Here is a 141,620-nt window from a genome sequence, read left to right on the forward strand (position 1 = left end):
CCGGGGCAATTCCATTGTGCTCCTTCCAGTTTATGATGTGCAATACAGGCAGGCAGTAAAAGCTGTCTTTACCAGGACTCCCTGTCTGAGGGAAGGAAACTCATTTTACGATCCGTTTAAAGGAAGGGCACGGTGCAGCATCCTCAATGGAGAGCCATTCCCATTGTTGGGGAGCCCAGTGTTTAGAAAAGCAGCAACGCTCCCCGTCGTCTGAGCGCACCGCTGCCGCCTCACGCGTAGGACTGTAAGGTAGGTAGGACGGAAAGGTAAAAGGGGCATTAAACAAGCGGCTGAGATTTGAAGCCGGTTCTGGGTCATTTCTTCAACTTTGAGGGTTTGGGTTTATTTTGGTTGGGTTGGCTTTGATTTTTTTTTTCCTTTTTCTTTTTTAAAGCGTTCAGAAAGTTTAGTCCTCGCATATTTTTTTCCTCTTTTTTTTTTCCCTCCTTCCCCCCCCCCCCCCCGAAGTGTGTGTGTGTGACAGTGGGATTTTTTTCTAGCGGGGAAACCGGCGGGATTCACTCCGGGGGGGGGGGTACCTTGATTTTCAAGGCTCGGGCAGCCCCTCAGGGCCGGCGGCAGTGAGGCGGGGGCCCTGCTGCCGGTGGGTACCCCCATAAACCCCACTGCGGGATTACACACCCCCCCCTCCCGCTTATTTTCCTTGCGGAAAAAACAGCGCGTGGGTGACGAACAACCTCCTTTAAAGTTTATATTTTATTTGATTCCCCCCCCCCCCCTCCCCTCCCCTCCCGGTCCGTCTAAAGGACCACATGATGTCTGCCTCTGTGTGTGTCCCCCGGGGGGCCGAGCGCCCCCTCACCCCCGCGGCGGCGCCGTCGGGGAGCGAAGGGGCGGCGGCGGCTGGAGGGCGCTGCCGGGCGCGGCGGCGGCGGCGGCGGCGTCCCCGGCCCGTCCATGGCCGGGCACCGGCGGGCCGCGGCCGGCACCACCTGTGAGGCGGGCGGGGATTGGCGGGCGGCGTCATATGACCGGTCACGTGCTCGAGGCAGCTCAGTCCAAAAGAAAATGGGGTTTGGTGTAAATCTGGGGGTGTAATGTTATCATATATCACGCTACCTCGTAAAACCGACACTGAAGCCTGCCGGACAACAAATCACAGGTCAAAATTATGAGCTCTTCGTATTATGTGAATGCGCTTTTTAGCAAATATACGGCGGGGGCTTCTCTTTTCCAAAATGCAGAGCCTACTTCTTGCTCCTTTGCAAGCAACTCCCAGAGAAGCGGCTATGGACCAGGCGCGGGTGCCTTCGCCTCCTCCATGCCCGGCTTGTACAATGTGAACAGTACCATATATCAAAGCCCGTTCTCTTCCGGATACAGCCTGGGCTCTGATGCCTACAACCTGCATTGTTCCTCTTTTGATCAGAACATTCCCGTCCTCTGCAATGAGCTAACCAAACCCAGCTGTGAGAAAGCGGAGGAAAGCAACCTGCACAACCAGGCTGAGCCTAATTTCCGGATATACCCCTGGATGAGGTCTTCAGGTAGGGGCAAGCGGAGAGGGCTCGGAGCCGTGGCAGCCAGGCAAAGCCTGTCGCCAGGATTACTGTCAGCACAGCCTTTATGGTTTTAATTATAGCTGAGGCGCCATTGCGTAGAAAGCCCGTGGCATTGTATGTAAATGAGTATCATAAAACTTTTTATTGCCCAATTAATGGGTTCTAGCCTCGTAAATTTATTTAACTCCATTTGCTATGGAATTTTAGCATTGAGTTGGTTTGCGCTGTTTGCTATAGAAATGTGGAGAGTTGGCTGCGGGCTCCCAGAGCCCCCACGGGTAAGCGTCTCCCCTGCCCTCTGCCGAAGTTGGGCAAAAAAATCCTGCTCGCTGGGGAAGGCGGAGGGGAGAGGGGCGTTCAGGAGCGGGGGACAGGCTGCTCAGGACTTTGCCAGCCCACGTTACCGAGACGTGCCACTCTCGTCCCCCCTGCCCTTTCCACGGAGATAAAGATCTATAGAAATGTACTAAACAGGAAAACGGGGCGTGGGGGCGGGGGGGGGGGGGGGGGGGGGGGGGGCTGGGGGGCGAGAGTGTGTGAAAAAGGAGAGTTCTCTTCTGGAGCTAAATGCGATGTATTGTTTACGACCCAGGCGGGGTGAGGTGGGGTGGGGGGGTGGAGGGAGCCCCCGACATTAAAATAAAATAAACACAGCCCAGCCTTCCAGCGTTTTATTTCTCCTTGCGAAACGCGAAAGTCTGGAAGGTTTTAGGGAAATACATCGCCTAGGGGGAAAGTTCCTCCTCCCAAAAGCAATTTCCTCCCCCACCTCCTCTCCTGAATGCTTTCTCTCCACTTTTTCTAGGTCTCGAGCAACTTAATTTTTGCCCTGACTGAGCAGGGCAGGTCGTGTGGTTGAAATGTCTTTGTTAGGGCAAAGTGGGGGGGCGGCTGGAAGTGAGAGAAGGGGATCATTCACTCTCTCTCGGCCGCTTTTTGTTCGAATAATAATAACAACCGCCACCACCACCACCTCCTAAAAAGAGAAAACTTTCCACCTCTCTTCTTGCCTAACTCCTGGCCATGTGTGCCTGCTTTCAGGTCCAGATAGGAAGCGAGGGCGCCAGACCTACACCCGCTACCAGACCCTGGAGCTGGAGAAGGAATTCCACTTCAATCGTTATCTGACTCGGCGGCGAAGGATAGAGATCGCCCATGCCCTCTGCCTGACAGAGAGGCAGATCAAAATCTGGTTCCAAAACCGGAGGATGAAGTGGAAGAAGGAGCACAAGGAAGAGAGCTCCAGCACCCCGGCTCCCAACGAGCCCACGTCAGCAGCAGCCTCTGTCGAGAAAGTGGAAGACGACGAAGAGGAGGAGGACTAAGGAGTCCCACTCGAGGAAGCGATCTCTTTAGTATAATGTATGCACATGACAGTTGGAAAAGCTCCCTTTAAAGGAAAGGAAAAAAAAAAAAAAAAGACACTCACTGTTTTTATTAAAAAAAAAAAAATCAGTTCCCTTTAATAATCATCTTGCAAGCGAGCGTTTGCAAACGTGAAAACGTTTCTTGGGGTGGTTTTCCAGCCTTCTCTCCGCTCTCCCGTACTCCCCAAACCTGCCCTGTGCCGAAGCTTTCGGTAATATCTCCTAAGAGCATCCTACAATCATTTGTTTTTTTCGTTTACCCAAACCTGGGTGGGTTTGTCCAGGGGACGTTTCAGTGGGAGAACTGCTGCTTGCACAGATAGTAAACCGTGACCTTCCGAAGTAACTACCTGACTCAATAGTCCCAATCATGTGTAAGGGGAAAAGTGCATTAGGCTCACATTAAGAAAAACTACCTAATTTTGAATAAGTAGCTCTGCACTTTTCTTTTTTTTTTTTTATTATTGTTAGAAAAGTATCATAACTAACAGCTACACTAACAAAAGATTAAACAGCAATTAAGGGGAAAAAAAATGTATCTTCCACAAACCACTACAATCTACAGCAATGATTTGTACTACCTATTTTCCAGACTACCTATATATCTTGCTCCGCCTACCTATCTTCGAAAGTATACTGTATTTTAGTAGTCAAAAGAAGATAACATTACTAATGTGAATCGCAAAATGCTTTTAGAAATGTAAGTGTAGTCTTTCGAAAAGCACGCATCAATAGCTTTGGTATAGAATTTGGTACCGAAAAGGCTGAATATATTTAAATTTAAAATAATATATTTATTCCAAAGCAATTATAAATGAAAACCATATGCTGCAATATATCTTTGTTCTCGATTCTGTACTATTCCGAGTGAGGAAGCAAACACACGCCAATATTGTACAAAGCGGTTTAATATCTCCCGTTGGCTTCTACCTTCGGCTGCCTCTGCTAAAGGCTGTTTTCTTATTCTAGGTTGATATTACTTAATATAGCGGAAAGTGTTCTTTGAAAAGTGAATTTAAATGACCATGTAACCACCTTTAAACCCCCCCCCCGTTTGTCCTGATTATCTGAACGTGTTAATATGTAATACCGTGACTTTTCCTACAACAGCAAATACTGTATATTTGAACGATTTTTTTTTTTTTTTTTTTTTTTGTCATTTATATTCGTCTTGGAGCTCATTTGTAGGATCATGTCATAAATTGGGAAGTATGTAATTAATCTGAAAACTTTGTAGCATGATGTATTGTTAAGAACTCTGTATAAATCCGTCTTGAAGGTTTGGCTAAAGTTTATTCAAAAATTGTATGTTACAATGTGTTTCGATGTGTTCGTTGTGAACATTTGGATATGCCGTGTAAGTATTGGAAGTGGAAAAAAAAAATAATGTCTGTGAACTCTCTTTGGAAGTGATACAGTGTACAAGTATCTCCCACGATAAATGTGTTTTACGTTACACAGAAAATAAATATGCTTGTTGACAATGAATTGTGGTTCTTTATTAGGGAAACAGTTCGAAGGAAGCATCAAAAAATAATTTACACGGACAAATAAAGAAATAGACCATATAAATCTTTCCCCCCCCCGTAATCAGAAGAAAAAAAAAAATTCAAGGTGATTAATTGATAGGAATCAGTCAAATTCTCTATCTCGACTTCGTGATTTTTTTTTTTCCCCCTAGCGCAGTTGATTAATAAAGCGGAAAGCCTTCTTTATGGAAGGGCTTCCTTCCACCGTGTTCCCGAGTTCTCTTAAAAATAGTAACCCCAGTCCAGGCGCCCGGCGATCAAGCCTAAATTGCATGCAGTGAAATAATATTTGGTAATAAACAGAAAGTGCGATGCGAAACTTCCAAGTGTAAATGATCTGGTCGTGTACGTGTGTGGTTAGTGCGTGCGGCTTTCGGGGTGCGGGGGGCATCAGGGTGGCATTAAAAAGGGGAAAAATCGCCCCGCTGTAGAAAACGTATCATTTTTGCCAGGTACCAGCGAACGTCAAGGAGATCTGATATTTTCAATCTTTTTAAAAAATTAAAAAAAAAAAAAAAAAAAAGGCTTGCCCGAAAAGTCCCTTTATTCGGTCGGGTAAATACAGGTAGAAGCAGAGCATCATTTGCGCAGAAGTTCCCTTTTTCTACTACACTCCGTTGCTGGTCAACGTACTAATTGTAATTTTAATAAAATTAGTACAAACTCCAGGTCTTTTAAAAAACTCCAGGGCTGCCTCTGTGGTAAGATGGCGCCTCTCTAAGACCTGCCTCTTCTTAGTGATGAGGAAAAGGCCATAAATCCGTTGTTGTTTATGAAAATTTACAACTTTGCAATACAACTTTATGAGTTGTTCGGTTTTTCCATTGGTCGTTGTCGGTCATGTGGATGGTAACCGTGAACATGAACTTTTTTATAATTTCCCTTGCGAGAATAGAGCCGCATTCTTTTGCTGAGCTCTGTCCTGCTTCGGATCTCTCTGGCTTTCAATCCCCATTTCATTTGTTCTTTGTAAGGCAATAGTGAACAAAGTGTGCGGAGGTTCGGCATAAGCAGCCGCCTAGAACACAGATCCGGGATGGCAATTTCCAGTTCCCCCGCTGGAAGGTGTGGCATATTGGATTCAAAGCACTGGCGTGGCAGATTTTCAACTTGCAACCTGGCTAATTTCCTGCTTCTTCTGGCACCAAAAGGAGGGCGATTCGTCTCCTGTGCAGCCAAAGCGACAGCTGTCAAAGTCGCAGGGGCTCCTGTGAGCCAGAACCTAAAAGGTGAGAAATGTATATGACACTACCGTAAGCAGGGAAACATGGTTTAATACGTTTAAATATTAGACATGTGCAATTAAACCAGATGGAAATGTTACCGGCCAGAAATAGAGGTGGCTGCGGCTCAGTTAATTTCTACTTAAACAGTGCATGCAAAAATATGCCTAAATAAAATGTCTACTTTCTATTATTTAGCAAGGAAGCCGTGGATTTTTTTTTTTTTTTTCACGAAGTTTATTTCTGTTTGCATTTGCCAGGGGATTGCTGTGACATTCAGGTTATTTTCTAAGAATTCAGGTTGCAGCATCAATCCGAGGTTTTGTTTTTTTTTTTTCCCAGCGCGAGGAAAAAAAAAAAAAAACCCAAAACAAACCAATAGCTTTTTTTTATTATTATTATTTCGCAGCGTTAACTTAAAGTTCATTTGCCGCAGCTAGAATTTAGATGTAATTTATTTTTTTACTATTTCAGAAACCAAACCAAACAAAACAGCAGTCAGCACAATGTCTCCTGGCTCCCCTGGCATGTCCAGGAGAAAGGTTATTTCTAGAGGGGTAAAACAGCGCGAACGCGTCTTTGATTTTCTTTATCAGATCAAGCGCTGCCTGCAAAATCCCCGTGCCCCGCCGTGGGTCCGTCGGCACAGCGTTCCCGGCGCTTTCCGGAGTGGGTAGCTTGCGCGCCTCGGCTGCGCGGAGCGGGTTTTGCAGCGGCTAAACCGATTTCAGCGCCGGAGACGGAGCTTTTTTTTTTTTTTTTTTCCCCCTTTCTCTCCTTGTTATGACTGTTACGGTGCGGCGCTGGGGCGGGGGGGGAGCGGCGGCTGGCGGGCCGGTGCCCCGCGGTGTGTGCCGGCGGGGGGGAGCGGGGCCCCGGGGACGGCGCCCCCGAGACCCCCCGCCGCCGCCGCCGCCGCCCGGCTCCGCTCCCGCCTCCTCATGGCGAATGAGCGGCTCGGAGTGCTTTAAGTGTTGGCTCCGGCTCTGTTTGTGCTGCCGGGCTGATAAAGCATTGCATTTGCATTGCATTGCGGTATCCGCCGGACTGGAGCTGCAGTGAGCGCCGGATTATTTATTGCGGGGCCGCGGGTGCTCAGTGCTGCCACGGCGTGGTGGAACGGCGGAGGCGAGCACGGAGCAGCCCCCGCAGCCCCCGGGAAGGGCAGCGCTGGGAGCCCGCCCTGCTCGGGGGAAACCCAAATGAGACATTTAAAAATATATATATATAAAAGAAAAAAAAGAAAAAGAAATCCGGCCTACTTTTCCTACAGGAATATCGCAGCTCGCCCCCGGGCGAGATATTCCGGCAGGGCCGGCTCTGCCCCCTCCCCTTCCCCTCTACTTGTACCTCGGTGTGTGTCAACTGTAAAATATCACAGTGGGAGCTGGCTGGGGAGGACCCGCCCGCGTCCCCCCGGCCATGCTCCCCACACCCCGCCAGTCTAAACAACGGTTCACCTTGCCCAAACTGTTTGGATTAGGAGCTATTAGTTAAAGATTGGTTTTGGTGACGCTGCCGAGCATGAGAAGGATTTGTAAGTGGTTTTATATACGAGGAGAAGGAGGTTTTTAAGCTTAAGAGGGTAACTGCCCCCGCACCTGTATCCGAGGGTGGCTGGGGTTGCCGGCCGGGTTTTCGGCGGGAGTGCTGGGGGTGCGGAGAAATCCGAAAACAAATAAAAGGCGGATGAAATACACGGGTACTGCAAAGTGTGACTTTGTTGCGGTGGCAAAATGCAGCGGCTGGCTTTCTCCTTTCCGGGGGGGTGTGTGTGTGTGGGGGGGGGTGTGTGTGTGGGGGGGGGAATGGTGAAGGAAAACTGGCTGAGAAATGTGTCCGGGCAGGGCACTTTCCTTGCAGAGCCGGGGGGTAACAGATTATTGTAATTCGGGGTTTTCTGTGGTAGGGGGAGGAGCGGAGAGGACGCCTGAATGTGACTAAAGCGGAGATTGCAGTGCAGATTGTTTAGCTGTCACTGTAACTACCACGACCCAGCCAGGCAAACGTGCACATTTCATTCCTTTTAATATTATGGGATTAACGAAGAAATGTTTTCGCTGCCTGCGGTCGGGCTTTGGACAGTTTGGTTTGGATGCAAACAATAACTTGAAAAAGAGGAAAGGAACAAAAAGGAAAAGGGAGGACAAAAAGAAATGAGTCTGTAACCGATGCTATAAAATGTAAATATGACTAAGCCTGGCGCGATTTTTTTATTTTGGTCTGTGTGTGATGGATTCAAACAAAAGACCGTCTGGCCACAACTTTTTAAAGTAAGGCCGATGGGTTTCGCTTGCCCCGAGTATTCATTGTTCACGGTGCGTTTTCGTTCTGACCTATGTTGGCAAAAATCTGCTCTTTTAAAAACTTCTTTGTATTTAGCGTGCTGTGTGCTTGTTTGCTGGTGTTCCCTCCTTTTTAAACTCTATTCACACTGAGTAAAAAAAAAAAAAAAAAAAACAAAACAAAACCAAACTTTTCCTGGAGAAGGCTGGCTTTCAGGAAATACACGTTTCTGAAATGACCTCCCAAAGCATGCAGCTAGTGAGCTGTAATTCTACCAGGTGTGTTTATGGATTAGCCGGTCTGAAGAGGTTAAGGAAGTTGGGGAAAAAAAAAAAAATAATTGGAGGCAATCAACATCTGAATGTGAAAGTCCAGCTGAGACTGTGAACAATACAAACTATTGTGGAGCGATGTTTTAACTCACTACCGTTTTATAGGTATCGTAATCTGCCCCCGGAAATGAGACAAATAGTCTCACAACAACAACAAAACTCCCCTTTGAAAGCTACTTTAGGAAACGAGGCTCGTACGAATGTCACTTTCCGTCAGAGCGCGTTTAAAATTAGGCTATTCAATCTGTTGTAATGGGCAGGGATTATGAGTAAACACAGCTTGGAATGAACAACCTCATGTTATCTCCAGGAACTGCAGGGTTACAGCTGAATTAAAAGCGCCTCAGCGAATTTCATCAACACTGTTACTGTTCCTGCCCTGGGCCAAGAATTATATTTCCGCTATGGGGTAACTGCCATGTTGAAAAATGAAGGTGGAAATGTTTGTTTCATGTATTTTTTTTCCTCTTAAAGACACACATCCGTGTTTAATGAAATTATTCGGAGCAACAACGAAACCGATTGGCTTCCGCTGACTCATTAGCGGGGCTGTATTAATTAGGAATAGTCCTACTGGCTCGTTTTTGAATTTGAATGTTTGATTCCGTCGGCTCGACTCTGGCGGGTGGGACTCGGGGAGAAGAGACACGTGGAACTTTATCTGGGCTGCTCGGGGGGCGCCGGGAACCCGCCCAGCCTTTCCCGGGGCCTTCTCGAGCACTTGGTGCAAACCAAAAATCCCCCTCCCCAGAAGGCCACCGCTTCCTGCCCGAGCCACAACCCCCGCGTTAATTATTGGAGTGTACATTAAGATACGAGACCTCTTCCACGCAGGACGCGTTAGCCTCTCTCAGGTTCGGCGCTGAGGCGGGTTCCCCGAGCTCCGACGGGAAGCCTCAGCGCAGGGGCGATTTCGGGGGGGAGGGGGGGGGGAAGAAAAAGAAAAAGAAGAAGAAAAGAGAGGGCCTAAACTCTTATGGATGCGGTTGTGGCATCGCGGTGGGAAAATGGAGAGAGGCCGGCCCGGCCCCCCCCCGCGCTGCGCGGCGCCCCGCTCCCCCTTTCACGTGCTCCCTCCGCTCCAAACTTTCCCTCCGCAGCATCCACCACCGCTTCCCTCCGCCGGAGGGCCGGGGGGGCCGCTGGCCCACCCTGCCTGCGGGGCTGCAGGGCTCCCTCGGGGGTGACGCGCCAACTTTTAAGGGCGCCCCCCCCCCCCCCCGCACACACCCCCCTCCAGCCCCTGATGGCCGTGGGGGGGGGTGGGGGGGTGTCCCCCTCCGCCGCTGTCACACTGCCCGTGCTGCCTGCTCCTGCCAGGAATTATTACTGTTATTGTTGTTGTTATTATTATTATTATTGGAATTATTTTTTCCTCCGGAGGGGCGTTCCCGCCCCGGGGGCGCGGCCGGTCCCCGCGGCGTTGCGCAGCTCTGCGCGGGGCTGCGCGGGGCGGCGCGGCGGGGCCGGAGCTGCCGGTAAGTTGGCGGCGCGGTGGCGGCGGCCCCGGGGGAGCGGGCGCCGCGCGCGCTCCCATTGGCCGCCCCGCCGTCAGCTGCTCCTATTTTCTGCTGTCGCTTTTGGCGCTCGGCCATCCAGAAACAAACCACTTCGATGACTCCTAATAGTTATCGCCAGATGTACTAATACACAACAAATCACGGTCCGGGAGAGGGGGAGAGCAAATGAGTTCCTATTTCGTGAATCCCACTTTCCCGGGGAGTCTGCCCGGGGGCCAGGACTCTTTCCTCGGGCAGATCCCCCTTTACCCGGCGGGCTATGATGCTCTCAGGCATTTTCCGGCTTCGTACGGGGCAAGCAGCCTCCAGGACAAGACTTATACCTCACCTTGTTTCTACCAACAGTCCAACACCGTCATTGCTTGCAATCGGGCTTCCTATGAGTACGGAGCCTCTTGTTTTTATTCGGACAAGGAAATTAGTAGCGCCTCTCCCTCCGGCAGTGGCAAACAGAGGGGGCCCGGGGACTACCTGCACTTTTCTCCCGATCAACAGTACAAATCCAGCGGCGTCCAAGCCAAAATTGTAAATGACGAAGGCACCGACCGGAAGTACACGAGTCCTGTTTACCCCTGGATGCAGCGGATGAACTCCTGCGCTGGTAAGGCATTTCGATGCAATCAAGGGGGGGGGGGGGGGGGGGGGGGGGGGGGGGGGAGGGGAGAGGAAGGAAAAGTTTCTTTCCCCAAGAAATTTTTTTTTTTTTTTTTTTTTTGGTTCTTAGATAAAGTCCAGGCTGCTGGAGAAACACGGCTCCTGCAGGGCAATGTGTAACATGAAACCTTCCCAGGTTATTTTAGACCTGGCACGTTGGCACCCTTGGAACGGTGGCCCGACAGCCCAGCTTGTGGATTCACTGGTGAAAGTTACTGGTGAATCCTTAGGAAGCGGGGGGGGGGGGGGGGGGGGAACCCACAGAAAAAAAAGAAGGGGAAAAAAAAGGAGCAGGGCTGTTTTATCACTCTCCTAAAGCCACCTCAAAGCCTCTGCTCCGCTCCTTCATTGTCAGAGAGCGATGCAAGGAATATGCCCTCTGTACTGAGGATCCAATGCGTTTGTGGCACATTCCTCCTCGCCCTCCTCCCCCAGCTCATTAGCCTGTAAGTATTGGACATTGAGAGCACGTTTCGGGGGCCGTGGGCGCACTTCCATAGCATCGCGGATTTTCTCTGACTTACAAGTGAACTTCACATAATTGAACTATTCTGTCCAGGAGTGGTGCTGAGGGGGGGAGAGGGTTGTACTGAGGTGGCATTTATTTTTAATAATCCCTTATTAAGACATTTACTCCCAGTGTTTGCTAATGACTCCTCTCCTCTCCCGTTTTCCCCAGTTTATGTTTGCTGGACTGTGGGTCGCGTTGCTTTTTTTGAAAGTTAAACTTTTAGCAAGACCATTCTGATGCTACTTTGCATTGGAGGGCAATAAATTCCGGAGCAAATGGCAAAGGCTCTTCTATGATCTTTAGCTGATGTCTATAATTATACTTCAATTACAGACCCTCTGTAGTCACAGCCATGGCAATAGAGTGTGTTTGCGTAAACACAGCCGTATATGCGTGCACACACACACGCACACACACATGCGTGCAGCTCCCCGGATCGCACACGTGTGTGTGTGTGTGTGTGCGTGTGCGCGCACAGGCTCTCAACGCGCAGAGGGTACACACTGCTCAGCCATTCACCAGGGTGCTACCTACTTCACTTTCCCTAGGTCCACCTTAAAGCCGCTTTGTGTCCCAGTTACCCCACCACCGTAAGCACGCAGCACATCCGCATTTACAGCTGGTCAGGCAGGAGAAAAGGAAATCAGGGACACGGACACACACACACACACACAAAAAAAAAAAAAGCCTCCAGGAAACCAGAGTAACACACCCCCCCCCCCCCCCCCCCCCCCCCCCACCCCCCCGTGATTGTGCCTGCAAAAGGAGGCAGAATATACTAACCGCTCTTTCTGATCTGAAATCACTGGGCCCTGTCCAATGCGATCGTTTTGTCTTTACTTCTACAGGTACAGTATATGGAACTCATGGGAGACGAGGGAGGCAAACTTACACCAGATACCAAACGCTAGAGTTAGAGAAGGAATTTCATTTTAACAGATACTTAACCCGAAGACGACGTATTGAGATTGCAAACGCTCTCTGCCTTACTGAACGCCAGATTAAAATATGGTTTCAAAACAGGCGGATGAAATGGAAAAAGGAAAACAAATTCATAAATTCCACACAGCCCAGCAGCGAAGAAACAGAGGAAAAGTCAGGGGAGTAGAACCACGTTTAATAAACTGTACCAGGCCTTTCCTTAGCGCTCACTATTACTATTATTATTTACCTTGCGTTCCTTCTGCTACTAAAATCCTATAGGTTTGTCACAGTCTATTAATTCCCAAAAGGCTTGGTTAAAAGATGTACATTTGCAATCAGCTGTGACTTTCTTTAACATATGTGGAAGTCCTAGCTTTCGAGCTACAGGCATGTATGTATATAACCACCTTTCCAAAGCATAGACGATGTTGCTTAAAATATTAGAAAAATGGCCCAGATTTTTAAATATTTGAGGTGACCATCTGTGTGTGGGTGAGTGTCCCTGGCGTGCCTGTGTGAGAAGAGATAAGCGAGTGATTTTTTTTGTTATTATTTTTTTTTTTTTAATTTGGAATGTTCATATTGTAGAAAATCTATGTCGGGCCGTCTCGTTATGCTGTGTTCGGGAGCTTATGGTCTGCAGGGGAGAAAAAAAAAGTTTTATGCATTTAGAAGATATTTAAATAGCAAAAAGAAGAGAAAACCTTTTTTAAAATCGTTGTATAAAATCCTGGGTATAAACTTGCAGTTAAAGCGAAGATTAATTGCAGGGAGATTTTTAAATGCCGCTAAACTGCCTAATCTGCACTACTAGTATTAAAGTAAAAACTCGGCGTTAAACTTCAGGAGAAGCGAGGGAAGAGGTTTCGAAGTGGGCTGATTTCTGTGGTTCCCGTTGAGCTCACACTGAGGTTTCGGTGAGCTCAGCTCTACACTGAAGGGGCTTTGAATTATGGACTACATTTCTTGCGGCTTCGTAGGCTTGGGTCGGTCTTTCTTTCTTTCTTTTCTTTTCTTTGATTTTTTTTTTTTAAATTAAAAGAAAAGTGTCTGTCATATTAACTCGGGGACGTTCCCAGCTTTTGTGGTATCTTAATTCACATTCGCATTTCTTAGCACTGGAGAAAAAAAAATAAATAGATACTCTAAAGAAAAGTAGCTGCCATAAAATGCTTCTACTCTGAGTTCTGTATAAGCAAAATAAGCGCAGCGAAAATATTGATTAATATATACGTTATATCTCTGTATATTATATTGTGTGTGCGTGAGTGTGCGTGTGTAGCTGTGTACAAATACACTTGTATGCGCATCAAGGCTCTTTTGTTTGGAAGGCAGCGCAATTTAGGCTACCGCTCTAAATCTTTTTAAAGCCAAATCTTGAAAATACTAATGCAAAATGGCTACCGCCGCATTTAGAGGTGGTTTTTTGGTTGGTTTTTCTCCTTTTTTTTTTTTTTCCGAGAGGCGAAAAAATAACGGCGGCCGTAAAGCCGCCTGGAATTTGACCCCCTAGTTGGAAAAAAGGCTGCACGATATTTATCTTTCATAGGTACCTGCCATTTCAGATCGGCAGGACCCGGGTGCCTCTCGAAACCTACGGCACGGGAATAAAAGGGCGGGGGGGGATAAAAAAATGTGTGTGTGTGTGTGTATATATATATATATATGTAAGGGACATAAGCGTGGCCAGCGTCGGAGGATAGATCATATAGGATTTGCCAACTGATGTAAATAAGCCTCGCACGGAGGAGACAACAGGCACAAAGCGAAGCGCTCTCTGCACGCAGGGCTTTTCGGCGGCCGGGGCGGAGGAGCAAACCCCGCCGGCCCCGCGGCCTCGCCGCCCGCTCCCGGTACCGCTGGCGACGACGGCGGCGGCGACCCCCGGCACAGTGGCGGCTTAGCCCCGCTCCTCTCCGCGCCTCTCCGCGCCGCTCCTGGCCGCCGTCGGGGGCCGTCACCCCGGGCCGACCCCGCGGAGCCGCCGCCATCCCCCGCGTCGCCAGCGGGTGGCGCTGGAGGCCGGCGGACGGGCGGGAAGCGGCGGCGGGGGCGCGCGGCGGCGGCGCGCCCCGGGCCGCCCGCGCCCTCCCAGCTCCCCCACCAGTGCACGAGTTTACCTCTAGAGGTCATCAGGCAGGATTTACGACTGGACAACAAAAGCACGTGATGTGAAGCCGTACCCCATATTTGGGTGCCTACGTAGGAGGGAACCAAGTACATGTCCCAGTCATTTCCATAATTCATCATAAATTGTGCAAGGGTGCTATAGACGCACAAAACGACCAAGAGCCACAAATCAAGCACACATATCAAAAAACAAATGAGCTCTTATTTTGTAAACTCATTTTGCGGTCGCTATCCAAATGGCCCGGACTACCAGTTACATAATTATGGAGATCACAGCTCGGTGAGCGAGCAATACAGGGACTCCGCCAGCATGCACTCCGGCAGGTACGGATACGGCTACAATGGCATGGACCTCAGCGTCGGGCGCTCTGCTTCCACCCACTTTGGTGCCAATGAGAGACCCCGCAGTTACCCGGCCAACACCACCTCTGCCTCGACAGAGCCCAGGTACAACCAGCCCGCGACGGCTTCCCACTCGCCTCCCCCTGACCCTCTGCCCTGCACCGCCGTGGCCGGTTCGCCTGTCAGCGAGAGTCACCACGGGGTGAAAAACTCCCTCGCCAACTCCACCAGCACTTCGTCCAATTCCAGCAGCAACACGCACATCAGCAGAGACGGGGTTGGCACCTCGTCTGGGACTGAGGAAGACACTCCAGCAAGCAGCGAGCAGGCAAGTGCCCCGACCGACCAAAGCACAGCCCAGCCTTCACAGCCCCAGATCTACCCCTGGATGCGAAAACTGCACATAAGTCATGGTAAAGCAAATACCCTGTTCTTTCTTTATTTCTCTGGAGGAAAAGGAGGATTTAATGTAAACCGGGTGGCTGCGCCGGAGCAAGGTCGGGGAGAGGGGGAGAGGAGGGCGTGAGAGCGGGCAGCCTCCGCGCACAGCACAACTCCGCTCGCAGGGAAGCACTCTCCCTTCTCTGGGCGAGTCCCCCCCAAAAGACAAAAAAAAAAAAAAAAAAACCAAAACCGCCCGGCCCCAGAAACCACAGCCCGCCCGGCTCCCAGCGCCGGCCCCGGCGGGCAGCGGGGGGAGCAGAAAGAGCCTTCCCGAAGAGGGATCGGGAGCAGAGGCTGCTCCCGGCTCTCCTCTGGAAGGGGGATCCTCCAGTGGGAACGGCGCGGCTGACCCCATTTATTTTGCCGAGCCATATTAAAAAGAGAATAGGAGAGGGCGAGGAGGGCAGTTTTCACTGCTGGGAAGCCGTGGGGGAGGGGGACGAGTCGCCCCAAACTCCGGGGGAGCAGGCTTGAGGGGCTCGGGGAAGCGGAGCAACTTTCAGCCCCGGGTACCTGCCCTGCCCTCGCTGCTGGGGGAGCAGCCGGGGGCTCGCTGCCTCCCAGAGCCTTCCCCAGCCCAGCCGTGGGAAAGGGCTGCACGCTTCAGCTTTGCTCTCCCAGACATGAAAACCCAGCTAGCAGCAGAGACATCCTCCAAAACAGCTTGTCTGTGGGAGGTGCGGGGGGGGAGGGAGGGGGGGCATTAGCCTTAAAAAATAAAAAAAAAAAACACCCTGTTTTTTTTTTTTTTAAAAAGAACCCCAAATTCAAGCGAAAACTTACCGAGAGCACCAAATCCCCCTCCCCCAAGCCTTTCCTAAAAGGAGCTGGAGGGGGAAACTTGTTGAGCGTTTATCCAAACCAGAAACAAAACCAAGCAGGACTGAGAATAACGGTCCTGGTCGCTGGTAGCTGCAATAAGACACGAAGGCTCCGAGTGGCTGCTGAGAATCTAAATCATGTACTTTTCTCTTCCAGACAACATAGGGGGACCAGAAGGGAAAAGGGCTCGGACTGCTTACACCCGCTATCAGACCTTGGAGCTGGAAAAGGAATTTCACTTCAATAGATACCTGACCCGCAGAAGAAGGATTGAAATAGCACATGCTCTTTGCCTCTCAGAGAGACAAATAAAGATCTGGTTCCAAAACAGGAGAATGAAATGGAAAAAGGATAATAAGCTGAAAAGTATGAGCATGGCAGCTGCAGGAGGGGCATTCCGTCCCTAAGCGTTTGATCAATTAAAAGTACTGAGCAGTATTAGCTGACCCTGCGTCTCATGTCAGTACTAAGTTGACTTTCTAAAACTTCCTTGTGTTACTTCTGTGAAGAAACCCTGTTCTTGTCGCCCTTATTCATCTTTTAATCATGAGCCTGTTTATTACCATTCTCTCGCGTGTATAAGTAGATCTGCTTTTATCGTACATTTCTTTGTCTTGAATGGCTTTGTCTTGAAAAAAATAATAGATGTTTTAACTTATTTATATGAAGCGAGCTGTGTTACTTGAAGTAACTGTTAAAACAAAACTAAACAAAAAAGAACAAAAAAAAAAAAGAAGGTAAAAAAAAAAAAAGGAGAGAGAGAAAGAAACCCTCCCCCGGTTTAGTACAAATGTTATGTGTTGCACTCAACCTGCTTAACTGTGCATGTGTGGTCAAGTGTTAATGTCTGTATAGCTCCAAGCTGTTAAAAATATTTTTATTCAAACTACCTATATAATTCCTGTGTAATTAATGCTGTTGTAGAGGTGAAATGATGAAATCAACTGAACTTGTCCTACGTGTAGTGAATAGTGAATCTGTGACGAAAACTGTGATTCCAAGCAGTATGTCCTTGCTGTGCCTTTGTATATGACTCTTTGCACGAACTCTTAGAAGTGGCTCTTATTAAGCGCAGCTTCTGTGATGTATGTTTTTTGTGAACAAAGTTACAAATATAGTCAAAGTCTGGCTGTTTGAGCAAACTGTGATCAGCTTTTTTTTTTTTTTTTGTATTTGTTTTTAAAAAAAAACTGACTGGAAATCAACAAAAAAAATAAACTTTCTATTGTAAAGTTTTCGTGATCTGGTTTGTGCAAAGCAAGAAGTTGTGCTTCCTGATTTGCCTCTGAAAAAAAATATTAACCCGTGCAGAGCTTGTAATATTATTTTACCTGGCTCCTGCTGCACGTTGGAAATGGTAGATGCTGCGATTGTCCGCTACCAGTATTTTTAGTTGAAAGTTTGACCGTAAGTTCCTCCTTACTGGTTTATCGCTAGGTGGAAAGCTGTATCGCAGGACCATAATCAACACCCTTTGTGGGTGAATCAACTGTTAGCTGTTTGCTGATGGTTGGGGAGGGGGGGAAAAAAAAAAAAAAAGTGCTTTGTTAAAACACGCTGCTAACTCCAAGACGTGTTTGCATCGCTCTAGAATTTCTCCTGTGGTTTCATTAAGTATATTTGCAGGACAGCCACGTCCGAGCCCTCTGCGTCTATTAGTAACCCTCGCTAGCCACAACCCCACTTTTCACCCTTTAAAGATTTTTGGTTTTCTTCGCTACAATTAGTTTGCATTAAACGCAATGTTACTTACCCCATCAGAGCTTGAATGGTTAACTCTTCTGAGCTTCTAAGTGCAACTAAAGATTTGCACATTTACTGACTGGTTACATTGATGCCTTCCCTTAAAAGTTATAAAACAGTAAACTTTATAAGCCCCAGTTCCGGCTATATGACATTTGGGTGCCAAATGAATAGGGTTTTGTCTATGAATTAGATCGTAAAATCATCCATAGCACAGACAGATAGGCTCACTGGCTATAAAAAGTCACGTGGTGCCATTAAAGTAAGTTTTATGGTTTTGGGGAGTTGACATCCAACATTATATACCACATAACATATAATCTCACTGACGCTGGACTTCATTTGACTCTTTTGCAGGCTACGTGTGCCTCCTGGCCATTCAAATTGTCAGGTTTAGGGACAGAAGTATCCAAACCACAAGTTCTCAATACTGTATGAAAAATGGCTCCTTGCAAGTCAAAGGTAAGTTTTGTGCACAAGTTCCTTAAAGTTTATTTGTACAGTGGGGAAGCCGAGGCTCCCGCTCGCTCTCGCTGCCTCTCGCCTCTCTCTTTCTTTCTCTTTCTCTTTCCCTTCCTCTCCGCCTGGAGCTTTTCAGGACGGTCCCACCGAGCCCGAGAGGCAGGATCAACCACTAATGATCCAGGTTGCGCTGCAAATTCCCCCCCCCCCCCCCCCCCCCCAATCCCTTCACTCGCAGCAGCTAGCTCTCTATTTTAACGATCAAATCAAAGTAAACCACAATAAGCGACTTTGGCAGAGATGGATTTTGGGGCCTAGCTTTAATCACTTTGACTACCGCAGAAGATAATTACTTCCTTTGCTCCAATAGACTCTCCAAGTTTGGAGAGGTTTTGTTTAGCAAAGAGTAGTTACTGCAGGCGATTAAAAAAAGGGAAAACAAAATAGATAGGGCTTGATATTATCTGGGCAGTGTCTTCTGTAGGCATGATAGAGTTGGAGGCGTGCTGATATGGTAATAATCTTTAGATTGGTGAAATATGTTGCACATCAGAGCTGGTACTAAAATGGCACAGACTGTATTGGAGTGCTTAAAATTTCTATTATTTTCCGCATTGGGTTGTGCAGAAAGCTTTAGCTATGTATATATGTCCATCTGCGAGTGTGTAATGTGTTTCGGGGATGCGCATTTATAACATTGCTGTAACTTTTTCCGGATCCTATATGTAATTGCATAAATATAAATATATTTAAATTATGTGCATGTGTGCATGCATGTACAAATTCATGTATACGCCTGTATAAAGCCGTGCACGTGCATATGTGTGTCTAATATCTATTTATTTATGTATACAAAGGGTGCGTACGTGTGTATACATATATAGGTTCCTGTGACTTTTTTTTTTTTAAGCGAACCAATTGACTGTAACTTGTAGCATTAATACAAGAGACTACAGGTCATTAGAGTGCTGCAAATTATGAAATACGGGCTTGGTTTATTGAAGATTGTAAATATCCCCCTAGCTCTGCTCTCTCCCTCTCTGCCTTATATTGCTGGCTGCCATTGTGGGGTAGGCCCCAGCTGCGTGTTTACTTCAACATTCTTTTTATTTAAGTGGACTGTTCTCACTAGAGTGTGATTACTCAGCAATAAACTTTATGGCCGGATTTAACTTTAGTCTTTGAATTTCCAGGACTTGAATGAAAGGGTGAAAGGAACTCTGTCTTTCTCTGGGTAGCATTAAGGCCTGATCCTTACCCTCAGATCTGTTAGTTAGGCAAGTGATCTCAGGGGCTGCAGACCAACTAGTTGAGGGGCTAGGGAAGAGATTTGAGAATTGCCTCATATACACACACACATGTGTGTGTGTATATGTCTATCTCCAAACCAGCTGTGAGTATCTCTTTCTCTGCTCAGGTTTGGAGTAGCAGGAATTCAGCAGATCACATTGTTTGCCTTCATGTGTCATAAACTCGGATTTGCAAAAGAACCGGGTGGTTTGATGTGAGCTGGGAGACGGGCTTTGTTTTATTTTGCTAGTGCTATCCCATTTGAATATTGCGGGTTAGACTCTATCTGCTACTGTGAGCAAAAATAAGAGAAAGGCACAGAGGTACAGGAGGGTAAGGTTGTTACGTACCTCTGCAAGGTCTGCACGTTGCCGACTGATCCCTATTTTTAATTTACTTGCCTTTAAGGTTAAAGAAACGGTAGTATGTAAGGTTGACTCAGCTCAAAGATCTCACAGTAATACAAATATTTAATATTTAGAGTCAACGCCTTCATAAGATAAATGAAGTCCAAAGCCTTTGTGTCTGTGTATCTTCCTATGAACACTAAACAAGCACATATGCATATACTTTATGTTAAAAAAACAAGTCAAAGTCTTTAAAAGCGCATATCCAAAAGCACATTTGAAAATCATTTCCGTAATAAACAGCTGGAGATTTTATAGTACACTAGCTGTCACATTTTCATCAATAGGAATACCAGAAAGTTATATATGATAGGCATGTATTATATTATATTATATACCATAAAATTTTATAGTTTGAGGCAAAGGCATGAAAACCCTTTAAAAACTTGGGCTTCTTTTATATTCGGGTCCTTTTCCAAGGAAAATCCTTCTCTTTTAAACGGGAATGATAGGAGACACAAACCATTCGCAATTATTCAATATTCAACAGCTCTGCGTTATTTGAATTATCTGGAGAATATACCAACACACACGCACACCCGTTCGACTAATATTTTAGGAACCTGGATATCATCGCGGATTGTGATTTTTCATTGTCTAGAGCGAAAAGATTTGCTACTGCATATTTTCACATTTTTGAACGTGGCTTCTGGAGCATATTCCACATAAAGCAGTGTATAGAGATTCAAGAAGTACGGAAAAGAAAAACATCCCCAAACCCACAAGCATATAAACCCGCCCGTACTGCAAGAAACTCTCTAACAACAAAAGAAAGTTAGCTAGAAATGACAACTTCTCCACATTTCTGGCCCTGCCCTGCCCTAAGCAGGACAGTTGAAGCCATTCAAATCCAGAAACGCATTAAGATTTTCTAATCCGCTTTGAAATTCGAAATTCAAACAACCCCAGACTGCCGAACTCTACCAAAATATTGCCAGGTCCTAATTGTTTTCCGAGGGAAAATGTCATGGAGAATAATCGCTGGGAATCAGGAGAGAGGTCTTATCTGCGCACATTATTTTTCTACTGTGTTTGGGGGATTAATGCGTGCGAGTTTGTTTTACTTTAGGCATGGCAAGTGGCGTTCTGCGATTTGAAATATAGTTTACCTAATCCTTTGAAAGAAATACTTGAGTGTAGTGTGTCATGTCTAAGCGTAAGGCCAATTAAAGATTAGGCAACTCGCTTAATGTGTGTAACTAGTGACTTTGCAAGGCATAACTTTCTCTAAACCAGAAATATAACAATCCGATGGAAAGTCATCCGTAAATTACAGCTCTGCAGCCTTGTCTAAGCCCTGCAAACGCCCTAATTGCAGAACATTACGGGGAAATTATTATTCTGCCATTTCCTTACATTTAATAAGTGTGTATCTGTGGAAGGGTGACAATAGAGGGGTTTGCAATCTGCTTCATGGGAAATTGAATGGAACAGATCATGAGGGGCGGATCAGGAGGTTTCGATTTCAAACCCTGGATACTGGAGCAATGCCTTTTCCCTCCCCGCAAATACAGATTTAACGCATTGAATGCAGACATAAGTAAATCTCCTGACCAAGTTAAGACATCGCTTTGCTTTCTTAGCTCCTTCTCTTCTCTGCCCTTAAAATCTCCCCAATTTGTTGCTAGAGTTGCCAGCCAGAGCGCAAAAACATAGCTCCCACAGCCGCCTGGTCATCTTTGAAAATATTATCCCTTTCAAATTAAAGCATCCTCACTAATGTCTCTCTGGAAGGCAAATACTCATGGACCATCGCAGTCACATGTTCCTGTAGCTACATGCACAAATAATATCAAATCTGACATAAAGAGCGTGTAGAATTTGCAAGGATTTCGCCTTATAGCACGCATAAGGAATCTTTCCTATATCCCCTCCCCAAAAAAATGTCTTTTCAATAATAATATTTGCTATGAAGGTTATTGGGTAATTATTGCAATTTTGTGGAACAGTCCTTGCTTGAGGTGAAGTCTGTCTCTGGATAACAAATGGCAGCCCGTGCAGTTCACTGCCAGGTTAAGTAAATGCAGAAAAGATAAATCTGCACACCCTAGGAATCACCAGCAGAGCTCGCTTTAGACCAAGTTCACAGTCAACTCGTTTGCCTAGACAAGGCTTCGCAAACAATTAGAGTTGTTTCTTTATGTTTAAATCAAGGAGAAATGACTAAGACCCTCGTAGCAGAGAGCTGCAGCTTTTCCCCCAACGCTCGTCGCTACATTCCTTCCAACCTCACGCCCAGAACTTACCCAGCATTTCACCTGCAATTGTAACCATATAGCGCCTTTGAGTAACAGGCTTCCCTCCAACGCTGCCGAAAGGCTGTGCGAACTGATTTAACAGCACTTTACAAAGCTGCGAGATTAAAGAAAAGAAAGGGGGGGGAGAAAAAAAAAAAAAAAGGCAATAATTAAAAATGCAAAAGTATCCGATTTCTCGACAGCAAGAAGGAAAAAGAAACAAAGAAAAAAAAAAAAAAAGCCCTTCGAAAGCTGGGGGAAACGGCAGAACTATTGAAACAAACAGTGCGAGTCTCTTACTCCTAAAAGAAGCTGCATAGCTTTTGTATATCTTTGTGGTTAAGGGCGTTACAACTGCAGGTCAAAAAGTTGAGGGTCAAAAGTTTACGTTTTGCACCACTCTTAGTCATTCGCCCAGACAGAGTTTGATGTCAATGTTATAGCCGAGATCTTGACTATCAGCACAAAAGATAAAATAGCTTTGAGTTACGTGTGTATCACAGTATGGACTCCAGGTGAACCCTACTGGCTGAATGACCTCAATTACCGAGGAAAGGATAGAAAATTCCTCTTTTCAAGAGTAATACATGTTGTATTTCATCTTGAATTATCGGCCACATTTGTGTCTGAATATCTCGGGTTCAGCCGCGGCAGGTAAACACGCGTGTTACCCCATACACAGCCGCTGCTGCTGTTTCCTCCGAGAGTCAGGTAGCAAAATGTTTCACCCTTGTTTATTATATAATAACCTGCTTTAAGAGGTTTAATGTTAAGCCTTCTCACTTGGCAAAATGGCAGGAAGATAAGATAGGAGCGAAGCTATTAACGCGTGTATCGATCCTAGCCGCGCCTTTGTTTTTGCTCTCATTTCTGTAGCGACCGCTAAACTGTGCTTAAACGGGACATACTGGAGATAATACGGGTTATACGTTTGGTCCGAAGGAGCTCGTTTAAAATGCGGAGCGGTGGGGCTGTGTTGTGCTACCGACGGAAAATGTTGCGGAGAAGCTGGCGCCCTGCACCTCTCCGTGATTTGGAGTGATCTCACAGCCTTCTGGAATTACCCGAGGCAGCGGTTCCCAGCGAAATGGGGAGCAGGGAGGATTGTTTTCCCTCCATCCATCCCCCCGCCCCTCTCTCTCCCCAAAGAAAAAGTTCATTGGGATTTCTTTGCGCAGAGACTTATTCCCACATCGTTGGGAATTTTTGTTCCCAGCGCCGCCTCGGTGATGAAGTTTTAGCTCCTGGGTCAGGCGTGTCCGGAGGGAGAACTGGCCAATATTGCACAGGGAATTTCCTTCTGGGGGAGATCACTGTAAATCGGATTCAGCCTGAAATGATGAGGATAAGGATGGAAGAGGGAAAGGATAGTCCCAAATATTCATAAGCAGATATGAAAAGCGTGGAGGAGGTGACAGGGCGACGAGGAAGTCTGAGAAAGAGCGCACCTCGCCCCCATCCATGCATAGCTGCCTTTCGACCTCCAAGGCAGGAGGCTACACCGGCCTCTGTGTAGCTGGTACGCGTGAATTATTTCCCAGAGACACAGCTGGATCGTGGCAGTCAAGCGCTATTTCTTGGGAACAAATATGCGAGGGGTTAGATTTCAGATTAGCCAAAGTGATTATTGGAGATTTTGCCTAAAGTACCTGCTGAAGTCTGGAAAGTACATAATGCAAGTGTTTGCTCGGCGTGCAGGCGTTGTGCACAAATTGCTGCTGTTACTGGTAGTGAGCCCTGGCACTGCACGTTTGGGGAGCCTGCCCTTGCTGGAGATAGTATATAACCTTTCACATCCAGAGTATTTATTTGGTGTAAGAGCGAAGCCTGATAACAAGCTAAAACCCGTAGCCACATATCTATTTTGTTAGAGAATAGCAGGCGGATTGTTTCCAAGAATAACAATGCGTCTTTGATATACCCAGAACGAAAGCTGTTACTATAACTGGCTTACTCAAGGGTAGGTGACTGAAATCCATTTGCTTCCTCACCAAAACAATTAGTGGCTCGAATTCCGTATTTTCAGTCTGGTTTAGAATAAAAATATCAGTGAGAATATTTTCAAAGAAGTTGAAACTGCGACTTCAATAAATATTGACTCTTCTGAATTCTTGTTTAAATTATTCCTTTAAAAAAAAAAAAAATAGGTAACAACCTGGAGCAGAACAGTTAATAATTTGAGGCGAACTCTTTCTGTCCTTTCACTCTCTGCATTCAACACAGTGCTCTCTGGCGCGGAAGGTCTGCTCAAAAGACCATTCATTTAAAATCCGGGCACAAATCACATTTTACGTGTGTTTATTTAACCGCGCCAGGACAGAGCGAGCAAATCCCGCCAACCATCCCGTTGTTAAGAGGAACCCCAGTACCAGGGAAGTCACCGCTTTTAGCAAATGCTGAACTTGGGGCAAAACTGTGGGCATTGCCCCGGCAGCGACCAGAGGAAAGGAGCGCTCCCGTCCGCGGAGGCAGGAGCAGCCTCGGGGGCTGTATCATTCCCAGGAACAAAGGAGGGAATACAGTCGATACATTCCATAACGTTTACATTTTCCCGCGATTTTTTCTTAATTTTCTCTTAGAAGTAGTGACCTGGGCAAAGCACCCTGCTATCTAAAAGACACTGTTATAGACCTTTTAGAAAAACTAAGTCCAAGGCCGAGGTGAACTTCAGGTCACCGCGTCTAACAAATATGAAAATGTCGCCTGGTGAAGGGCACGCCTTGTTATTTAACAAAGACTGTCAATGTGTAAGATTAATAAGAAACAAAATGCACACGGTGTCACTTTTCGGTCACTTTGAAACTTGGGACAGCCTCGCATTCAAGAGGGGAAAGCTGGGGCTAAATATATTCAAAATGGTTCAAATCAAATTCAAACCAGGCTGCTAGTCCGATTCTTCCTCCTCCTACCACTCTCGGTGGAGGATGCCCGGGCACGGCGAAAGGTTGACTTGTATTATTATTATTATTATTATTATTATTATTATTATTACTACTACTACTACTACTACTACTACTACTACTACTACTACAACATTTGATATTATTTTCTCTTTCGGGGTAATTACGTTTTAGCCGCGCATATGGAGGTAGCAGGAGTGCTTGCCTGTTTTACAAGAAAAAGGGGGATCCCTTTTCGCCCTCTTTGGGTATGTATGAGGTTGGCTCTTCTGGGTGCATGGAAATTAACTCTCTCCCTCTCAACTTAATTCCGCTGTGGTCCCCATCTCCTTCCCGGCCAGCCTCGGCCAGGAAACTCTTGCTCTTTTATTAACTGATTAAATTCTCCTTCGCCAGTGAAATCGAGTCCTTCTGGAAAAATAAGGGAGGTGGCCTAGTTTTCCTCTCCTTTTCTTTCTTTGAGAGCTTAGGATGATGCTACAAGTTTGTTAAAGGGAAGTACCGGGGGAAAAAAAAGGGTTTCTGAGATTGTTTATTACAGCCATAAATCTTGCAGTAAAATGTCGAAATGGCCGTGTGCAAGATAACACTTGGTGGTCTTGGCTGGGTTCTTGTTTATGATAACAAAACCACAAAGACATGGAACAGGCCTTTTGGAGGTCCTGCCTCAGCACATCTTCGCAGAGTAATAGAGCCACTCGAAAAAAACAGACTTCAGCTGAACAGCTCAGGTCACCTTGCAGATTTACAGTCGTATACAAAACTGCATCCTTCTTTCTGTAACCGAGCGCCAGAGCCCCGCGGTAGAAAGAGGCGCAGAGAAACAAGTATACTTTGAGATCTAATCACGGTAAATAATACGAAGCAGAGCCCCGTCAGCTCTCCCAATATAGCGCTGAGCTCACAAAGCGAGACACCACTTTTCGTTGTGTTTTACCGTGGCTTGGGAGTACGGCAGCCTGCTGTAATACTCTGGCCATAGTGTCTCAGGACTTATGCCGAGGATACTATTTACGATAACCCAGTGTAATTCATCTGGTGCTGGCCAGCAGGTATTTGTACGTATGTGTCTGTATGTGTGCATGGATCTTTCTACGCAGGGAAAATGCTCTCTGCTCGTGGTGGACTTCGGCAATCTTTATTTTTTCACAGTCACGTATATGGGAGCTTTATTCTTTTCCAACATGGGTTGCGGTTGGGGTTTTTTTGTTTTGTTTGTTGTTGTGGAGTTTTTTAAAAATATAAATAAAACAATCTCCCCTTTCCTGTCAAATGTGTGTTGTTGAACAGTTGCGGCTTTCTCTCTGTGCGTGTGTGTAACCGCATTTCCTCTCCATGCAGAGTAAATAGAGAAACTTATCTATTACCCCAGTTAAAGAGTTCCATAGATGTGCTGTTGGAAATGAGTAAGTAAATGTGTTTTAACTCTCTTTACAAATTAGACATTCGATAGGAGGAGGAAATGAGTGATTGTTTAGATAAGTACCCCAGTATACCCAAGTGCTGGAAATGTTCTAACATATTACAAGCCGCCTGCAATATGCGTGCATGCGTGTGTGTGTGTGTGTATAAAATATAAATCGATACGATGTGTGTCTTGTTAGATAGAATATATATTCAAATAGAATTTTATTGCATGTATCCATTACGTATAAAACTGCAAAAGACAATAATCTGAATTTAAACCAGAGTAACTGTTAATGTAATATCTTTAGGAGGGCAAGATCTAAACCGTATCATATTTACGCTTGATGTATTAGATGTATTTTCCCATACCAGCAGATGAGATTACCCACTCAGCAATTATATTCTCGAAGGGTGCGGTAAATATTTCTATGTGGTTATATGCTTTCCTGAAAAGGAGGAAAAAAAAAAAAATCCGAAAAGTTCGCTTCTAACTCCGAATGTATGAGGCTAGCTGACGTTCAATAAGTATTCCCTCCCCCCCCCCCCCCTTAGAATAAGCTCGTAATTAGTTTAACCATCAATTTTCAATTACCTAAGGTCAGGGCGGTTGCCTCTTTTCCCTCTAAGCTGCAAATATCGTTAACAGTCTCAGTTTTAGCAACGCAGAAGTGCCCAAGTGCCCTCTCCCTCCTACGCCAGGGTCTGCGAGTTACTTCTGCGAAGGCGCTAGCGATTTCTCGTGGAATTGAAAATTAAGTAATAAACCCAAGACGAGGCGTACCAAACTGACGGACTTAAATTCGTAGTTTGGAAACCGCTCCTCCGCGGGGAAGGATGCTCGCAGTAAACCCTGCGATCGCCGGTAGGAAGTATTTGATACCGTCGTGTCCGCCTTCCCTTCTCTCCCTTCCCCCTCTCCGTTATTTTCAGGCTCGCTATATCCCTCGCACCCCGCAAGCCACTCGAGGACTCTTTCTCGGCCTTCCCTCCACCTTCATACTAACTTTTGCATCTATTCCTCCAGTTAGCACGGCTTCAAAGTTGCGAAGGGCTAGCCCCAGAGTTCCCGGCCGCCTGCGGTAGGCAGCGGCGGGGCGCTGGGGGCAGACCCCGGAGGGCTGCTGGTGGCCTGTGCCCGCCAGCCGCTGCCGCCCTCTGCCTGCGCGCAGCCCCGACTCCAGGCACTTGGAGATGGGCTTGTTTAAAAGGATTGTGCAACGCCTTGTGCAATGCCTGCCTCCCTCCGGATCACGCAGCTGGGCTGCGCTCCGCTTCCTCGCCCCGCTTCCTACGCTCTCCCGCGGGGGAATAGAGAAACAAAAAGTGCTGGGGGTGGGGGGGGGAAGACTGTCAGAGCTGGATCAGTTTTTTCTCGCTTGACATTGCGACTGCTGGACGCGGCCCGGGTCGACGGGCGGGAGGAGCCGGGGATGCTGGTGAGGAGCGGACGAGGGGCGCGGGCGTTCGGCAGCCTCCAGCGGGGCGCTCCGTCGGCGGCCAGCCGCCGCCCGGGAAGGAGGCGCGGCGGCATCGGCCCCCGGGAGCGGCCCCCACGGTGGGTCCGCGGGCGCGGAGCTGCCCCACGGCCGCTCGCCCTCCTTCCATTTCCTGATCCGGGGTCCGCGGCCCCGCGCGGTAATTGGCGCTGGCGGTCAGGTGGTGATGGGGGGGGAGGCGTTTGTGTGTGCGTGTGTGTGTGTGCGTGTGTGTGTGTGTTGTGTGTGTTGTAGGCGCTCCAGGGGTGGGAAGAGAGGAAGGGAGGGGAGTGCGGCGGGGAAGCGGCGGGGGGGTGGGGGGGAAGCTGGAGGCCCAAACTTTGGCAGCGGCAAGCACTTGACAGCAGCGGGAGGGGGAGAGGGAGGGAGGGGAGGGAGGGGGGGAAGGGGAGGGGCCTCGCCGAGCCCAGAAAAACGACAACGCGAGAAAAATTAGTATTTTTGCACTTCACAAATTAATGACCATGAGTTCGTTTTTGATAAACTCCAACTACATCGAACCCAAATTCCCTCCCTGCGAGGAGTACACGCAGCACAGCGGCAGCGCCGGCAGCTCCGCCAGCTACCACCCGCACCACCCGCACCCGCACGCCCCGCCGCCGCCGCCACCTCCGCCGCCGCACCTGCACGCCGCGCACCCGGGCCCGGCGCTGCCTGAGTACTTCCCGCGTCCGCGCCGGGAACCGGGCTACCAGGCTCCTGCGGCACCGCCGGGGCCGCCGGGGCCGCCTCCCGAGGCGCTCTACCCCGCGCAGGCACCCTCCTACCCCCAGGCGCCCTACAGCTACAGCAGCGCCGGCAGCGCCGCCCCGGGCCCCGAGCAGCCGCCCCCGGGCGCCTCGCCGCCGCCGCCCGCCAAGGGCCACCCCGGCCCGCCCCAGCCCCTGCTCCCAGGCCATGCCCTGCAGCGCCGCTGCGAAGCGGCCCCCGCCGCCGGGGCCGGCACCGGGCCCGGTTGCCCGCTGCTGCCCGACAAGAGCCTGCCCGGGCTGAAGGGGAAGGAGCCGGTGGTCTACCCCTGGATGAAGAAGATCCATGTGAGCACGGGTGAGTTGCCCTTGCCAGGGGGAGGTGGGGATGCGCCTGCAGAGGAGGGAGGGGGGGAGGGTGCTCCCGGGGCCGGGATGGGTCGTTGCGTGTGTGGCTTTTTTCCCCCCGTCCTTCTCCCTTCGAGTTTCCTAATAATAATAATAATTAAAAAAAAAGAAAAAAAAGAAAAAAAAAGTGAGAAACCTTTTGTATCCGGGGTCCTTTATCAAAAGATTTACGAGACGCCAAACTGTTAGGGCAGTAATTATAGCCCCCATAAATTTAATTGCCCTGCAGTGGCTCTGGGCCATGTGTCTTTGAAGCTTTTCTTCTAACCCAAATGCCCATCACCATTTTTTATTGCTCCTCGATTGTCCCCACTGTCGATAGGCTGTGAAACAATTTTTCTTGCCGTTTATGTATCTTATGTGAACCTGGTGTCAAGTTATTATATAATGATTATGTTCCATCGCTTCCCCCCCCCCCCCCCCCCTTTCTTTCCCCTCCGCGTGTGTACGTGTGCCTGTGTGTGCACGTTTCAGTCAATCCCAATTACAACGGAGGGGAGCCCAAGAGGTCTCGCACTGCCTACACCAGACAGCAGGTCCTGGAGCTGGAGAAGGAGTTCCACTTCAATCGCTACCTGACCAGGAGGCGACGCATCGAGATCGCGCACACTCTCTGCCTCTCCGAGCGCCAGGTCAAGATCTGGTTCCAGAACAGGCGCATGAAGTGGAAGAAAGACCATAAACTGCCTAACACAAAGATGCGCTCCTCAAACCAGTCCACACTGAGCCAGCAGTCCAAAGCACAGACACAGGGCCACCCCCATCCACTCGATGGGGCTACACCCAACGCAGCCGCGCTATAAATACTTTTTTTTTTTTTTTTAATATATATATTTACCTATCTATTGGGGTTTTCCAGCTGCCCCGTGGTGGAGGCTGGCCGTTTGGACCAAACAACTGTGTAAAACAAAACAGGAGCAGGAAAAGAAGACGAGACGTGCCCAAGAACGGGCACATGTTTAAACCAAAACCCGGACGATTGTCTACATTGTATATAGATAATGGTTCCATGCCCATCATTTTTTTTCTATTTATGGAAACACTGCCTTGCCCTCGGTGTAAGAGAGGGCTGGATGCTGTCACGGACGAATTCTCTGTACCTAAGACGGACTCTTTTTTCTTTTTTCCTTTTTTTTTTTTTTTTTTTTTTAGAGAACACTTTAATAATAAAAGACGGTTAAAACAAAGCAAAGACCTCGCGAGACACACTCGTGTAAGGGATTGACTCGAATAACGCTGTTTCGTGGCGTGTTCGTGGATTCCCGTGTGCGTGCGTGTGTGTGTGTGTGTATGAGGGTGCACACGCACGTATGCACACACACCAACACGGGAGAGAAAACGAACACGTCCACGGAAGGTTAAAGACTTACAAAAAATGTCCCCTTACGCTGTCTAAAGGAAAATGTTTTATGTATCAAAGGTAACTTAACTGGTTTTAAGTGTAGCCCCCGCAGTAGCTGTGATCTATTAGTTTTTCTCCACATTCCATATTGCATTTATTTAAAGAAATATTGCTATAAAGGCTGTTGCTGTCTTCATATTTGGCACCGTCTAAATCGTTTGGGTCCATGTACAATTTGTGGATTTTTGGTGTAATGTATAACAGTGCCAAATGCTGGTAATAAAGATTATTCTGTACAAAAGAATTAAACGCTTGAAACACAAGTCCACTCAGTGCTGTTTCATCCACCTTGTGCTTGGCTGGTGTTGGCACCAGGAATGAAAAAACAACGGTTTAACGTATTGTTTTAACTCGGATTCATCTTGTCAATAAGGTAATGGTTGCTTTAAATATAGTGGAAAACGTCCTGACTCCTAATTGTCTGGCTGGGAAAAAGAGCGCCGTAGGACAAGGAGAGGTCTTGCGTCGTTGTATAGGTGAGTGGTATTATCTTTAGCGGACTTAAGGCAGAATTAGTCCGGCTCCCCATCGCTGTCCGCACGACTATTTCCAGCTGCGCTACAGAGAAATTGTGCTTCTACTGCGAGCCAATAAGCTCCCATGACGGGTTTTGCTGGAGGAGAAGTCACACATGCTCCCCATGATAACACTTTAAATCTTTAGCCAGTCGTGATTTATTCGTTCATTTTCGCCCCATTATGATGTCTCAATTGGCTAGCACTTTTGAAGGGGAATACATGGGCGGTAACCTAAAGTTTCACTAAGCTGCTTTTTCTGTTTCTGTTTCCTTTTATTTTCTGCTTAAGACTATTTCGAAATATGTTGAGAAAGCCTTGGCAGAAACATCAATTAGGGTACAACTCAAAAGGGTTTTTTGACCAAGCTTGTCGAAACGACTGTGGCAAATTGGGGTTCAAGTGTTTCCAGCTTGGGCTGCACATCTCGCTGCTTCCAGGCAGCTAAGGAGCGCAGGCAAAGTGGAGCTGCTAACGGGGAGCCTTGCTCAGGGCTTCCACAACAGAGAGTACCATTGAGCCGGGTAGGAAAAGCCATGGGAAGCAACTCAAGTGCTAGTAAATTTTCCAGGGAAGGCCTGAACGCCAAGACTTGTTTACTCACCTAAATACGTCCAAGAGGGATTTTTGGAAAAAATACTTCTCTTTGTGTGAGTGAGGGCCTCCAGGACCGGGTGCATCATCACTCCCTGGGGGAGATAGCACCAGGCCCCAATGGTATGGCCAGCATCCTTGCCTGGCCAAGGAGCACGGATCATCATCCCGCAGAAAAAATGTAACGTGCCACTGGCAGAGCATGTTCAGCATCAGAGAGGTGGCGGCTGTAAATACCCTCAGCAAACACTGCTGGCTGCAAACCTGACCAAGGAGCAGGCCTGAAAAGCACACTTCCACTCACATATTGCTGTTTACTAAACCCTAATTTGCCAGCTGCCTCCTTATAAAGGGAGAATAATACAGCTGTGAGGTAACTACTATCCGCAAGCGTGTAATTCTTCATTTTGTTTATTGCTTGAGAATCCCTCAATATATTTAGACCCAAAATTAGCACAACCGAGCAAAATTCCAGCTGAAACATATTAACTGGCAATGCAGGATTTCTTTAGTGTGCAGGCTATGCGTATAAACCTGGTTTGCTCCCATTGTAAAGAGAAATGAAATCACGCTGCAAATAGCAATTTTAGCGAGAATCATTAATCACCTCCTACAATAAATACTTCTTTGTAATTCAACAGCGGTTCTGAAAGGCATTCTCTTGGAAAAGTCTGTGAAGACGCAAAGGATTTTCCTGGAAAAAAAAAAAAAAAAAAAAAGTGGTCATGTGTAAAGACACAGCATCTTGGCTGTCTGCTTAAAAAATGTACACTCTCTTGCTGGAGATTGAACAGCGGACTGCAAAATACCCCATGGCAGATTATCGTCATTTAAGGTAAATTTTCCTTTTTCCCCCCCTTCCCCCTCTGCCTGTGCTGGGAGCGGGGCGCTGCTCCCGGGCTGGGAGCCCTCTGCTCCCCGTCCGATACCGCCCGTCTTTACAATAACTTCGAAAATTACATCGTCCAGTTTAAATTCTCGCATTGTGCTCCCTTTGCTAAGGCAACCGGGAGTTCACCGAGAGGACAAATTTTCTATCCCATTAATTGTTTTTTTTAGAGAAGCAGACTGACCCTTCAAACCCTTGACCTTTAAAGACAGTATTCTTTTTAATCCGGCACTTGGACCTAAATGTCTCTTTCCCCCCCTCCCTCTCTCCCGCTCTCCCGGTGTCTCTCACACACGGATTTATCTGCTCTGGCCACAAAGGCGAGCGCGGCCAAAAACGCTGGAAGTGGAAGTTTGACAATATTTCAAAGAAAGACCAAATCACCTCGGAGTCAATTTGCTGGCTGCAGGGAACGCCACGCCGTTAACCCCTGTACCCACCTCCCCTCCACCCACCAAGAAAAATGCTCCTTTTCCCAGGTCCCCCTCCCGAATTCTCCTCCAAGCTCTTGCTATACCTGGTGTTTTATTACACGGGGAACTCAGCTGTGACAAGCGCCTTGTGGTATTTAATAACTACAGCCATCCTGCGTTGGAGGATTACCCAATGCTGGACTTTTTTTCTTTTTTTTCCTTTTTTCTTTTTTTTTTTTTTTTTTTTTATTTACCTTCAGGGAGCTTGCCGTCCCGTAGCCTTCTTTCCCAGTGTTTGTAAACGAGGAAGGGGTGGGGGGAGCCCTCACACAGGCAGAGATCTTGACAGACTTGCCATGAAACTCCGGTCCCCCCTCAGCCCCCCTTGCTCCGCTCTGAGGCCCGATCCGGGCAGCCCCGGGCCCGCCCGCCGTTCCCACACCTCCGCCGGAGCCGGTCGGGCGGCGCAGCCCCGGGGGCCCCCCGCACGTCGCGGCCCCGGGGAGGCGCAGGGGCTTGCCGGGTCCGGAGCCTCATGGCCTGGCCGGGCCGTGGCGGGGTGGGACCTTCCTGGGGGTCGCCCCGGGACCGGCCCTTCGGGCGCGGCGCTGCGCGGGCGCCGAAGCCCGGCCCACGCAAGTCCCGATGGGGTCGGGGATCCCCGCGTGGGCAGGAGAAACTCCACGGCCGCCACCCCCCCGTCCCGGGCAGCCCTCCTGGCTCCGCCTGGGCCCGCGGACAGGCAGTACTGACCCGCGGAGGGCATCCTGGGGGATGCCGCCCCTGATACTCCCTTGTGCCCCTGCCAGCAGCGCTCGGAGCCTCCCGCCCCCCCCCCCCCCCCCCCCCCCCGCTGCAGACAATGAGGATCTGGGTTCAACTGGCTAATTTGGGGAGGCTGGGGGATGCAAAGCTGCCCCATGTCGCTGTACAGAGCGGAACCCCCCCCATGTTATTAATGCCCAAGCGCTCTCCCTAGAAACTGAGGAGCTGTCAAAGCCAGCAGAGATTAGGGGACCCGAGTACGAAGATCCCTGCGCTCGCAGATAAAGGTGTTGCGTCTGTTCTGGGGGAGATATTGAAATTTTAATCTTTAGGGTCACGTGACTCATTAAATAATTAATGCAGATAGTCAGGAATGGATCTGTGGCCGTCAGTCCTCACTAGGAATGATTCTCTCAGAAGTGAAACTCAACTCCTTATTACTGGAGTTTGTTTTTCTTTTTATTTTTTTTTCCCCCCCTCTTTTTCCTCCTTTAAAAAAAACCACCTGATTTATCTTGAAAGATTCTAAACTTCTTAAGCAAGCAGTAGGGTCTGTGTTGGTAAGTAGGTAGTGTGTATTTCTAGCTTGATGACTTTAATTGTTTGTGCTTGCTTTGTCTGCTGAGCATTTGCTTAACAAGTTTAATATTTAGAAATGTTAAATCTTTGTTTTGGCTGCCTTGTGGTCACATTACAGCTTTTGGTGATTAAGTGTTACCGAGGCAAACACATTTGATAATGTTCTAATTCACACTGTGGAAGGCTGGGTGCCACAGTGCAGGAGGACCTGCTTTGTTCAATTTTCCTGGCGTTAATAAATCACCGGCTCCTAATGCAGGACCAAAAAAGCAATGGAAAGGCAGTGAGCATTGTAAAGGAAAAGTCATGGGCGAATTTCTCTATGACTCATTAGTCTGAACGATTTATGTACTAACTTAAAGTGCCGCAATGAATATTAGAGTTTGGGATAACAACAAATTTGGAAAAAAAAAAAATGTCATAGCGTTTGTAAAGTGCTTTATTGCTACTTAGTAACTCTTTCAAGAAGCAGCTTAGTTTAAAGGACTGTGGCAGTGTAAAATATGGTGGCGTGCCTTAATAGCTCCAAAATAAATAACAGAAAGTCGCTGGCACCGTTTTGAGATACACGCTCCATATTTAACACGAGTGGGGCAACCCAGTCACGCCACGCTTGATCGATGATTATTGCCGTTTGTAACATGCCTATTGATTAGGGATCAAAACGGCTAAGGTATGAGTTTGAGCCTAAAATGCCAGGGGGTTCCTCCTGTGCTGGAGCCGAGTGGACCGAAAGGTAGAGCTAAGAATAACCCCAGGCAGCAGCGCCCGGGCTCTGCGATTGCAGATTGAACTTTCCATTTTCTTTTGTCTTTGCCAGTAGATTTTAACAGTCAGTGCTCTCAAATTTATGAGACGGTAATAAACAGCTTAGTAGGCTATTACTGCATGATTTTATGTAGACTGGAGTTCAACACCAAATTTAAAATTATTAGCGTAATTATGGAACTACTAAATTACCAAAGCAAAGTCCCGGCTCGAAAAGTTCTCCCAAGACAGACTTAATATTTCCAAGGCTTAGATGACACCCTTCCGCAAGAACTGTGTTATTTAATTATTAGCATTTACATTTACTGACAATTTTAAGATGCGTTAGATGGCTTTTATTAGAGAGAATGAATACGGGGGGTACATTATTATATCTGACATATTCATAAGTAAACGTGACTCAGTAAGTGGCATGCAAATCATTTGACTATTGTCTTTTTGGGATTGTGCAGTATTGTTTATTTTAGGGGAAGAGAAGCCGTCCAGTTTTTTTCCCCTCCTTCAATGGCTTTCAGTGTGCTTAAAAAAAGAAAAAAAGATAAAGAAGAAAAAAAAGCTTTGGGCCCGATCCCGCTTCAGTGAGGTCAATTGTTAGTCTCTTATTGCGCTAGTGGTGGCAGGATCGGGCCCCGGCTAACCGTTTGAATAAAAGCCCAACCACAGTACGCCCCGCATTTAAAATGGAACCCTTTCCGCGTTTTATTCAGCAGAGATGAACACCACGAGTTGTGTTTAATGTCTGTTCTTGATTAAATGATCCTAAACAAAGGTTTCCCAGAGGAAAATAAAGCAGACATTCATGTAACAAGAGTTTGGAATGACAATATTTCCAAACACTTGGAGACAGAAGGCATAGCTGTCTACGGGAAAAAAAAAAAAAAAAAAAAAAGAAAAGAAAAAAATAATCAGCACCCAACCGCACGGGTTTATTTCTCAGCTCCCCGTGCTTTTCACCCGGGTGGGAACCCACGCTCCGTGCCGGGAGCCCGCGCCCGCTCCATCCCTGCCCGCCCCGCTCCGGGGCTCTCCCAGCGCACCCGGTAAACCATGTACTGCTTATGAAGGAGCAAAATACCTCCTCCCCCTGCACTCCCCGGTAAGGCACTGTTTGTTGCTTGTTTACAGGGAGCCCCGAAAAAAACCCGCTCGGCTGGGGCGGTGGAAGCTGGGAGCGCTCCAGCCCAACTCTGCGCAGCTGGAGGAGGTAAGAGCCGGGAAGAGCCCGGGAGGCTGCCGGCCGCTGCTTTTGCGCTGATCGCAGCTGTAAGAAAGCCATTTGCCTAGTACCTGCATGCAGAACAAGCCTGCTGGAATGAGATTTTTGTTGTTGTTGTTGTTGTTGTGATAAATATTTAACCTAGCTGGATTTTTTTTTTTTTTTTTTTTTCGGGATTGGCTCTATTCATCTTCCGTGGGTGGTGAATGCGCGTGTCTGGGCAGACAAAGAAGTGTACGGGACCTGAGTGATCGCCATCCTTATAAAGGCACTGGGGACAGGAAGGATGCAAAGTCATTTGAAGAGCGAAAGAGGTTGAGAATTTCTTTGTCCATTCTTAGCTCCTTCCCAAATCAAAGGCGTAAGGCGAGGGAGAGCGGGTTGGAGGCATTTCGGTGTTGAGTGGCTTATCGCGGATTGTCTGTTTGCCTCCTCGAGGAGTTCCGCATCCAGTCCTGTAAACGTGGAATGCATGTGGGGGTGTTAGAAAACTTGATTTTTGTCTGAGTGCATGCACCAGAATGGATCGCGAATAAGTTTCGGGTATTTGTCTGTCCTGGCCTGCTTTGCACCCGGCGGAGGTCGGTGTTTGGTGGTTCAGATTTGCTGGAGTCCTTGATGTGCTTGGTCCTTTGGCAGGAGAAGTGTAATGCTTTTCATAGTGACCACTGTCTCATGCCGGCCGCCGAGAGGGAAGGACTACATAGAATTAGCTCAAATTCCTGCTAGATTTACCTGTTTATTTTTGGACGCTGATGTACAATTAATATATTTTACTACCTTTTAAAAGCGGCCATAAATTAGAGGACTACAAGGGCTCTTTGTGTTGGCTTAATGGGCTGCTTAAATCTTAACTACAAAAAGGCTCTGGAAATGTCTATTCACGCTCGTGTTAGGAAATTAAAAGCGAAAATACGATACGAAGGAACCTTCCTCGGATGGCATGTACCCACAGCATTGCGTGCAGAGATATTTGGGATTCCTAAAGTGACCCAAACATTCGCAGGCTCAACTGACTCTGAGCAGAACTTCTCTCATAAGGGCACAGTCAATAGCTTCTTTTTATCTGCTTGGAAATGATCAAAGACCAACTTTATCTCTATCAGACGCACAGATGTAGGTAAACAGCTCTGCGTCCCAGTAGATTTCAAATCTTTCGAGGAAGCAAGGAAATAAATACTTGTATCGTACGGTGATTTCCATTTTGTCTCCACATGGGAGTGATAGGCTCACCTCTTAACAACAGGCATAAAAGCAAACTTGAAAGACAGTAAAAATTCTAAATCTAATTATATTGAATGTAACTTTAAATAGCATTAATGCTAAGAGTGGCTATTAATGCCAGAGCTGGCACAAAGGGTTCTCTTAACGAAGGCACGTTATGAACTCAGATCTGTTTGTTGTTACCGAGCCTGGAATTTCAGCTCAGCTCGAAGCTATGTATATAAAGCACAGAAAAATCAGTAGCAGACCTACTGATAAACTCCACATTTTTCTGCTAGAAACCGTGTTTCAGGTCTCCAAATCACCGAGGTAATAAAACACAATGTTGAAGGTCCAGGAACAAAGCAATATACGAGGTGAAGGAGGAAATCTAGCGTCTGTGACTCGCAAGATCATTTGAATTTGTATTTGAAAACTCGTAATCACGATACTAGAGCATAGAAAGCTTTCTCCAAAATCGGCGGAAGGGAATAATTTACAGCTGCGATCCAGGACAGCACAAAGTTAGGCAGGCTCCCCCTTCCGCCCTCCCAAAGCACACCCTGCGGAAGGTATTCACACGTCAAGAAGTTACTTTTCTTAAGAATTAATTAGTTTCCCTACCACATACACGAAGTTAATTGTTAAACAGTAGTTTTAGCATTAACTTGACCATTAATACTAATAAAGATGTTCATAGAAACAGAGTTTTGAAGCCAATAGCCATAGCTAGCGTTAAGGCATTTAAGCTGACTTATGATTGTGATTTATTGCTTTTGTAGTTTCTATTTGCTCAGGACTGTAACTTCTAAAGCCATCTTTCTGCTTTTGACGCAAAGCAGTCGATAACTTTTTACAATAGCCCCAAGAAAGACTTGCTTTGCTTTTTTCAATATCTGCTCCATTCCCCATTAATTTCAATTTCATTGTTGCGGAAGAACTTCTCTGTGTGTTTCTTTTAAGGGATCTAAACGCACTGCATTTAAAAGACTCATGAATCCATCTCCAGTAACTATCAGCCTGGGTTTACGTTGAGTACGAGAGCTGTGGAGTTACCAGTCGTGCTGGTAGTTAAAGACTTGGGCATGTCCTGTGTGTGGCTAATGCTCTCTCTTTTTCAAAGGTATATAATTTTTATTCCAGTTCTTAGTGAGGGATAATATATGTATACCCTGCTACTAGCTTAGTCACTTCCATATGAAAAATTGCGCATTCTTCCTCTGTTGTAATGTCACACTGACTTCGCTGCAATGTCCACTGTTAACTCATGTGTTTAAATTCCAATGGCCCACTTCTACAATACAAGTGAGAGTACATAATAAGGCTTGCCCATAACACTAAAAATCACCTTTAAAAAGAAAATTCCTTCCATTCCGTTGAATGAAGTGCAGGTGAAACAGTAAGAGGGGATAAGCAGTTAGCTGGAAGTTTTCTTCCAGCTCATGGGGGATGGTGGAAAGATTTAGGCAAGGGTATATACATCATGATGCAAAATGCTGGAGTCACAGAACTGGACCAGGAACACGTTAAAAGCGTGAACTATCTGTTTTTCTTTGTCTTATTCCAGAAAAGTTATGTGAGTTGAGGGTTTCTTTTGTTTGTTTAGCTTATTGTGTCAATAGCACAAGTTAAACAATCTTACAGGGAAGATGTGGTGTGTTGGCACACAGGCGAAGCTGCCTGACTCGGGGGCCGCATACAACTTTGCTCTTTTCTTTTTTTCTTATTTTTTTCCCCCTTAGGCAGAGAGCTCCCCCTCCTCAATTTTTTTTTTTTTTTTCATCCTTAGAAACCTATAATTTTGTGCATCACTCAAACTACATGTATAGGAAATGCGTAAGCACAGGTTTAACAGCAAGGTCCCAAAAGGTTTTGCAAAATTCAGAGCCACGCCAGTGAAGGAAGGTGTATTCTTCATAGTCTGTTACAAGGACAAAAATCAACTAGCCTCTTAGAAGAGACTCTTTTTTGCCTTTGTCAGGTAATTATAGGTCTTTTTAGTTTCTACAGGAGCCCTGTTGTAGCGTGTGGGAGTCGAGCAAGCCCTGTACAATGGCAGGGTAGAGGCGGCTGGGGGTGGGGGAAAGGCTGGTAATCGTCCCATTTAGAAGGGGGCTGGAAATAATAGTATTAAGATTTGGATTTTCTTCGGGGGTTGCAGACGACACGCGAGGTGGAGCAGAGTGGCGGGCCTGAGGAGCAAATGCCGGTTAATTAGGCTAAGTATCAAAGTGCAGCGTAATCCCATATTAAGAGAAGAATTCTTCTTACCTTCCAATGGGCTTTGTGTAAAGAAATATTGGTGTGGGAGGAAAAAGAATCAAACCAATCTCCCCCCCCCAAGTCATCTCCATCTCTTCGATTTTTTTTTCCCCTCCCTTGAAACTCTTCTTTAACATATTGGGTTAAGGCTTTAAAAACCAAAGGCTCGCGCTAAGAAACCCTGTTCCTTCAATGATTCCCTATTTCAAATAAAAGGATTTAAGTTGACGTATGACCACGTGAGCACATAATACAGCGCATTATTGTGGCATTTGGAGTGGAGACCCGGTCTGGCTCCGTCTGCGATTACGCTTTTCCAGTTTCTGTTCAGAGCAAGCACTGCTTTCTATTATTTTTTTTTTTTTCCCTCCTGCCCCCATCACCATCCCCGCAAGAGCTGGCCATTTCGCTGACAGCTTTCGTTCCTTATGGAAAGGTTATTGTCGAGCCGAGAGGACGAAATGCTTCGTTAGAAAGGATGGATTTTATTTTAAGGTATTTCCGTTGATTGTTCATTTATGTGGTGAGTTATTGCTGTTCGAGGCAAAGGTCAGTAGCAGAGGCTGGAGCGAGTGCGTGTGTGTGCGTGCGGTGTGTGTGCACCCGGAGCCAGGCTGCTTCCCCCTTTGTTTCAATTTGCTGCGGTAAATATTCAACTCTCCCCTCGCAGCGAGCAGAGCAGGGAGAGTTTGCTGCTTTATTTATTTTTCTCCATAGAGATCCCACACTGCTGTTGATGGCCAGCTGCCTCAGCTCCAGCCCCTCGATTGCCATCTTATCGTTATTTATGATCGGCTAGAGATGGGAAGCCTTTTTTATTGTCGTCTTTGGATTCCCTCCCCCCCCCTTCCTTAATTTTATTTTATTTTATTTGTGTGTTTGTGTGTTTATTTATTTATGTATTTGGGGAAGTCGGAGAAAACCACGCGGGGGAGGAGGGGGGATGCTCCTCGGTCGGGGTCGTGCTCGAGTGTACGGCAGCGGCGGCGGTTGTTGTTTTATGGGTGTTTGTTCGGCCGCAGCCGCTCCGTAAATCGATGAGTATGCGATCGTGCTGCCATTTTATTTATGATGCTTTAGCGGTACTTTGTTTACCGTGCGCGGAGGGGGCTGCATGGGCGCTCAGCTCTGTGGCAAAGCTTCCCCTTCCCAAACGAGCCAAGGGGCTCCTCTTTATTTCTCCGCGGTGAGAAGGAGCTGAACCAAGAGCCAGCTATGGCTTCTAACAATAAATCAGCCTTGGAAATGTGGGGCTTTTTTTTTTCCTCTCTCTCTCTCTGAATGGGGATCTGGAAAGCGAGAATAAAAAGGGGAGGAGTGGAAATTATCTTCTAGGAGGACGTATACTAGTCCTAAATTCATATCCATACCGTCGTTTACATAGATATATCCGTACGTATAAATACGTAAGTATACTTATAAATATGTATGCGTAGCTATATGTAAAGAATGCACTTTAAATGACGAAAATGAAAGATTACTTGGCTATCCAAGGAGGGCAAGATGCTGTATAAAACGACATTTCCCCGGTGTGTCCTGGCTTTGGGAAATGTCGGAGGGCTGGGGCTCGCTTTCTTCCAGTTCGCCCGCGCCTCTCGCCCGTTCCTGCTGTACCATTTTGTGCCCAGTTACGGGGTGCCTGTAATTACTCATCTTCTAGGGGGTCAGAAAGCGAAGGACAGAGGAAGAAAAGCGAACGGTGATAAAAACTCCGCTGAAAACAAACAAACAAAAAATGTTGTTTCCACTCGGAGCTATTCGCGGCCGTTCTGCAGAGACCTGCAGCGCGGAGATGTTGGGGCTAGTTTCTCGCTTTCCTGCTCTTTAAGCCGCTCTCAGAGCAGAACTGATGCAAAGAAATGCTATTTCCCCTTCTCGCCATACTGAAGCACGTTGTCCTTTCTTAGGAGAGCTGTTTCGCTCCCAGCTGTGCGTCTAAAAGCCAAGGTTGGCTCTGCCGTATTTTGAAATGGGCCAAAACGCGCCTCAAAAAGAAAGTGCAGCTCAATTACTTGGCAGCGTTTCTTCTGATTTATGACCCAGTTCGGATGCATATTGACCCAGTTAAAACACTCATAAATAATACAGTCCTGCTCTAGAGCAAAAGAAAGCAAGAAGAGTTTTGGAGGAGAGGGGGATTTCGGCGAGTTGTGTAAATAACCTCAGTCTGCTGAGCAAATAGCAAAGAGTCCGTTGCCATTCTGTAGTGTTAGAGAATATAAACAATAATTCAGATTAACCATGGCTTGCTTCGATAGTCCAGTCCTTCTCTAAGGCAGCTAATATCCCCTACTAACTCTCTAACGACTTGGACAGGCACCACTTCCAGAATTGGTCCCCTTCTCCAGCAATTCCCCGCCTTGCTATTTCATCCCTAAGAGATCCCACCAAATTAGCCTTGAATTATGGTGCTGCCTGCTTCCATTTCGGAGCATCCAAGGACAAAGCGCTTTACAGGCATTATTTTATTCGAAAACTAAGAGTAAGTCCATGAAAGGGGGGGGGACGGGACGGGACACCCCCGCAGAGTGGGACCCTTCGGGGAAAAAAGGCAGCTCGTTTCTGACCTGAGAATCAGCCCCAAACGCTGCCGGTCCCTCCCCGAGCTAAGCCCTATCGCTCTCCGCGGAATGGAGCAGAAAGAAAATATTCGGCCTCTGGGAGGTAAAGACAGATAAAAGCAGCGGGGATCTGTGCGTTGGGACGCTTATCTCGACATCATAGGAGACATTAAAAAAAAAATAATCATCTTCTCATGTTTAAAATTACCTCTTTGGGGAGAGAGGGGGCGTGGGGAAACGGGACTAAGAGGCGAAATCTCGCAAAATACACTTTGCAGGCAGTAAGACGAATGGAGGAAACACTTCAGTATTCCTATGAACCACTTCGGTTCTCACGATTAAAGTCCCTTGCAAATCCCTTCAGTTTTAAACAGACTCTCCCCCCACCGTCCCCGTCCCCGCTCTTAAATACAGACATGTAGTCAGAGTATCCCGCTGGACATGGCTCCAAAGTTTAAACGCGCTCCTAGGAAGACGCTTTCGGCAGGGCTCCCCAAACAGGCAGGCTCCCCGGCGTCCGCAGGTTTCTGCACTCCCCAGCTCTGTCTCCCTTGCCAAATCCTCCTCTCCAGTCCGGGGGACTCCGTCGGGGCGCAGCGTTGCCTCTCGCTATTTGGTCGGGCAAGAGGGCGAATGGCAGATCAGCAGTTTCAGAAGAAAAGTGCGGGGTTGATTATTGACTAAAAAGACTTTTTTTTTTCTTCCGATGCAACATTCAAGGGATTGTTTGAAGCAAAACGCATACGCGGGATTTTTGCCTCTCCTCTCCTCCTACGCTGCCCGCTTCCCCTTTCATGTGGTGCCTTCTCACTTATGCCATAAGGAGCAAGTGTTTTCTGTTTTAGTGCTCTGTTTACAGCTTTGGTGCATGAAGTCATAAATCTTGCATAGCCATAAATGACAAAAACCATTGGTATGCGTAAGAGGCCACCCCAGTCTTATAGTGCTTTTTATTTCTCGCTTCCCCCTCGCTTTGTTTGTGCTTTAAGATGACGCCGGGCTCCCTTGTGCTTTAAACGGGCTAGTTATATTTTTAATGCCTTAATTAACGAAGTAACGTCAAATTTACACCTAGGCATTAATCGGAGCCTCCGCTCAATGCACGGAGCCCATAGTCCACCTACCGCCTGTCAGAGGGGCAGGGGCTGCAACTTTATTTAAGTTCTCGCTTGCACGGTCGTTCCTGTGTTTCTGTTGCAGGGAGAGGGGGGGGACACCACCCCACCCCCCCAAATTCGGGGAGCTAGAGAAAGAGGCGAGCGCCTTCCCCAGAGCTGCCGAGGAGCGGGAGGCGAAAGCGAGCTGTGCCCACGCGGGACTGCCGCCCAGGCATCTCCACGGGGTGCTGCGGGCACCCCGACACGCCTGTGCAGCACATGTGTGTGTGTGAACGCCTCTGTGCCCGTCCCGGGCGCTGAGGATATTTGGGAGTCGGGGGGGGTGGGTGTCTGCGAGTACATCTGTGTGTGTGTGTGTGTGCGCTCACGCATGCATGAGTTAATAATTAGTAACTCTAATGATTTCCAGCGTGGCTCTGAAAGCATTGCCCAGAGCAGGGATCCTGGTGGGCTTCGGTTGGCTCTCCAGACCCAGCCCCGGCTCTCCGGGCTTTGCTACCCTCCCCGGGACTCAAAGGGGCTTTGGGGGCTCACGGCGGCGGGGAGCGGCAGAGGGGCTATTTCGCAGCCGCCCCCCAAGCCCACCGGTAAGAGGGACAAACCCAAGCCCCCCTCCAGCAGCACCCCCGGAGGCTGGTGAGAGCGACCCTTTGTGAGCGCCGTTTGTCTTCATTAGCATAATTTTCCTGGACTTTGGTGACGCCCGGGTGCGGGGGGGGCTGGGGGGGGCGCACTCCTTCACTGCCGCGCTCCTCCGCTCCCTCCCCAGCCCCCACTCTGCCCCAGGCTTCCCCAGGCGGCCGCCTTTCTTTCTTCCTTCCTTTTTTTTTTTCCCCTTTTCCTTCTTTTTTTTTTTTTACCCCTCCACTCCACTCCCCCCCCCCCCCCCTTCTCCTTTCCTCCCTCTCCTTCCCTTCCCAGAGCAGCCCTGGGAAATATCCCCGTCCTCGGTGCCCCTCGCAGGGGGAGCCCGACACGCCGGGGACCGGCTCGGGGCAGGGTGGGCAGCCTGAACCGGGAGGGCAGCGGGGGAAGCGGGTGTCCGGAGCAACCGTCCCCATCCCGTGCGGGTCAGGGCTCGCCCCTCCCGGCCGGGGGGTGCCGGGTGCGGAGGAGCTGAGCCGGTGCCCACCCCGCGACCGCAGGCACCGGGTTGGGGCAGACAGCCCCTGCTCCCTGGGTTGTGTCGCCTTCAAAAAAAAAAAAAAAAAAAAAAGAGAGAGAGAAAGAGAGCGAGAGCATGCTGGCTTCCGCCTCAGTCGTCAGAAGTTAAGGTAAGCAGGCCACAAATACGCTGCTATCAGTCGTGAATGGCGGAGTTTATGTCCCAGTGATTTATGACCGTAGACTTAAATGTCGGTTCAAGAAGAGTTCACAAGCTGGGGCTTCCTTCCAGGCAGTGACTGATACCCTTTACACTTCGTGTTCAGGCAGCTCTCTCTCCTCTCTACCCCCCCACCCCCCTCGTACCTTTTCTCAACTTTGTCTTTATCTTTCAGGAAACCTTTCAGGGGGGCTGCCTGGTTTTTCGCCCTAGAGTCAGAGTTTGGGGCTCGGCTGGGAGTTTCAGGGCAAAGATCTGGTGTGCTTGGGAAGGGGGGAGGCGGAGGGAAGGTGAGGGTAGGGGACAGCTGAAGTGGGGAGTGGGGGAAACGGGGGGGACTTGCCTCCCCCAAGCAGCTTTCATGTGCTGTCTCCGGGTTGTCTGGGTGGGGGGAGAGAAGTTGGTAAAGGGCAGAGAGGTGCGTTGCACAAATGGAGATGGAGCCGACTAAATGGGCACTGGAAAAATTGGGCGCCCATCTGTGTTTGTGAGACCTGGCCTTTTGTCTCCGAAGGGGAGAGTAGAGCTCTTCCCATCCCAGGCACCGGCTGGGGTGGCAAACTTTCCCGTTAGGGCGCTGTTATTATCGTGATCGTGGTCGCTCTTAATCCCGCTATTCCCGCTTTCTCCAGGAATGGCCGGGCGCTCCTCAGGTTACCCCCGCTTCTCTATAACTTTGTAGGAAGTGATTAACTTGACGAAGCCAAAGGCGGGAGCTGATTCCCCCCCCCCCCCCCCCCCGCCCCTTACTGGCAGGCAGCCGAAGCTTCCATAATATTTTGCCTTCCGAGTAAAGTTGCCTATTGTCTGCGGGCAGGCGGCTGCGGGAACAGCGCTCCCCGCATCCCCGCTCAGCGCTGCCCGTCCTGCCTGCGCCAGCAAACTTCCAAGCGGCCAGGGAAAGTCGAAATATTTGATGTCGCGATCACGAAAGGCGGGTACTTTTGTAAAATCACCGCTGGCTCGTTATTTCCTCTTTCTCCGCTGGTAGTGGTGTCTATATTCTCTCTTTCAAAGGAATTGAGAAAAATCACACCAGGCCTCGATAGCATCAGGAAGGAGAGGCGAGGAGCTGGAAATTGCGTGCGCGCCTCAGATCTCCATCGGCTTATTAGCTTAATAACATCCAAAGAGCTTGATTAGTGCAATAACAGGGTAGCCGCCCTGCTGTAGGTGTGTTACCTTCATTTTGTTACGATCTAACAAAGGGAATACTGTTTTCTAAGAACTTGTGTAACTTGAAAGGCGTAGAATGAGCTCGTTTGGTGCATGTGTTGTGTAAGGCTTTTCGCCCCTAAGCATTTGTCCTTGTTAGATGTTTGGGGGGAAAATATCCAGCTGCTTAAGTACGGGGAAAGTGGCAAGAGAAACGAGAGCTCTTCTGATCCGAAAAGACGTGGTTGTTTGTCAGCAAGGGGGCAGGGGGACGGTGAAGAACACACTTTAATTTCTGAGAACAATGTGAGTGCGTGTGGAAAGAGCTCCTAGACCGGAGATCGCGCTGGTCTCCTCTCTCATTAATGCGGGCGATTCTTTAGCTGGTTATTTTCAGGCAGGTAACCAGTACACTTTAATCTGGAAGAAAAAAAATATCCCAGAAAGAAAGAAGGACGGGGGACAAAAAGAGGAGGGGGGCGGGGGGGGGGGGAAGAGAATGGGATTCGCCCGGGCAGGAGAAGCATTCTCTGGGTTTGTGTCCACCCTCTCCCTAGCCAAGTGACCCTCATACATCAAATTACATAGCAGTTTCCAAGACAGAACCTATTATCGCTAAGTTGGAAGGAAAGTTCAAGCCGTGGTCATGGAGATGAACGCTGGTTTTTCAGGTTCCTGATGTGTTTTTTTCCCCCAATCCATCATGTTTTAACAGGTAGGATCTGGCTGATTCCACGAAAAGTTAGTGTCTTGAAAATAACTGCTGAAAAAAACAAACCAGCAGCCGCCAAAGCGCCCAACTTGCCCCTGCTGGCCTCGCTGAAGGGGCTTCGCGGGGCGCCGGGTGCAGCTGAGGCTCCAGACCCTGTCGCGGGTGGGAGGCGGGTGCGGGGGCTGCGTGGGGCGGCCCCACCCGCGCTCCGGGGGCCGAGCGGGAGCCGCTGCGGGCGGCGGCCGGGGCTCGTCCGGGCAGAAACCGCTGCTGCCGGGGTGCGTGACCTGGGCGGCTCGGGGTGGTGTGTGAGCACGGAGGGGAGAAGGCGCTGGCTTTGTTTATTTTCCTATCGAGCATTTCATAGACAAGCCAAAATCCGCCACTTGGGATCGGGGTGTGTAAATATCACTGGCTAGGAAACCTTTCCACCCCGCTCCTGCCCCCTGCCACACATAGACGGGAACAATCTCATGCATTTTGAAGTTGTATGGAGAGCTGTAACCTGGAGAGAAAGGCTAAAAATAAAACGACGCTGCTTACAGGAGAGGGTTTGATCCTAGAGCTGGAATGAAGGAACAGCCCAGCCCCTTCACATTAGCGATTCCTCGATCACCCTTATCTCACAGACTGGTATTAAAACAGCCTCTCGATGATAAACGATCAACCCCCTTGCCGTGTTGTGCCCTGCTCTGTTTCTTAAGCAGAAAGAAAGAAAGAAAAAGCCCTAGAAAGCTGCTGTCCCGGTGCAGCAAAGTGCATATTTGTAGCTGCCAGTAAATCCAGGCAGCTTTTATATCGAAATGCTCTATGCCTGAGGCCAAGTCATGCTGCTAAATATTGCTGACCACTTTTTCTTTTATGGCTTTCATGTCACTTAGCTATTGAAAGTAAGATGGATTTGTACCATTTCTTCACCCTGCTCTGCTCTCCCCACACCCCAGGTCTGCCCGGAGAGGCCATTGGAGGAAGAGCGCCACGTGACAGAGGGGTGCCAATGTTATTCTCCAAGGGTGTCAAGACCCTGTCAGTTTGCGAAATAAATATTGGGAAACAACGAAATGCAAAAAGCGACCTACTACGACAGCTCTGCAATCTATGGTGCCTACCCCTACCAAGGAGCAAATGGTTTCACTTATAATGCGAGTCAGCAGCAATATCCTCCATCTTCATCACTTGTGGAAACTGAGTACCACCGCCCCGCGTGCTCCCTCCAGTCCCCCGGCAGCTCCGTGTCCCACCACAAGGCCAATGACATCAGTGAGAGTTGCATGAGGACCCTCCCCAGCCAGCCTCTCCAGCCCCCCGGCCTCAGCGACCCGCAGGCCCCACCGCAGCCGCCTCCAGCCCAGCAGGCACAACCTCCACCTCCGTCCTCTGCCTCACCATCTCAAAATGCCAGCAGCAACCCCGCCCCAGCCAACCCCACCAAGAGCCCGGCTCTTAACTCACCCACCATGTCCAAACAGATATTCCCGTGGATGAAAGAGTCTCGGCAAAACACAAAGCAGAAAAACAGCAGTTCCAGTTCAGGTATGAAACATGCTCCCCCCTCTCTCTGGGTACCCCTGGGCTGGCCACGCATTTTGGGGGGGAGGAGGGCAGCCCTGGCCATCTTCACTTTGGGGAGGGGAGGGAGGGGGCTTTTTTTCTCTCTGAGTTGACCCCCTCAAGCTTCTGGAAAGGGGTTGCCACCACTCACAGGGGGAGCTCAGTGAACAAACCAACCCCTGTAAAACTTTCCCAGCCTTACAGGATGGGTCTGAAGCGATTTTGTTTCCTAGTGGCTAAATCACTTGTGCCTTCCTGCATCTATCACATTTCCTAGGTAATCCCCCCTCCAGTAAATCATGTCAGTGCGGAGCAGCCCAGGCCTTAAGCCAGAGGCCTGTCCCAAGTACTTTGTTGGCATGGTGCTGTTAGATTAATAAGACAGTGACCTATCTCTGCTGAAGTGTAACAGGAATAAAATAGCTCATAATCACGTGCAGGCGGGATCAATGCCCTGCATGCAGTCAGAACCTCTTCCTATTTTAACAAGCTGATTGGCAAAGTTACAAGCCTGGCAAACAAAAATCATTCTGGAGTGCCATAAACTTCAGCCCGTAAAATATTATTTGAGGGATGGAAGTGTATACTAATGCTTTTATTACTCGAGGAAACCCAAATCGATAACACCAGTGCTAGCTCCAATGCCCAGGAGTTGGGCTTATATTAACCTCTTCCTCTTTTTCTATTAAATGTGCCCTGGCAATAGAGTCCAAAACTTTAGCAAATGTCTTTGCCAGTCTGCTTTTTAAAGCCCTGGTAACATTGCTGTTTACAGCCTTCCATATAATGTATTTATTTTATTAAAAAGCAGTAACATTTAAATATGTCTGTATGCCTGTATGCAAGCCTAGCCACTGTATGTTCTTCTTATGTATATTATACTTTCCAATCACTACCATATGTTTATGCTATATGCTAGATGTGATAGCAACACTATACTGTCAACTCCATGCTTGCATGTTGTAATGTTATATTGTAGATAATGTAACTTTCAGGCATCTCTAGCTGATGTGTATATGTCAGGGGGTTCAGAAAAAGAGGGCTGCAAGTCTTTACCACAGCGGAGAACAGCTAGCTCTTGAAGACCCTGATCCCACTATGTTAGCAGAGCCTTAGGTTCACCTTCAGAGTTTCTAAACCCCACCGTGTTTCTCCAAACCTTTCTTACTCCTTTATGCAAAGCTCAAGATACGTTGTATGCTGTCATTCTTAAAGGAAGCAAGCATAGACATATAGTGACACTAATGAGGTGAAGGAAGTCTATTGAGGCTTGTAGCTTGGCACGTCTGAGCTCGTGCCATGGGGGAGTACTCGTTGCACGCATGGGCGTTCATCTCACATCCACGAGCTGGACTCTCCAGGTGCTGGTGTTGTTGGCTGTTGTTTCTGGTTGCTGTGTCTGGGTTTACCATGCTGATTGTGTTCTTTGTGTGATTTACATAGGTGAGAGTTGTGCTGGTGATAAAAGCCCTCCGGGGCAAGCCTCCTCTAAGCGAGCCCGTACAGCTTATACAAGTGCCCAGCTGGTAGAACTGGAAAAGGAGTTCCACTTCAATAGATACCTTTGCAGGCCGCGAAGGGTAGAGATGGCTAATTTGCTCAATCTCACAGAAAGACAGATCAAAATCTGGTTTCAGAACCGCAGAATGAAATACAAAAAGGATCAAAAAGGCAAGGGCATGATGACCTCTTCAGGAGGACAGTCCCCAAGCAGAAGCCCTGTTCCTCCAGCTGCTGGGGGATATCTAAACTCTATGCATTCCTTAGTAAACAGTGTCCCCTATGAGCCCCAGTCGCCTCCGCCATTTAACAAGCCTCATCAAAACACCTATGGCATTCCTGCATCGTATACCGCTCCTCTTAATAATTGCCCACCTCCTCAAAAGAGATACACGGGGACAGCAGCTGTGACACCTGAATATGATACTCATCCTCTTCAAGGCAACGGTTATGGGAATCCACATATACAGGGAAGCCCCGTCTATGTAGGGGGCAACTACGTGGAGACCATGACCAATTCTGGGCCTTCCATCTTTGGTCTAACTCATCTCCCTCATCCTCCCTCTGCCAACATGGACTACAGCGGGGCTGGGCCAATGGCCAACAATCACCACCATGGACCTTGCGATCCGCACCCAACATACACAGACCTTACCGCTCACCATCCTTCTCAGGGAAGAATTCAGGAAGCGCCCAAACTCACCCATCTGTAAGAGACAGGAGTCACTAAGTGGAACACCAAGCCCCTAACTTTTGGAAAGTACTCACCCTTTCCCTTCTCTCTCTCGTCCCCCCACCCTCTGCCCACCCCTCCCCTTCTTGTTTCTTTTGTTTGTTTTGTTTTGGTTCCTTTGGTAAAAGCGTTTTCTAGTTTATGTGACGTAGCAATATTTGTTGCTTGAATTGCTCTATAGTTTCACTAGTGGATATTTATCTTCTTGAACTGTAGCCTTGTGTCTCACTTTGGGAGTATGCAGAGGCTTTATACTTTACCTTCTACACTTTTATCAAAACAGGGTATATGAACAAATTTTCTATAAAAGGAATTCTTAAATGTGAATTTGTTCGTACATGATTGATCCCACGGGGAAGCAATTTTTTTTATTGCACTTCTTTTAAATAGCGAGAAAGACATCAAAAGCGCTTGGACAGGGACTCCCTGGACAATTATTAATACGTGTAAGTCTTTCAATGTGTGTATGCTGGTGAACATTCAGATTTATTTATATTTTTTTTTGCAAACATTGAATAATCTAAGTGTTTAAAATTTTATTTATCCCCATTTGTTCATATTTATATATATATAAAAATCTGTACCCTGAATATTCAGGAAGTATTTACCTGGCCATATGTTAGATGGCATATCGGCACACGTAGGAAATATCATTTGAAAGGAAACTATAACTCCTTTTATTAAAAATGGTGATAACGATGATGATGACGATGCAATAAAATCTGGGAAAAAAGATCACGGTTTGAATACTTTATGCTTGTAACATCCAGCTAGGCAGAAAGCGTGTGAAGCTGAAAAGGCTAGATTTGTTTTGAAAGTTATACATTCCTTGCTGCTCACGTTCTGAAAAAAAATAAAAATAAAGTTTTTATTCTGAATAACAAAGAGTTAAGAACATGTTCTTCGCAGCACAAGGGAAGGGAGAGCCCTTCATGACGTGGGGAGTTGGGAAACTCGTCTGTAAACTCACACGAGGATCCGCTCGCCCACCCGAGGGCCCCGCGATGCCTTTTCAGCATTTCATAGGCAGGGAGAGGGATTTTTCTTTTTTTTTCTTTTTTTTCTTATTCTCCCCCCCCCCCCCCCCCCAGCGGGGTTTCATGCCCCGCGGCGGCGGCCGCCTCCTCCTGCGCCCGCTGCGCGGTGCCCGCCCGGTGCGGAGAGTAGGCGGGCGCGGATGGCCCCCGCCCCGGGGATGCGGTGGGGGACCGACCGGCCGCGGAGCAGCGCGGGGAGAGTGCCCTGCCTCCCGGGCAGGCCAGGCGGGGGTGGGTGTGTATGTGCGAGTGTATGTGTGGAGCACACGGGAGCAGGGCTCGGGATAAAGCCCCGCGTGGGTGCGGGCGTGGGCGCGGAGGGGCCGCCTCCTCCCCGGGCTCGCCCGCTGGGGAAGGAGGGGAGCCAGCACTTGGGAGCAAAGGTGGTAGAGCAGGGCCCCGGCCAAACCCCAAACGCGGCTGGGGGCGGGGTGGATGCCGAGCACTGCTGTCTCCGGGCACGGCTCCTTCCACCCGACACCCCCGCCGCCGTTTTTTCCCTTTTCCTTAAAGAAGTGAATTTTAACCTTTTTTTTTTTTTCCTTCCTTAAAAAAAAAAATAAAAAAATTTTGAAGCTATTTCATTTTTTGCTGAGCTGCCTTCCCTCCCCACCGCAGCCTGAGGCTGTGGGGGGAGGGGAGCCTTGCCCTCCCTCTCTTCCCGTGGGGGTGTGGATGTGTGTGCGTGCGTGCGTGTGTGTGTGTGCGTGTGTGTGTGTGTGTGTGTTGGGGGGGGGCATACGATATTGCAGAAGGGTAACTGTCCCGGCCCCAAACAGGCACCCACGGGGGGTCTCCGGGCCGAATCGGTTCGATGTGGAAGGCAGAAACTCACAAGCGTGTGCTTAAATCCGATTTTTCTTCCTTTCAGGTGAAATATCCGTAATTTTTAGATTGAAACTTGAAAGATAAATCAAAATGGACCTTAATAGACTAGGTAAAATATACCCCTGCACGTTTATAAAGACATATTCCTATGCTGTGTAGATAATAACGCACGCTGTTCACCATCTGTATCTTTTAGAGCACAGAAAAAAATGTCGCCATTTTGGTCTCATGCTGAAATATTATTAATCTTTGGGCTTTATCTTGTTCCCAGAACCATCCTTGCCTGATGCTGAAACATTGTCATGCATCCATGAATCTATATAGAGCTTTTCTGCATAAATAGATAAAGCATGCTCAGTCAAAGAAAGGCATTGCAAATATATTTATACCGTGCTGTTTATTTTGTATATAGATATGTAACCATGGAAGGAAAGGTTATGTAGTCTGATATTTTTCATTGAAATCTGATTATTACCTAATACAGACCAACGACTGATTATTATTTTGTAGGCGAAGGAAGCATTTTTGCAACATTGCAAGACATTGCTCGTTTCAAATGAGCTCCTGTATAAAATTCAAGCCGGCCCCCCACCCCTCGGATCAGTTAGGTTAGATACAACAAAAGGTAACGGTACGGTCCGTGGTTCTTACTCTGTGGCTCCTTTAGCAACACGAATTACATTTAGGAAAATGTTCAAAGAGAAGGAATTTGGCGTTTTACCCCCCCTCCCACTCCGAAGAAAGAAAAATATAGGCGGTTTTGCCCCCTTCTTTCCAGAAACCGTACTCAACTCCTTTGGATCCTGTAGGTTGCAAATAGGAATTTGTATTTTTGCATTTAAGATTCGCCCGATTAAAAGATCCCTCTGCAAGCAGAAGTAATTGATTTGCCCAAGAATTTCGCGTCCCCTCTCCAAAGGTTTTGTTCCAGGTGGTTTTTGTATTAGACTGACCACAAGAAACAAATGTGCAGAATAGAGACACCCACACAGGTTTTACTCACAAAGCCTGGTTAAAGTCCAAATCTCTCTCTTTATTATTTGTCATCCTGCTGTTAATCCCAATATTTTCCAGAGGGGGATCAAAAAAAAAAAAAAAATTAAAGAAAAAAACCAGAAAAGCCCGACCCCAAGGTAGGCACTGAGAAGCAAAATAAAACCGGACTTTTCCCACAAGCAGCCCAGTCCTTTGCCAGCATATTTTAAAAGCAGCTTTTTTCCTTGTTTACTTGCGTTTCTTGCTCTGCCTCTTTTCTCGGCCACATTTGATCTTGGAAAGAGCAAGAAGCTTTAAATGTGTTCTTAAGGGCCAGTAGCTGTCAAACCTTTTGGCGGCCAAGATTGATCGCACGCAGACACCACCAGAGCTTTGTTTGGACTAAAAGCAAGAAAATTAAACCCCTTGCATTTTCCAACAGCATCGATATTTGTAAGGGATCCCTTTTGAGGGATTAAATGACAAGTCTCGTTCTATATTTTATTTAAACAAGCAACCACCAAAAAGCCCATTTAAAGCCTCCCAGCCCCTCCCCTCCCCCTCTCTCCAATGCCTTCGCAGATATGCTACATCTTGTGGGTGCATTAACTTAAAACCGATTTTTTAAATGCACTTCGTGCAGTCTGGACGCAGACTGATCCGCTGAGTGCTTGGGGTCTTGTTTTCTTCTCCCCCCCCCCCCCCTTCCTTTTTCTTCTTCTTCTTTTTTTTTTTTTTTTTTTTTTTAAATTACGAAGACGCTTGCCGACGCCTTTTTGGCAACTCCGAAAATAAAGCGAGACGGCACCGCATCGCGCTGGCGATGGTCCCTGGCTCCTCGAGGACGCGGAGAGCGGCTCGGAAGCACCTTCCCCCCGGTCCGCCGGCGCACCCCACCCCGCCGGGCATCCCGGTCTCCGCGGGAAGGCGAACCCCGGCCGGGCTGCCCAGGGCGGCTGTGACCATAGGATTCATCAGGGTGGTGATTGTGGCCATCGTTGTCATCGCTCTCCCTCTCGCCTCAGTCTAATTGGAAAATTGTGCCCAAAGCATCCAAATTCGGGACTTGCCTCGACCTAGCAGGGGCGACTGGAGACGGCGGCGGCGAGAGCCAAGCGTCGGAGGCGAGTGCCGTCTCTCAAGTCATAACCCCGCAGCATTTTCTCTCTGCCTGGCCCCGTGAAAACAAACCCGCTACCAGCCCATATATTTCCTGGTAATCGAAAATACTCACCAGACCCAGCCTACTACGGTTATTAAGCAAATTATGCCAGCAGACGGGAGTATCGTTTGCAAGCTAAGGCACAGGATTTGGGTTTTTTTTTAAAGAGGCAACAGCCAGACGCGTTTGCAGCCTCACGATTTGGCTCGCCCAGAGAGGTACTCCTAGGGTTATGTTTTACGGTCCAATCCCGGGAAGCCAACTGGAGAGGGAAGTCATGAAGCACAAGGGCTGCTGGCTATGCGACTCTTCCCCTAGAAGCAAGGTTGCTGAGGAAGATCCTGTTAAACAATGGCTCGGCACCGGCGGCCAATTGTTCTCCGTACTGTACACCCGATAGCCACCACCAAAAAAAAAAAAAAAGAAAAAAGAAAAAAAAAAAAAAGGGGGGGGGGGAATGATGAAAAAAAGGGAAAAAAAAAGGAAAGAAGAAAAACAGGAAGAAGGGGAAAAATAAACAAGAAAGAAAGAAAAAATGAAACAAACAAGGAAAAAAAAAAAGAAATTAAAAAGAAGCCCATCGAGGCTGAGTCGGGAAGGAGAAACTAGTTTTGGAGGAAGTGCGATTCCCTAGGAAAAAATCAAGACCCTCTGCTTCAGACTCCTGCCTGGGTGCAACTTCTTATGCGGGGGCCTGGCGGTGTCAAAACTTTGAAGATTAATGGATTACTTTGTTAATGACTCAAGGCGTCAGATTGAGGTGCTTAAATGATTTGTGAGGTGCAAAGCGTTTTCCTGACAGTCCCAAACAATGAGAGAAGAGTGTGCGGGTGGAGGCGAGGGAGGCAGCAGGCTGCAGGACAAGCAGCCACACACGCACACACACACACACACACACACACACTCTCGCACACACACGCTCACTCACACACACTCGCAGCCTCTCACACAAATATATCCACGCACACGCACCCGCCCCCCCCCCCCCCGATCATTTCAGATTAGGACGCCAAGGGGATAGATACTCGAGATATCATTTCCCTCTTTAAAAAAAGTGTAAATAAAGCCTTTCTGGCCCCCAATGAGGCGTTCCTTCCCGACTTTTTTGGATCAATCAAACAGACAGTGGCTTCTTTTGATTAAAGCCCAAATTGTCATTGGGCAGAGGCAATCATGTGACAGCCAATTCGGTCCAATTTCAACCTTGTCTCCATGAATTCAATAGTTTAATAGTAGCACGGTCCCCATACGGCTGTAATCAGTGAATTAGAAAAAAAACACCCCACCAGCGATCTTCTATGCTATATTTTTTTTCTCCTCTCTCTCCTTTTTCCTGGGCCTTCCCCCCCCGAGCCCCCTGAATCCGAGGGAACTTTTTCTCCGCGGGGGCTGCCAGTTGAAGGCCATGAATTTCGCATTTGAGCGAGAGATCGGTTTTATCAATAGCCAGCCATCGCTTGCTGAGTGCCTGACATCTTTTCCCCCTGTCGGTGATACATTTCAAAGTTCATCAATCAAGAACTCGACGCTTTCACACTCGACACTGATTCCTCCTCCTTTCGAGCAGACCATCCCCAGCCTGAACCCCGGCAGCCACCCTCGCCACAGCGGCGGCGGTCGCCCCAAGGCGAGCCCCCGCGGCCGCAGCGGCAGCCCGGGCCCCGCCGGCGCCCCGCCGCCCCCGGAGTACCCCTGGATGAAAGAGAAAAAGGCGTCCAAGCGATCCGCGCTGCCGCCCGCTTCGGCCTCCGCCTCAGCCGCTGGACCTGCCTGCCTCAGCCACAAAGGTCAGTCCAAAGACTTGCCGCCGGCCCCGCCGGGCCGCTTTTTTGGCTCCCCGCAACCCCCCGGCTTCGCGGGGGGACGAGGCGGAGGGGCGGGCGGGCGGGGAGGACGGAGCTGGCGGGGCTCTCTGGAAACCCAAACTTTCCCCAAACTTGCTTAATGCGGGATGATTTATTTGAGTTGGAGCTGACCTCTCTTGTCTCGCCGTCCTAGAGTTAGGATATTTGACAGTAATGAAGAGTGATAGATTGCTCCCGCTCAGCTAAGCAGCTGATGCATTAATTATAAATTGCGGTATGGCTAATATAAAGTTTGCTCTGGTGTGGGGAGGTTGGGGAGCTGGAGGCAGTAATTTTGCGGAGGTGACCGAGGGGCACGCAGCACCGGGCGCTCAGCAGTGCAACACAATGGGTTTACTGCGTCCAAAGGCGGCCATTTTGTTGCAGTTGCTATTTTATGCTATATGGACATATAGATATAGACACATACGTGCAGAGAGAGCACTCCCCCACACCCCCCCGGGATGCGATGTGCTCGGGTGCTGAAATTCAATCCGTGCATTTATCTGTTTTGTGTGTGCGTGCGTGTGGTTTTGCTTTCGCTGTTTCTGGCGGTGGTGCTTTGGGGTGCGTGTGCGTGTGGTGGTGGTGGTTTTCTTTTTCTTTTTTTTTTTTTTTCTTTCTTTTTTAACAGACCCCCTTGAAATCCCCGATAGTGGTAACGGTGGATCTAGGCGGCTGAGGACGGCTTACACCAACACCCAGCTTTTGGAGCTAGAGAAAGAATTTCATTTCAACAAGTATCTCTGTAGACCAAGGAGGGTTGAGATTGCAGCCTTGCTGGATCTGACTGAGAGACAAGTCAAAGTCTGGTTCCAGAACAGGAGGATGAAGCACAAGAGACAGACCCAGTGCAAGGAGAACCAAAACAGCGAGGGGAAATTTAAGAGCCTAGAGGACCCCGAGAAAGCGGCGGAGGAGGAGGAGGAGGAGAAATCCCTCTTCGAGCAAGCCCTCAGCAACGTCTCCGGCGCTCTCTTGGAGCGGGAAGGCTACGCTTTCCAGCAGAATGCCCTCTCCCAGCAGCAGGCGCAGAATGCGCACAATGGCGAGTCCCAAACTTTCCCCGTTTCGCCTTTAACGAGCAATGAGAAAAATCTGAAACATTTTCAACATCAGTCACCCACTGTTCAAAACTGCCTCTCAACAATGGCCCAGAACTGTGCAGCTGGCCTGAACAATGACAGTCCTGAGGCCCTAGATGTCCCTTCTTTGCAGGACTTTAACGTTTTCTCCACAGATTCCTGCCTACAGCTTTCAGATGCAGTTTCCCCCAGTTTGCCAGGATCTCTGGACAGTCCCGTAGATATTTCTGCTGACAGTTTTGACTTTTTTACAGACACACTCACTACAATTGACTTGCAGCATCTGAATTACTGAGAAATTAAAGACGTCCTCCCCAAGGGTCCTGCTTTCTCCTCCTCCTTCTTCTTCTTCTTTATTTTTCCTGTGATTTTTTTTTTTTTCTCCCTTGTCTTGGTCAGTATTTTCTGTTTATTACCCCCCCTTCTGCTGTGCCATTTTGCCGTTTCTTACAAAGTTTTAGTTGTGTTCAATTTTAACCTAGCCACATTCTAGGTCCTTCTATGAAAGCAATATATGAGGTCTGTAAGAAAGTGATCATATAGGAATTGTATCTTCACTTTCTTTTTATTTTTGTATTGCATTAGGATGCGTTGTCATAAGTATTTTTGGTAGAATAAATTCTTGTTTGCTACAAGGAGCTTTCTCTTTTTTCTTTCTCTTTCTCCCCCTCTCTTTCTCAAGACTGATAACATGACGGGTATTTCTCCCCCTCCCTTCTACTCTTAATTTACTAATAATCAAAATCCAACATTCTGACTATGAGCTCTCCCCTTTTGGCAATTTAGGATATTTATTAGGGAGGAAAAACACGTTCAAATTCTTTATTGCAACGGTTCTCACAAGGAAAAAAAAAAACAAACCAAACCAAAGAAACTAAAACCATTCACAGCTTTGATGGAGACCTCTTCCTTTTAATATATAAATGTAGCATCTTATCTCCGTGAGGATACAAAGCTTGGAAATGCTGAGCTGTAACAAAAGCACGAAGGAGCACTTTCTCTGTTAGAGGCAAAACATAAGAGAGACTCAGTAGGATAACCGTCTCCTGCAGAAACTAGCCTGTTACATACATGAAAGGAGCTTTTTTTTTTTTTTTTAAATAATCCTGTTTTTCTAGAAAGTAGTGCTTAGCAGCCAGCAAGCTGTTTCAGGAAGCGTATCTTAAAAAATATCAGAGCTCACAGAGAATGCGCTTGGTTACTTCTGACATGCTGAGCGGTCCAAGAAATCAGCCCTAGAAGGAGAGAAAATGGAGAAGTTAGTGCCTGTAAAATCAAAAGGGTGGCAGAAACGCGGAGGGGGGGAAGCATTTAGGGAGGAATCAGCCCCTCCACTCGGTCCCTTTGAGTGGCAATGCAGGGGCACAGCCGAAGATATTTTTCTGTTCAAACCTTCTTGCGGGGAGAAAGACTGATAACGAAAAGAGGAAACTCTGACTTTAAAGTTACAATTTCCTCGGGGCTCCCCACTCTCTGCTGGCTGCAGCAAAGATGAGCTTTCAGAAACCTCCACCAAATTGCCTGCCACCCGGCTAGCGGCATTGCCGGACCCCAAAGCGGTGGGTGAGCCCCGTCCTTCAGACTAAAACCGAGCAACAGATGCCAGCGGGGCTCTGTCGCTCCGGGGCCAGGGAATCCCGGACGGGTGCGATCGCGGCTCCCTGTGTGCGTGTGAGTGCGTGTGAGTGCGTGTGAGTGCGTGTGAGTGCGTGTGAGCGTGCGGTTACATTGCACAGGCGAGTGGGGCTTGGGCGGGGGTTTGTGGCCGGGGATCTGCTGCCCTTCCATGCGAGTAGTGTTGTCTCCCAGCCCTGCAACACGTTGTGGAGCTGGGATGCGTGGGTTATAGCTGGAAGGGCTGAACGCAATTCTTCCGAAAGTCATAAATCAAACTCTTTCTATGAATGAGAATGTCATCAAAGAGATCAATTGCAGGAACACATGCACAAATAAAAATCCTCTTACGTATTTGCCGGGGCTGGGGATACCCGTCTAAAACCATTAAGTGAGAAGGCGTTTAGTCATAATTCATTTTTATTGCTCTTTTAAAACAACAGCTTGGCTGTGCTGCGGACGCGGTGAAACCTCGGCCCTGCTTCTTCTCCCTTTCTCCGCTCCAGCCTTGTCCCTGCGGAAAGCAAGCAGCCTCACCGGCATTTTAACTCCTCTGCCACTGGGTTAAATTGGACCACAACGTGCACGTATGGGTTGGGGTTTCCTTTGTGCCCAGATTTCTGGATGCTGACAACGCTTAAAATACCCCAAAACACCACCAAAAACCAAACAACAAAAACACAACTAAAAAAAAAAAAAGGAAAATAAAAAGAAAAGACGCTGCAAGATTTAAACTTCTCGCAAACTCCATTTAAATAAATGGGAGGATTCAGCGAGCAGGAGTCGCCTCCGAGTCTCCCGGTTAGCCCTGGGGCCACAGCGGGGGCAGACTCCCACGGAAAAGCCTAAAGCGCCTGGATCGCCCCCTTGGCCCCGGTCCCGGGGCAGGAAACGCAGAGCGGAGCCGCGGAGGGGCCGGGCCGGCCTGCGGGCAGAGGGAAGGGGCGACAGCTCCCCCTCGCCGGGCCGCGGAGGGGGGGTGGTGGTGTGTGTGTTCCCCTCTGCTCCAGCCCTTCTCAGGGTGTTGCCCCCACGCACAGTACAGGCAGCAAACCCCCAAAGCCCCGCCAGAGAGACAATGCAACAAAAGGGACAATGGCACGAAAAAGGGAGAGGAAAAAGGATTTCAGGGTGCTGGAGTCTGTAAGGGAGGTGCTGTGATTCGGCGGAATTTACGGGTGGAACGGATCTATTTATAGTAAAAGATACATTTTTTTTCCTTGGCTGGCTGAAAAAGCACTGAAAAGATGCCAGCTCTTGTGTAAGTAAACAGGCCCAGCGGCCTGCCTTTTTTTTTTTTTTTCTGCCTTATGCAGTATTTATCACAACTGGTTTACAAGAATTAAATAAATGTGTTTACAGCTGTAACCATAGCCAAAATTGGTACAGTATAATGCCATAAATGCCTCTGGAGTGTTGTTGCTCTTGTCCTCCACCCTGCCCCCCTGGAGTTTAAGAAACTGAACCTTTCCAGAGGGCCCTTAACCATCCATGCCTGCATAGTAAATCGGAACAAATAGAAATACTGAGGGCATACGGATAGACGCGTGATAGAGAGAGCAGCCCTTCGGTTTTGGCTGGCAGTAAAAAGGCCATGGAGGTGGCATGGGATAAGGGCTGACCTAACAGCACTAGGAGAGCTTGGCACCTAGGAGAAGATGTTGTAGTTCATGTGGGAGGGAGGAGCTTGAGGGTTTGTGTGTGTGTGTTCATGGGCAGGGAGAGGTGGCAGAGTAGAAGAGCCCTTTGGATTTCAAAACAAGCAAGAACCGAGCGTGAGAAGAGAGGGGCGTAGGAGCCGGCTGGAAATGCACCTGCAGAAATAGAGCGGGCAGCCCCTCCTGCGGCTGGTGGCAGGGGACATGACTTTACATCCATCGATCCCCGAGGTTAACGTTTCGCAGGACGCCTCTTTCAAGTGTGTTGGTGCCGTCCTCTCTCCTTCCAGACGGCTGGATGCCCAGCCTTTACCTCCCCTTTCCTTTTCCGCGTACGTAAACCGAGTATGAGGTCGAAACCCACATCTCGCCGTTCCCCCTCCTTCTCTATCCACGGACCTTTTTTTTTTTTTTTTCCGTGGTGGTGGGGAGGGGTAGGTTCGAGTCGATGCTCAGCCCGGTTCCCAAGGGTCCTGGGGCCGCCTCTGCCACTGGCCATCTGCCACCTCCCGCCACGGCCGGCCCGGGTGGCGGAGCGCAGGGACAAAGGGGCCGGGGCGGCGGGCCCTACGCCTCCTGCCGCTCCTCTGCCCCTGCCCCGGGCCGCCTCCCCGGGCCGCCGGCCTGCGACCCGCGGCACCCCGGGCAGCCTTCCCCCCGCCCGGTCCCAGGGCGGGCGGGCGGGCGGTAGCGGCGCCGCGGGGACCCAGCAGATGGGCTGCGGAGCCCCCGGGCCCCCGCCCAATCATCCGTCCCTCTGTCCCCGGCTCCTCCTCCCTTACCCCAGCCCTGGGCTGGCGCGAGTGAGCCCGGCGGAGGTGCGGGGGGAGCAGGGATGCGGACCAGGGGGAGGCCGGTGGGCCCGGGAGAGCACAATGGCCGTCAGTCCCAAAAGCGGCTCATTTCTATGCTAATGTCCGCGGCCGCCTGGTGATGCGGCTGGACAAGCCCCTTTAACTCTTGGCGTCGCGCCGCGCTGGGACTGCGGCGGGGCAGGAGCAGCAAGATCCCTGGGCCCCGGCCGCGGCCCCATCCCATCTCCATCCCCACCCACATCCATATCCTCGGTCCCATCCCTGTTCTCCGCCTTATCCTCATCCCCTTTTCTGTCTCCATCCCTGTCCCCATAGCAGTCTCCAAACACATCCACGGTCCAATCCATATTCATCCCGACCCCAGAGCTGATGCTTTCAGCACTGTTCCCCCCCCGATCCCCCCCCCCCCCCGCCCGGTAGAGCTGATCCGGCCGCGCCCCCCCCCCCATCCCCCGGCCGGGGGATGGGGGGCCGGGGGGGGGGGGGCGGGCGGCAGAGGTGCCCAGCGCCGGCCTGACAGCGCCGACAGCAGGGGAGGCGCCGGGGCACTGTCGCTGCAGCAGCACTCACTCACCCTGGAGGGGACGGCCAGTGGGCTCCGCGGGTCGGGCGCAGCCTCCGGGTGTCTCCTGCTTTCCCCTCTCAGCCAGCGGGCGGGACCCCAGCGGCGGCGGGCCGACAGCCCGGCCCGGCCCCCCCTCTGCCCCCCCGGGGGGGCCGCCGCCGCCCTGCCCCGCGGTGCCGCGCCGTGCCGCGCCGTCGGAGCGCTCGGCGTTTAAATGCCCCCGACGCGGCGATCTATCAGCGGCAGGAGCCGGGAAAGTCCCGCAGGCGCCGCAGCCATTGGCTGCCGCCCCCCACGTGCCTGCCCGCTGCCTGTACCTTCTTGTCATTTTCCTGCCGGCCCCATGGAGGAAGTGGGAAAGTTGGCGCGGCCCCGCCGGACGCTGAAGACCCGGTGGCGGCGTGACAGAGGAACGCGGCGAGGATGAGCTCCTTCCTCGAGTATCCCGTCCTCGGCGGCGAGGCGGGGGGCTGCGCCGCCCGCGCCTACCACCCCGACCACGGGATTACAACTTTCCAGCCCTGTGCCGTCAGCGCCGGCAGCTGCAGCGGGGAGGATCGCTTCCTCACGGGCCGCGGGGTGCCCATCAGCCCCCACCGCCACCACCACCCTCCGGCCCAGCCCGCCGCCTACCAGCACCACGGCGGCCTGGGGGTGTCCTACGCGCACCCCGGCTGCGGCCCGACCTACGGCGCGCAGGGCTTCGGACCGGCGTACGGCCCCTACCCCCTCGGGCAGGACGCGGAGCTGGGCGGCGGCTTCCCCCCCTGCGCCCCCGCCGTGTACTCGGGGAGCATCTCCTCCTCCGCCGCCGCGCAGCACCCGCACCCGCACCAGGGCTACGCGGGGGGCCCCGCTCAGTACGTGCCTCCCCCCTACGGGCAGGAGCAGCAGAACCTGCCCCTGGGCACCTACAACCATGCCCTATCTCCCCTCCACGCCGGCCACCGGGAAAACGCCCGCTCCCCCTCCGCCGAGACGTCGCCGCCGGCGCAAACCTTCGACTGGATGAAAGTGAAAAGAAACCCACCCAAAACAGGTCAGTGGCCGGCAGGAGGGCCGGGGCGGGGGGCTGCTCCTCTCTCTCTGCCGTGGGTGCGGGGAAAGCGGCACGGTGCCCCGCGGGGTGCTGGGCAGGTAGGGCGGCCCACACCTCTGGGAGCAGCCGGAGCCGTCTGCCCGCGGCGCTGGAAGCCAGCGCAGCTTATTCCCGACTCCCCCTCTCCGCCTCTCCCGCGGTCATATTTCTTGTAATTCATAAACCACTTATCAAGTTTCCTCTGACACTAGAGGCTGACTCCGGTTTAGCACCTCGCACTCCATCACTCACCCTGCCGGGGCTTCCCTCTTATCCTAAGAAGTTCTTGCTCCCTATCGCTTAGCCGGTGTGGACATATTGATTACGTCGCCTATAAATCATTTGCGCTTACTTACCGCTGCATGTCCCCTCGCAGGCAAGGCTGGCGAGTACGGCTTCGTGGGGCAGCCCAACACCGTCAGAACTAACTTCACCACCAAGCAGCTCACCGAGCTGGAGAAGGAGTTTCATTTCAACAAGTACCTGACCAGAGCCAGGCGGGTGGAAATCGCCGCCTCCCTCCAGCTCAACGAGACGCAGGTGAAGATCTGGTTCCAGAACCGGCGGATGAAGCAAAAGAAACGGGAGAAAGAGGGGCTGCTGCCCATCTCCCCCGCCACCCCCACGGGCTGCGAGGAGAAGGCAGAGGACTCCTCGGAGAAGTCCTGCTCCTCGCCCTGCAGCGCCTCGCCCGCCTCCTCCGCCTCGGACACGCTCGCTGCCTCCAACTGAGACCCGGCGCGCCCCGACGGCCGCCCATCGCGACGCCCCCGCCAGCGCAACTCGCGTCCGTTCACCGCGGTTGTGTCGGTCCCTCCGTTGCTCTCTCGGTCGGTCGGTGTCCCCGAGAGGTTCCGGCGCGCTGGTTTTCCCCTCCGCTGCCGCCCGGCCTCGGGGATGCCGGCTCCGCCGCCCGCTCGCCTCCCCGCCGCCGGCTCCCGGCGCCTGGGTGCCAAGAGATTTTCTTTCGGTCCCCCCCCCCGCCCCGTCCCCCCCCGCCCCAACCCCTTCTGCTGGAGGAGCTGTATTGGCACACGCGTAAGGGTCTCCCTCCTCCGGTGCAAGGACGCTCCTCCGAGTTTCCCTGAGTGAAAGACAGGTGATCTAGGGTACATAACCTCACAAAGAGATGCACTATTGCAAGTGTTTACACGACTTATAGGACTTTCACCCCCTTAATTTAATGTATTCTTTGTTCGTGTCTATGAGTTTGTTGCTTGTAAATACTTTGTCCGAGAGATTTATCTTTTTACAGATTTTTCTAGAAATGACGTTTCGATTATCAGGTTAAGCAGGGTGAGCGCATTCGCCAAACTGGATCCACTTTTATATTGGTAAAGCCAACGACCGTATCAAGTAAACGTCTTAAGCTCAAGCAGATACCTCAAAAAAAAAAAAAAAAAAAAGTAGCGCTATTTCTTTAAATGTGACAAACAAGGCTTCGATTGCACTAGGTTTTGTAAACCTTACCCAGTGTGCTTGCTCCCCCTTCCTTGCTCCCCTCCCCCCCAAGTTGTGCTGGATTTATACTCAACCAAAGGGTATAACTGTCCAAAAGACCTCGCCTCTTCCTATTTTCATATTAACCTTCCTTTAGCCTCGATGTCTTTTCAACCTACTTGTGAATGTGACAAATGGCCAAATGAATGTATAATTTCTGTGGTTGGTGTCTGGACCGTTGCATGACGCACCGTGCTTTGCTGTACTGCGGGTATACTGAGTTCTATCAGTTGTCGTGTGTGAGCGAAATGTCCTCCTGATTTTCTGTACAATCATGAAAGGCTCTGGGATTCCGCCGGTGATGGAAGCCAGGGCAGGATTTACGGGTCCTTATAATGTCTGTAATAAATATATTCCACTTTCAGGTAGCCCTCGTCTGCCTACCTCTGTGTGACGTCAGCGCTGAGTCACAGACTGGGCTCAGCAGTTTTCTTTCCCTTATTTTCTACTGCTGGGGCCTTTCCAAGGGAGAAAGGGAGAAAGAATCTCCCAAAGTTACTCCTCATGCGTTGTTTTGCCAGGGTCACAGCCCTGGCTGCCCAGCCTGACTCATAACACAAAGTTTCTTCCTTTCCTACGCTCAAATAATATTATTTTTAGAAAATATAAGGCCCTCCTCTCCCTCCTCTGTAACTAGGAGGAATTTATGATCCTGATCTATTTCTGAAGCACAAACACAAGAACTTCCTGGGTCAAGTGCTAACCTTTTCACCTCGGGATGGATGCTGACACTTATATAAACAGAGCACCCTTCAAAAGCAGAAACTGTCTTCAGCCAGTCTTTCCTCACATCGCAGGCCCCTCGCCAAGGGCTGCACATTTAATTAGCCCAGACACTAAGCTGGTCCAGCTTCTCTCTCCACGTCCCACCCCAGGTTGCCATCCCTGGCGGCTGATGGGTGCCAAGGTGGGAGATGGCTCCCAGGTGCCCCAGCCCATTCCATCGCCATCTTTTTTTTTTTTTTTTCTCCTTTTTTCTTTAAAAGAGCAAGTTCTCGCAGGTAAATATCATGAGATTTCCAAGAGGTGTCAAAAGAACAGCGGGTCGGCGGAGGGTGGGGGGGGTGGGGAGCGTGTGTATGTGGAGAACCTGAGTGGCAGGACGGAGCAGAGACACGCTCAGCTAGACGGAGTGTGTCTCAAGTCACTTGAATTTCAGCGCAAACACGCATAACATCTCCTTCACCCTGCCCATCTGCAGGGTAGTGCTCCCGGGCTTCTCCCACAGGCTGCCCACGCAGGCTTGGCTTTGCGGGATCCACAGAGAGTCACCGAAATTTTCTTCACTTCGGTGTCAAAAGAGACAAGCCCTGATTTGCAAGGCGCGGCGGCCATATCAAGAGCCGAGCTATCTGCAAGGGAGCAGGGCTGTTTCCAAAGGCTCCCGCCGATGCCTCTATTTCTTTCATTTCCCCGCCTGCCATATACTTTACCTTTTGTTTATTAGTGTAAAGCCACAAAGCAAAACAGATGGCCTTCTTCCAGAGACTTCGATGTGTTAAAGTGGCATTTGCATGCCAATAAGGGCATTTCAATATCGAAATCTGGATCTAAACATTGCTGGAATCCGGATCTGCAACCCGGCTCCCCTGGTGTTGACTTAATGTGTTAGAAAGAGCGGCCATAAATTATAGCCTAAATGCGGGGGACAAGACACTTGTCAGTGCGTCAATCTGCGGTAAGCGATTCACCGGCAAAGAATCCCGTCTCCCCCCAAGCCCAAACCCCGGGTTATCTTTTTTTTTTTTTTTTTCCCCTTTTTTTTTTTCCCCCCGCAGCCCTGATCGATTTCAAGCAAAGACACCCCAAACCTCCCGATCCTGGCTCATTTTGTTAGCGTTATTATTATTTCGATACGATCAACCTTTCACGTCAGGGAGTGTGGGGAAGAGGAATGAAAATCTCTAACTTAGAGTTTCGACCACAAAAATATCGCTAAAAATAACACAGCGTGCTTTGACCAGATGGAGACACTCATTTGCCCTTCAGATCCTAGGGATCCTTTTGTTTTTAAACTTTTTAAAATTTGTTTTGTTTTTTCTCTTTTGAGTCCTAGGGGAAAAAATGAAGACACTCCCCTCCCATCCAAAAAACCCAACCAAACAAAAAAACCCGGCAAAACCCCCCAAACCAACCCAAACTGCACCCAAATGTCAAACGGAGTTTAGCATCTTCCTATCATACTTAAGGGCATTTCTGCTGTTCACCTTTAAAGTTTACTTTTGGAGGCTATTGAGATGCTTTGGTGTTTTCCTCTGGGGCAATCAGATTGAAACCGATCAATATTTACTCAGTCTGAAAGGGCTGTTGAAAAGGCAGCTAACAACAAACTGCTTAGCTGCTCTCCCCTCTTTAATCTCAGGTTCACCGAAAGTTCAAGCAGAAATGAATTCGGTGATGGGTCACTTTAGAATAAGTCCCAGTGGTTAATCTCACAGCCTTGGTAAAGGCAACAATTACAGAGTCATCCCTCTCCCTCTCTCTCTCTCGCTGTCTCCCCGGCAGCGGCAACTTTCCTTTCATTTTTGCCCAGCAGTTTTTACCAAATTTTAACCGCTTTCCGCTGTTTTGCGGAGACGCCAAACCCCCCCGCATCTCGCCCGAGCTGCAGCCGGCGTAAAGGCGGGTAACCCCGGCACCGGGGGTGCGGGAAACAAGCCCTTCCGCAAGGGATCCTGCATTTTCAAGGGAGGCTCCGGAGGCAAAGAGAGGGATGCTCGGGGCTTGCTTTCTCCCCGGCAGTGACAGGGGGTGGCGGTTGGAGACGCGCCCGGCAGCCGGAGGCGCTGGCGGAACCGCGGGGCTATACTCCCCTCTCCATCCTTTATGGGAAAAGAGTAGAGAGAAATCTGGGCAAAACGCGATGGACGTCGCTGCTAATTGCAGGGACTCTTCAGAGGCCAAAGTTCACGTAATCACTGCATAAATGCATGCTTAATAGGGATTTATTAGTACCTTTCTAATGGCAGCTCACGTTTGGGCTACAGGCTTGAACGGGTTTTCCCCGGCAAGTTGCTTCTCAGGAGCTACCCCCCTCCCACCCAGGCAGTGCCGGGGGACCCCGGGCACGAAACGCGATGTGCTCCCGGCCGGGCCCCGGGGAGGCTCCGACCTGGCCCGGGCCCCGGGGCCGCCCGCGGAAGAGCCCGGGCGGCAGCACCGCGCCGGGGAGGGCACCCGGGGGAGGCCGCTCCCCGCCCGCGGCACGGTGGGGGTCCTCGACGAGGTGGGGTCTGTAATTTTTTTTTTTTTTTTAAAGAATTGTTTCAGATTTTTTTTTTTTTTTCCCCCGCATAAGCTTAGGAGCAAGATCTCGTTTGTTTTCCCCTAGCAATTAGCTCTGTGAGATCGCAGTAAACTGGTAACCACAAAAAAGGGAATACAGAAGTAATTAAATGACTAATATATGAATAAATAGCAATATATAAAAATATTTATTTTCTTTCTTTCTTTTCTTTCTTTCTTCCTTCCTTCCTTCCTTCCTTCCTTCCTTCCTTCCTTCCTTCCTTTCTTCCCTTCTTTTCCTTCTTTTCCTTCTTTTCTTTCTTTCTTTCATTTTTTCTGTGTCTTTCTCGCTCACTTTTTCTCTCTTTCTTCCCCTTTTTCTCTCTCCTTTTTCACTTTCTCTCTTTCCAAGACAAACATTCCTTTTGTCCCCTAGGCACACTACTTGGCCGACTTTCACTGTTAACATTATTCTTTTATGGTTTATGTGTCATAAAATATTACAGGTCACAGTTACTCCTGTTTCAGGCTCAGAAAGACTATTGAAATCAATGGGAGCTCTGGGGAAAAGAAGTCTTCCCTTGTGCCTAAGAATTTGAGGGCAAACTTTGTTGATTTTGATCATGCGGGGAGTCCTCTTTGCCATATAACTTCAAAAGGATTACACATTTCAGTAATACGAGCAGAAATTGGCCCGGAAAAAATGCTTCCGCGCTATTTTTTATAGGGCAGTGACATGTTTTAAGCATTTGTTCCACACGGAGAATGTTTCAGACATTACTTTTAGAATTATTTTGGCTTTCTGATCTACTTTCCTCGAAAGTGTGTATCTCGTAAAATTAATTTGGGACTATTGATTCTTATAAAAAACGTGGCCGAATAATGATCAACCTCGATTACAATGAAACCAATAGCCAGTTCATAACTTTGCCGGGTGATCAGTTTATAAATAGAAACTCAACGCATTGCAAAAATTGTCCCTGTTCAAGAAAGTAAAAGTAGCAAAAATAAAATAATAATTAAAAAAACCCACCAAATACAAGCCCAAACGAGGGACGGCGAGAGGACAAGAAGCCAATCTCAGCCACAAACTCTTTTGCCTATGTTCACATCGGTCTAAGATGTGGTGTAACCAGCGGGAAGCGGAGGGATTAGGAAAATACAGGGACTCATGGAGCGTTTCGCTCGCAACAGTTGTAGGAAGTGTCTGAGCGGTCGGGAGCCGGGGGATGCTCCCGCCCTGCCCCGGTGCCTGTCCCGGTGCCTTGCCCGGCTTCCCGGCACTGCGCTGCGCAGCGGCTGCGCTCTGCATCCGATACGCTTGGCTTTGCGCATAAGTATTTATACATTTTCTAATTCTAACCTACGCGGGGTTGTAACTCGGCGGGCCACTCGCCGCCAGGAAAAAAAAAAAATAGTAATATGCTATCGATTATTAAAAAATAAAAAAGAAATAAATCCAAGGAAATATCTACTTTGATTGAACGCTTCGCTAACGCATTTTGTAGGGATCGATTGCATTCGCAGCTGTCTTCGGGTCTGATCTTCGGGAAATGACTAATACCAGGAAAATTCGTTGTATGCATTGTAATAACAACGAAGCGGGGCTGCGGCCGCCGGGCCGCTCCGCACGTCTCCGCGCTGCTCCGCGCTGCTCCGCGCCTCGCCCGTGGGTCCGCCGTGCCCGGCGGCCGATCTCCTCCGCACCCCGCTCCGCGGGTGTCTCCTTGGGGCCGCCGGCTGCAGGGAGGGCAAACACCGAGCTCAGCCGGGGGGTGCCCCGGCGGCCCCCCCCCGCCCTGACGGCGGGCTGCGAGCTGCTGGGGGGCAGGCTGCGGGCCGGCTGGCCGCGCCTGAGGTGCCATCGCAGCGCTGAGCCGGGGGTATCGCTTCTGATCTCCTTTGTCTAGTAATACAGCCATCACCAAATCCCGGATAACCTCCCTTTCCCTCTGTCAACACCCCTCCGCTCCAGCCCGTGCTGGGGGAAGAGGGATGGGACCTGCCATCGGGGTCCTGTAGCAAGGGGGTGCCCCTTTTAGGGGTAACTTGGTGACAGATGTTGACGTTTCTAGGGAGCTCGGTAAACAGAAAGTTGGACTGGACTTTTTCATAGCCCATGTGGTTTTCATCATTCCCCGTCAGGCTCAGACCAAAGGCAGAAGATTCCCTCTTCACACTCCTCATCCACTCTCATCTTCAGCAGTCACTCAGCCCTGGTGACATGGAATAAAGAACAGAGAAAACACAGGAGACCAGGTTGGTTAAGTAATGAAAAGAGATGGGGTGAGGATGAGGCTGGCGGTGGAAATGCGGGGCGGGAGGGGAGTGGGAATCTCTCCTTCACTGCACACCAGTGAGCCTTCAGGTGCAAAGCACATCTGCGTAAATCACGGACTCCATCTGGGGACAGATCAGGGGGAGCACTTCGGAGGAGTCTCCGAGAATAACCACTTGTCCAGACTTCTCACTGCCTTCATAAGAAGCTGAAGGTTATGGAAGGGGCTAAGTCACAGGGGCGGGGATTTCTACAGAGTTTTAATTGAAACCCCTCTGTACTAATAAAACAAAGCTTTTTCTTGACTTTTGCAACAAGTCTACTACCTCAGCTAATTCCTGTGCAAAACATGGGTTGCAGTAGAAATGTCATCCAAGCTTCGATTTATTTTCTTAGCGTAGTTGTAAAATATTCCTGCTAGCAAAGATGGAGACTTTAACCAGACTAGTCTGTTTCGCAAGAAATAAAATCCCTGCAGCACTGCTCTGTAATGTCAGCGGATTCAACATCCATGCATGGTTCTGAGGACAGATCATAAACCAAAATGCATTGACTGGTGTAGTGTTGTGTTCCTCATGCTGTGCTGGGGAAAAAAAAAAAAAGTTGAAATAAGAAATACCATTGTCTAGAAACTGAAAGGTGATCCCATCCGAGCTGAGCCATTGAAGAGCCATGCATATTTCACTGTGCACAAATGTTATCTTGGAGGAACACTCCTTCCAGCAAACAGTATTAGCATGAACAATATGTTTAGACATGGAAGTCGGTATTGCAGACAGGCAAGACTCTGTGGGGCCTTGCAATTTATTACACCTCCCCCCCTTTTTTTTTATTTCTGACACTGCTAGAAGGCGAGGCAATGATAATGGCAATGGAGGGTGAGGCAAAAAGGGTCTGAGAAGACCTATCCTGTGGTCAGAACAGGATGAGGAATTACACAGCTCACATCGTGCTGGAAATGCACAACGTCTTTATCCGTAGGAACATGTGTGTTCCCCCAGAATTTAAATTCATTTAAAGAGGCATTACCCAAGCTTCTTTCAAGTCACCTCACAAACCGAAAGATTTAAATGTTAGCAGAGTCTTGTACCTGACCCTACACTTACATCGGCTTTGAGTGGGACCTACTGTGGCCCATTGCCCAGGGAGATTCAGCTTACCTGAGACCCACAGGTCTTTAAATCAAAAGATTAGGCTCATTGAATCTGGTAATCCATCAGTAAAGAAAACTTTTCTCTCTTCAGATCACACCTTTCTCATCCCAGGGTTTGAATGGCACAGTAAAGCATATAAGGAACAAAAACCACTGAACATTCTGCTGAGGCTCCTCTAATGAAATGGTTTGATTACAAATCAGATGAGAGACTCTAGAAATCCAGATAATCTCCATGTAATCCCCTTTTTGAACACAGCGATGTGTTTTGAGACTGGTCAATTGTACAGGTTGACTCTCACTTTTTCTGGAGCTGAAACAGAAGAAGACATGCCTACTACCCTGGGCTCTGGTCTGGGTCCTAACTGCAAACTCCATATTCAACAATGGGCAAAAATTTCCCCTCTGCTTTTCACTGAGAAGACAGCAGGGCAGGCTGTGCACTGAAAGCAGTGGAAACCTGGCAAGAAATCTTCTAGTCAGACATTCAAGGGTGTTTTGTATCATACATGTGAGCAACCACAGGGGAATCCTGCTTGTGGAAAGGGAAGATGATGCATTTAAAATATTTGCTGCTATCAGAAAGAACAATTTTGCTCATCCTATCCAGTAGGTGTGAATCAAAATAAACGCAAATCATTGAGGTTTAAACATAAATCTTAGCTGCAACCTTAACTATGATCCTCTTCAAAATGCAGGAATGGAGGAGGCCCTTTAGTAACCCGTCTTAACCAGGATTAAATACAGAACACATAATGGGACCCTCTTCTGCAGACCTTTTTCATTAAAATCGGTGGAGTTTTGCCTTAGAAAATACTGCAGACAGGATATTTTGAGCCACTAACCATTTTTCAATGTGACATTTTACAATTTAAAATAATAAGTGAAAATTAGTTACCACAAATGCAGCATTTAAAGCAACAGTGAGCCCATGTTAGCATTGATTTCTCTCTTTGTGTCTCCTTCTCTCTTTCTTTATAAAACTTATGTACTCTGTCGATACAATACTACCCACTTTGATAATAAATCTGTTGTTTCAAGCTAGGATGCTACCATTTCCTCTTCCATGTAATTTATAGTTATATTGATTCTAAAGCTGTAGTTCTCTATTTTCCCCCCCTGTTGGATTAAAAATGAGTTCTAATTGCAAGGCAAATGATCTTTGGTCGAAGCACCTCACAGAGTACTTTAACTGTGGATAAGGAGATTTGGTTTGATTAATAGAGAAATGAAAGCCCTGAACATTTTAAATGATAATTTTCAGTTTATGAAAAAAAAAGAGAAAGAAGGGAGGTTAATGGAACCAGGGAAAGCATTCATAGATCAGCATGAGCAGATGTTCTTTTGCTTTTCTGTCAACATCTCTGGTTTGTTGTGCATATAGAAAAACAAGCTTTTCAACTCTCACCACGATTTTAGCCTGTTGCCAGCTTTGCTTGCCTGCAGGATATCTGCTTATCTAGCACAGGAGCAGGATCAGGCCTCCTCCCCTTTGGTCGAGAAGCAAAACAACCTTTCACATGAGTTGCAAGCTTTGTCACACTCCCCCCCCTCCTTCGCACACACATTTTCAGCCCTTAGATCTTTATTTCATAAAATTCCTTTCCTCTTAGAGACTGAAAAAAATGGCCAGGAGATAAATGGAAGAGCTGAGCAATATTAACTGCATTCAGGTGTGTGTTGGCTGAGAAGAGACCAAAGGAATCCGGCCCCTTCCTCGAGGGCAGCGTGCGTGTTCAGCCACGTGGGTCGGCGGTCGTCACACAGCTGCACAGGGTCCCCTGTACCCCTGGTGCCTGCGCTCAGGGAGAAGGATGCTGTTACTTCATATAGGAAATTCAAATAGCCATTCTCCTTGGCGAAGCACCTTCGAGAGTTGCCTTGCGTGCATACATGTCTGAAGTGTCCATGTTGAAGGAAGAGAGTGATCTATGGGTACACGGGTGTGTCCTTTAGGATTCGTGAGAATGAGGCACATTTTTTCATGTTTTTAATCCTTAAAGTAGGTCTTTTCTTTAATGCAATTCCGTATCAGTTTGAAGCAGCAGCACTAAAGGTGATGGAGTCCAGCCTGAGCCTTAAAATTAGGTTTGTTTGTCTCTAAATTTTCTCCAGGGCAAAGAATATATATCAGCCTTTGGGAAAAAAGCAATCTGCATTTAAGTGAATATTAAATAATCTCAGATTTATCATTCACATCTCAGAGGGTAGGACTTTTTTTATTGTAGTAAAATGTTTAAAGTAAAAAAATGCCAGCAGGCATCAAATAGAAAATTCCCTTTCATCACAAAAGGTTAACTCCTGCTATATTTGCAGCATAGGCACACCCCCCCACCCCCAGCAGTTTCAATGGGGAGTTTCTCAGAAAAAGAACTGTGGGAATAGCCCCAAAAGTCACTACCCATGGGGTAAACACTATCTGAGCTCAATGAGAAGAGGGAGAAAGGAATGAGGAATGACAGAAGCCCTGTCTTGAGACAGACGTGCTCGATGTGAGTTTGTCCAAAGGCAGGCATCACACCCTGCTCCAGAGATCCTGTCAGCTAAATCTGAAGGACATTCCTTGAGCTGTCACGTGTGAACATCCCTTTAATTGTGAGTAAGAGTATGTGTTCTTAGCCAGAACACCACTACTGAAAATACTGCTTTTTCTTGACCAGCAAAATGAATTCTGGATGCACTTGAAAGGTGAGGAGGTGCAAAAGATCTTATTAGGAAAATGGGGCCAAGGAATTCCTCTTTGTATACAGTTTACTCTCTTATTTAAAAGAATTTGACAAATAAAGCTTTAGATGTTTCCCAGATGCTTTTCCACACCTATGAGACAAGCTCTTCACAATCTGTTCACTGATGCTCCAAGCTTTTCCAGTTTTCAAGACCTCATGAGTTTACATTCTCCAGCCCTTGGTGCAGGTCTTCCATTGTGTTTAATCCAGGTTAGGATGAGGGTGGTCAAAGGGCTGATGTTAGGAAAGACGAGGGACAAGCATGTAGGGGGTCTGCTGGCCATTGCTGCCACTGTCCCCAAGGATATTGGCTATGGGGCAGTGGGGCAGCTGGAAGGAGAGACGGCTGCCCAGGCTGGGCAGGAGCAGAGGGAGAGCAGTCTCAGAGAAGCTCGGATGTTAGCATGTTTTACTGTGTCTTTGGTGGAGATGTCTCCTCCTTTCCCCGGCAAGATGTGAAATTGCTATGGTGCATGGAGAGGTATTCGAAGTTGCATTTCATGGGACCATCCAACAAGGTTGCTATTCCTTAATCTATTTTATCATTCTTTTAGGTTCTTTCTTCCAGGTTTTTGCACTGTTTGCTCTAGCTTGGTTCCCATCACCCATGGTTTTGTGCTTTTGGGTGTAGCATAAAAGCTTGCTTTTCTTTAAAAGGTATGTGGGTCATGTGATAGAAAATGAATGACTTGAAGATTTTATCTATTTTTTAGAAAAGCAAATATGTTTTTCCTTCCTTCCTTCCTTCCTTCCTTCCTTCCTTCCTTCCTTCCTTCCTTCCTTCCTTCCTTCCTTCCTTCCTTCCTTCCCCTTCTTCCATTTAGACAATCTGAAAATATTATCCCTGTCAATCAGGTGTGACTGTAAGATATATGAACCTCCATTTCCCTTCTGGAATGCCCAAGATTTATACTGGGTATGTGGGAAGGAAAGAAGGATGTACGGTTTCGCCAGATTTCTATCTGCCTTTTCAGTGCGGGGTTTTAAAGTGAAGCTTTGATCTGAGCAACGATAACTCTGCTGAGGGTAAGGATGGTGTTTTACTCTCATTTGATATTCGTTTGTGGTTTGCTGTTGATTTGAAGTCTTCCCCCAATTTCTTCCGTCTGGAATTCACAGACTCAGACTCCTGCTGCAGGGAAAACATGGAAATTGTTTTTTTTTCCCTTGCCACAAAATGTTTTCTAATACTTGCCTCCTTTTCTGCTGTCTTTTCTTTGGGTTTAATATCTTTAATAAGTGTTACCATCTGCTTGAGTGCCTGGTATTACATGTTGTGAATAAGGCCAAGAGTTTCCAAGGGGCTGGGGTGGTGTTGTTTACTATTAGGCATAATGAAGATTATTGTCTTTGCCTGGGGCAGGTGGGCTGGGGCTGGAGCACACGCAGAAATGCAGAACATGTGCTGGGTTTGAGCTATCTACAGTTCTCTTAAAAGGAGGCTTTGCTGTTGAGCTAGCGGCACTTACTTAGTATGCAGGGACTCTTTTCTCCTGCCATTCTCTGGCCCCTAACATGCTTAACCTTAGAGAGAAAGACACAACATATTGTGATGCTACTAACCGGTCGAAAGGCACTATCAATTTTAGATGTGATAGGTACATGTCAGAATCAGCATAATTAACTGGAATGACAATCCTGTTAAATGTGTTCATGCCATTGCACTGGCAATAAAGCATGTGTAAATTCACAATTAAGGCCTGTCTTTCTTCTATACCTTGGAGACTAGTGACAAACATTAAGAAGTTGTATAGCATCGGGAGCTGAAGGCAGGTATTTATCACAATAAAAACATCAGGTGATGCATTTCCCAGATTATCTGTCCTCCTTATGCAAATACCCTTTTTGCTGGAAATTTCAGGCTAAGTAATAATTATATTTCTGATCTGAAAGGTGATATTTCACCCTCTGAATTTTTGATTTCATTTGCAAGATGGATGAGAACCATACTGTTTAGCTACCTTGCATAAAAGTATTTGAAATGGTTCTCATTTCACATTATACATCAAGCTTTCTCTATATTGAGTGCATTGTACATTGCGTATCCACAGAGGTATTTTCAGGGATGCTGCAAGACATTTCCCTACATTGCACATAGGCGCTACAGCTCCTACTACAGCGATGGCTGGAAAGCATCAGCACAAGTAAGATAAAGGTGATTTAAAGTGCGTCTGTGAGTCAGGCAGTGAACTGACAGCCATCTTTAACCAGCCTGACCCTGGGATGACCCTGAGCTCAGCTGGTTGTGAGATAGTTGGGTCTATTATGGGACAAAGGATCATATGTCTGACAGGATGCAGAGAACACATTATAGGATCACAGCTGAGTAACAGTGCAAGACATAATGTACATTTATTTGATGAACAACACAAGCAAATCTTGCCAAGAAAATTTAATTTCAACTATTTTGTTTATTTCAAGTCAATCTCTTTCTGCCGCCTATTTCAAGAAATTCATATTTGCTAGCTTTTTCTCTTCTAGGAACGAAACAGATGATCATGCTAGTGAAATTTATAATGCATGCAGAATGTACACTGATAAATTCATATAATGGAGTCGCACATTTCTATCGTATTTCCTGCTTCCCATGTGGGCTCAATCTGCATCTATTCGACATTACATTTCTAACATCTTTGCCTAAACTCACATATAATTTGGTAAAGTGAAGCTGGAAGTGTCAGAAGAAGTGCAGCAGTGGTTAGAGAGAAAACCATGGGCTTGAAACTGTGTGAGGTCTTATATGTGAGTAGCTGCAATCTGGTGTAACAGGGTTCTCAAGAAAGGAGGGAAATACCTGAGTACCTTTCCAGGTTGAACTGCCTTCAAAATGTGACAAGGGATCTGATATCCTCAATTTCAGCACAGGGAAAAAGGCTGATGGAGATGCGAGCAATCTGTATAATCTTGCACATCAAAAATTACATCAGCTCTAGCCTGTCCTCCGCAAAGCTCATTGTGTGCTACAGAAAGGAACTGTTGCAAGGCTGAAGATGTGGAAGCTGAGGCTGGGGAAGGAAGGGACTTGCCTGAGCCATGTGGCCACCAGCCTCCATGCCCTGACCCTGCTGCTGACCACACCAGGTCTCTGATGTGGAGGAGAGGGAGGATGGGTGTCTCATTGCCCCAGAGGCATAGCTCAGCACTGAGGGGGAGCGCAGTGCTGCATGGTCCCCGCCAAGCCCCTTGGGCGGACCCAGGAGCTCTGGCACTGGTGAGGAACCCTTTGCAAGCAAGGGAATGGTCCTGTTGACTTCAACGGGCTTCACATAATGTCCTGTCTTCTGGCACCCCCCCCCAACCCCAAAACAGAGTGGTTAGTGACACTCCCCCCAGCCTCCAGCAGTTAAGCTGCTGGTGTGGTGGGCAAAAGAGGTGGAGAGATGTGGAACGGGGACAGCATGTCTGTCAGAGGACAAGTCTCTTGTCCTGCTGCAAAGGAGGCAGGACCACATCTGCCACAGCTCCTGGCAGTGCTATGCCCCAGTCCCTCTGCTATCCGAAAGCTGCCACGGGGTCTGGCATTACTGAGCAGGAGGCAAAAGCTTCAATCAGCGGAAGGAAAATTGAGACTTAACCCCCCACCTTCCCTGTTGCCCCCCCGGATGATGTGGCGGGGTGATGAGAGAGGCGGGATGAAGTCCCACACCACAGGCAAAGCCGAGAGCAGCGCTTTACCTCAGCCAGCTTTCGAGGGGACGGGGGGTTAATCTGCTTCCCAGGCCCTGTTGTCAGCAGCCGCACGTCCTATTGCTCCGGGCAAGCTTGGATCTGGCTCGGAGTCCTATACAAACAGCTCACTCTTTACAAAGCTACTGCGCTGGGTGACCTCTTCTAATGTATTACTGGTTTATATTTGGGCTGATTGCTTCCAAAGGGGAAATGACACGAAGTGAATCAGTGTGACCTCATTAGCGTGGCTCACACTGGTAAATGGATGACCACCATTAGGAAGGCTCTGTTGTGGCAGTGCTTCCATCGTGTTACCTGTGGATAGTATCATCATCTTGCTATAACCTGCTGCAAAGATTTATGCACTATGCTAACTTGCGTACTACAGCTGCTTTCTGTCTTATAAATATTGACTTCTGTGCCAAAAACAACAACTTGGTACAACAGGAATTAATCTTCTGCTTGACTGATGCATCTTTACAGACCAGTTTGTCTTTAGAAAATAGAGCTCAAGAGAGTTTTATGATTTAGAAAAATACTTTATAAGTTGGTCTAAAATATAGGCTGTGATAAGCAGATATATCATTAAAGTGACATGGGGGCTATATTTTGCCTTCTAGATTTTCGTAACTGTGCCATCTGTTTGTCATCTCGACTTGTGTGAAATTTTAAAGAAATCACCAGGCTCTGGGTCCGGAATCTTTTCTGTATGTTGCAGTTTCTCTGATAATTTATCTATCACACTATGCAAATAGTTTTAATTAATTTTTTTTTAATAAAAAAAATCTTTAGGCAATCTGATTTATCAAAACACTTGCAGATGTTATACCTTTTGTCCTCAGTTATAGCATTAGAATGCCAGGGAAGCAAAGTGCATCCCCCACCTGGTGCCAGATGCTAACATGAATTCACAATATTGCGGGATTCTGGAGTTGACAGTAAATAGCAACATACAGAGTCAAAGTGCTAAAAAGATTAAAAGACCAAACATCAGCTCATCTTAACCAAGATCCTTCTAGGAAGACTTGTGCACTATAATGCTTAAACAAACATACTTACTGTACAAAGGTACCATTTAAGATATTAGATCTAGAGATGAACTTACAGTATTTTGACAATTGCCCTTTATTGAAGTTCACGTGTTCAGGACTCCAGTTACAGACATTTTTTGAAGCCTGTCCATACTATGCATGAGAGTGAGAGAAGTAGAGTACGGCCTGCTGTGATGGAATTTTTGACCTGAGTATGCTCTTATGGATCATGTAAAAATTAGGTAAGTGTTATAGTTTAGGACAATATTGACTCAGTTACGTTATCACGTATTATAATCACTATGGGGTGGAATCAGGGATGGAGACAGCTGATCTGGCTGAGGCTGTCACTGATATAAGGTTTGAGAAATCCTAGGCCACAGCCCCTGTGAAGGCTGAAGGAATCTGAATGGCACGTGGTAGTTATTCTACACCACTGGTTAATTTTGCCAGAAGTATAAGGTTTATATATCTCAGAAAAAAAAGAACAATGGTAAGTACTACAGGTGCATAACAAACAAATTAATAGTCTTTTAGAAAGCTAACTTGTTATGTAGTGAAATTAAGCATTTGGGTTTTACATTTAATAAACCATTACCTTTCATTTCTTAAGGTATTTCCATGCTTGCTCAGTGCTTAAGAACTCAAGCAAGTAGATGTTTGAACTGGCTGAGCTGTATTCTTTGTATTCTCAGAATAGAATTTTAAAATTTTCTGATGTCTTATCCATAGGAGATGGATATGCCCATGCATTTAAAATTATGGTGCTGAGTGTCTTCAAACAAGAGTTGTTTTTCTCTTTTCAGAGGAGAGAGCTAGGCAAAGTAAACCAACACTGAATTTTAAGCTTCATCCCTGTATAGGTCCCAGTAATGCAAATATTCTCATATGGGAAAAGAGTATTTATTTTGTGGTCAATCCTCTAAAAACCCAACTGAACTGATTAAAATCACTTTCAATCAATAGGAATCATAATCAGTAGGAATCTTCATCAATAGGACTTTGAAAACGTTAACTGAGAATTCAATTTCCGTTGTGATTATAAGCTCTACGGCTATTTAATTACTTCAGGTGCAATGTTGTTATTAGAAAAAGGTTAATTCATAGTGAAATGCACACAATCGAGGCATTTTTAATATATAGTTCCAAATAGTAGTGGTGATTAGTTTACAAAACAACAACAACAAAAAAGAAATTACATGGCTGGAATCCTTAAGTGGGTCACAGGCAGATACGTATCTTCTGTTCCTGCCTGATAAACTGTGCATCTAATTATAAATATGCCAAAGCACAGATGTGATCTTCAGTAAATACATGTTCATACAGCACATCAATGGATCCACATTAAGCAAATGAACATATTTTGAACTCTAAGGAATGATTAATATACGGAAAGTAACATGAGCTATAGTTTAGATGTGTTAAGTTCCAGACTTCAAACTGCAAGGTAGGAAACCTTATGATAGCTTAGGCTTAATTCTGAATTCAGACCTAAAAAGCAAAGGCTCTTTAGTTCTTTTTTCAACACCTTCCATAAATGGGATGCTGATCAACACGGCAATAGCAGTTGCTATTGTTTTTCATTTACAGAAAGCAAACCCAGACACTGGCACTTACGTAGTGCTCCTGATCTGTGGTACGGGGGGTCATCAGCAGGAGCTGTGACTGAAGGCCCAGCACTGGCCAGATTCGGGTGAATCCTTGCCTACTCTACAAAAGCTGCCCCCAGTCTCTCAGTGAAGCTGTCTGTGCTCTGGCAGTGTGGGTTGCCCTGACACTTTATGTTATTTCAGAAAACTGTGATTTTGTTATATACTGGGCAGAATAACCTCTTTGTTTCAGAGAAAGTGAAGGCTTTGTGGAAAGGGTTTTCTCCCTTATCCAGCTTTAATTGTGAGATCTTAGTCAAACAAGCAGATCACAGTCAGTGATAGACGGACAATGTTTTGGGTTTTTATGGCTCTCTTAAGGCACAGTCCACTAATACTTCAATCCCTGACAGCACTGGGAAACAATTTTTGGTGTGCTACCCGATATTACTGACTTGCTCAGGCTCTGACTTTGCATGCACTTGTGATTCTATCCCAGGTGTCTAAAGCCAAGCATAGGCATTACTCTGGATTTCTAGGATCAGAGCAAAGCTATGAACAGTCATCCCGCTGCTTCAGTGCCAGCTGAGTCCTCAGGTGGCAGCTGAGCCCAGCTCCGGGCCAGCACGATTGTAAGAGAAAGCGACTTCAGACAGAGACCATGTGCACGGGCTGCTGTGACCCTCGAATTTCTTGAAAAGGCCCCTTGGACTATGAGTTGTCCATCAGAGTGGACGAGGTGAGCATTTCTGGTTTGGAGGTTCAGCACGGTCATTCATTTACCTTTATGAGAGGAAGGAAGGAGAGATCTTTCCTTTTCCCATGTCTCCCTCCTCGCTTCCCTTCTCTTGTATTATGGTGCACCTGAATGAGACAGCTAGTAGAAAGCCAGCAAAAAGTGAGTGGAAGATCTACCCTTGAGCCCTACTCATGTTGCTCTGAAAAAGTTGAAGTTTGATTTAACTGGAGGCCATGGCAGAAACCACATTTCCCTGGGTGTCAGGGAAGTCACTCTTGGCATGTTTGGTTTTTTTATTCAAATTTCAAATACTTGTAAATTCCTCCCAAGCTTCTCTAGGGCTGAAAGCTTTGATGTTTGATCTGAGCTCATAAAAGACCTTTTTTTTCTGCTGAAGTTTTGAGGAAAATTCTTTGATCCGACTTTGAGTCTCAGAAGAGTGAGACAATGAACCGTCTTGCAGGCTACAACTTAAAAAAAAGCAAGCAAGCAAACAAAAATGCCCCAGAGAAAATGGTATCTAATTTTGATGTCTGAATGTTCTGTAAAGGCCAATGTCCCACAAAATTCCAGGAATGCCATGCACAGAAGACTCCTGGGTAAAATCTCAGCTTTGGAAAACAGAGCATTGAGAAAGAATTTCTAGGTGTGCATGGGAAAAATATTCCTTTGAGAAATACAAACAAAGGAAAACCCTCTAGTGCGACAACCTGGGAAGTGGAGAAGAGTTGTCTATTCCATTTGACTGGAATACCACGCTGGGGCCAGGCTGCTGTGGGGGATTAGGAAATGCCTTCAGATGTACCCATCTCAGCGTAGTGAGGACTTGCCCATCTCACGCAACTACTGTCCTTTTTTGAAAACCATTTCAAGAACTGAAGTTTAGTAACTGGCTTATGCACTTGAAGTGTCCCAAGCAATGCATTTGCTACCTGTGTTTGTAACATTTAAAGAGTAAGTTTGCAGCAAATATCTACTGTTGCATTTCACGTTTATTTTAAAATACGTTGATAATGGCCTTAAAATCAGTTTAAATCTTCTAACAAGTTAAAGAGATGTTTGAATGAAGAGATGGTGGGAGTATATCTAAATTGTCAATATGGATCCATAGACACAGACGGATTTGGGCTTTACAGTGGTAATCACCCCTCTCCGATCCAGTAGTGAGTGGACACCTGCTTAACTGGACCTATGGGATGTCCAAGCATATAGATGTGCTGTTAGCCACAGCACTCCCTTGTGTGCTACTGGCTGTAGAAATTCAGTGAGCTTTAACGTTTTTCATCTGATGGGCCATCTAGACCTGGGCAGATATTGATATTGTATTTGAAATTCAAGTGCTTATCCTTCATAAATCACCAAGTTGATTTTATTTTTTAAGCTGTGAAGTGCTAAGCATGTTCTGTTGGTCTGATTTCATACGATGACAAATAAAAACCTGTAAACTAGCTGATGTCATGAAATAATACCAGCAGGAATATGTAATAAAAGCAAAGTAATAGTGTGTACAAAATCAAGGCTTATCATGCTGTGTAAAGCTGCATTCAAATCTGGGCTCTTCTCACTGGTTTTGTCTTAATAACGAGCACACATCTCATACTGGCAAATAGAGCAATCCCTATTGAGAATAATATGCCCGTTGTTGTCATAATGGATCTCCATTGACACATTTAACAGCTTGAAGGTATACACTTCAGACACTATAACTTACACTAATTAATCTTTATTACATCATTAGTGCCTTGTAAAAAAAAAGCAAAAGCAGAACCTCTGCAAGAATATGTCATTGACATTAATGAATATGCCTGACATTAGTAAAGTTAAAGATAAACTTTATTTTGAAACAGAATGTTCTGTGAATCATATGCAAACAGTGAGTGGATAAACCCAGCCAGCTGAAACTCTGTTCTCCATTACTGTAGAGTATAACCGCAGCACATTCTTATCTGATGATGAGTTATGGGTTTCTGTGTTTAGAATTCAGAGGATTACTAAAGAGATTATCTGATCTGTCAATCAAACTGATATCTTGATGGCTTGGAATACCGCTACAGATTTAGCAAAGTGTCTTTGCTCTAATGCTCATTCTGGGTGTCATGGTTAACCAACATCTTAATTACGTATAATGAATAATCTCTCCAATGGCTTATTATTGTAATACAAGCCTCAGTAGCATCATGTAAGCAGAGTCCATAGCTGGGAGTCACTTAGAGCTTCAGGGTCGCACTGAAGGACTGCTATTATTATAAGAACTCAGTAAGCCTTACCCATGTTGAGTCAAATAAAGTTGATTCTGGCCTGCTTTGGAAACTAAGGACTCTCAGGGCTGTCAAGGGGATTCGGATGACCATACAGAACGTCCAGGTGCAGCAAGCACAAGCTTCATCATGGCCAAACACCTGGCCACAGAAACTAAATAGATGAAGTTGAAATAATCCACTCATGTCCACTGCTGCTACTATGCTGATGCTTATTGTGAAGAGAAGAAGCCACAGAGCAGTGAGCTGGAAACAACTTTTCTCAATAACTAGTGATCTGCGTCCAGATGTTTAGTTGGACCTGGAGGTTTTGCAATGCCCTATTGCCTATGGGCTAACAGACCAATGCATTGGTGTGTTCACCTGTCTTCTTTACCTTACCCTCTTGTCGTGGTTTTACCCCAGTCGGCAGCTGAGCACCATGCAGCCGCTCGTTCACTGCCCACCCATCGGGATGGGGGAGAGAATTGGAAAATGTTAAAGTGAGAAAACTCGTGGGTTGAGATAAAGACAGTTTAATAGGTAAAGCAAAAGCCGCGCGCACAAGCAAAGCAAAGCAAGGAATTCATTCACCACTTCCCATGGGCAGGCAGGTGTTCAGCCATCTCCAGAAAAGTGGGGCTCTTGGGAAGTTACTTGGGGGTTACTTGGGAAGACAAACGCCATCGCTCCAAATGCTGCTGCCCCCCCTCTCTTCCCCCAAGCTCCTTATAAACTGAGCATGATGTCATATAGTATGGAATATCCCCAGTTTGGGTCACCTGTCTTGTCTGTGTCTCCTCCCAACTTCTTGTGCACCCCCAGCCATCCCGCTGGCAGGGCAGTGTGAGAAGCAGAAAAGGCCTTGGCCCCGTGTAAGCACTGCTCAACAATAAGTCCGTAGAACAAAAACATCTCTATATTATCCACGCTGTTTCCAGCACAAATCCAAAACATATCCCCACACTAGCTACTATGAAGAAAATCAATCCTCTCAGCTGAAACCAGGACACCTCTCTACTTTCCTAGATCAACTTTTTGTTCTCATCCCTCCGTCTGTCTGCTTATCTCAGACAAGAGGAGGGACATTTTGGTGAGGAAGAGAGGGTTTCCTAGGTAGCGATGGACACACAGCTGCATGCTACCTGAGCACTTATGGTGTGGAGTAAATGGCATTTTGAACTAACAGCTATGTTAAGATTGCTTGGAGATAAGGGCTGGGGGGGCAGCAATGCCATGCACCAGAGAAGGGATGTACAGATACTCCCTAAAATCCAGTAAAAAAAATCCCTGATAAGCGGGAACAGTTTCAGCACAGCACTTCTTCATTTATCTGTCTTAGATTTCTCCCGCATGTTATCAGTGCTGTTCAGGCAACCCCGGGTATAACTGCTGAAAGATGTAACACGATTGAAACACGAAAGCTTATCCTGGTGGCAGCTGCCAGGGCTGACTGTTCTCCATCACAGCCTAAAGTGGAATTGCAGCAGAACAGTGACACTGGGCTATCACTGTACCCTCGTAACTCTGCAGAGGAAGGGAATGTCGCTAACATAGCTGGATCCCTTAAAACAGGGCATTGATGAAGGAAGTTGGTTTCACTGAAGATTGTTAGGATAGGATACAGCTACATCTACAAGCTTTTGTCATTATAAAAGGCCAGGGATGAGTTTCAAAGGGGTGATCTAAAATGGCCGAGTGCTCATTCTCACAATGATGCAAACTCATCTGTGATGTGTGGTGCATCCTCATCTAAAATGTAGATACCTAAAAATCAATGCCATTAATTCTCTGTCTGGGTACTGAAAACAAACACAACAGTTATGGTGGTTAATACATATGACACATTCCTCTGGGCTGCAGATGAACACAAAGCAGTTAAGTATTGGACATGTCTTCTGCGACTTTCTGCCATAGCTGAACACAGACAGTATAAAAAGGACCAGATTCTCAGGTGATGTAAGCTGATATAGTGCCCCAAACTCATAGCTAGGCTAGCTATGATGGTAGATAAAACAGTCCTCGAAGATCTAGGAAAAGAGCCTAAAGGACTAAGAAATATGAATTCCAGTAACTACATTTCCTTTACCATGCTCAGGCTCTATTTGTAGTCATTTTCCATGGAAATTCTTGTGTTCCTGTCCCTAGATACAACTATCCCTATGAAGCAGACTTGAGTATTTGCTTCAGGATTGCTCACATGCTTATGCCAAGAGGAAATGGAAATGATCTGAAGTGATCAGCTACAACAGAGCTGCATGGACTAACATGAGAATAGTCATAACCACACAATGGAAAAGTTGATAAGTGATTAGCTGAATCAGATTTAGAAGGAAATATGTCCAAAAGGAGCCAAATTATTCACAGTAGGTATTAAATTAAAATTTTGGTACACTGTTATAGGTTAACTTAACGTGTGTCTAATTGAACTTCTGCCAGCTGTGCCTGGTATGTGTAACAAGTCCGCTGTAACTGAGACAGAAAGCAATGATCTGCAAATACTAACTATGCCCTGTAGCAGTTATACGAGGAATAGAAGGGAGAGCTACGAAGTTTGTTGTACCTCATCGATGCATCCCTGGCATAGGAAAATGGTGAAAGCTGCACGACTCCCACTGATCCTTATGGTGGGGTGGGCCTCCTTGCTTTACCATTTGCACATTAGGATAGATCTTTTGCTGCCGTAGGGTCACTGAATTCCACATATCAAAAGACACTCCTTAACTAGAGAGGAAAAAAATCCCCCATGTTTCTTACTTTGAGCTCGATAACATCAAATTAACAAAGTGACCTTGCATACACATTATCCAAAATGATGTGCATGCCGTGTTGTTTCCAGTTCAAAGAAACAGCACTCTGCTTTAAAAATAAAATGGTAGAAATCAGTAATTTAACGGCATGTAGCAAGCAGTTTTCAGCTTTCCCTGCTGTGAATCAAGTCCATGGCTTCCTGTCTTAATCAGGATTTTATTTAAATAAGTTTCATTGTACCACAAGAAACAAAATTGCCAACTCATTCTCCTCTGATGAGACATGTTGTCTGCAAGGCCAGCTCAAAGCTTCTCAGCAGTGTTGGCAAGATTGAATTTTGCAGCCCCAAGGTTGGAGAACTGGGCTCGTCCTGCTGCTGGATGGGGAAGGACGAAGCAAGGGCTGGAATGGAGGTGAGTCCTGGAGAGCCAGGCTTGCTACTCCTGTGCCACTGGGGTGGGACATCTGCCACATCCCCTTACTTGACTTTCCAGGGCTCTGCTGTTAGGTAACGCAAAAGCTATTTTGCTGTTCCTACCAGTCATCTGCTTGAGGTAACTGCTGACTTTGCCAGTGGCAGTGCCAGCTGTGGTTATTAGTTTGTCGCGTCGAATGCAACGTGGAAGGCAGAGCAAATACTGTGGCCACTCTGAGCCGCAGCGGGGGAGAGGTATCGACTGGCGATACGCCTGTAAAACTGCCTTTCCCCCACTGAAAGGCTGGCTGTTCTTGTTTACTACTTTATGCAGGTATTATTTCCACCTCCTGCAGCACCGCTGTGAAATATGTGTTTTGCCTTTGAACTCAAAGATCAGGATAAATTCTCCCCTTCACTAGAGTCTGACTTAGGTTCAGCAGCCTTAGTTTGATCCTGGAAGTAATTTAGATTTACTGAGAAATGTTAAACCCTGGGTCTCTCCTGCCTTCTCCTTGACAATCTGCATTCCGACTGCGCAAACGCCAACTCTGCCTCCTTCACTTCTGCTAGAACTCTCCCTTCTTGGAGGGAACTCTCCATTGCCCACGGCTCATCGTAAATGTTGTGGCCTGAATGAAGCAAAGAGTTTGAATTCAAGGAGTTACCTAATTTACCCAAACTCGAGGAACATGGGATTGTATAATCTTTTATTTGCTCTAACCCTTGCAACTTGCTGTTTCCAGATGTCAGGAGCAAAAGCCTGTCCTGGTCCTAAATTGGTTGAAGGGGCTTTGTTAGGATAGGACTGCATGAGCTTAACAAACATGATGGCCTAATCTTAAATCTAATTACAAATTCTCAACTGGAATACAGAAACTGCAGTACCTTTGAGGCCAGACGTGCCTGTGTTACCAGAGAGGGGTAACATTACTTCCTTGGGGCCAGCATAGCCTGCATACACAGGTGCAATCCTCTGGTGGCTTCTGTGGCACCTTCTGCGGGAGACATTTTGAGTGCTTCAGATGAATCTCTAGCCTCCAACTATCCCATCAGCTCTGCCTCGAGTGATTTAGGGCAAGAAAGATGACTTAAGATTGGTCTTGCACATGGAGCCTTCCTAAAAGGTCTGATAACGCTTGCAATCAGCACAGGCAAGATGTAGGCTGCCTACCCTTAGGCTAGAGGGTGCTGTGTCTTAGGAGCAAACTGGAGGTCAAAGCATTTTTGGAAGCACCCTCTCTGGGGTTGCTGCAACTTTGGGGACAGTCAGCTGGGAACTGCTGGTCCTTCTTCCATAGACATTTCTCCAGCTCATCTGATGATAAATATTTGAAACACTTGGTTATGGCCTTAAACACTTGGGTTAAAGCAGTAATTGTATCTAATCACTGAAGGGAATAATGAGACACTTCTAGATATCAGATGGCCATAACACAGTAATACCTGTCTTGTCACGTTTTATTGTCTAGCGACATGATGAAGATTTTGAAGATAATTGAATGGCAGGCATTCATGAGTGCAGTGGGTGATTAAAGGAGCAAATAGCCTAACAAGCATGGTCAGGTACCGTGTGCATTTCAGCTGCTCATTTTGCTGAAGGCCAACAATTTATGCTACACCCAGTGGCTACCAACTCTCTTCAGACCAGGTACGTGCAATAAAACTGGAATGTTAATTGGGGCTGACTGCAAGGCTTTAAAGGGACAGTGTCCTTGCAGGTACTGGTGATACCTTATTCTAAGTCGCTTCACTCTTGAATTTTAATTTAAACCATGGTCATTGAAATGCTTATGGGAAGGAATGAATAGAAGAGGCAACATGTTTTGACACATATTGGACATCTTCATTCCAAAGTGAAACCCAGTGCTTATTTTTTTCCTGCAGCAAACATTTTAAGTAATGCTTGTGGTATATTAGAGAGGCACTGTACTAATAAATGTGGAAAAATGCCTGTTTGTGGAAATATTGACAGGTTTGATATAAAATTCAGTTTCTCCAATACCATTCCAGCTAAACAGAATGAATGGGGCATTAGACTCTCAGGGTCTGTGGCTGCAGGTATATCACTCACTAAATAGCTTCCCAGCTATGTAGTTAAGAGGGAAAGGCCAATGTTCTGCTTAAAAGTACAAGCTTACCAGTACTTTTTCTGCAGCAGGTAGCTGTCTTGCTACTTGCAGGATTATTGACTCACTATGTAAATACTGTTATAATCTTCCCCCCCCCCCCCTCCTTCCCCCAGCTTTATAACCGAAGTAGAGATCCTTGAAACTTGGGAACAGCTCGAGAAGTAACTCCCCAATAAATTGCTTAAGAGTCAGCTGTCTAGGCTCAGTTTCCCAAAGGTATTTAAGGTCTAACTCTCCAGTGGGTAAATGCCCACCAAGGCCAGAGGGAAGTCAAGTACCCCTATAGGATTTAGGTTTTCAGATATCATTGTGAATTTGACCTCTAGCATCCATAAAGCCTCCTGTTGAGCGGCATAAAATGTTTCCTGCTCTCCAGAGATTAAGCATATTGGCTATCTACACTAATCCCCATCTGTCAAAAAGGGAAAGAAAAAAAAAAAAGGTGGAACTGACATCAGTAGCTGGAAAGCAAGTGTCTCTCCAGTATAATGCTAACTTGCTGGACTCTCAAGCCAAGCTATGCTTGGAGGTTTGCCACATCTATTTTCTCATGGACTGGACGTTGACAGGAGTTGAGATCCTCATATTGCCCAGACTCTCCTGACATGAGAACTGTACAGTGATTACAGATGAAGGGTGTTGGTTACATCTGTTTTGGGGCTGCTCCACTCTCTCTGCTAACAAGCTGAACTGCCTCAGGCCAGTTCCCTGTTGTTTGTGACTCTCCTGCCTTTTCTCACACTTGCTGATGAGGCGACGCACTGATATTTGTTCTGCGTGGAGCTTGGCTGCCAAGCATGTCCTTAGCAGCTCATGTCACCAGCTGCATCAGCTGAAGAGCATGCTAGAAGGGACAGATACGGCTGTAGTGAGTTTTGATTAAATGCACAAAGGCTTAGGAGGTTTTAGCTTTGCAGCTTTAAAGATCATATACCTTGTAAAGGTATAATGATTCCTACTTACAGAGATTTCCATGTATTCCCTCTTTGAAGAACTGGAGATATTCTATCCTGTGGAAAAGCTATGTCATGTTTTGACAGGTTTTGCCTTGATTTTTAGACTCCCTTGAACATGATGAGTTTATATTTTCACTCAAATGCCACAGACTTTTTGTACATATCTCCTTTTTAAAATTTGAATCAGTAAAGAGGGGTCAAAAGTCTACACCCCCACCCCCATGGAATGAGGGCATGGAGCAAAAGATAGAACAGCAAGTGAATGAAGTTTAGAAAAAAATGAGAGCCGAAATAATAGGGGAAAGTATGGAGAAAAAGTAATTTCTGGAAGCTAATCCTAAGCATCTTGGCTTATTCTTATGTGAACCACTTCTTTTCAGATACCTTTTTTTTTTAATTTTCAGGAAAGGCAAAGATCAAGCTCGTGGCACAGTGCACACAGGAGAATGCTGAGATGCTGGGATCTCTGCTGCTCAGAAACGGCTAATCCTGGTGTTCCAGTCAGGTTTTGTTGTTGTGTCAGCTCCTTTCTGCTTCCCCTTGCTGTTGTGTTTGGGTAGCACCTCCTGCAGTGAGGGGGAAGTGTGCTGCTCAAGGAGGTGCTCACATGCCTCCTGTGGCCTCTGCTTCTCAGAGTACGTTGTCCTTGTGGGCCATTTGTCACCTAGCCTTACATTTGGGATGAAAGAAATGAGCCTTTTGAGTGAACTTTCCCATATTTTCAACTCTCACCTTTTTTTCCCAGCCATCACAGTCATGCAATATTGAGGTCTACGCTCCGGAATACAGTCTGCAGCATCTGTGGTCTGATGGCAGGGCCAGAGTATCTCAGTTGAGGCTTAATTTCAGGAACTCACTGGGTCCCAGCTTATTTTAGCCTTGTTCCCTTCTGCGTGGGATTAGAGTGCCTCTGCTGTCAAAATTACTAATAGACCCCTGAGGCAGAAAATGTTTCTTCTGTAATGATATGTACCGTGCTACTTCACATCTGGAGTGCTGCAGGGCCGCTCTTTTGGCTACCTCTCACTTTGCTGGGGAGAGAGATGGAAAAATGACTGTCTTTCCTGGTACACCTTTAACATACTTTAGTTCAGTTTACATTAAATACCCAGGAGTGAGGACAGAATGACAGCTACTGTACTGTGTGAGCTGCCCAAAGGTAGACTCTGTTAATACAGAAGTTAGACAGTGTGACAGATAGATGGGAGATAAGCAAAAGGCTATTATCCCAAGGTAAAGTTATTTCAACATACTGCCAATAACACCTACATATAATTTGGATGAGAGGTGGGAGAGCCATGACTTCAGCTGAGATCCTTTGACTGCCATCTACACCTTTCAGTGAGGCTCTGACACTTTATCAAAGAGGAGGGGGGGAAAAAAAAAAAAAAAGAAAGATCAGTCTTTATATTCTGGGCAGATGTCCAATAAGAAACTCCAGCAGAAGATTAAAGTCTTTAACATGAAAGAGAGATCTAGTGCAACGTGTAATATCTAGCAGTTCTAAAAATAAGCGTGTTTGTCAAGCCTGCAACAATCAGGCTGATTGCTAGCCTTGACAGCATGACATACAGCTCGCAATCTGGCACAGGGAAAAAATGTTACTCAAATATCTTCACAGGCAAGCTGGCCTTTGCATTTATGGGAGAGAGACTGCTCAGCAGCCCTGGCCCTGCATGCCTAGTCCCTCTCCCCAGCTGTGACACCCCAGTTCCTGAGAAAGACAGTTTCTCAGGTGCATTCAACAAATACCTGTGCCTAATTTTGAAAGTCTGACCAGACACTTCTAATGGTCTTGCCATAGAGCAGGAGTCCCCGGCACGTCTGCCGGAGTGTCACACGTTGTGATTCAGTTGTTCTGACTGCTGTCAGGAGAAGGGGAGAGAGAAGCCCAGAGACATGATGATTCTTCAGCAAGCAGTGGCAGAGCTGGGGCTAGGACCTCTCTCGCCCCCAAAACACTGAGAACAGATAGCTGACCAGAGAAAGGACTGTATGCAGAGGATGAGTGCTTGTCTGCTGATTGATTTCACAGCATACTTCCTTTTGAATGCTCAGTCCTCCTCTGGGAGCGGGAAAGGAGCGCTACACCAGATCTAACGACAGGGGTGGGGTTTGGGGGAGGAAGAAAACTGGGGCGGAAAAGCCATGTAACTTGACCGTAGCTATAGAGGAAGCTGATGTTCAAAGTAGTATTCACATATGGAATTGCTCTTTTCCCACTTCTAAGCATGCTGAAGGAGCACTAAATATAAGCTCAGGATACGGGACAACCTACCAGTCCATGCTCAGAAAGCTGTCCGGTATTTATGGCCAGAAATCTGAACAGTGGCACACAGGGAAATTCAATTTGCTTCCTGGGAGGGAGCTGCCGTCTTTGGGCTGCAAGCAGTACCTCTGTAGCAGTGCTCTGCTCCTGGGCAGATACAATGCTTCTCAAGGGAGGCATCAACGCACAAACACCCCTTTGGCAGACACCGAGCTCCAGAGCTGGACTAGGACCAAGAGCAAACTATATGCCCTAATAAAGAAACCACCAGACAGTCAGCGTTTGTTCTTTCTAAGATGTATGATTGACCTGATTTGCTCTTGAAAGGAAAAAGGTTTTAAAAACTCACTTCAGCTTTCAACTCCTCCTAGCTAGGGATGAAATAGGACAGTCAGTGCTTTCTGTGAGTCTGAGACCTGCAATGAAATCTCTGGGTATGAAAATCTAACACCCCTGTCTCTCATCTCCCTGGCTAACCTTCCTATGTACTCCATGAGCTCCACATTTGCAAACCATTCCTTACATTTCCAAGTGTCCTTCTGATCCTCTTCGATGCATAGGATGGTTTTTTTTTTTGCTTAGTTTTTCTTTCCAGGAAGCCAAACATTAAAATCTGAACATGAACATAATGTTAACCTTGCTAAACCCTGTTATAGGCCAAACGAAGAGCCACATGAATTACATAGCTAATGTTCTTCATCACCTCATTAAAATCCAGGACAGCTGAATGCAGATGCTCACATGACCAGAACTGCAGGCATTTGCAACCCTTCACATTAATAAAATTCCAGAGTATTTTATTAAAACATTGCAGCTCCACCAACTCCCCAAGATACCTCTGGGGTTTGTGAGCCTGAGGAAAGAAAGCATCAGGCAACAGAGCTATTTCTGGTTCTGGCAAATGTCCTCTGTTCACAAATAAAGTCTTGTAGCTTTTTTTCTTCTTTTAAATGCGGAACTTATGACTTCATACTTTCTTCCCGGGGCTAAGTAGTGCTGGTTCATGCCTGTTACTGCACATCACCTTCTAGAGTAAATAACTTCTCATGCTCTGTTCCTGTGAAAATAAAATACAAGCTCCTGACTCCTGTCATCTGGGCATGTCCTATTTTTATGGAAATTTACTACTTTTGGAAAAATATAAACATTTTAGGGAAATACAGCCACAGAGCGCTGGCTTAATGTCTCACAGTTTCTCCCCAGGGCTGGACTGGATGAGGAACACCCATTTTTACTTACTAGAGGTTGGACAAGAGTTCATTCATGTGCTCCTTAACTGTTCCTGTGCCACTCCACAAGACTGTTGCTTGTGCTGTTGAGAGTCTGCTGCATCTCTGAGGGAAATGCAGGGAATTGCACTATCCTTGCTATAGAGAGAGGTATTGGATATAGTGGGTCCATTAAACAGTTTTAAATAGTTCAGAAATTTTAGGTAATGAGAAATGACCTTGTGGTAGTGTTTTGAGTGAGGACTGGAAAGTGTTCCCATATACAAACATGCCCAAAATGTCTCTGGTTTCTGGGAAAGCCTTGTCCAATTCATCTTTGTAAGGTAAGGAATTAGTTAAATAGCTATAATTTATGTGCTCACTCACCCATAAGTGTGAATTGCAATTCCTTGCCTCTTTGACCTGAAAGAGATATGTCTGGGTTTAATGACTCTAATTCAGATGGTATTTTACCCACAGACACTGTTGGCGACGTCAGCATTTCTTGCGAGACAGGGTAAGGGTTCATTACCCTGGGAGAGCAAATCCAAACCCATACCTAGGAAGAGATCCAACGCTAGTCTAACCGTGCTCCAGCAACCCCCTTCCCAGAATCCAACAACATGAGCACTGCTGATTCAACCTACCATCAGCGATGCGTTTTTTGAGGATCCTAGCTGTTACTCTGGGCTCACCAGGAGGACTGGCATTCAGAGCTTTCAGGAGGGAAAGAAAGATCCTGTTCTCTGCCAGTTTCAACACTGCTGTGTGATGTGTAGGAGGCAGCAAAGCATGTCCAGAAACCAGGTAGGCTGGAAGAACAGCCAAACCTTTTCTGAGTGGGGTTCCCACTTTCAGCTGAGCAAAGGCACTAATGTTTCCTGAATGCATTATTTCTGACATTTAAAAATGCCTGGCTTTATGAAAGTCCAGTAAAACTTGGCTTTATTACAGTTGGTATGAATTTTATCATTGATTTCAGCAAAGCTAGAATTTTACCTTAGACATACAGACACACAAATCATCTCTAAAAATCCACCTATTTAAAACTTACTCCAAAACGTTTTTGTAGTCAGGCTTACGATATAAGATGGAAGATCACACTGCCAGTTTGAGTCAGACGCTGAAAGCCCTTTCACATTTAAGGCATGATACTTGGGAACAGGATGACAGCCCATACCATTTCACTCTTTAGTAGCACATAATAGAGCAAGTGCCACCTGTTACAAAAGCTGTCAGCACTCTCTTTGGTGGAAGGGTGATCGAACAATGAAAAACACTTGTCTGATCCAGTTAGGATTTATGATGATATGCTGCTGAGTACATTTCGGGGTTTAACTTTAAGAAAACATAAAAACATGAATGCATCTATCTACATCACTGACCTTTGCCCCTGAGCTAGCGAATTTCTGTATTTCTCCTTCTGCCTTTTACATATTTTGCTTGCAAATATTTTATTCCACATCTACTTGCAAAGTTACTTCATAACATTTCCTGTGATCACCTCTTTCATACACCACATTACTGAGTTGCTCCAAATCTACATGAAACAAAATGTGCCTGGACTCACCAGGATGAAGTTAATTTTATGTTTTTCCCCCAGTTCTTCCTCTCCTCCCCAGTCGTTTGAGGTTAAGAGAACCAGTTTCCAGCCAGGCTGTGTGGCAGGAGACCCAGTAGGGAACAGAGGCCATTCCTTTCTGCAGAAGTGCCTAGGAGGATCACCCTCTGTTTAAACAGTCCTGCTTGCCGTCACGAGAAGGATGCATATGGCTGGCTTCCGTTTTTTTCCACACTACCTTAGTTTAAGGAGAATATTTTTTCTCTCTCACTTATAAATAAATTTCGTAAGTTCCCTGAAGGCTTTGGGTGAATTGTGCCAGATGAACTTTGTTTGTTAGGATACTTAGCACAATTAAACACCTGTTTTGTTATGACAACATTTCCCATATGTACAATCAATCCACTGCAGTCACCCAGAGCCTGAGGACTTACTTCACTTTTTACTTAAGCTTGTTTCTGTTTGTTTAAATAAACATTTAAGGCAAAGCAAAATGGAAATCCCGGCAGTTGATCAGGTTCTGGGAAGTTCTTAGAGAGCTGCATGGCAAACCAAGGAGGAGGCTGCAGAGGTGCATTTCTACCCTGTCGCTGGCATGCTTGGAGAAATGAGGATGATTCAAATGAAGGTGACAGAAGAGATGACTGCTTAAGCTGTGATCTTGCAAAGACTTTGAAGCTCTTAGGGCTTTAGCTCTTAGGGCTAAGATGAGCTCTTAGGGCTATCCAGGACCACCCCGATGTCCTTAGCTGTCCCTATGACTGCAGGAATTGAACAAATAAGGTGCTTCCTGCAGGCTCAAGATTTGAAGCTCCAGAGCTTGTGAAAAGCCTGGGAGGAAAGGGCAGAGTTGCTCATGTGCTGGAGTGCCTCAGGTCCCCCTTAGCAGGCCAAGCTATGTCTGCACCATCACACCACTGTGCTCCTGACCATAGTTGAGTTCCAGGTGCCTACGTTTGTCTTCTCTAACCATGTCACAGACTCTTCCAGCTTGGGTCTGATACAAGCAAACCAGAAACTTCAGGGGAAGGATGGAGGGTGGAGAAGGTGCTAGTGGACAAGTCACCTCCTGCACACGTGGGTCTAATGCAACTGTTACATCCCAAAAGGGCCAGAAGACCTTGGACATGTGGGTGCAATCAGTGGTCCCACTTTCTTGGGGACTTCTACTAAAGGTGAAGGTGTGGAAGACACAAGGGAATTTCCCCTCATGGCTCAACCCACGGCTCTCCATGATGCTGCTATGTATGTGCAGGAGGCAACCTGTGCTTAGCAGAGCAAGCTGATGGAACATCTACATTGTACAAAATCCCATTGGTACCACAGATACACGTAGGATCACAGATCATGGGAAAGCTGAGGATGAAAGGGACCACAGGGAGGCTCCAGTCCAACCTCCTGCTCACAGCAAGGTCAGCTATGAGAGCAGATCAGGTGGCTCAAGGCTTTATCCAGCTGGGTCTTGAAAACCTCCCAGGATGGTGACAGCACAACCTCTCTGGACAGTGACTTCCACTATTCAACTGTCTCCATTGTGCAAAAGCTTTTTTCTGATTTTCATTCTGAACTTCTTGTTTCAATTCATAACCATTGCTCCTCGTCCTGCTGCCATGCACCTCTGTGAAGATCCTACCTCCATTTTCTCCACAACTCCCCTTGTAGGTACTGAGGGGCTGCCCTTATGTCCTCCCAAAGCCACCTCTTCCCCAGGCTGAACAAGCCCAATTCTCGCTGCGCAAGTGTTGCAGCCCTGACCACCTCAGTGCTCCTCTGCTGAGGTCTCTCCAGCTTATCAATATCTTTCTTGTATTAGGTAAGTCCAGCATGGAACTTCATGTATATGGGATGAAGACAGAAAAACATCAGCTACAATAGCACTACCTGCATTGGGTTTTATTTTGTGCCTAATCACAGTGAAGTTTTGCTTCTCTTTCAGCTTTGTGAAGATCTCACAAAGAAAACTTTATTGGATATGCTTAAAGCAGATTGTATTAGTTTTTTACTATGTTTTGGATTTTGGTAATACTAGATTTTTTTTTTTTTTTAAAGAGATATACAGAATTAGGAACTCCCTATATGCAGTTTCAAAGCACATGCTGCTATTTTGAAACATTTTCTTTTCTATCAGTCAGATTTGCAATAGGTGGATCTACAAAACCTACCATTTGTTTAATTTTTTTTAAATTCAGAATTAGAAAGCTTCAAAGTAATTTTCGAGATGAAGATTTATTTTTCCAAAAATTTGTTGAATCACTGTGGAAAACTCTATCAAAATGCCAGATTTCAGCACACAGTTATTTTTTCATTATGAAAAAAATGCTTACATTGGAAGATAAGTCAGTTAAAAAGTTTATGAAGCTGAAGCAGTTGTTATATTCATGTTGAATTTTCTAAGGGATGGATTCTTATTTGATAGAAACTGCAATGCCAACATACCACCGACTGCAGCTCGCAATCTGATTGTGAATGCAATCTCCCTACTCAAAAAGTATAAATCTATTAAAAAAACAATTAGAAAAAAATCATGGCCAAAAGGCCATCAGGAACAATTCCATAAAAAAGTGTAGGTGCATAGGGTGTCCTTATACTACGGATTGCAGGTTACTAAAAGGAGTTACTGAACAAAAAAATGCTTGTCCTGTTCTGATAATGTTCTACAACCATTAGGTGCCAGACATGGATCAAGACTGGACTGAGCTACGGGGATGCTTGGTCTGGCACAGTTCTGTTACTCTGATTTTTTTTTTTTTTACTTCCTCAAAACTAACAACATGCTAGCTATCATCAGTAACACAGTTCTCCTTTATATAGTAGAGACTACTGTACTTCTCTGATTCTCAAATGAAGCCATGCTTAACTTTATTTACACATATCTTGTGAAATACAGTGTGGTGCAAAACATTGCTGTGCTTAATTTCTGTAAAAATATCCATTTAAGACACCCCAACTGACATCAGTCACTGAGAAAAACGCGTTTTAAATGTCTATGCTCTGACTTGTTTTTGCACAAGAAATCACATGCCACAGATGCACATTTTGTTTTGAACTACAAACTTCAGACTTTTTTTTTTCTCCCTGCGAGGCATACTGAGCTACCACTGCTGAGAGGTGCAGGGGATTTAGCAGGCACAGTTAGCAAAGAACCCCCTGGAAATCCCATCAGTGTGTCAAGACTGATGTTATTGATGTATATGGGGAGACTTCTCATTCCAACCCCTGCTGCTCCTTTAGAAACCCAGAGGATTGTTAACATGGTTAGAGAGAGTTCATGAACTCTGCTCTGTATGAATGCAAAGTATCTGGAACATTGATATGGAAGTGGAGACTCTCTCGCCTTTGTTTCTATTCATGTTCCTTTACATAATATTTTAATGATTAAGGACCAGATTTAGCCCTCTGATATGTCTGCTGACTCCTCTGAAGTCACCCGATTGTTACCAAACGCAGAATTTAATCCCAAATTTTGTAAAAATGAAGGGACAAAAAGCCCAGCTCTTCCAGCTTCATACAACTTTTAAATAAAATCATCTCCTTTGGCTCCTGACACCTATTGTTGATTCTACTAGAAAGAAAAAAGAGAAAAGGAAGCTTAAAAGACACAGCACAACCCTGTGGATCTGGCTTTCGTGCCGGACACATAAGCATAGGATAGGTTTCTTCCAAGGGTTTTTCACCAGTGTTACACAAGCAAGCAAAGGGCCTGATCCCTCCTAGCATCCTCAGGGATACAAACGGTTTCCAGGGTGGCAGATGTAAAGCTGCTTTCCTCCAGCAGCCAGAGGTTCAACTGCAGGAGCAGAGCTGCGCCGTCAGAAAGCATGCTGCAGCATCAAGAGCCATTTTGCAGCATTCCCAGTATAAGCCAGTTCCCACTGATGTCGCGTGAAACACTGACGTGACCATGAAGTATAACACGAAGGGAGGAGTTACAACAGACGGTCCTTAATTTACCACTCATAAGTCTCACTTGAGAAAACTCAAGTTTTTTGCTGGACTAGGTCCAGCTCCTTCCCTGCTGCCTGTCTGCCGCCAGCCGCCCCCACTGCCTACCCTTCCTCTCCGGAGAGGTTCAGCGGAGCTTCTCAGACTGGGTCTTGTTCTTCACCCGTAAAGTTGTTCTTCACCGTCTCACTTCACGAGTCAGGCATCACGTACTGGCTGGGAACGGCTGGAAGGGAGGAAGGTCTGTGCTGTAACCTCACAGATACTTCTTGAACTATGTATTTACAAGGCACTGCTGAGATGCCCCCCTCATCCTTTTTTTTTTTTTTTTAATACAGCTTTCTCTTTTTGACAGCTTGGACTCTTTTATATTCAGTGGGCCAAATTCTACGGAGTATAAAATTGATTTAGCTTGCATACAAAAGGTCATCTTACACTGTGCTCTGAATTTCAATTTCTTGGTACTCTAAAGTTATAGGATGAATTATGAAATGTACAATAGCTACTAAATAATTTTAAACACCTTATAGTTATAACTAATAAAATGTTTACAGCTAGCACATAATTAAGAAAAATGCTTGATACAGCCCTAGGCTGGTAGATCACTTTGGGAGAGTAAACAGATGCTGCAGCAGCAACCTAGATTTTACCAGGAGTTTGTTCAGAATAATAGCTGGGGCGGTCACTTAATTTTCACAACTATCACACCAAGTAACTTCTGAAAGATGATGAGATGGAGCTCAGACATGGAGAAAAGAGGCAGCCTTGACTGTCCTCTCTACCATACCTTCTCATTTTGCTGGCTTGCTTCATGTGTTTAGGTATGGGGAAATTTAAATAAAAGGTTCTAGCCTGAGACTGTAATGAAATGAAGTGATTTCAGATGTGATGGTTGATAAGCATGGTAGTTGATGTAACCTGATACCACATTTTCTCTGTAGTAAAAAAAAAAAAAAAAAGAAAAAAAGATTTATTGACAGCTGCTTGTGGACACAGTGATTTGTTCAAACCAAACGCTGAAACAACAACAAGCCTACCGCTGCTGCCACCACGGATGCTACAAGCAAACAGCTCATATCTTGGAACTGAAGTCTAACTAAACACACACCGCCTCTCTGCATCTCGAGAGCGTGTGGCCAGATGAATGCTGAGCAATATTGCCATTTCTGGTTAGCTCTGCGTAATGATAGGCCATAACACTTTAATGTTTTTATTCTGCTTTCAGTAGACATTTATCCAGCGACACACTCTTTTGCAGTGTAAACTTACCTGTCTTCAACAGAAATAAACCACATTTCAACCAGCTACATTTTGCCACTAGACATAACATTGCTCTGCTTATACTGTCAATGATCCTGTCATTTTTTTTCAGAGTGTTGTATGATACTGTGCTTCTGGGTCCTGCTATAACAATTGAAGTCAGGAATTCCCTTCTCAGAGTGAAGCCTTCACTGCTGATGGCTGTATTGACATGGAGATGATGGCTGAGGGTAATGTGTATTGAAGGCACAGCAGCCTGCTGAGATTGGTTATAGCCATTCCTGAAATGCTTAATATAATCTTAAATTTTTTACCATTTTGTCAGGTAAGGACATGCTTGGTTGGAAGGTATCATAATTTCAAGAGTTCAGGTCTGAACGTAGCTTTGTTTTGTACATCTTTCAGACATGAGAGCACATGTGCAGACTCCTGAAATTCTTCCTTATATCCAGGTCCTTTTACTTGGCAAAATAAGCAGAAAAGGCATCACAGTCATCTTTACATTAGGCTGCAGGCCGTGTGGGATTTCTGTTCTTTGCAGTGCCAGTCCACCTGCATGTGAGTCCACCACAAAGCCCAAACACAGCTCTCCCATTATCTGAAAAGGTTCATCAGTCTCCAAGAAAGGAGAACCTACTGTCTCTTCTGGGCACCCAGCTCCTCTGGGTGAGAAGAAAGATGCAGATACATAATGTATCTGTCATCAGGAAGCCGGTACAGAAACCCTGCAGAAGTCTGTCAGTTCAGACAGACACTGAAAAGCAAACCTTGCCCTCCGCTCTTTCTTCCTCCTAAGGCGAAAGGACCACTAAGATCAGTGAGTTATGACTAATCATTGTAGCTGTTATGATTAACTTTAAGAATGTGAGACCTTCATCTTCATTTCCATGACGCTAATATCCGTGGCTGTGGTGCAATTTTGGGGACAGGATGCAAAGGAATAGTTCTTTGAGACGATGTGGTTGGCTCCTGTGTAGTCTCTTCATGTGTCAGGGAGCAAATCTTGGATTTGCTCATCCAGCTGGAATATAAATGACCATTTCTGCTGCCGACGCATAAACCAGAACAGATTCCAGGTTGTTTGTCAGTTTTTCTAGAGCAATTCTTAAATGTAGCAACATGTGTTCACCCATACGCTCTTGCTTGCTGCCTTGACAGGAATCATCCTTTCAATACACTTGAGGTTGAACCACCCAGATAACTTTTTGACTAGCTTCTAGCTATTATGTGGTCAGAAAATACAGGTTTAAAAAGAAATTCTTTAGCTGTTTTATTGCTGAATTTATGATTTTTAGCTTACAAAATTAAATTGCATAGAGAAAGTTCCAGTGGTTTGGAACTTATGTCTTTCATACAACTCTTCATTTCAATTTCTCATCAATAATTCTCAGAAGATGGGTTAATTTTATTGTCAAGAGTTCTGTTTTTATGAAGGGCATTTCCTTCAAAATAACAAATGTTTCAGGTGATTTATATCTATTTTTAATTCTAACACCTTTGTATGTACTCTACCTTATTACAGATGTCTGTCACTCATGCTTCAGTCCACTGGAATTACTGGTGAAACTATGACTAATAAAATTGGTTGTGAACCAGAATTCAATAACAGCAAAGTTAATTACATGTTTGTAAGAGTATAAACTTACAGTTTGATCAATATGTAAATTCTGACCTTCAATGGTCTTTTCAGCCTTCTTTTAAGCTTTTAGTCTTGCAAAGATTAACTTAACTGCCTAGAACTTCCTTTTGTGAAGTTACCAGAATATGAGAATAAAGAATTTCAAATGATGACTTTATATTTTTCAGAAATTAAAAAAAAAATACAAACATTACAGATGTTGTAAGTACTCATTCATCTGACTGAATAGTGGCATTAAACTGATAGATATTTACTATAGCAAGAACAGCTAATTAACATTTTTTTAGTATTTCTTTTCATATAAATTATGCTATTAACTGTATTAACACAGCATGCTTGCAACACACTGCTTGAGACTCCTGCCTGAACTGGAGTTCTGTATAAGGGATGGTTGTTGAAATCAAAACTTTTATGAAATTATTTGTCTCCCAGGGTCTGCCAGAGCAGCCTTTATGTATCAATGATCCTCTTTCCCTGACTGTATGACTACTTTTTTATCTATCTTTCCTGATGTGGATCTAAAGACACCAGTGACTTGGTTTTATACTGTTTTTCCTAGGGAATCCATTCCTCTTGCAGATTAAACAGCCTTATCATTCCCTATATTACACATTGCTATGGATAGTAGTAAGTTTGACACACACAGGCTTTATTCAGAGCAGTCAAGAAAACACGTTTTTGGACACATAACTTTCTGGTTAAGCTCTAATCTGACCTTGGGATGACATGTTGTTTGAGCGAACAATCTGCAGCATACTGCCAGCTGCACCACAAAAATTCACTGAGAAGGACATTGTTTCTATCTAGACATTCATCATTTGTATGTTTGCTTGGCTGGTTTTGTGTGTTGCATTTATATCCTCAGAGCCAGCAGGGAATTGCAGTGACTGGTATGGAAACTGAAGGAAGTCCTAGCTCAGACATGAATATATTCTATTGTGTAACACGAAGCTGTATTTTTCTGGAGGATTTGTGGTTACAAAGCAAACCACAAGACCAAAGCAATTGGATGCTTTCTAGCATGTTTGGACTGAATGGCTTCTGCAGTAGGACGTATGTGCTCTGGTTCAGCTCTTAGTCAGCTCTTAGACACTGACGCAGGTTGCTTGATGAACACAGAAAGACTGACTTATTTTAAAATAACCTGCAGAATTTCACTCAATGTTTTAAAATGATTATTCCCTCGGGAAGATTATATCTCTGATTGGGAATAACAGAGAGAACTTTATTTGTGAGGTGTGGAATCTTATGGCTTACCTAATTGTGGCTTTACTTCTGGAGCCTCCCTCCACATCCTACCATCCCATTATTTCCAGATCTGTCAAAGATCCCAGCGGTTCCTCTTTTCCTTTTGAGGCTGGTTTTGTCAGTGCTAGATTAGATTAGACGAGAATAAAACCCCCAAACATTGTAATTTGCTTTCATATCAGCAATCATTTCAAGCCTGACTAAAGGGGGACTAACATTGCATGGGAATAGTATTTTAAATGTATAAAATCAGAACGTTATACACATCACAGGATTGTAGGTGGTCAGTCTATAACAGCATGGAAAGCTTACTCTAGAGTCCAGCCCAAGAGGTACTCTTTAGAAGGAGGTGTAGTCCTTCCTGATCTTGAGCATCTCTTTTCCCCAGCACTGATGTAACTGGGAACCAGAGGACCCAAGCAGCTTGCGTGAGGCCCTTGGTACCTTGCAGAACTGGCTGCAGCATTTCTGCTGATGAAAAAGCTCATTGCTGGACTATAAACTTTAGTGTATTTTGCACGGTCTTTGCTAAAAAAGGCTAAAAAGGGCTTGGTAGCATATAACGAGTGTGTATTTTGCCCTTGTTGATGCGATTTAATTACAATGCTGAAAAGAAAAGTAAGTGTAAAGTATCAGGCAACACACAAGAAGCAAACCTAGTGAGAATTACTTGGTCATTGAAATCTGAAAGTCAGGAAGGTTTCGATCTTTGGGCTCACCTATAATTTGTGCACCATAAATGTAGACTGAAGTCGTTAGGGACTTTGTAATGACAGTGCTGTCTATAACAGTATCATCAAGCAAGACATTGGCATAAATCATTGGCACTTTGCAAAGTGTCACTTCTGTCAACCTCCCAGTGATGTGATCTTTAGTCTTTCAAATCTATAGACTGGCATTTGGATCAGCTAAGCACCTAACATCCTGTCTTGCATATTAAAGCTCCCTTAGCCAATATCTAAATGCTGAAGTAATGCCTGCTTAAAAATATTTTTGAATTATTTGCATAATATAATCCCACTACTTTAAAGCTTTCCTTTAGGGCATAACTGCACAGTCTGTCCTCTGTTGATGAATTCACAACCACCTTAATCAATAATAAAAAAAAATTGCTATTAATTGAAGCAAGAAGCCGTGTAACATGACTAAATGAATGTTAAGAAAAATCAGATACTAAAATAATCACAGTTTATGTAATACTTTCATACAAATGTTATGAAGACTAAAGCTTTTTGGTTTTTAATTGTTTTAGAAAATATACAGGCTTTTTATGGGTAAGAATTGTGCTTGTATGGATTGATATAAATACACTAAATAAGATAAGAGGATTTAATAACGGTTCAAAGTGGATAGCAAGCAAAGAAAGCTCTCTTCCATCTCTCCAATGAACCTCAACACTGGAACTCAGTAATGTAGCACCTCTCCAGACAATACCGAAATCCTATCGGAATTGCCCTGTTTTCCCATGGGTAAGTTTTTAGAGACAATGTGTTGCTGGATGTGTAAACACTGCTGGGTATGTTCCCAGCATGGGATGTCTGTTAGCACTACTGATAAATTGTTAGAAGGTCCCTAGTATGGTCTTGTTCAGTGACCGTTGTCTCAAGAACATTGATTGACTGATACAGATGCTGTTGTAATGTCTACCTGAAGCTACTAAGAAGTGTGTGCAGAATTTGCAGGTGTCCTTATGACTACACTGAGATGACAAAGTATAGTCACTTCATTATACTCTTCTCCTCCTTCCTCAAGCTATTGCAGCTCAGGGTTGTATCTTGTAGGAAGTTTTCAAAGAGTTTTCTTTTGGATTATGAACATATTTGTTAAAGGCACTTTAAAAGCCCTTGTAGTCTGCACCAAAGCCAAACTGATTGATATACCTACCATGCATTTTAAAAGACATTACATTTGCATACACAGATGCAATGAAAGGCATGAAATCATCTTTGCCACAAATAAAAATATACATAGCTCTATGAAAGTCAACAATTTCATGATCATCTACACCCAAGACTAAACTAGCTTACTCACAGTCTAGAAGGCATATGCATCTTAGACTGCAGATGTTTGGGAAAGGCTAGGTTAGATTAGATAAGTGGATTTCATTCTCTTGCCCACTGGCCTCTGGAGGTTTCCGGACTACTTCTAAAGTGTCTATAAAAGGTTACTAAAAACCAGACCTATTTTCAATACATTTAAGTATCCTCTCCTTTGTTGAAAAAATTGAAGAAGTTGAATGGAGGGAAATGAGACATAGCAATTAGATTAACATTAGGCATCTTCAAACTCAGACTGAATTTTAGGAAAGATATATATTATAGGTATTCAGATTTTATGAAGGCCTTACAAAATTCTGGCATAAGTAGCTGTACAGTCTCGTTTGTCAGTAAATAAACAAAACTAGAACTATTTAGAATATTGTGGTGTATATAAGCTCTGTGATGGACTGAAGCCCTATTGTCTTATATTCTTTGTCCTAGCATAACATAAATTTGGTTTATAATTGCCATCACAACAGAAGTGGACAGTAGAAGAATGGCAACATTCTCACAAAAACTTTACTACAGTGAGAATGACAGATGGATGACCTCACAAATTGATTTTATTGTGTTTTTGATTGCCAAAGGTAATAAATGAGTAACTTAGCCAGGTTGTATTGATAAATTTGAAGCAAAATGGCTACAACTAAACATGATACAAACAAATGTGTTTAGAGTTGAAAGATTTATACCTCTTTTGGCATAAATGCTGCCATATCTTTCTAGATATGTTGAAGTCTTCAGTCTCTAATTTGGAAAACCTCTTATACAGGCAAGAGGAAAGAATAAAATTCTACATTATAAATATTTAATGATCAAAAGCACCAGCAATAGATGTAGTTTCTTATTTAAAAGACTAGAAGATATTTTAGAATTAACTTGGAAACGTAGTAAGACCATCATCCATCATCCACCTGAAACTCAAAGGAGAAGCCCCTCTTCCACCTTTGTTATTTAATGTTAACATATTCATAGCGTATCTCCTAGATTTTTTTTGTGTGTGCTTAAGCCGTGAAACAGTGAAGTCATAGCTTTCTGTAAAGATCAGGAAGGAAAACTGAACTAATATTTGCATTTCTGCTTACTGATCTTGTTTGTCCATAAGCTCAAAAAATATCTGTTCATGTTTACAAGACTTTTTCTACCATGAACTATGTTAAGTGATGAGGGATGAGACAATATGGGTGTATTTAAAGGGATAAAATGAAAGAATTACAAGGAAGATTTCTATCAAGTGTTTGGCTAGTAATTGGAAACAAAAGAAGAAACCATCAGCACTGAAATTAATGACTGTCCCGCCATGTGCTTTATGGGGCCAGTATTTTCTTCCCTAGTATGTGGACCAGAGTAAGAAAAACAATTGCACATAACATACTGGATTCAGGGATAAGTCTAGAAAAAAAGAGATGGTACTCCAACTCTACTTCCCGTCTCTCCTTAGCTACATTTTATCTAACTGATCAGCAGCAAAAGAGAAACTCATTAGAATTCATAGTTAACATTTCATTGTGATGAATAAATTCATTGCATCCAAGGCAGGGGCAGAGGGGTGGTCTTAACAGAAGGAAAAAACCTCCTCTGATACTCCATTTATTCCTTATAACGGACTCAGCATGCAAGGGGCTGAATGATTTCACCAGATACTGAGGTCAATGAGCTAAATTCTCTGCTCTTGTACAATGTCACCCTGCTGAAGCCATTTAAGTCAGACCAGTGGAAAACCAGATTAAATGAGAATGGATCTGTCCCAAGAAGGAGTGAAGATGCTCAGTAACACTCAAATGCCGTATCTCTGATAGCATAGCTTCTTGGAAGAATATCAGATGGGAGAATAAGATTAAGGGAAGTCCCACTTCCTTTCTGGTTTAAATGTGCTCTCTCACTTGACACAGAATATTGTTTTTTCCAATACATATAGGCAGCAATGGTTCAAATCAAACATAACACTTCAAGCAACAATTACATTAATTCAGTGCTGGGGACCACTGAGTGGCAGGGTAGCCTTATATCACTATAGACATAAATTTCTTCAGGACCAAACCTGAATCTCTTTGTAGTGCTCGGATGGACAAGCCCTTTCAGTGATATTTCATCTGTCTCCAGAGAGCTTTACTGATGGGTGTGGACATACCTGACAGCATGGCTGCTTGCTCTCTGACTCCTGAACCCTGAACTTTTCCTCACTGTCTCCAGTTTGCCTCTCTTCACCTTTGAGTTTTATCTAACTTAAGAATTCACTGAGATTTCCTGCATCGTCTTTCCTTCTTTCCAAGCATCATTCATGATACTTCCACTTCCTCTGTTGTTCTGACACAGACAATTTCTCTCTCTGCTCTTCTCATTTCCTCCCAGGGCAAGAGTTTAGAGAAGCAGCATCAGCATCTGACTCTTCCCAACATCCAAGATTCAGCTGGCCTGGAAGAAGATAGTAATAGTAACTAGTAACTTCACCGAGTAAGCTGTGGGCATAAAATCTCATGGTTTAGGGGAAGAGGGCTATAGGAGGTTTATTGCATAGTTGTAGGTGATAAATGTTAAGAGGTTGTCTACCAAGGTGGCTGATTTAATATGTTGCTGTGTTGCTTTCCCCTTCTGGGACTTTCACAGGGGACAAGGCATTGAGTTCTTACTGATTTTCAGGAAATTAGGCCTGACTTTCCCAGGATATTTGAAAATGTCTGCTATTATTTAGGAAAGTCTTTAAATTATTGTACAAGTTCTAATAAAAGGTGTTGTTGCTTCACTTATGATTTACCAGGGAGGCTGATGAGTACCTGGGGTACAACAGAGGGTAACTCCTTTATGTGCCTGGTCCTAAATGGGAGAGAGCAGTAGCAAAGCAGTATCTTCTTATTTCCTCTCTTCCTGCCTCTATCAACATCAAAATATTCTCTCTCACCACATTTCATAAGGAGCTTTCACCTGATATGAAATTTTATATCTAATATTATTTGTGGTCCTCTGCTTTGCAGTCCTTTTGTAGATTTTGTCAATATAGCTAAAAATGCTTCAAGCCTAAATGTCACTACATGTTTGTACAACAACATAACAGAACGTGTGCTGGTCAGGGCTGCAAGGTGCAACTGCTGCAGTTAATTAACTAGCTTGACTCTTTAGTAGTAAATTGGGTTTTGTATTAATACTGAGACATTCTCAGGATCGACACATCTGAAGAAGTGGAAAATGCCTTTGATCCTTTGATCTGGCCATTGTCATCAATTAAAAATGTGTTCCATAGTTTAAAATTATAGAACCATAATCTTGAACCCTGACTTTTAAAACACAAAGATGTAAGGGGTACTCATACTTCTTAAAGTCTTCAGGACAATTTTCAGGAAATGGTTCTCTAGCTTTGCTTCAAGTATTACTTACCCTTACACCTAGAATCTGGTAAAGGAGCTTAGAAAAGTGTTTGCATCCTCAATAACTTATCAGAAAACATATGTAAAAATACTCAAAGACAATGCGCACAACTGTTCCTTATGGACTTATGATGACAATGTGTATCAAACACTCAGCACATATCTAGGCAGCAGCTAAAGTTCAGCTACTCAACTTTAACCCCCAAGAGGAGGTCAACAGGAAAAAGGAATGCATGTTAAAGCTCACACCGATGTTAAGTGAGATTCCTTCAATGGGGCTTGAAATCCTACTCGAGATAGCAGCAGCAGGGCTGAGTGCCTTGGAATGCAAATCGAGCTTGTTACTCGGCATTGCAGGAGTCGTAAAAGTTCTACATCAAAGATGCAGATACAGGCTGAATTTTATCCAAGGGATATTTCACCACCTACCCAACGCCAGCTTCCAGTCTGGGACAATGGCAGGGAATACTTTGAACTACTTGTCATGGCAGGGCATGTAAAACGCTGCTGATTAGACTCCCTCTGGCTTCACAAATACTTTATCATTGTTTGTTCCACTAAATTAACGCCAGAAATGCACGATCTTGGAACAAAGGCTCCATGAAATGCTCTCAAAGTTGAAAATCCTCACACCTTACAACCTCCATCTTTATTGAATGAACTTTCATGTTGGATCTTTCATGTAAGGAATCTCACTTCTGAGCGTTGCCAGACTAAACCAAGAAATGTAGAACTTTACCAGCCATGAGATGCCTCCAAACTTTAGTGATTAATTTTAAATAATTTAGATACACTGCTTCACCTGCAAGCATGGCAAAAAAAAGTAAAAATAAAAAACATGTAAAAGAATGGCACAGATAACAAAAATCCCCCAGTTTTCATCGTTCATTGTTGAAAGTTCAAAGCACATGAAAGGGCCCAGCAAAGAACCATAGGGATCACTTCTTATTCATCTCTTAAATTAGGGGGAAGGATGTACCAAGGAAGTGAAAAATTCAGATAAACTGAGGGGAAATGAAGTGGAGCAATAAAATTCAAAATAATGATAATTTGCATAAACTCAGGTGTTTTACTGTTAGAAGATTGAGCAATTGAATGAAAAGGAATAGAAAACCATGCAACAAAAGGCATGCAGAGGATAAAAAAAAGAGAATGGAACAAAGTTTTTTGTGGTACTGTCCATACAGGCTATAACTTATGAAACAAGACCAATGAAAGCAAGACTCAGCAGTTCGGACCTCTTTGTTTCATTCCTATGATGAAGATGAGAGGGGAGACACATAAATCAGTTTTTTTTCTCTCTTAACTTCTGGAAGGCTATAAGATACTGCACTGCAGAATGAGGTACAAAAATGCAGACAGACAGATGAACAGGAACATTCATGAAAACCTGTACCTTTGGTCTTGTATTTCAACCATAATTTTTTTTACAGATCCTCTTTGTATTGTTTTTGCTGAGAGGACTTTACCTGCTGTTTCCTTCCACGCCCCTCTCTGTACTTCTCCTTTTAAGATCTGAACTCAACTCTTCATGCTGACCACCCTTCGGTGAAGGCTGCCCTGCCATCACCCACCAGCGAACCGCCGGTGAGCACTGCCTCCCAGCAGGCCAGAGCAGAGCAAATCAAGCCGCAGGGAGTCTGAACCTGTGTCAAATTGCCCTCGCACAAGGAAGATGTTTTATACTGTGCAGTTCTTCCCTGGTGAATCTGCGTGCTCTGCTCCCTCTGCAATATTCATTAACACAAGTCACTTGTACAGTAAATATTTATTTAACTTTAAGATTTATATAGTGTCTTTCCCTACAGCATCTAGGTGGTATTTGCAGAAATTAAAAACATAAGTTATATGAAGCTTTCAATAATGTTTTGCATTAAACTGCTACTGTTGTCAGAAATAAATCAGCCATATTGTCATGAAATGAAATAAACCTAACAAAACCTAAACAAGCAGAAGTACAAAATCAATCAACCAAAAGCTAACCAAATAAATGTGGCTTGCATAAATACAAGAAAGAAAGATTGGCTATCAGCTGCATCTCTGAAATACCTAGACATGAATGAAAGCAGGGATCATTAATCTGCATTGATTGCACTTGTTTGCTGTGCCGTGCTTCCTATCTGACCTGAACACTAGCTGGAAGCCATATTGTTAACGTTATTTGTAGGCAGATGTATGTTTGCGGCAGAGCCGGTGTTAAAGGCGAGCAATCACAGTAACTGCTAGGTTTAGGAATGTGAAAGGGGAGCATTTTTCTCTGGCAGCAAAGGCAGTTTGAGGGGTTCCAGCCTTGTTGCTCATTTTCTCCTTTGTCTCTCTGTTCATCACTCCAGCGGTTGCTTAAGGGCAGCTATTAGTGCAATTTTGCTATATGGTCAATCGGTAAGTTGTTTTAGATTAAATACCTCCAAAAGCACCATTAACAAAAGAAAATCAGAAAGAACAGCAAGCTCCTCCAGTCATCGCAGTGATCCAGTTTAGGACACAACCTCACAAAGAGAGACCAGTGACCTCTGGGAGTGAGAAAAGAAGGAGAAACCAAGGCTGCAGAAAGCTCTTCAGCTCTTCAATTGTGTAACTACACGCTAAGTTAGGGAGCCGTGCCAGTCTCCAGCCGTGGGAGAAAGAGGGACTTTTCCCTTTCCCAAGGCCCTCGGACATCTGAAGCTGACTCTGGTCACTACAGGCTTACAGATACGGAGCTGTGTGTGAACAGCTGTTTTAAACACTGCAGACACCATCGCTTTGCTTTTCGTGTTGGGCTACATGCTCAACCCATGGTAAGGCAAAGCACTTAACTGACTAACTTCACACAGCTGAGTGAGGAAGGCTGCAATAAACAATTCCTTTGCCGTTTGCATGCATTGTTTCCATAGGTTTCCTTTAGCGATGGATTTCTCCCATAATAAAATACACAAAGAGAGCGAGAGACCCCAAATCTGCCACAGTGCTTCCAACTGAGCAGTTCCCATTGAAAGGCAGCCAATTCACTAGGTGCCTATGTGCAAAGCCAAGCACTCCCAAAAATCTAATCCACTCTCAGAGCACCTTCTGCTCCATGACCTATATTCCTATTTTACCTTTTCGCCAGCTGATTATTTAAGTTCTAAAGTGTCCTGGACTAAGTTTGGTTTTCATTTGTACCCCGTCACAGAAATAACATTATCCAGCTGTAGAAGTGAGCAAAAATGAATCCAGAGTGGTTTTACTTGCATATCAGTCCTGCAGCCATGACTGTCCCTGCTTGTGTTAAACGGGATTTATTTTTCTCTTTGTGAAGAATCAGCAGTTTAACTTATGATATCACTTAACATGATGATGCTAGTGCAGGGACAGGCTCTTATTACAGTGATTTGGTAACAGATGCAGATATAAATGAATATACCTTAGAATAGCGTTTCCCCATCTTTCTCCTTTTAGTACCATATTGTGCTTTTTAAAACATCCTTTACAATTCCTTGCTAAGGAAACCCATCTGCATCATTTGCCCCTTTAAAGACCATCTTTGGTGAAATAGATTTTCACAGTGAGGGTTTCGTAGGAAATTGGATTTTTTTCCTCGCTTTGTTGTACAAAAGGTTAAAATTTATTTCTGTTTGATCGTGCACACCTCAAAGATGTCCCCTGCAGGCTCTGTCTGTTGGCAGTTAACATGGGTTTAAAGAATGCTGTCTAGGCCATTTTGCAGTGAGAAAGTAGTAAGTCTTACATGGAAATGCAAACAAAACCTTTAAAGCTTTTGATCTTCTTGGGGACTTGATGAAATCTCTTGAGCAAATTGAAGGATTACATGCAACAGCAAATATGTACAAGTATAACAAATTAACTGTAAATGATATAATTAATCTAAAATGGAAGTATAAGATATTACTGTCTTATGGCAGTATTTGAACTTTGTTTCACGAAAACTCAAGGATATTTTAAAAGAAATGGTAAATGACTATTGACTACAAATATTCATTCAAATGCAAAAGAGAATTGCTCTGGGGTTTCTTTTCCTTTAATCTCCTTCTGATTTGATCTAAGCACATCCTTCTAACCTTAATGCAGAGGGGCAGGAGGGAGTGGGGGGGGACAAGCTGTGAAATTCATACTGCTAATCCCCCGAGGACTTTCTAATCAGACAAGAGCCACTAGGGAGATAGTTTCCTAAAGGTCTTTTGTTTCTCCTCATGTAAAGAACACAGAGAGCAGGTAGCTGCTGTGCATGGTACACTCAGACTTTTGCATAGTAAAACAATAACACTTTGAAAGGCAGCAGGATTACCATATCTTCTTGTACTAATTGTCATTCAAAAAGGTGACCTATAAATTTCCCCCTGCTTTCAGCAGAGGTGGCGTGGTGACCTGGTCAACCCAGGTTCAAGTGTCATTGATTGGATGATGATGGACAAGGAAGAGTCCTTTGCCAGACATGAATCTACTTGACATTTCACTCATCAAGCACCTTGGGTTTATTTTCTAAATCAGCCTTTTCTCTTGCTTTGCTTACAGTTTAGCAACAGTGGCATGCACAGGCACATCATCACGTTTGCATCTGGTCACAGCTCTTGGGAGCAAGCATAAAGGAAGAAAAGCCTATGGATAATTTTCACTTCACATAACTTTTAAATGAATAGGGTGAGCAGCAATCAAGGCTGAAGCACTGAGAAACTCACATCATTAAGAACTTCAAAAGAGGAAGACTGCAAAGCCTCTCCGGCAGCATCATCAACTAATTTGTCATCCCTTTGGGAATGCTTCTGTTAAAAACACTAGAAAATAATTCACAATCATGATAACAGTTTGAGAAAAAAGTCAAAGCGGTCACCTTTATTGGGCCCTTTTGAAGTTAAACGTATCTCATTTCAAGACATGTAAAGTATTCTTAATACAGGCAACCATTAAAAAAATCACGTGCAGAAGGCTGCGTCTTTTACTACTCTTGTGCTTACAGACAGGATTACATATCCATGTTCTCTATTGAAATCTTGCAATCAAACCTTTCAAACTTGCAGTTTACTACCGCTGCCTGAAATGTTTAACAGGTCCCAGACATTAAGGGCCTGTGTAAGACACAGTTTTTGCATCTGCCTTTCCAGTTAAACAGGTATAACCTGGAGTGTGGAGTAAGAGTAACGTATTGGCATTGCACACAGAGGACATACGTCACTTGAACCATATTGCTACTGAAAACGCAGTACAGTCCTCCTCCCCTTCGCATGCCAACAGAGGTGTAGTTTTATTAGGATAAAACTGCTTCATTTCGGTATGAATAACTGACAATCAGGAAAGGGAACAGAGTGCAATGCTCCTCCTGCGTCAGTCGCGGGGAGCATGCCAGTTTAGCCATTTCAGCGTAAAGTATCTGTGGTACGGGTACCACTGTGTGAACACACCGCGCAGCAGCCCAGCAGCGGCAGGAATGCCTGCCGGTGTGTGGTAGCCCACCCCGGGGCGATGAGGTGCGAGAGGTGCGAGCAGGGCCCGGGGGAGTCAGAGGAAGCAGAGCGCTTCTGCTTATCAGAAGGTGACTCTGTCCTATCAACCAGTCTGAGCCCCGCGGAGTGCAAAGGCTTTTCAGCACTGATTTGCCCTGTCAGGATGACAGGCTTATCTGGGACCTCCCCATGGCTGGCTAGGACAGATATCCCGGGTCCAGCGCACTTAGGCACCGCTCCCTCCCTTACAAGCTTACCACCAGGGCTGAGCCTTCCATTTCCAATAATGACAGCAAGTGGTTTGGCTAGCTATACCATGCCGCTGAGGCCTGAAGTTAACGCAGAGTGAAATACTGAATACAATAGGTCCAAATTTGTAGAGGAAATGTTTCTTCACTACAAAAAGCAGTTTTGGTCCAGCTGGAAAAAACAACAAATTCATCGCAGGTTTGGGGAATTTTAAAATGCCCTCCTCCCCCCTCCCCCGAACAGTCAAGGCATTTTACCTGTTGTTCAAGGATGCCTTAATTTAATAAGGAAAGAGAAGGTCTAATCCTCTCTCCCTGAACCCTAGTCTCTAAATGAAACATCTTCATTATACAAAGTTGATTCTTGTTTAGCATTTTTTATTTTTCAAGGATTTTTAAAGGATGCAACTTCACAGTGAAAGCTGAGAGCACTTTTGGGTGATGCAATATTTTGATTCAGCTTGCAGACTGTAAAATAGGTTTCTTCAGCTCTATTAATGTGAATACCTGCATGTGCTCTTCCTACTAACACAACATGATAAAGCAGATCTCCCTGGAAGAAATGAACAATTCTGATATATGCAAAAATTCAGAAAAATGGTGTTTGGCAAGTAGTGTTGAGCAAGCAAAGACTAATAGGTATAGGGTGATGGAAGAGCAATCCAGGAGGCATTGGAACTGCTGATTTAATTGCATAACTAACAGGTGAAAGGGAGATAGTATAAGTTCCCTGGCTATGTTTCCAGCTGCCTTTGGCAAAATGCACAGTGACCATACCAGCTAACAGGAATCTGCAAAATATGTCTGAGCATAAGCAAGCTGCAAGTCAAATACAGAGGCAGAACATTGCAGTGATTTGGGACCATCAAGACAGAATATAGGCATGGCCTTGTCGAGGATCTGTGAATGTTTTTTACGAGAACGAGCTGTGGGTTCACATCGTGTGGGTAACAGAAATTCCCTGCAGGACAGCTGAGGTCTCCTGCTCTACAGCCCTGTGGCTGGTGCCTGGGTTCTCTAACAGGGGCTGAGCATGGCCCTTCCTCATGCAGATGCAGTTATATGATTTCCCTCCTTGACACGATTGATCATTTTCAGGATTCTTTCAAGAACTTAGTATCTTTGAGACCTTTATCCCTCTCTCAGACTTGGATGAAATTATTCAGGGAGCTCAGAGAAGAAGGAAGGACAGACATACGAAGGACTGACCTGTAAGCGGACAGCTAGAAAACACGATCCGCTTCTTTTAGCTTCCTTTCCTGGACATCCTAGCAACCATCTGGGATCAGTGCACCACACATGACAGCCAGCCACATACAGCTATCCCACCACTTTTCCTAAAAGCCACTCACTGTTCTCCCCTTGCTAATAAGTCATGCACTATTTCTGTGTCACTGCTGCCCAACTTCCTCAGCTCTTCTTCTGTTCACATGTTGCTAGACTAAAGAATGACCCCTACCCCGAAACCAAACCTAGCTTAAGCTTCAGATCTAATTCACCACTATAAATTTCTACAAGTCCAAAAAGAATGGCGTTTCCTGGAGTATCATGTAAATATTGGCCACAGTGAATAGAAATACAAACTGCAGAGCAAACCTGGCTGAAGGCAAAGCAGACATTGTATAGAATAACGCTGGCTTGCATTAAACCTGCACCATTTTTCTTGAGACATATTTTTATTGGTACATTTTAAAGAAATTCTGGAATGAAAATCCATAATTAGAAAGCAAATAAAACCCAAAGCACAGGTCTAGAAGGTAAATATCACTCCACAGACAGCTCTCTCTTTGTCGCCCTTCCCTCAAAGCCAGTTTGTGAAGTGGCATTGCAACCTGACTGTTTCTCTCCAAATTTCTGCAAGTACAACTGATAAAACCCCAGGAACTTCCCATCTTTGGTTATGAAAAGGAAGTTTCCAAGATTGGAGCCACTGATAAACTGAATAGCCCCTCTCTAAATTGCCTTATTACTTCCGTCTCCTTCCCGAAGCTTTGAGTACAATAAAATATTTATATGCATCCTGGCAACAGCCCAACTCAAAAATATTATACAGCTGGTCCTATTCATTTCAATGCCTGTAGAATAACTGACTATCCGTGTGAGCAAAGGAGCCAGAAATAAGACCCCAAATTACAATATTTAAAACATGTATTTTAAATATATATAAGAATTCTCAAGTAATGAGTTTGTATCTTTTTTAAATTTTTTTAATCACAGCCTTAATACATGGTCTTAAAATCTGATTTAAAATCTTCACAGAATGATCCTGTCCATGCTGAGGGACATCCCTGTGTGACGGTAGGAAGCGATCTTGCTTAGACCATTTCTACGTTGATTTCCCCAATAACAATCATTACAATACTCTGGATGTGAGAAGGGCTATACAGCTCTTTTCCTTTGATTTTCTCCTTTAGATTGTAGCTGTAAAACATTCCACTATCTAATTTTAGAACAGAAACTGATGTCTACAGAAAAAGGGATTTTTTTACTGGCTGAGAAAAATAAAAAATTTCAACATCAACTAAACTGCAAATGAAGCCCAGGGCACTTGCTAAGTACATTTTGCTTTTTAAAAAGACATATAAGCAATAATGTTTCACAGCAAGTCTTTACTTAAATTCATGTTGGGGAAATGTATATGAATTCTCATGCAAATGAAATGAAATGATTCTCAGGACTGGTTTGTCTGAGTAAGCAGCAGCTATATGAGCTTTGAAAGGGAAATTTATCTGGAGGAAAAATTATTTTTGCCAAAATGATTAAGCATTTGGGGAGATGACTGTCAAAACAGAACAGCAAACTTTCTTGGTTAAAATCTTTACTGATTAAATTCCTGCAAAAATATTCATAAGACAAAGCCATAAACACATTTTCTATTCCACAATGCAATAAAAAAAATAAATAAAATTTATCAAACTAACATTATGGGTAACTCTAAATTTCAGTCAGATCTGATGATACAATAAATTTCATGCGCAGGAGAAAAATGAGGATATTATACTTAGGAAGTATATACTTCCTAATGTTGCATTTAGAAAGCATATATTCTTTTAAAGTATTTATTTTCTGAAAGGATTCAAAAGTATTTTGTAGAAATGTAAATTAGGCATGAAGTGGCAAAAGGCTTTTTTTAAGGCCTTTTTCAGCAGCTGTAGATGTGTCATGAGACATAAGACATGTGCTGTTCCCCATTAAGACTCAAAGCAGAACAAAGCAGAGGACAGGAGGTGTAAAAGGAAGGAGGCATATGAAAGATTTGTCTTTGCTGTTGGTATAAAAATAACAAAGCTGGTTCTTCCATCAGATTTTTGTCACTGAACAGAGGCACAAACTCCCCTCCTACTCCTGCAGACCAGAATCTCTAAGTACAGTTCAACCGGACGACAATTTTGAAAAATCCAAGCAGCACCTTTTATTTCACCTTTTAGGAATCACGGTATAAACGAATTACCAGGATTATCACGGAATGAAGTGCCATCATCTAACCTTGGGGCGCCTACTGACCTGTGTAAGAGTTTGGACCTGACCCCACGTGAATTCCTGAGATGTGCCACTGTATTTGTTTTTCCACTATGAATCACATATAGCTTTTATTTGACTGGAATCAATGAATCGAAAATATGTTATTCATCTGAGTTACTACTTAACATGCTATTTTTCAGCAGAATCAACAGTCTTATCAGTGTATGTAAACACTCTGCAACTGTATCTCTTGAGCACTAACACAGAATGTGACAATGAAGTGCCTGCTATTTAGATATCATTTCCTTAATAGCAAAGTTACTTGGAGAGGAGAAGACCACTCACAGCTTGGCAAGTGTTTTTTTTTTTTTTTCCTTTTACTAGCAAGGTTTTGTTTGATTTTCAGACCTTCTGAAAAAAAAAAAAAACCCAAAACCCACCTTCCTAAGGAAATCTGCTGAACAGCCACCTGGTCCTCAGCTGCTCTGATGTTCAGGTCGACACCCACCATGGCAGCCCATGAGAGAGCTAATTCTTCTTTCATCTCAGGAAATTACTGAAGGTGGTAGGCTACCCGTAATTTGAAGGCCTGAGAGATTAAAATACTTGAGAATTTCTGATCTTGGGGGAAATAAAGCTAAATGCCTCATTCACATTTTTATCTATTTAGAAGAAAAAAGAACGATCAGGAGACTGGGAGGAGGAATATTAATGTCAATTAAGTTTTGACTCAGCTCAGTTTAATAGTGGTGAATCCAGTGCAGAAGAAAGACCATTTATCTATATATTAACAAAAAAAAGGTTCACCTAGTCAACCCTAATGACTGTAAGCATCCCCTATTTGTAAAATTAGGCTGAGCAGTTTTCAAATTAAAAGATTTTAAGGACTGAAAAGTGGCATTTAGAAACAACACCATTTCTCCAAAATCAAGCTCATCCCCCTTGCTTGACTAAAAACCTGCTTCTTCTCTGGCACTGACACCACCACTGACTTAAAAGCTGTTATAGCTCTCCCTCAACGGAGCACATAAACATAACCATATGGTACAAAAGAAACAGAGTCACTGCGGAGAAAAGAGATCAACAGCCTGTTTTCAAACTCTGCCTGGTCAGCAACTGCTGAAAAGCAAGTGTAGCTTAATCCTCACCCAGAGCTGTACCTCTCCGGGGAATTTGGGGCACAGTTGGTCTCAGTCCACGGTACAACCATCTGAAGGGATGTCGTGACAAATGAGAGCTGAAATGAAGTCTACCGATATCCTAGCAGGCTGACAGTGCACAGATTCAGTCAATCATTAGAAAAAAGAGGTTGCACTGCTGCACACCATTTCAGCTCAGGTTAATTAGAATTAGAGACATCTTTTCCAAAAAAAGGCAAATTTGCAGACTAAACCAGTCTGTAATTGGTGTGTTGGCCACTTATGAGGCAATTTAAAAAGAAAGTTTTAGTACTGATTGTGACACTCTAGAAACAATTGACCCTAAATATTCGTTATGTAGAAAATACCTATGAAACAAAATCATACTTAGCATGCTTGTGTCCAGTTCATTGGAGACAGTGTTCAAAACCAGCTTGTTCTAAAAATATTACCAAATTAAACTGGCAAAGATCACTGGAAAGTTTATTTGTCTTGAGAGTTTAGGTATGCAAACTGAAATGCTAAGTTATTCAGAGCACTTTCTACAGCTCCTTTCCAGGATTTTTCTGCCTATAAATTGTACCATTCTGCTCCTGCCATCCTTCAGCGCCTATCCGGATTGTGTAGTCTCTGATCACACAAGTACATCCCAATGCAATTTGTATATTTAAGGGGACTACGATGTACCCTGGCAGGATGTGAATGTAGCAGGACAGAAGATGGCTGCCTCAACAACTCTGCTTCACCCTCTTCACGAGCTCACTGCAAAGCCTGTTTTCACTTCACTAGCCTTCACTAGCCTTTCACTATCACTTCACTAACTTCAGCGTTATGTTCTTCCTCTTCTGCGGTAAGCATTTTCTTTCCTGTTCTGCCTTCGAGTGAGTAAAAAAGCTCTCAGATAAAGGACGAAGCCTGTCCTTCAGTTCCTTTTCTCCAGCCATCTGCAGCAGAGCCACACAGGTGGAGATCTCCAGCTCTTCAGTGCAGTTAATGTAATTTATGCTGCTTGGCTGGCGTCTACCAACGTGGGCTCTGAGCTAGCTATACCCACATGACACCTCCACAACATAAACTTTCTACAACAAGCACTCCCCCAACTGCTCCCTCACATGTCATTGCTTAGGTTGATCAGGATGGATGCAAACATAAGCAAGTGTCTTAAGATGAGGTTTTATTTGAGGGAGGACAGAACTACGGTAGTGTCCTCAAAGGAGAGGAAACTGGTTAGAGGACAGGCTTTCCTATGGAAGAAACAAATCCAGGTTCTTGTTTGATAAACTTTATCCTAGCTCCTGTTATATGCTTCTGTTTATCTTCCCCCTCGTGGCCTGGCAGGAAGTTTGGAAGAACAAAAAACTCCACAATAAAATTGTTTCTTCCTGTCGTTTCTGTTTTGGAGGCTGCCATGCTAGGAGTCATCCCCCCCGCCCCCGGCTAGAGAAAGGGCTTCCCCCTGCTTTGGGAGAGGAAAGGTGGTGGAGCTGTCCACAGAATATCCGCAAACTGTGCAAGGACAGATGCTGTGCTCCTCCTGTTCTGTGTTTGCTTGAGATTTCTCTGAGGAAACACGTTGATTATTGCAAAATTCTCAAGTAAGTAAACCTTTAGGTCTTTTGCGGAAATATGCTCCTTTCATTGGGACAAATAGGTATTGTTTAAAAAAAAAAGTGTCCGAGAGAAGTTTTCTCTTGGCTGATTGAAATTTCTTCCGGGAAGAGGATACCTTTTTTCTCTTTTTATGCCTATCTCCACAAAACACTTTTTATTTTTTATTTCATTGGTGGAAGACTTACATGATTTAAAGTCATCCTCAAATAATCAGGTATTCCATCATAAATTTTGCTTGAGCAAATAGCTCCTTGCAAAAAATCTCTGCAAAGCTTTCAGTCTAAACAAAACTAAGGCAAAAACAGGACCGCTCCCTCTTTGTAGTTTTTAAAGCTGAAATAACTGAGCAGGTGGTAAATTTAAACCTAATAATCCAGGATAATGAGCTGCATTTTCATGTTATGTGAACAGGGGAGAAGAACCCAGCAAATGAGAGACTGTTTAATTTCTAAGAATCTTCACCCTATTCCTCTCACAGACATTTCAGTCTATAGCAATATCTAGGCAATTTCTGTTTTCCTTTTCTCTTGTTCTGGTTTCATCCTTGAATACTTTTGAAGCTAAAAGATATTCAAGGGCCAAACTGTGTTATTTTTTTGAAGGCAAATGTTGGAAAGAATACCCCCCGACACTGTGCTTTCTAATAGCCAAAATAAAAATTAAGGTGATATTAAGAAAGGAAAAAATGCGCAGCTATGTTTATAGACAAATCTTGCTCTGATATTCTGTCAATACACTAGTATCTTGTTAGATGCAACCTGACTAAGTGCTGTTTTAAAAAAATAAAAATAAAGAAATCATTAAAAATGTGTTGTATCTGTTGAAATCAAGGCCCTAGTAATCAACTTCAGACCCCCAAGGTCACTTGGCCAGCTTGTGATTACAACAGCAACTTCAGCACTCGGTATTGTCCTACGGCTGTGGCAGGTCAATGGAAAAATGTTCTTTAAACACCATAAGCATCTGATTGTGCAATACCTAAATCAGTGTCATTGATTATTCACAGTGCTGGACCGCTCAAAGCTGGGGAAGTAATTAGGGCTTTTTGTGTGGATTATCCACTGAGAAAAGGTCAAATAACTACAAACAGTGCCAGAAAACAGGAGTCACCAAGGACCTCAGCCTCCGTGATCAGTTAAGAAATGCTAAAGCAGGGTTTGATAATGATGTGCTTATGCCAGGTTCTACAGGATTTGATCATTCTGTCATAGAAATCCAATGAAGCATGAGTGATGGCTACTTTTTCCCTTGAAGCTTGCTTCAGGTCCCTGATGCCCGTCAAGCAAGTTTGTCAGTGAAACTTGACTGAGAAGAATTTAAAAGGCAGTTTTTGTTCCAAGGGGAAATGTACATATATATATATATGTATGTATGTGTGTGTAAGTAGATGACTGCCCAGTCTTTTTAGACACATACTTTCTAATTTAGATCCAAATACTTGTTTTGTTCCATCTTTTGTCCTCCCTGCTGAAAAACCTGCTTTTGCCGATCGGCCATGCTGCACCCGCTCACAGATCTTTTATCAGAATACACCTCTCAGCTCTCCAAATGGGAAGTCTGTACAAAGAACAGCCTTCTGCTAATGACTTTCTCCCTATTGAAATGTGAGAAGCAATAAAAGAAGTCCCCAGTTTTGTAACAGCATTTCCAACGTTTGCTGAGTTTACAGGGGTACTGCTACTTAGCAACACCTTGTAAATTTAATTGCTAAGCCAGGGTGTACAAAGCATTCCAGTTCCATATGGGAGCCATTCCTTACGGACCTCCTTCCCTGGGAGCTCCCAGTGTTGTAAATCTCTTTCCCTCCTCCCGTCTCTGGATTGCACTAACACGTTGGATGATTAGGGCTGCAGCAGCGATCAACATTTTCTCCCAGTCATTCCTTTCCATTGATCATTTAAATGAGGGATTATTCTGTTTTCCCATTTTAGCCCATGGATCAATTGTTTAAAACAATAGACGGAGGTTAGTTCAGAAAATTGGTGCATGAAGAGGAAAACATAAAGGCTGTCCTCCTTGCACAGGGGAAAAAAACTTTGTATTACTTGAGCCAAGGGAAAAAGCCAATGAAAGAGGACACACAACAAAGGGAAACTTAAACAAAAAAGAAATAGTGGTAGCTAAGAGTATATAGGTTTGGCCAAGTAAAGGGAGCATCTTGTAATGCCTGTAGTGAAACCACAGGAAGGGAAAACATTGATGGCGTTAGATGAAGTGACAGGGGCAATTCACAACTCTCCGACTTCTGCTTCACTGTGGAAGAGTATTTCAAGTGTGCAAGAACACTTGAGGTTTTTATTTTTGATGGAAATCTTACAGCATTGGCAAGAGAAGTGGAAGATTGACAAACTTTTGTCAGGCTGGGCACTTGGGCCATCTTGTAGGGCTCAGTGGCTAGAGCGCATGGAGAGATGAATAGTTTCCCTAGGCTCATCAAGCATCTAAATGTAGGCATTTAGATATTTAGTGTGGTTTTAATCCTTGGACTCATGGTTTTGGCAAAAGAAAATAACTTGCCCTGGTAGAGACAGCATTCTTAAAGCTAACAGGGTGGTCCATCTTCTTTAAAATGTCTGCTTAAATATTATCTGGAAAATCTCTGTGTTGCTTTCATCTTAGGACCCCCATTCAACTCAAGCGTTAATGATGTGGAATAAACATTTCATTACTGCAACTTAAGTTACGCCCAGTGCTGTCAGGTAGGACTGCAACCCAATTATTATATTTATATAACAAATTCCGCAGGGTGATTCATTTACCTTTGGTGTTCTTCAATTTGTTATGGTTCTATATTTGTCACAATATTAGATATCAGGCCCATGTGTTTTGCAGACCTCTGCTCTGGAGCCATTTTATTTGGATTTTTTTTTTTTTTAGGTTTATTTTTCCTCTCCTTGCTTTCCACTGAGACTAAGCAGGTAGCTCAGGTACAAGGCAGGAGGAGTGACAGACAGGCAGAAAGCCATAATATGCAGAGTCCGCTACAGCTTCTCTTTGCCTCAGAGCAAGCAGCACTGTGATGCTCCAGAATTTCTGGCACTCTGCAGCAGAGTTTATAATTTGACCAACTTAGAAAATATGTGCTTGGGGGGGAAAAAAAAAAAGAAAAGAGAAGATAGGAGATAAGAGGGAAGTGAAAGGTAACATTTGAGGTGAAATTCAACCCAGAGTAAAATGCTGGGCAAAGCTGTAGACATCACTTAAGCCTTAGAAGAAAGATTTACTGTAGAAATCATCTATTAATGAGATCTTATTTCCCATCCATAAAGCCCCAGGAAAAAGCAATGCAGCACCTCTGTTTCTGAACTCATCACAAAAAGGCACTACTATTTGCAGAAGGGCGCCAGCACAAATTATTGCAGGTATCCAGTTCCAGAAAATTACATGAGGCCGAATGGATGCAAAGCAGAGACGCTCCTGATCCACACGCATTTCCACGGCTCTCGGGACCCTAACACCTGGTGGGAAGGTGTGGGAAGGCCGAGACGGCAGCGCTGGGCTGAGCTGCACGGCAGTCCTGCCTGCTGGGCACGGGCCGAAGGAAGAGGGAATTCCATATCCCCCACTGCTCTGCGCTTCACCTGCACTGTGCCCAAATACTTGGGCAAGCAATGAATATGGCTTAGAGCAGACTTTCCATTCCAGGGTGAATTTGGAAGCTGTTCTGCGGTTAATCCTTACTGGGATCAGCAGCCTTATCGCTATTTTCCATGTAACTGTGATAGCGAGATTTCACTATGGCCCTTTTATCATCCATACACAACAAAGAGGATTTGAGTTCTGACAGTTGCCATTATTTCAGTCAGTAAAAATAGAAGTATTGCTTAACTACTTCATCAGATTTTTATTTTATTTCCCACTACGACTTATACAGTAAAACTTTATTGTAACATATTGTAACTTAAGGTATATGGCTCTCCTATCAACAGTGGTATTCTGATTTGTAGTCCAATAAGCTTTCTTGCTGCAGATTTCATGTGTACAGTTGTGTTGAGGTGTAATATATCACTGCAACATTTTTAAACCCAGAGCAATAATGTATTCAATTAGGTTAGAAATAAAACATCTAGTTTTCCTTACAATAAATCTTTTACTAAGCCCTCTACATCACATGTTCAACAAGGAAATAATACATGTTGTTCAGACTAAGGGTTATTGTAGACTGCTGAGGGAAACATGAAATTCTGGAGGTTTCATCAGTCCTGTGAAATCCTGCAACATGGTAAGTGTACAAATTAGAAAAGGATGTAATATGTGACTAATGACACCTCTTGGGATATTCTTCGAGCCCGTATTTACTGTTATGGTCAGTAGGTTCATTCAAGCTGCAGGAGTTGAAAAGTAATACTAAAATAGAGTGAAAACACCTCTGAGTTCATTAGATGTGGTTGTAACTCAAACTCAGAAGACATTTCTTTTCTTCTCTGTCATTCTTCATATTACTGGAAATATAGTGCTTGAGCTCCGAATAAAAGCATTATACATGATCACATATCTACAGTCCCTGCAAAACACGTTTACGCCTCGACATCTGTAAGAGTGCCACAGTGTGAGCAGCACCCTAATTCACCCCAGATGTCTCTTTAAAGGAAATACTGTAGTAGGGCTACTGTTCATAATATTTTCTGAGCATTGCCTTTATTACTTTGAAAGACTTTGATTTTTGAAGTGTCACAGACATCTGCAGTCACCATTTTTTTTTTTTTTTCTGTGGAGGGAAAATCTATATCACCTGTTTAAATATGAATAGAGATTTTGGTAATATTCACCCCTGGAAATGCCAGTTGTTGACTATACATCAACCCCATCTATCAACTACATTATAAAACAAGGATTTCATTATACGCAGTCTCTGTGCAGCAGAGCACACATTCACGTCAGTATTGTATTGGCTATTGCTTCGAGCGCTCTCAGAGAGTGGTGTGCCAGAGCTCTGTATCCACACTTCCGTCAGCATTTCCCCGGCTCAGAAGTGTGCCAGATGGTCTACAGTGTTTAGTGATGCTCACTTCACAGCCAGGACTGTGGTGAATGAAACTCCATGAGGACGGGTCCCTGAACAACTCTCTCCCTTCCAGATAGGGTGGTGTGGACGAGGGGCTCGGCAGCTGTCCCAGTGTTGCTGTAAGGAGGGAGACAAGCCAAACTGAACTGCAGGGATCCACAGTACTAGAAGCACTGAGAAGAGCCGAAAACAAAGCATGCTCCTAGAGAAGGATTTTCCCAGGTCCAGAGTTCTACAGACATGCAGATTTCCCTGGAGAAATTCATACCTACACAAACTCCAACCCATGCTATCTGTACTTTGGAGTCTTATCCCAGAGTCCATAAGGACCATGGTCAAACTCTGGCCATCACAGAATCACAGAATGGTTGAGGTTGGGAAGAACCTCTGGAGATCATCTAATCCAGCACTCCTGCTCAGAGTTGGGTCAGCTGGGACAAGTTCCTCAAGACATTGCCCAGTCGAGTTTTGATTATCTCCAAAGATGGAAACTCTGTGACCTCTCTGGGCAACTTGTTCTAGTGTTTGATGACCCTGAGCCTTCTTCAAGCTGAGCAGTCCCAGCTTTCAGCCTCTCCTTTTATGTGAGATGCTCCAGTCCTTTAATCATCTTCATGGACCTTTGCTGGACTTGCTCCAGTATACCCATGTCTCTTGTGTACAGGGGAGCCCAGAACTGGGTGGTGGTCTCACCAGTTCTGAGGGGAATAATCACCTCCCTCGACCTACTGGTTATCATTCCTAATGCAACCCAGGATGCTGTTGGCCTTCTTTACCACCATGGTACATTGCTGGCTCACGTTCAACCTGGTGTCCACAGGGACCCTGAGGTCCTTTTCTGCAAAGCTGCTTTCTGGACAGCTAGTCCTTAACCTGTACTGGTGCATGGGATTATTCCTCCCCAGGTGCAGCACTTTGCTCTTCCTCTCCAGCTGCATCCCTTTGTGCCCAGCAGTTCAGCCAGTTTTCAGTCCACCTTACTTAAGCCCACTGATAAGTCTGTACTTCATCAGTTTGTCAGTGAGGATGTTGTGGAGGACAGTGTGAAAACCTTCCTAAAGTCAACACAGACAACATTCTTTGCTCTTCCCTCATCCACTAAGCCAGTCATCCCATCATAGAAGGCTATCAGATTGATCAGACATAATTTCTCCCTCATAAATCCGTGATGACTACTTCCAATCACATTCCTGCGCTCACAGGTCAAACTAGACAATGCCTGGTCCAAGCAGGAGAAAATCTTCCATGGGTCATCTTTTGCCTTGCATCATCTTATTTCTTTGTGGTGTGCTGACATTGCAGCTTTTGGAAAGAAGATGACGAGGATGTGGCCAATGCAGATACCTTGATCCACTGGAGCAGGTCATCTCCTCCTGAATAGAGGCTAAGACAGCATCTATGGCTGTGAGAGACTTTCCCTAGTGAAAAGTTGATACGTGGTATCTGTGGAGTAACAGGGACTATTCTTCTACAGTATTCTGTTGGGATGGAAGCATAGCATGCCCACTAAATCCTCTGTGTGGCAGAGCTTTTGATGAAGTGAGGGGGCACAAGGGTGTGGAGGCTGTGGGGTCTGGTTGGCCTGGTGGTGTGGACTCTGTTTAGTGGGACATGTATTGGCAGAGGTAGATTGCTCTCGGCAGTGTCAGCCCTGACTTTAGAGCTGTTGAAATGCTTGAAGATGCAACTAAGAGGCACGGCAGCTGCTACTCCGAGCTCACCTGCCAACTCTTCCTCCTTTGGCCCCAAGCTTCTGCATGGTTGCTTGCAAATTCACTGGCACTTTGGGCTAAAGTGTTTGAAGATGTGTGACTATTAAATAAATATGCTCATACCTCTTGTGTGTATGCTACCACAACTGAGCAATTCAAAGACCAATATTAACACTTTTTCCCCCCAATATTATATTAAGAAAGGATCCAGTCCTGAACACTTCTTGAGGAAAAATCACACTGATGTCAATTTGCTGTCAGGTAAGGAAACCGGAAGATTTCTTCTTCGTGCTTCCATTCTCATACAGTCTGTTTAGCCTCTCAGCCCACCAAAACGTACATGAAGACATCCCACAGTAATGGGAGTGTTCATATGCAAAATATATGTAAAATTAGTCATTGTTTGAATATGAAAGCTGTGACCTCTTGGGGACAAAGAAGATACAGAGATATAACATGTATTTAAAGCACACAGCATATTTTTAAATCCTTCCAGCCTCATTTTCAACCCTCTTTTCCCACAACGCCCAGTTAGGCAGCTATGCAGGGCACTTACAAAAGCAGTGCACTTGATGGCCTAATGAACGGTTTAAATTTTGTGGAAAAAAATTTCAGATCATTCTTCACAGTTCACTTTTTCATTTGAAAAAACACAGACATGTGAAAACAAAATTTAATCTCCCATTAAAGAACATCAAATTGAAACCTTTCTGAGTGGATAAAACAGTGAATGCAATTGTACTAAAATATCACCGAAGCAGCTCTTCTTTTTCTCTTTTGCAGTGTAACACCTCTCACTTGGGTATTTCTGAAGTAAGGTAAGGCTCATGCTTTGAATTTCACGGAATACAATCCAGCGGGGGAAGACAGGGAGAGGAAACAATCAGGGAGAGAGGTTGAGCTGACAGTGCAGTTTCTTTGCAGTGACAACCACATATATTCATAAATATTTTACAAGTGCGGCTTTCAGACTAGTAAATTTAACTGCCACATTAATGCAGCTTGCAAGTTTATAACCTGGACATTTGCGTGTTGTGAATGTCCAGTATTCTGCAGATGATGACAGTAAAAGGTTTATATTTTGAAGGCTTTTCTCCTGTAGAGTGCTTTCTAGCTGTAAGGCTCTTGTGTTATACAGCAGCTGTGCTTCTTGTATAATACTAAAATTCATCAATTACTAATTCCATTGAAAGATGTCACAAATATACTCTTTATGACATATTCCATGCTGTCCAAGAACAGGGCAGAATCTTTTCATGTCCAAGAACACCACAGAAGCATCTCAGGAGAGCAGCAGCAGAAGTTGTATGCTTTTTAGATTCAATACATTTTATTATTAACACTACAGAGCTTCTAAAATGAAATGATGAAAAAAAATGTTGTAATTGGAACCAATGATGAGCAAAATGATTGCAGCTAACATTCAGAAATGTTATCAAGATCACAAATATCACTACTCAGCACTGAGACTGCTTCCCATAAGTCAATGTTAAAATTAGTGGTCATTTGGAGAGCTTAAATATGGTTCAGCAAATGGTGTGGATCTTTCCACTTATTTGGATAAAACAGGGGGACAAGGACAAATGGTATCCTAAAAGGAAGATGACATTGTTAAAGGGAAGACTAGAACCAAAAAAACCTGGAGCGTCTGGAAATGTGCAAAGAGAAAAAGCCAGTTATACTGGACTTGGTGAGGGCAAATGCCACGATCACCTCATAGAGTAGAGGTGTTTTGTATCGCATCTCTTCATCTAAGTTTTGGACTCTGACATTATAATGACAGAAATAAAGAAAAAGTCAAGGGGAAAGCAATAAAAAGTAAGAAAGAACTTTCTTCTGGAATTTTCCAACATGTTGTGAATCTGATTTGCTCTGGTCACATATTGAAACTTCTTTTAATCTTTCACAAGAATTACACTCTTGGCTGCAAAACCAGACCCATCCCACTAGCTGTCATGTCAGGGTAGCATTAAGCCCATGGCAGAGGATGTGGTTTGATTCAGATTGTCTTCCCTGCAGCTTCTGCTGATGGCAGTTCTGCAGAGCTTTTGATGAGAACTAAACCTTGTCATCTCTGGCATATTCCTCAAGCAAAGCCAACGATAAATTCTCTGAGAACAGCAATCCTCCCCAGTGCAGGTATGCACTGTATGCATTTTCCTCTACAAGCCAAAGAGAATTTATCCCTGTGGACAAATGCTTCAAAAAAGCTGTCTACGAACAGAGCTGATGGGCAGCTCCTTGACTGTTTTCTGCCAGAGTCCAATCCTGTCAATACGCACCAATCTGATTAATCCTGCAGCAGGTAGCAAGGTGGTGCTTGTTAGGTAAAATTAAACTTCTCAGTGAAATGAACTACACACAAAAATTTTCTTCTTTTTTGTCTTTTGCATGCACACACCACAATCCTTTGCAGCCAGTTACAACCAAAACCACTCTGGATTTGCTCTTCTAGATGACTTTGGTCTGAAGAATAACATCCTGTGAAGTGCAGATACTTCTTCTTGCCAATGTTTCTAACAAAAGGGAGAAAAGCAGTCAAGTGCTTGTTACAGTAACTCAGGAAAACCGCTTTAAAACTGATTGAATCAATTTCCCTTTATCTTGTTACCTCTGACCTGAGCAATTTTAAAGAGTTCAAGCCAAGTAACTGCAATCCATGACTCTGACATTACATCCATACGTCTCTCTCTTTTTCTTTCTGTTCCAAAAGTTCTGTTGCACATCCCACAGGGCTGAGCTTTCCGAGCAAGACATGAGCCACTCGAGAGGGTATCATGCTGGAACGTGAAATTCAACCTTTCTCTGTGAGAGTTCCCAAACTATTTCACTTTCTCGCTCTGCACTGCATACATCTGTGCTTATTGTCTTCTAGGTGTAAGAACAAAAGATTATTCAATTTATTTGTTGTCTAATGTCTTACAAGTGCAATGGAATAAAGATGGAAGGAGGCTGTGAGCTTTCCGGTAGGTTTTCCATTTACACATAGGTATGTCAAATATTCCTTAAGAGGGCTGATGAGTTTAAAAAACAAAATGGCCAAAACCCAGACAACATATTCTAATGTGCCTCATTATCTCATATGCCTAAACTTTCAAAATGTACACTTTTTAGTGCCTATGATACCTGCAAAATTTCCTTCTGTTACTTACATGAATATGAAAATATTGCATCTGTACTTTACTGTCAGCAACCAGCTTTCAGAGCAGGTCTTACTTCTTTCAAATTTTCCAGGAGGTTGGAAGAAAGATTGTTTGTACCTATACTGGGACTCCCCCCACCCTGCTACAACTCTTAATTTTTTCCAAAGCCTCTTTGAAAACCTTTCTGGATTTGATTTATTTTTCATCCCAGTCCCAGATAGATACAGGCAATAAGCAATATGCCCTCTCCTTGCTCCTTTCCAATCTTGTATGCACAGTTATTAATCTTCATAATGTTTCTCAGACAGGTCTTTGTTCCCTAATGACTCCAGGCACACCTTTGGGCATATTAGTAGGCAAAAACCCTGATGTTTTTCAGGACGGATTTCTCATAGCTTAGTTCATGAACCAAGTTCTGAATGTTTACTTAGGCACTCATTCAAATTCGGACCTAGATTTTTAGAAGTAGCAAGCAACCATTACCTTCAGCATTGCATGGTTTGAGACTCTTTTTTAGGTGTATTTTGAACACTTAAGATCATAAGTTTGTTATAAGTCAATGTCACTGAAGTTGTCTAAGTTCATTTTTAAAGTGGACCTTCGCTGTGTCAATCATTTAAGCTTGAGACGTGGAGTGAATCAATGCCTAAATCCTCTTAAAAATGGTACAGAAATTGCACAGAATTTAGATTACTACATGCCATGTTGACTCTACAGTTCTAATATTTTCGTTTCAGGAAAATGAATAAAAGGAAAATACACTTGATGTATACTTCCTGTGTCAGCCTACTGAATGTGCGTTATAACCAAAGCCATACAATTTACTATAAGATGTGTCACTAAAATCCCATGTACCGGTGCATCAGATGACCATTGCAGAAAGTCAACTAGTTGACTGTATGAATTTGGAAGGTTTCTGTTCTTTCTCTGAAGTACAAAATATTGGTGACTGCCAAAGATGATGAAAACTCTGGTTATTCAATATGATTCAATATGGGATGGACAGTCCTCTGTTACACGAGAAGTTTATAGTGTTTCTTGAAAAAAGATCAAATGAGTGAAGAACAATTGCCACAGAAACAAATCCTGAAAGTTTTGCTTCAAAATAATGATTTTGCATGTAAAAGTATAAGTTGTGCTAAATAAAAAAAAAATTAATTTGGACAAGATTTTGAAACATGGGTTCTTCTAACTCTACTTGAACTGTAATATGGTGTGCTGGGTTTTCAGCAATGCAGAGCATGCTGTCCAGATTCAGGCAAAGCTCTTCTGGACAGTGGACTCCTTGGTCTTAGTGATTTAAAAAGGATCAACCACAAAATTAAAATTTTACACTTTAAAAAATATTTTGAAGTTGTACTTTCTGGTTGTTTTTTTTCTATTAATCACTGGCCACAGAGCAAGCAGGGGAAAATAATACAGAAACATTATTTGCATGCGGACAATGAATCACATTTAAAGAAAGCATTAGCTCGTATACACAGAATTTTGAATCTATCATTAATGACAATTTATTGCCCTTAAAATTCTATAAAGAAAGTATCTTAACATATAATGGTTTGTGATTTCCTTTGGCCAAGAAAGAGAAAAATGACCCTAAATAGTTCTACTTTTTAAAAAACTACTATAGCATTTGACCATTGCATTTCACAGGCATAATGAAACAGATTTTCAACAAAAATAATAACATAGTTTAATGGAATATTTGCATGTACACTGTGTCTGAGTAAAATTTGTGCCATGAACTCAATGATCAGCAAGGCCTTGCCTAGGAGATCACAGATTCACAGCTACTTCAGTGTTTGACACCCTGTTTAGCATTTAATGGCTAAAATGCACCATTAACTATCCAGGATATTATTTAGAGCACTTTAAATCAGAAATTAATTCATGCAATGCAAAAAGTTATCAGGGTTTGTTTTATTTAGAATGATCATGAGGCCAAAAGATAAAAATTTTACATAAATATATGTATATCACATTTTAGAAATAGCCCTTCAAGTACATTGTGGGAATGTGTGGACAGTGCTTGCAGGAGAAGGAGAAGAAACTTAATTAAACCCCCCCTTAGTTGAAAACACAGAAATTCTTTCATTAACTTGTATGATATGTCTCCTAGCTGCCTTTGAACACTTTAGTGGAAATAAGGTGCAGAATCCCCCACATAAATGGGGACTCTCTGCCATTGTTCTAAGTCCCCTTTGAGGGGGGCAATCAGAGGAAAAAAAAGATGGCAATTAAAATCTCATGATATGTTCTCCAGCTCTGTGAAAGGCCCTTCCGAACAACAATTTTGCATAGCTGCTAGGTGACTTTGTTCCTGTTTTTCTCTGAGCATCTAGTTGGCTTCAGGATCAGAATAGGGTAAATGCTGCAGATAAGATCACAGATATCTTAGACACTGCTATTTATATGCATACTCTGTTGTCTTATTAGAGGTAGATATAACTTCTTGATTAGCCAGTGGAAGAAAGGCCAGTATTACTCCTTAGTCCTATTAATTAGAATTAAGGAATTAATTAGTTGAATTTATTAAAGTCTTAACCTCTACAAGGCAGCTTTCTTTCAGTATGTTTCATCTGAACATAATTCATTGGACAGTATATTAAGCAAATTAGTATTTGGAAAGAATTTTATAATTTTCAGGCTAACTCTCTCAATTCTAATCATCGTCAACAGTGTGATACCCTCAGTCAAAACAAGGAAATAGCTGCTCAATGATGTACTTTATTTTACAATTTACAATTAACTTTTACCTCCCCATTCCTGGAGGTGGAATAACACTTCCTCTGTTACTTGTCAGAGCTTATCTTACTGCTTAGGGTACTTACACTGAAAATGCTTTTTTCTCTTGTGAGCTGAAACACAGTCAGCTGGCCAGGTTAGGCCATGCCAGACTATATTTCATTCAACGAAATATACTGGACTAAAGTCACTATTTAAGGTTTGCTACTAATATTTAGCTACCACCTATAGCTTTATGAATTATTAAATGTATTAATATATTTATTACTTATTAGTTATGCTACCATGTCCTTTCCCTCCATCCTTTATTGCTCAATAGTCTTCCGCCTTCCAGTTTGTAAGGGAGAGGATCTATTCAGGAATAAAAGTTGTATATGGAAAACATTGCTGAGCAATTTCTTGGGATGCAGTCTTCGTTGCACTTACTGAAATGCTGAGCCTCCTATTGCCTCAACAATTTTCAGTAGTTCACTTTATTAGGCCCCACCTGTGAAGCGAAAAGGAATATGATTATTGAAGAAAGCTTGCTTTTACTTGACAGGTTTCAAGTACCAGATCTAATTATCATGCCATAAACTGACAATTTCATAGGATAATCTTCTGATAAATACTGTGTTAAAGCCAACACATTAAACGCATTTTCTCATTATGCCAATTGGAATGGAAACAATATTTTCCTTGCCATGGGCACATTAGAACATGGTCAGGCAGAAGCTGTAACAAAAACAGGTAGCAATTTTATTATAATTAAAGATAATACGTTCAGCTTCAAACATGGAACTGGACAGCAATTCCTGCAGGCACCTACTATCCACAATGTGTCATTTTAACAGAGCCACCCAAGAATATGGTGTTCTTGGTGCTATGCATTTGTTTGCATATGTCTGTGTATGTACCCAATACTGTCTTTGAACGTTTTCCGTTTCAAGCTCATTTGAAATGAGCAAATATTTCACAGACACTTAATTATTTAAAAGTTCATGAAAATATGAAGATGAATAGGAGAAAAGATTGCATAAATTCTGGACAAAGAGAAGGCTGAAGTGTGAGTTCAAAAGCTGTAAGACATAAGAGAATCCATACTGGAGATGGTAAGATCTTTCATATGTGCCGGCCTGTGAACAAACCTCCCTCAGAGCTCATAGTCAACCACAAGACAAAAACCAGTTGGTTTCAGTAGTTCCAGTGCTCATAAAATTATTCATTTAGAAAGAAGGTGATATGTTCTGTAAAAGAATAGACAAAAGAACTGTTTGCCCACCCATACTCTTGCAAGACCCACATGATCTGGAGTCCCTTGCTTGGTGGCCTCTCCTGTCCAGAGAGGTCACTGGGTTGGCAGGACTTCCCTTGTCCCTCAGAGAAGGTGTACCCATTTGCAAGCAATACGCAGTGACAGGAATATTCCCTGCAGTGAAAGCAAATCATCACCTTATCTCCTCAACTTTCCTCTTTGATTTAGGAACATCTAGAAGTAAATGCCCAGCTTGACACTATCATTTATTCTCTTTTTTAGAAAGCTGATAGATAAAGCTAGAAAACTATGTGATAAAAGCACTATGACTACCAGTAGTCCATCCCCATCCCTTTCAGACAAATATGTCATGAAATGTGACAAAAATGTGCAGATCAGACTGTCCTCTTACAGTCCTGCTTTCAGATAAGCCATCTACTGAAGGTTTTACTTTGCTAGTGTCACATAACTGAAAGAAAAATACATATGGAGGAGACAGAGACTGAAAGAAAAAGGACAGTCTTCTGAGTAATATAATCTTGAGATCTGTAGGTCACAAAGCCACAACAGAGGAAATGAAAAAATCTGGTGACAGCCTTCCTGAGGTACAGATGATAAAGTCTGAATCTTCTCTGATGTGGATTCTAGCACCAGCTATTATTGTTATGACACTGAACCTTTTAAACAAAAAGTTCGTGATGTTTTGAAGGACTACAGGTGAACATGGTCTCTCCCACCTCATTTCTGCTCTCCAAGTGACCTGATTTTGCTGAAGAAGGAGTGAAGGACCTGCCTGCAGGGGTTTTCACCCCAAGGTGTAGGCTATCATGCAGGGCAGCGCTGAGGATCATTGATGCATTGCATTTGTTTAAGACTGATGCTACCCGAGTACTGGTGTACCTTTGACTCTCAACTTGTTCACATCACTGTTGGATGCATCTCTTGATGCACCTCTGTCAAACAATATGCACTTCTGTGAATTGGTGTTATTTATGTAACTGACAAAGGTATCTTAGTTTAGTCATATTGTTGGCCAGCAAAGATCTATTGGGTAATTTTGGGAAAGGATCAATACCTCTTTAAGTACACAGCACTCACGTACGCCAATTTTTGTATTTAGAGCCATGTCCCATCAGGACAAGAATGTGAAAATTAATTCAGATGACATGCTGTTGGTATGGTGGAAATAAACAGTCTTCTGACATATCTCAAAGGCATTTGCATAACTGCAAGGTGCAGGTGTTTCCAAGAATCCTTGGCATGGCTTATGAATGCTGGAGTATTTAGCTTCAGGCTTCCTGGCCAAAATACACTCCTAATACTATGTCAAGAAAAGAAACATATCAGCTTGTAGAATAACTCCTAAATCTTACTATATCAGGCAGTGATAACTTTCTGAAGATGCTACTGATAACTAGGGGGGAGAAAGAAAAATCTCAAGAGAAAGTGATTGTATATATGGATATGAACTGGCAATCTTATATACATGAGACGTTCAAACCCTTTGGATCAAGTCTCTACAGTAAGTTGGCAATGCTTTGAGACAGACAGCTCTTTTCCTGTTGCTTGCCATTGCCATGAATTTACAGGAACCACCAATCATGCTCAATTAGTTGTGCCTTGGGTTATTTTTATATTGTTTTTATGCGTTTCTAGTATCTGCTATTTTTAAGACATGTATTATTCTTCAGGACATTTCATTGCAATCTGGCACAATGATTTTTCTGTAAGATATTGAAACCTGAAAAAACTATCTTTTCAATATCTTGTTTTGACTTAATTCCAAGTAGACAAATCTACGGATGATAAGCTTTCTTCATATAAGTTAATCAAGTAATGGATTGGTTATTAACTAATACATGGAGCTGGGTCCACACCTAAATTCCTCAGAGATAATGAAATGATACCTATTAGAATGATTGCACATCTCTCTATCTAAATAGAAAGCAATACTTTTTCTACCTGTAAGGAGAGCAGGAAAGTGTTAATGTTTTAAATCCCTGACAAATCTCAGTGGAAAACATCTTTGCTTGTAGTGTTTGTTCACCACATGGTGCATGCTTCAGAAAGTGCTAAATCAGCAAAACTGCTGAATTTGAAATATCGGGAACATTCATCTGCCTCCGAATTCAGTTATGCTATGTGAAAAGATCCTGAATAGAATCTGATAGTGTAACAGCAATGTGGAATTGCATATTAAACATACCTAACCTGTCATTAAAAACCTCTAATTACAGCCATCAGATGAGTCCCTGTGCTGCTACTTGTCATGTTATATCTATATATCATTTTAATGGGAAAAGATAGTATTTCTGATTATGTGGCTTAATGTACAATAGATGAAAGTTATGGGCCTGAACCTGTTCCCATGGAGGTCAATGACAGTTTTGCCATTGTCTTCAATTAGAGCAGGATGTGGTTTTATGACACTAGAGTTTCATTTGCATTAATTAATTTACTTAGTAGGTAATGAAAAACTTGAAAAAACATCCCTCTGGCTCATGAGTTTGGCACTGTATTTAATACTTTCATTAGGAATAATTGCATTGATAAACTTTTAAGCAGAAATGGGTAAGATGGATCAGTGTATTAGGCAAAATCAAGCTTACCAGCAGTTGACTGGGAAGCCCTGAGACTGCATTCCGTGCCCCAGCATTGTTTTCTTTTATTTAACAGTGACAAGGTCTAGGATGTTGAATCTTTAATGCTTAGCAGCATAAGATGAAAACACAAGTTTCATACTTTATGGATTTATATGCTTTGTACATCATAGAGAGGTTTGCTCAGCAGACACTACAGAACTGCCAGCTGGTTTTCAGGTCAGCAGCCTCACCGGGAACAGCAAGGATAGATGGGTGATGAGGGTGAGGTGGTTCTTCACATCGTGGTTGAAGCCAGCAGCTACCTATGTGGAAAGATCCATACACACGTCGCTGAATGCAAACACATTCCCGTGGAAGGAGTCTTACACAGTGTGCTTTGATTTCTTAAATTAAATATATCAGTTTCCTTCTGACTTTTTTAGCTTTTTAGCTGTTAACGGCATCGATTACGTTAGCATCAGGCTCAGGCCTGGGAAAGACAAGAAGCTGTGAAAACAGCGATGGAGGCTGTTCTGCCGAGCTAGCAGGATTACACTGTGCCAGCTGGCGGGAATGTAGGTTAGTCCCAAAATGCAGAGTCTGGGACTGAAGAATTATAAGGAGTCTATACATAACACCTTTCACAGAAAGGACAGGAATCAAATGATCTTCCGGTGAGCCAGTGACAGCCTAAGGAGTTTACGGAGTCTTGCTGGAGGGGTGGTATGACCCAGCAGTGGATATACTTGTTTGGGATTTCGGTGATCTGGCTGATTTCCACACATGCCACATACTTCCCCCGTCATCCTGGCAAAGCCACTTCTCCACCCGGGCACTGCTTCTACAGCCTGGGGGTAATAACTCTTCTTTATCTTGTAAGGTTTCTGTTTTGGTTGGGTTTGTAAGGTGCTTAGTTACCCAAGTGTCGGGAGCTATAAAGTACCAAGATCAATTGAAAACCCGTCAGTCAGAACTTGAAAACCCATCAGTCTCTGTATTCAGAGCTTTTTATTAAATTAAGAAGAAAAAAAAAGTGAGACAATATTGGCTTGGGGGTTTCTTTGCCCCCTTTAGCATATTGCTATGATTGTCTTGGAATACTTCTAGCCAGGCACACTGTAGTTTATGGACATTATTGTAGAAATACTTGCTGAGAAAAGCTATTTTATTAATTGAGTAGTCTCACTGTAAACCATGTGATATCCCAGAAGACACTTTATAAATAAAGTGTATTTGCATCAAGAGTTGTTCAAGGTTCTCTATTTTACAAAATAATAATTCACAGCTTAAACTAAATCCATCGAGGTGAAGTTTATCAGGTGGGCACTTTAATAAAATGGGATCAAACGCAATTTCTAGTGGAGACAACAAATGCTTCTTACTTGGCATGATATTTTACATATCTATGTATCACTTTAAAGAAGGTAATTGATGATGTTCCTCCTGTAGAGAAAATGAGTTTGCCTGGCAAGAAATGAGCCTATACATCTGCCTCACTTGAACCAGTCCTTTCTACGTGAGTCTGAAGAAGATTTTCATCCATGTTTCCCAGAAACAATGTTGAATACAGACGACAAGAATAGCTATTTCATTTGAAATTTTACGATACTTTCCGGATTTGTTGCCGTTTGTGGTAATCACGTAAGTGTAGCAAAAAAATAATAATAAAAAAGCTAGGAATGCTGCAAGGAAAACCAGTAAGTTAAGCACATTAAGACAAAAATTCATTCAAGCCCTTTTAAAAAGCAAGATGGAGAGCTAATGCCTATGCATATGATGTAACACTTAGCTCTTCTTGATAGCTAGACTATAATTTGTCATATATTCATTTTTTTAGGCTGATGGAAACACTAATCTAAAGTGCACTTTGATTTTTTAAAAATAAAAATAACACAGCAGCTCCTTGTTTAACTCTTTAACTTTTTTAACTCTTAGCTTACCACTTCACTAAAGCTTAGTGGAAGGTCCTCAGTGTGTCTCTTTGAGAAATGCCACTTGTTTAGGAAGTTCTTTGTCTTTATTTCAGCTAAAAGACTGGCAATTCAGAGGCTGCAAACCAGTACTCCGTAGCTTATTGCAGAAATGTTATTTAGATTTTACCCTGATTTTGATTCAGTTCCACATTAAACCAGAGTGACTGTTTTATTTCCCCTGTGAAGGGAAACATAGCATTACAAAGAAAAGTTTTGCAACTCTGGAAACCCTTTTTTTCCCTGCAAATCTATTGCTACTGCTCCTTCTGCAATGTACAGATGAGGGAACTCCAAAAAGGGGATTGCCCTGCTGCTCACAAAACACATGATACTAGCAGACAGGCACACTCAAGCTGGCTGTGCCTCAAGGCTTCTGCTAATTATTGTCATATTTACCTCTAAGTCTCCAAAGTGACAATTTTTGCTTGATTACCCAAGGAAACCTGTCCACCTATTGATTTCTCCCTAAAATCTGATTGCTATATATGGTAGATATAGTCATCAGATACTACCTTCTTAAAAACTTCTTGAAAAGCAGCTGCTACATGAAGGACAGAGAGCCAGGCTAATGACACCACTGCAGAAAAGACTGTCACCCAGGTTCAGCGGGTACCTGTTCTGTTTGGCTTGCAGGCTGGTCAACCAGCAGAAGTGTGCTGACATGTCAAAGAGCACAGCAATCCCTCCAAATTGGCCACAGAAAATGCCAATACTTTCTCACTGATGGAGGCATGGAGGGGGAAAAAAAAAAAAAAAAAAAAGAGGGCAGTAGCTCAGATGATGGTGAGTGTCTTACAGCACAGGGGATTGAAGTGATGTTATTGTGATAGGAAAAGGATATAGGATCTTCATATAGAAATGGATGGAAAAGTATTCTTCAATAATTTAATTACCAATGATATAATTTGTTTAAAATATGACTCAATGCATTATATCATAGTTAATAAAAGGCTAAAAGAACTAGAAAGAACACTAAATCTAGATTAGAGGTTACCTAGATTTTATTTCATCTACCTTTCAAAGAATGACAAAGAAGTTTTGCTTTTACATCTGGAGAATGCAACGGGATATTTATGCATGTTTACTCACCTCACAGTTATTAAGACTTTTCATTGCTCCAAAGTATTCATTAGATATCAAGGTTATATAGGAGATAAAAGTTTATGTAAGATCCAATTATTAACTCCAGTCAAACAGAGCCTCCCTCCCCACTTCCTTCCTAAAACCATGCTCAGCTGCAGAAGACCCATCTGGGCACCTCTAATCATCTTGAAGAGGAGAAATGGGGAGAGGAAGAGTCTTCCTTCCTTTAGCATTTAATTTTAAGATGTCTAAGAACAAAGGGCTAGATAGAAATAGGAACAAATGGATTTAGTATGAGCTGAAAACTCACAACTTTTATTCAGCTGGTTGTCTCTCCACTTCATTGGAACTATTTGCATGATGAGCAGCAGAGGTTGTCTTCTGTGATACTTGGGGAGTCATCTTTGGCTTGCTTTCATAGCCTTTAGCGAGGCAGAATGTCCACTGAAATCTCACACCTATGCCAAAGCTAACTTTCAGAATGTTCCATTTGAATCATTCCAGCTGGAAAATCACCTCAAAGTAGGATCTTAGTGAAACTTTGAAGCCTTTATCTGATATGAGCTTTCTTAATATTTTTTTTTAAACAGAACACTGAATTTGAACTCGAGAAGATACAGAATATTTTTTTGTCTAATAAAATATTGGATAATGCACAATCCTATGCAAATTAATGGATGCTCAGGTAAAAAGAAATGCTTATGCAAAAATGTTTCCCACAACATGTAATGATTAGAAAACGTCATTCAAAGTTGTATTTATTATCCTATAGTTTTGATAATGTAAACGCCAATCTTTCTTTCCAGAGGTAATTCTTAGTTAGGTAAAATTAGACATTGCTGGAATACATTCAGGTACAAAAATGAAGAATTATGCCCTTGTTTCTCCTTATTGGGAAAGGCAAAGACTTCAGCATCAAATATAACAGTTCTGTAGGCCAAGTAGGTAGTCACGATATGGTGCATAGAAAATGATCTAGGGGGCCATTCTTGATCCTTTTCAATTCAGTACCTCTCTGCCGTCATGTTGCTGGGGAAACATGGAGAGGGAAGGGAATGACTTGTGTTTCCTGACGTGTTTTTAAACCTGTTTGGAATTGCTATCCTCAGGCTAAGGTCTCAAAATGATAGGCTGATAGAAAGCAACAGTCAGAACAAGACAGTACCAACCTGGGAAGTACTCCATAAATGGCAGGTCACTTTCACAAAGAAAAAGGTACACCAGTTTTGTAACTCAGAGCATGAAACAGTGACACCAAAGTCTCCAAACTTTGTAGAAAAAAGGTTGCTGTAGCAATTTTTCATCATGTAAACTAATAAAGAAACAAGCACTCGGTGTTCAAAACTTCTACAGTCTCACTGAGTACATTTTAGTTTCACTTGTGATCATCAAAGCACCCCATAAATTGAAGAGCGTGTGCAGCTCATGTTCAATGGGCTGAATTCAATGGGTTGAATTCTAAGTGCAAGACCATGTTTCCACATCCTAACAAAGTACAGCTGATGCAACCCAACTGTGCAAACAATATTTGAATGCTTCAAAGATTTTGTTTCTGTATAAAATGCCTGTAAGAGGACAGAAAAATAGGAATCTTTCATGGAGGCAGATTCTGAGCAGAAGAGGATACACGAATTTTTCAGTTGTTATATGAAGTACTAGCTCTTCTTTATGCTTCAAAGGTACTTTGCAAACTTATTCTCTGCTGTGATGTCCTGAATGTATCTCTGCCTCTGAGGAAGCAATTTTAACTCGAGCAGTAGTAGTAAATCCTAAGAGAACATTAATGATGTTTTGCCAGAGGACAAAGGGTTCAGAATCTGGTTTTCCACTGTTAGAAGCACTGCAGCTTTTCTTCAGTGCGGCGACCACAGTCAAAATGCATAAAGAGTTGCCATGTTCAGCGCACTGTCATTCAATAACATAATATTCTGATTTTTTAAACCCAGAAGGTTTTGCATTTCTTTGTAAAGTAAGTGCTTCTGCAAAGAAAGTCTGTGCTCCTTCTGTTTAACAGCTACACGTGCATGCCAGAAAACTTTGTCAAGTACTGTTTAATGTAATTAAATAATTAAAAAATATAAATATTCTGATTATTGACTAGCTATTTTGTTTTGAATCTGTCAAAAAAAGACAGCCAGCCAACAGGATGAACAGATGAGAACACAGAGTAGCCTCAACAAGGCCACTGCCGCCTGTATGAAATAGTGCAGGGAGCAGTGCAGGGAGCATGCACTGTAATCCAATTAATTTTCTATTAAAGGACATGTAGAGAACAAGCAGCAGCTGCGCGCAGGTCCTGTTTCCTTCTTCTCCTGGAATCTAAGTTTTAAAAGCATAGCTACAGAAAAACGGAACATTTAATGGAAAAACACTGGATTTCCCAGTGCCGCTAGATATGTCAGATTTCTTCAGGGGCGCAAGGCGGCGGTGATGCTGCTCCTTAATGGGAAACTTTATTCTTCCTGTTGGCTCTCTACAGATTCAGGTAGGCTATTCCTCCTAACTCCCTGTTTTCGTAGCTTTCCCCACGCAGAAGGACAATAAACTTCTATGTGTTCCCTGTGGCATTGCTACCCACACATCAAGAACCCCTGATCTATGGGCCTGATTAGGCGAAGCAGTGTGTCTGGTTTTGATGAGGCACAAGCTATGGAATCCTCAGAAACCAGGCTGAAACGGCGCTGAAGCCAGACTTGTTTCATTGAAGGAGTCTGTTTTGAATTATGCTTCCTATTAGCGGTAGATTTAAAAATTAGGGAACTATGAG

At 44.9% G+C, this 141,620-nt stretch overlaps 7 protein-coding genes and 1 long non-coding RNA gene across 11 annotated transcripts; 7 read left to right on the forward strand and 1 right to left on the reverse strand.

Moving 5' to 3' along the window:
• The first annotated feature begins 986 nt into the window (after window positions 1–986).
• On the forward strand, window positions 987–4,378 carry HOXA7 (homeobox A7). Its single transcript, XM_075745948.1, has 2 exons — window positions 987–1,508; window positions 2,565–4,378. Exons 1-2 carry the CDS (start codon window positions 1,133–1,135, stop codon window positions 2,846–2,848), a joined length of 660 nt encoding a protein of 219 aa, XP_075602063.1. The 5' UTR covers window positions 987–1,132; the 3' UTR covers window positions 2,849–4,378.
• Window positions 4,379–5,507: 1,129 nt separating this feature from the next.
• Window positions 5,508–13,408, forward strand: HOXA6 (homeobox A6). Of its 3 annotated transcripts, XM_075745946.1 has the most exons (4): window positions 5,553–5,648; window positions 8,366–9,114; window positions 10,126–10,381; window positions 11,794–13,397. In XM_075745946.1, the coding sequence occupies exons 3-4, from the start codon at window positions 10,357–10,359 to the stop codon at window positions 12,051–12,053; spliced, it is 285 nt and encodes a 94-aa protein (XP_075602061.1). In that variant the 5' UTR covers window positions 5,553–5,648; window positions 8,366–9,114; window positions 10,126–10,356; the 3' UTR covers window positions 12,054–13,397. The 3 variants fall into 3 exon arrangements, with proteins under 3 accessions (XP_075602062.1, XP_075602061.1, XP_075602060.1); XM_075745947.1 differs by lacking the exon at window positions 8,366–9,114 and having other exon boundaries at window positions 5,508–5,648; window positions 10,276–10,381; XM_075745945.1 differs by lacking the exons at window positions 5,553–5,648; window positions 8,366–9,114 and having other exon boundaries at window positions 9,745–10,381; window positions 11,794–13,408.
• On the forward strand, window positions 5,508–51,484 carry HOXA3 (homeobox A3). Its single transcript, XM_075745939.1, has 6 exons — window positions 5,508–5,648; window positions 17,708–17,812; window positions 31,799–31,992; window positions 35,697–35,775; window positions 47,067–47,655; window positions 49,117–51,484. The coding sequence occupies exons 5-6, from the start codon at window positions 47,184–47,186 to the stop codon at window positions 49,884–49,886; spliced, it is 1,242 nt and encodes a 413-aa protein (XP_075602054.1). The 5' UTR covers window positions 5,508–5,648; window positions 17,708–17,812; window positions 31,799–31,992; window positions 35,697–35,775; window positions 47,067–47,183; the 3' UTR covers window positions 49,887–51,484.
• HOXA5 (homeobox A5) lies at window positions 13,533–16,842 on the forward strand. 2 transcript variants are annotated; one of them, XM_075745944.1, is made up of 3 exons: window positions 13,533–14,446; window positions 14,591–14,754; window positions 15,764–16,842. In XM_075745944.1, exons 1-3 carry the CDS (start codon window positions 14,193–14,195, stop codon window positions 16,012–16,014), a joined length of 669 nt encoding a protein of 222 aa, XP_075602059.1. In that variant the 5' UTR covers window positions 13,533–14,192; the 3' UTR covers window positions 16,015–16,842. The 2 variants fall into 2 exon arrangements, with proteins under 2 accessions (XP_075602059.1, XP_075602058.1); XM_075745943.1 differs by having other exon boundaries at window positions 13,544–14,754.
• On the forward strand, window positions 27,937–30,368 carry HOXA4 (homeobox A4). Its single transcript, XM_075745942.1, has 2 exons — window positions 27,937–28,596; window positions 29,121–30,368. The coding sequence occupies exons 1-2, from the start codon at window positions 28,008–28,010 to the stop codon at window positions 29,447–29,449; spliced, it is 918 nt and encodes a 305-aa protein (XP_075602057.1). The 5' UTR covers window positions 27,937–28,007; the 3' UTR covers window positions 29,450–30,368.
• A 152-nt stretch (window positions 51,485–51,636) lies between the features above and the next one.
• HOXA2 (homeobox A2) lies at window positions 51,637–57,620 on the forward strand. Its single transcript, XM_075745940.1, has 2 exons — window positions 51,637–55,695; window positions 56,387–57,620. The coding sequence occupies exons 1-2, from the start codon at window positions 55,314–55,316 to the stop codon at window positions 57,130–57,132; spliced, it is 1,128 nt and encodes a 375-aa protein (XP_075602055.1). The 5' UTR covers window positions 51,637–55,313; the 3' UTR covers window positions 57,133–57,620.
• A 108-nt stretch (window positions 57,621–57,728) lies between these two features.
• Window positions 57,729–61,623, reverse strand: LOC142600555 (uncharacterized). The gene is made up of 2 exons (XR_012834095.1): window positions 61,499–61,623; window positions 57,729–58,072 (listed from the first exon to the last, which is right to left on the reverse strand). It is a non-coding gene; the product is annotated as an uncharacterized LOC142600555 (long non-coding RNA).
• A 233-nt stretch (window positions 61,624–61,856) lies between these two features.
• Window positions 61,857–63,424, forward strand: HOXA1 (homeobox A1). The gene is made up of 2 exons (XM_075745941.1): window positions 61,857–62,528; window positions 62,944–63,424. The coding sequence occupies exons 1-2, from the start codon at window positions 61,913–61,915 to the stop codon at window positions 63,297–63,299; spliced, it is 972 nt and encodes a 323-aa protein (XP_075602056.1). The 5' UTR covers window positions 61,857–61,912; the 3' UTR covers window positions 63,300–63,424.
• Window positions 63,425–141,620: the final 78,196 nt, after the last annotated feature.

The sequence above is a fragment of the Balearica regulorum genome, chromosome 2 (genome assembly GCF_011004875.1).
Source record: "Balearica regulorum gibbericeps isolate bBalReg1 chromosome 2, bBalReg1.pri, whole genome shotgun sequence".
NCBI classification, from domain to species: Eukaryota; Metazoa; Chordata; class Aves; order Gruiformes; family Gruidae; genus Balearica; species Balearica regulorum.

Bases quoted from the DNA above. Each gene is read 5' to 3' on its own strand.
- HOXA6 (XM_075745945.1), top strand. From the start codon at position 9,946: ATGAGTTCCTATTTCGTGAATCCCACTTTCCCGGGGAGTCTGCCCGGG. The intron at 10,382-11,793 runs GTAAGGCATTTC...TTACTTCTACAG, and splicing joins GCGGATGAACTCCTGCGCTG to GTACAGTATATGGAACTCAT.
- HOXA7 (XM_075745948.1), top strand. From the start codon at position 1,133: ATGAGCTCTTCGTATTATGTGAATGCGCTTTTTAGCAAATATACGGCG. The intron at 1,509-2,564 runs GTAGGGGCAAGC...GCCTGCTTTCAG, and splicing joins CCCCTGGATGAGGTCTTCAG to GTCCAGATAGGAAGCGAGGG.
- HOXA4 (XM_075745942.1), top strand. From the start codon at position 28,008: ATGACCATGAGTTCGTTTTTGATAAACTCCAACTACATCGAACCCAAA. The intron at 28,597-29,120 runs GTGAGTTGCCCT...TGCACGTTTCAG, and splicing joins GAAGATCCATGTGAGCACGG to TCAATCCCAATTACAACGGA.
- HOXA3 (XM_075745939.1), top strand. From the start codon at position 47,184: ATGCAAAAAGCGACCTACTACGACAGCTCTGCAATCTATGGTGCCTAC. The intron at 47,656-49,116 runs GTATGAAACATG...TGATTTACATAG, and splicing joins AAACAGCAGTTCCAGTTCAG to GTGAGAGTTGTGCTGGTGAT.
- HOXA2 (XM_075745940.1), top strand. From the start codon at position 55,314: ATGAATTTCGCATTTGAGCGAGAGATCGGTTTTATCAATAGCCAGCCA. The intron at 55,696-56,386 runs GTCAGTCCAAAG...CTTTTTTAACAG, and splicing joins TGCCTGCCTCAGCCACAAAG to ACCCCCTTGAAATCCCCGAT.
- HOXA5 (XM_075745943.1), top strand. From the start codon at position 14,193: ATGAGCTCTTATTTTGTAAACTCATTTTGCGGTCGCTATCCAAATGGC. The intron at 14,755-15,763 runs GTAAAGCAAATA...TTTCTCTTCCAG, and splicing joins AAAACTGCACATAAGTCATG to ACAACATAGGGGGACCAGAA.
- HOXA1 (XM_075745941.1), top strand. From the start codon at position 61,913: ATGAGCTCCTTCCTCGAGTATCCCGTCCTCGGCGGCGAGGCGGGGGGC. The intron at 62,529-62,943 runs GTCAGTGGCCGG...GTCCCCTCGCAG, and splicing joins AAGAAACCCACCCAAAACAG to GCAAGGCTGGCGAGTACGGC.